The 144,179-nt window shown below is 36.8% G+C and overlaps 1 protein-coding gene across 3 annotated transcripts; it reads right to left on the reverse strand.

The window, feature by feature from the left end:
* Positions 1-38,893: 38,893 nt before the first annotated feature.
* SPOPL (speckle type BTB/POZ protein like) lies at positions 38,894-103,779 on the reverse strand. Of its 3 annotated transcripts, none has more exons than XM_028101328.2 (11): positions 103,537-103,779; positions 66,698-66,834; positions 66,391-66,512; positions 65,995-66,146; positions 63,983-64,110; positions 58,708-58,798; positions 58,485-58,540; positions 56,975-57,097; positions 46,526-46,668; positions 46,383-46,436; positions 38,894-43,025 (listed from the first exon to the last, which is right to left on the reverse strand). In XM_028101328.2, exons 2-11 carry the CDS (start codon positions 66,773-66,775, stop codon positions 42,881-42,883), a joined length of 1,092 nt encoding a protein of 363 aa, XP_027957129.1. In that variant the 5' UTR covers positions 66,776-66,834; positions 103,537-103,779; the 3' UTR covers positions 38,894-42,880. The 3 variants fall into 3 exon arrangements, with proteins under 3 accessions (XP_027957129.1, XP_027957127.1, XP_027957128.1); XM_028101326.2 differs by having other exon boundaries at positions 58,621-58,798; positions 103,537-103,778; XM_028101327.2 differs by lacking the exon at positions 103,537-103,779 and adding an exon at positions 72,142-72,246 and having other exon boundaries at positions 58,621-58,798.
* Between the last annotated feature and the right edge of the window lie 40,400 nt (positions 103,780-144,179).

The following is a 144,179-nucleotide window of genomic DNA, read 5'->3' on the forward strand; positions in this document are numbered from 1 at the left end:
AACTCACACAGCCACACCTGATACAAGAGCAGGAAAATAAGAAGGGAGGTATAAAGAGTTGACATATACTCTGCACTTTGTGTCAGAACTAGACAGAAAATCCACTACACCTGGAATATCACAAGTAAATTTTTGGGTCCTTAAAAGTGTGAAATATGGACCGGGGTGTACGCCAAAAATAATCACTAAACATCAAGAAGCAAGACTGAGGGTCTGACAGGAAAGACAGGGAGCAATTCCTTGGAGACACCCCTGAAGAAGGCTTTCCCCAGTGCTCTCGTTGGATAAATGTGAGTTATTCCAGAAGGAACTGAGGATACAGTGTTTTAAAGCTGGAAACCTGTCATAATGCAGTTCTTTGCAGTTTCTGGTGTTCTGCTCCAGAAATCATAATTTATCTTTGTGACCTACCTTTTCGTTCTGGAAATAACCCTTTTCAGTCCTGCGAATGTAAGGTAAGCACCCAGATACTGCCCTCAGGAAAGTCTTGTGTTTAGCAAATATAAATATTTAAGACTGAAATACCAAGCAAATGCATAGCAATGTAAATTGGATGTTTTAGCAAAGCGTATCCCCGAATTGTTAAATTCTTCACACTCAAATGATTGTCCTGTGCTTGAAACATGTGACTTTCTTGAGAGAGGCATGTAAATTCTCAACTCAACAATTATTTATAAGAAATGAGCACTTGGGGCGCCTGGGTGGCTCAGTTGTTAAGCGTCGGCCTTAGGCTCAGGTCATGATCCCAGGGTCCTGGAATCGAGCCCCACATCGGGCTCCCTGCTCCACGGGAAGCTTGCTTCTCCCTTTCCCACTCCCCCTGCTTGTATTCCCTCTCTCACTGTGTCTCTCTCTGTCAAATAAATAAATAAAATCTTTTAAAAAAAGAAAAAGAAATGAGCACCAAGATCGGGGTTGCTTCAGGAGATGAATACAGACTTGCTTTCTCTTCTTCTTGCTGGAGAAAACTGGTGCTGATGGAGGCTGCCCTCGGCACCTTGCTCCTGGCACTGGATGGGTGGTCTCCACAGGTGTGCTGCATGGCTCAGCCCTTGGAACCCTTCTATTTTCCACCAGGAAGGCAGTCAACAAACCTCCTCTATGTCTCCAACTTGTCCTTTCTATCCAAGGATGCCAGAAGGATTCTGGGCTCAGATACTAAGTCCCCCAGGGGTACCCTCGGGCACATCCTCCCCATTCTAACCAGTGACCCCTAAATCACTCTCTTGCTTTCAGTGTGAATGCCAACCAAACACCCCCACAAGGAATATACCTGAAAGTGCTATCTTTTGAACAACTCTTTAAATGGCAAAATAAAATTCTGGACTCACGACTCCTGATCTTGAAATAACTACGGATGTCTTTACTGGTTCTTCTTTCTCTTTATGTTCTAAATTAATATTATTCTTTTTCTTGGTTCTCAGATTTTGTGTGCAATAATTTGGCACAGGTACCTGGACTCTTTTGTTACTCCCATACATTTCAAGCCAAGCTATTAATGTTATGTCATAGGACAAAGCATCCTGAACAGAAATAGCTCAAATAGAACACCTACGTTAGCTTCCAGGTAGCAGGATCATATTTGAAATTTGAGGTTTTTTTACATTAAAGTTACTAAGTGAAAAATTATTTGAATTTTTCTACCCATGTCAGCCAGTGTGCTCGCTTTTTGCCTACAGGTACTCATGTGCATCTCTCTGTGTGCTTTTCAACAGACTTGTCCGGAAAAGCGAGCAGGGAAGTATAAGGGGAGGAACATGGGTTGAAGAGGAGAAAACTTAGATCATTTACACCCTGTTTGGGGCCCTTCTTACTGTTTGTCTTTGAACATGTCAATGAAACCTCCTACTTTCCATTTCCCCTTATGTAAAAGTAGTATGAATACAAAGGTATAAAGAGATGGTAATCTGAAAAATTCTTGAAATTATAAAGAGCTTGTTAATGAAAGTATTAATTCATATGGTCTACCTACTCTAGTTCATGGGAAAGAACACTTGTGCTGGCAGGAATTCGGACTTTTATTTTAACTGAATTTTCATAGGATCCTCAAAGCATTTGGCCTTTCTTTATGCTATTTGGTATAAATGTGAAAAACAAATGTGCACACAATAAATATTTAACCTCCAAGTCCTATTTTTATTTTGATGTTTATGATAATTCCTTGGAGACAATATTTAGACAGTGTTTTATCCTGCATTCCCAGGGGACAGAGCCTGAGGCAAAATGTGTACGCTTATATTTATCAGAGAATACAATTCCCAGGTGGCAGGAATAGGGAGAAAAGAATGAAACAGGCAAGGGTCACCAAGATGGCTGCCAGAGGCTGGATCTCAAGGGACATTCTTTTAAAAGGCCTTGTAAATGACTGAGACTCTGGGTGGCCTGCTGTCTGGGGGAGAAAAAGGGGGGAGTGTATTGCTTCTCTACTTCTATTTCTCATTGGCCAAAGGCTTGCCTCCCAGGTTTGCTCCCCCATACCTGCAGATTATGCCTGAGTGTTCCAAGCACCTCCCAAGCACCTCCCACTGCAAACAGGACACAGGCCTCTCCCTGCCCTCCTGCCCCCCGCTGGGGCTGAGCGCTTTCAGGCTGCACCTGTGTGAAGTCAGGGTGAGCTGCAGCAGACCCTGGGGCCAAGCAAGCACCCAAATCCCCAGTGGAAGGCTGCAAGTTTCCTAAATGGTGCCTAAAAAGTGGCAGCTCAGACTTAATATTTACTTTAGGGATTATTTTATTTTGCAAAAATGTAATTCATTTGTATTTATTTTCTCTGTCACTTATAACAATGTAGTCAACAGGCAATCCATCAAAATGGTGCACTTATTAATTCTTGTAGGTCCTATGGACAGAGCACCCAAAATACCATACAGCTTCTGAAATATTTAGAAATATTGAGAACTCTCAGGAAATACTTTTTTGGGACTACATTTGAAAACCAACTTTTCCCTGTGTTATGCTCTGCATCCATAGGTTTTGTGTGCCCTTGATCAGGAAATGTGACCTGCTAGAGAGTGCTAGCCAGGAGATTCCAGAGATTTCTTAGCCACTTAACCAGTGTCGGATTTCTAGCACTGGCCCTAAGGCACAGCAGGCGGTGGGTGGGGTGGGTGGCGGTGTCAGACTTTCCTTATCTACTTCCACATGTTTTCTTTGAGAACAATGCTCCCACCTTCCCAATCAGCCAGGCCTCCATACTTCTCTAGTTCTTATGATGCTCCAGGCAGAACTCAATTTCTATCCAGCCTTGGGTTCCATCCATGAACATGGACAGAGAACTTCTCTCTTATTCATTCATTTAACAAATACACTATCAAGCATCTACTCTGTGCCAAGCTTTCTTTAGGCTCTGGAGATACACTGATGAACAAAATCTCAGTAATTTAACATAACAGAGTTTTCTTTCTTGTTCGCAAAAAGTCTACTGTGGGTCCATATAACTCTTGAGAGCAACTTTCCTCCTTGTGTGACTCAGTGACCAGGTTGGGCAACTCAACATGAGTCCAAATCAGGTGCTGTGGCAGCTTGTCTATACCTTGGGCTGGAAATAACACATATCATTCCCAACCACAACGCATTAGCCAGAACCAATCATGTAACCCTGCCTACCTGTGAGGATGCTAGAAAGAGTGGGACAGCAACCGGAATGTTTGCCCAACACCTCTCTCTCCGACACGGGTCATGAGGATATCAAGGAAAGAACACAGAATGAAAGGGATGATAATGGGTCCAGGGAGCTTGGTCTTTGCCTGTCTTACAGTACTACCAATGCCAACACAGGGAGGTTCAGATACAATTTTTCACAACAGGGGCGCCTGGGTGGTTCAGTCATTAAGCATCTGCCTTTGGCTCAGGTCATGATCCCAGGGTCCTAGGATCGAGCCCCGCATCAGGCTCCCTGCTCCATAAGAAGCCTGCGTCTCCCTCTCGCATTCCCCCTTGCTTGTGTTCCCTCTCTCACCGTGTCTCTCTCTGTCAAATACATAAATAAAATCTTAAAAAAAATTTTTTTTTTCCACAACAGGTAGAATTAGTTAGAAGGACACCTGGACATGTATCTCACTTTCCTCCAGATTTTGCCACTACCACCTGCTCTCCGTGGCTATGGTTACAGTAACCTCTCCTGGAAGTTGTAATTTCCAAAACAGTTCACCCAAAATATCAGCGTTTCCCAAAAACAGTTTAAAATACTTTTATGACAAGTTTTGGAAATAGGACCAAAAACGTGTTTGCAAATAATCTATTTCACTCAGTTTGTGAGATAGTCATGAATATAAGCAATTTGATTTTTATCAGACTTTACATGTTGCTCAAATTCAGAGGGATTGGACTCCATTATTTAATATTCTTCTTGGAAAATGGGAGCCTGACATCTGCCCAGTTTTTCACAGATTCTGCTGTGAGAGGAATAGGCTCTGCAAAGCAAAAAACTCCCTCCTCAGGGGCCTGTTCCTGTGGCTGAGGGAAGGGAAAGAAGCTGTGTGCACAGGCATGTGTCTGTGTGTGTGCGTGCGTGTGTATGTATGTGTGTGTAAGTGTCGACAATTAGCATCAAAGTCTCTTCTTTTTTGTCAATTCTCCCAGCAACATACCACCAGATTAGAGTAGTAAGACTTCACTGGAAACTTCTGGAAAGGGAAGTAGATTGGCATAATGGAAGAGATGGAGGAAAGCATGGCCATTCTCAAGCTAATACCTACCAAAATATGCCAGATCATTTTTTTCCATTCTTAGGTGCTCTTGGATGTTATTCATTCATTCATTCATTCATTCATTCAACAAATATTAAGGACTGGTGTTAGTCCTTAACTGAGGAATGAAAAACACTGATAAATCAATGGTCATTTAAATTAACACAGCCCTTGCTCAAGAAGTTCAGTCTAGATGGGAGACAAGTAGTATATAAATAATCACATAAACAAATATATAACTTGCCAGTGTGGGCCCATGTTTGTTTGCTCTCAGAGCTATTTGCTGCTCTTCCCCTGATCTATTGCATTTCCTTTGCCTTCTGGCTTCTTGAGAAGTTCAGCCAGCAGAAGACACTGTCAGGATTGGAGGTTTGTAGGAGAGGGAAAGCCACGAGATATTTCCCCTCCCTCACTATGTCTCCTTTGGACAGTCCTGGCTGTGGCTCTTAACTCCCACTATGTGGCTTCTCCCCAAAGATTCCAGCACCCAGCAGGCATCCACAACTTTTGGGCTCTGATAATATTTTCTCTCCCCATCATCCCTCCAGCCCCAGGGATGGTAGTGGTTTTCATCAGCACTTGCTTCCCACAAGTCCAGCACCTTTATAACCAGTTCCCTTCATTAATTTTCACATAATAATAAAAACTGTGATGAGGGCTAAAAGAGAAAAGTATGTTGTACCTAAAAAGTTTATAATGAGGACTCTGTTGTAATATTAATGGTCAGAGGAAGCTTTTCCGAAGAGGTGACATTTGAGCTGAGCTATGAAGGCTGAGTCAAAGTTAAACAGACATTGCTACTATGAACATTGGGGTGCATAGGGCCTTTCTTTTCACTACATCTGTGTCTTTGGGGTAAATACCCAGTATTACAATTGCTGGGTCATAGGGTATCTCTATTTTTAATTTTCTGAAGCACCTCCACACTGTTTTCCAAAGTGACTGTACCAACTTGCATTCCCACCAAGAGTGTAAGAGGGTTCCCCTTTCTCCATGACCTCTCCAACATTTGTTGTTTCTTGCCTTGTCAATTACAGATGAATGGATAAAGAAGATGTGGTCCATATATACAATGGGATATTACTCAGCCATCAGAAAGGATGAATACCCAACTTTTACATCAACATGGATGGGACTGCAGGAGATTATGCTAAGTGAAATAAGTCAAGCAGAGAAAGTCATTTATCATATGGTTTCACTTATTTGTGGAACATAGGAATAGCATGAAGGACATTAGGAGAAGGAAGGGAAAAATGATGGGGCGGAAATCGGAGGGAGAGATGAACCATGAGAGACTATGGACTCCGAGAAACAAACTGAGGTGGTGGTTCCTGAGTACAGGGGCAAGGGGGGAAAGTTTCATAGAACAGGGCAACAGAGTCAGGAAAAGATTGGACCATGTAGGCCCTACAGTGGGCCATGTTAAGGCTTTCTGTAGCTATTATAAAGACAACGGGAAGAAACTGAAGAACTTTAAGCAAAAAACTAAGATGATATGCATTTTTAAATGATCATTCTATCTATAGAGCAAAGATACAATAGAAATAGGTGAGAATGCGGGCGCCTAGGTGGTGTAATCAGTTAAGCATCCAACTCTTGGTTTCAGCTCAGGTCCTGACCTCAGGGGCATGAGATCAAGCCCTGTGTCCGGCTCCACACAGAATCTGCTTAAGTTTCCCCCTGCCCCCTCTAAAATAAATGAAATAAAATAAAGTCTCTCTTTAAAAAAAGAAAAGAAAAGAAAAATAGGTGAGAATGGATGTGAAGAGACCAATTAAGATGTACCACAGTAGGTCAGGCAAAAGATGATGGTAGCTCCAGCAAAGGATAATATTAGAAACAAAGAAAAGTGGATGGACTTGAGAGATGATTAGGAGATAAGTCAGTAGGACTTGGTGATTGATTAGTTAAGGAGGGGTGATGGAGATGCCAAGATGACTTCTGGAGTTGAGCTTACACAGGTGGGTGGATGGATAGTGGTGCCATTCACCAACAAAGGAAACACTGGAGAAGCAATGGGTTGCATGTGCATGAATGGGGTAAGGAGAAGATAGATTACAGGTTCAGTTTTGTTCACGTTGAATTTAAAGTGCCTTAACAGTATCCAAATGCATTTGTCTCTGGTAGGCAGCTGGACAGATGAGGCTAGAGCTCTGTGGCAGGTTGGATTTTTATTCCTAATTCTTCAGTCTCCTGTAATAGAATTTTACACCCACACCCTTGGCCATGTAAATTTTACAGTGACTCTTACCAGTGAGAGGGGCATTTCGTCCTATTGATCTTGGCTTTGGCCATGTAACCTTCTTTGATCAGTATAATATTAGTGGATGAGATGTAAAAAGAGACTTTAAATATGCTTTCATGTTTGATTTATTCAGCTCTTTTGATCTTCTGTGAGAAGAGTATGTTTTAAGTAGCCCCTGGCCCTCCAGTCTAAGCTCCAGAATGAAGACACATGGAGCTGACCTGAACAACCTGAAGCCTGAGTCCAGCCTGACTTTTCTTTTAATTTAATTTAATTTTATTTTATGTTATGTTAGTCACCATACATTACATCATTAGTTTTTGATGTAGTGATCCACGATTCATTGTTTTCATATAATACCCAGTGCTCCATGCAGTACATGCCCTCCTTAATGCCTATCACCGAGATAACCCATCCCCTACCCCCCTCCCCTCTAAAACCCTCAGTTTGTTTCTCAGAGTCCATAGTCTCTCATGGTTCATCTCTCCCTCAATATACCCCCCCTTTCCCTCCAATGTCCTCCCCTATTTTAAAAATTTTTAATTTTTTTTTTTAAGGGCTGCAGAAGTAGTGATTTATTGATCAGGCCAATTTCCCCAGCCTGGCACCTGCCCACCTGTGGGGCTCACAGGGTGTGGGTTAGATGAACCCTGGCAGAAACTGGTCCTTCGGGTCCAAGCTCATGGGGGCAGGTAGAAATGGGGGTCGTGTCCACTTGTTGAAAGGCAGTTCCTGACAGTTCCCAGTAGCTCTGGCAGGCATCAGACACAGCTTGAGTGCCCCATTCTGAGCAGGGACCAGAGGGGCACTGAGTCCCCACTTCCAGCAGGTCTCAGTCAAGGGCATAAAATGTGAATCCACAATGAGGTTGGAGTTGGGCTACAGCTGTGGCATTGGTCTGGGGGTCACCCAGAGCCCAGCAAGGCAAGGGCCTTGCTTAGCTGATCGAAAGATCTGTGAGCTTTTGAAGTTATGCATCAAAAACCAAGGAATAGTGCCAAAGAAAAGGACCAGACAAGAGCCTTAAATTTGAGTCATTGACCTGTAGATGGTAATTATAACCATGGTATAGATGAGATCTCCCAAGGATCATATTCATTATGAAATTTTTGAATACATCCACTCAGGATAAGGCTGGACAAAATTTCTCTAACCATCCTTCTGTCTCTGGCCCAGGTAGTTTATCTCATCTTAATATCTTTAGCCCCTCCTTTTATGGCACTTCAATGAGGCCTGATAATCAGGTACTCAGACTCCAAAGCTGTGTCACTGCATTCAGACCCAAACTCTTCATTCTCTATCCATCTTTTGACTTATACATCTGTGATGCATTCTGACTTGGTATTATCACTGAGTGACAATGGCTTTTGCCTCTCAAATAATTCGCTTTTTAAAAAGGACCTTCAATGCCTTGGGTCAGAGTCAATCAGAATATTAGGTTTTGTGGAGTTGATGTGTTCACCAAGGGAAACCTCCATCTATATCATCAAGGTGACTGCCTACAACCATTAATGTAGAATACCATTCAACTTTCTCCAAAGCCAGTGGGAAGATTGAAAAAAGATCCTTTCTGAAGGCTCAGTATAGAGTACTGGATAGGAGGAAGAGAAGGTGGGTATCTGTGTTAGGCAAGCCATGGCATGGTTTGTTCAGCTGAGGAGCTTACATGGTTGCTCCAGCTTAGAGATAGCTCATATTCTCATCTCTCTTTCTCTCTTTCTCTTTCTCATTTCTTTTCTCTCTCCACGTATTAATTGATTAATTAATCAAAACTCTTTGCTTAGATTTGAATAAAGGAAGCACATTAAAATACTTAGATAAATCTCTTGTCCTATTCTGTGCAAATCCTCAGCTGATTCACTACCATAATGGAAGTTTGTATTCATTTTCCTCCATCCTCTGCTTCTTTCTTTTTTTTTTTTTTTTAAGATTTTATTTATTTACTTGACAGAGAGAGACACAGCAAGAGAGGGAACACAAGCAGGAGGAGTATGAAAGGGAGAAGCAGGCTTCCTGCTGAGCAGGGAGCTCGATGCAGGGCTCAAACCCAGGACCTTGGGATCATGACCTGAGCTGAAGGCAGATGCTTGGGGCACAACTGAGCCACTCAGGTGCCCCCCTCTGCTTCTTTCTGGAGAAATCTCTCTCATATTCATTACATTCGCAATCTACCTCTCTCTATTCCATAAATGACTCCCTTCATCTTTCTGAAGACTCTTTCTAATAAAATTTTTCCTTTTCTCCATTTTAAATCATCCTGCAATTGTGTTGAAACCCCTCAATACTTCTAATGCAAAGATCAGGAATTACCTGGGCCAGAGACAGAAGGATGGTTAGAGAAATTTTGTCCAGCCTTATCCTAAGTGGATGTATTCAAAAATTTCATAATGAATATGATCCTTGGGAGGTTTCATCTATACCATGGTTATAATTACCATCTACAGGTCAATGACTCAAATTTAAGTCTCTTGTCTAGTCCTTTTCTTTGGCATTCACAGCTTCTTCACTGAGTGCTTAAAGGGCACCAGGCAGGTATTGGAGGGCCTGGCTTGCAGCTCCAGCTCTTGCACCAGGAGCTTTATCACCTTAGATAGTGTTATCCTTATCTTCAAAATGGAGATAATATCATGTTATTTGTTGTGACTATTGACCTAATTAAACTAAATAAGAAAAAAAAATTAATATGGTTAAATATTGGGAGCTGTAGCTGTTACGAGTGTAACTGAGCAAAAGAAACAGCTCAACTCACAGTAACTCTAGGAGTTGGGTTTATTTTTCTCATAGAACAAATCTAGGGTAGGCTTGGTTCAAGAATCAATAGTCTCGTCTTCCCCCTTTATCAGGAGAGCACAAACTTTCCCAGAATGTACTCCCAACAGACTTGCACTTATTTCCCATGGGCTAGAAGTAGGTCATATGGCCTTACCTAGCTCAAGAGAGACTGTAAAATAGAGGTTTGGAGGTCAGCAAGTGGCAAGAAAAGAGGAAATATTTGGGTTAAAGGTCATTTAAAATTTCTGCCACAGAAAGCTTTGAATTAAAGTTACATTAATCAATACACCTACAATCTGGGACCAAATCTAACGCATGGGTTTTTTCCCCACACCAAACAATTCCCTGACACCAGCTGGATTTCCTATAACACAATTCTGACACCATCTACCTGGAGATAGCATAAGATCCCACAGGTTAAGGGTTCAGTCCCACAAGACTGATCCCTCCCCCACCACTTCACATGTTAATCACAAATCCCGGTTATCTCCAGTACTTCTGACTGACTGGCTATAGATTGGCCCCCCTCTTTGGGTTTGATTAATTTGCTAGAGTGGCTCACAGAATTCAGAAATATTTTACTTACTAGATTACTTGTTTATTATAAAAGGATATAACTCAGATACAGCCAGATGGAATAGATGTGTAGGGTAAGGTATGTGGAAGGGGCATGGAGGTGCCATGCTCTCTCTGAGTGCGCCACACTCCCCAAACCTCCACGTGTTCACCAACCTGGAACCTCTCGAAACCCCATCCTTTTGGGGTTTTATGAGGCATCATTACACAGATGTGATTGATTAAATCATTAGCCATTAGCAGTTGATTCAATCTCATGCCCCACCCTCCTCCCCAGAGGTCAGGTGGCTGGGACTGAAAAGTCCCAACCCACCAGTCACATGGTTGGCTCCTCTGGCAACCAGCCCCCATCCTTATGTGCTTTGCAAAAGTCAACTTATTCACATTAACTCAGATATGGTTGAAAGGAGTTCATTATGAATATGAAGACACCTTTATCACTCTTATCACTTAGGAAATTCCAAGGGTTTTAGGAGCTCTGCCAGGAATGGGGACAAAGACCAAATATATCTTTCTTATTATAAATCATAATAGCACACTCCTAAAACCTCCCATTTGAGAAATTGAAGTGCTTCCATAGGTACAAAATGTCTATTTGCTCAGAGAGAGCAAAAACTGGGAAGAAGTTACAGCTGTCCTAAGAGCCAAGTGCACATTGTGCCACTTCCTCAGGCTGTGCTTCTTGTAGATCTAGGTTACACACCCAAAGCAATCAGGTGACTCAGTCAGCTTCATAAATAGAAGTTCTCAATAATAGAATGGTCTTCTCTGGCTCAGAGATATTTAACCCAGTGACTAAAAAGTGCAGGCTCTAGAGTCAGATGGGCATAGATGGAATTCTGACCCTGCCCTTTTCTAGCTGTTGATCTTGGGCAAGTTAATTTATAAAACCTTCATGTTACTCATTAGGTAATGAGAATGATTGTTGCTTACCTCCTTTTATCACTATGAAGATTAGATGGAAAGCACTAAATACAATAGCTGCTGCATATTAACCACTCAGTAAATAGTAATTCTTATCAACATTAATAGTAAAACTTTTCAAATTTACAGATTCCTCAACTTTATCTCAAAGATCCAAGTTAACAATAAAAGTTATGCTGAATAATGATCTCTTTTTCCTTCCTTTGCATCTAAAATTGAACTACAGGTTCTCTTGCTGGAATCCAACCTAGATTTCTTTCTGTTAGTGTTTGAATGACAAACTCCCCCCAAAATTTACTAAGGCCTGTGAAGAAAACTATGCCGTTCCTGAGTTTGGTGATCAGTCCAGATAATATATCTAGTAAGCTTTTTAGTTGCCTGTGTTAGTATCTTGCCAAATTCAATTTGCAAAGACAACAACTTTATAGCCATTTCTTTTAATCTTGTTTGTAATATTGCCCATTAGATAGAAGATGTACCATGCCAGATCTTATTCATTTCAAAGAAAATTATAGGAGGTGACTATTGTGCACTAAGAGAAAGAGTCCAATGTTTCACCAGCAGGGCCACAAAATCAGACATCTGCTTTTTGACAAGCTGACAGATTCCAAGAATTGGAACTTGATGAATCTTAATGCTATCTGTTATATACTACAATGTTCTTCAATTATTTCTTTGTGAAAGAATGACTAATGATAATTCCTACTAGAGGATCATTTGCATATTCAAGCTCCATGTTTTGCAGAGAAGAAAGTGTTGATTTGTTGAGAGGGCAAACTCTTCCCTCCAGATTAAAATGCTTCTTTTCTAATACAACTATAATAGACTTGCTATAAAAACCCAAGGAGAAATAAAATAAAATTCAGGAGGTAAGTACAATCTATTTTATTTCTGAAGGAAAAAAACCCAATATCTTTTTTTCATATTTTGGACTAGATTTCTTGAAAACGTGCTCTGCAGCTGCCATTGTTCATAGGGGAAAAATGATCTGGATATAATTGGCCTAATCAACTCTTAATCTGAGAGTGTAAGTGGATGATTACAGCTAGCGTTACCCACGCAAGCAGCTGCTGACACCAGGGTCCTTTGGAAAATGCTGCTCCTGACTTAAATGCTAGGTAGGTGGCACTGAAGACTGCAGACACAGGGGCCCAGACACAAAAGCTCAGCCATTGCCTCTGGTGGAATTATCTGTGGAGCAAAAGGCTGTTTTTGTTTTTTTCTTTGCCCAGATGAATGAACGCTAAGATAGCTGTCCTTCCTAGAGCATGAGCAGCTACTGGCCAAGGTTGCCTCTTCACAAAAGGTGGAGTTGGAAAGAATCAACCAAGGCCATGCCAGTCTGATTTGTTAGACAGTTTGATACCGAGAACATATTAGGGAGACTGGTGTCTGCCATAAGACTATGCATGGTTCTTCCCAATTCAGGGGAAACAATAATATGATGCAAGGTTAGAAGAAGAAGCATCATCTTCTACTTGGTCACTTCTACTTTGGCATAAAGCTAAACCTGCCCTGGGCTGTCGTCAAAGTCCAACAAAGTTGGAAGCAGTGAGTGGTACATGAAGGATGAATAAGAAGTGTCCAAATGAACAAAGCGGACAGGGTATTTCTCCAAGGTAGAATCTCGTTAAGTTCAGCCCACAGGCTTGAAAACACCATACACTTCCTTTCCTCTTCCAGCTTCTGGTGGTTCTTGGAATTCCTTAGCTTCTCTCTGCCTCTGCCATCACACGGCCTTCTTCACTGTGTCTCTCATGGTCTTCTTAGAGGGACACCAATCATTGGATTTATTATTTTTTGTTATTTTTTTTAACTCAGTATGACCTCCTCCTCTTACCTGGATTATATTTGCAATTACCCTATTTCCAAATAAGGTCATACTCACATGTACCAGGTGTTGGGACCTCAACATACCTTTTCAGGGGACACAATTCAACCTACAACATTGGCACATGAAGAATAAATAGGAAGCATCTAAATGAATATAGAGGAGTGGGTATTTCTGGTAGAAATAATACCACGAGTCAGGCTTGAAACACCATGATAACTTGTGCACAAAAACAAGCAGTGCCATAGGCTGGGCTCCCCTCCCTCACTCTTCACTCCCAGCAGACCTGATCCTCTGTAGTGAGACCTCTGGCACATAGGGCTACTCATTCACTGCATATGTAGAGAGGTCACTAACGTAATCACAACACACTAGCTTGCCCCTGACATTTGCAGGGCTCAGGATAAGAATACAGAGACCCGTATCACATATGTCTAATTATTTCAAAGTTATATTTCATGCCACAAATTGTTAAATAAAATATGTTCTTTTCTTTTGTTTTGACAAATATACTATCATTACTACAAAATTTTAAAAGGAATTGGAAAGCTATGGTTTTGCTTTAACTGAAAGTTAGCAAAGTGTCAAAGATGATACACCTGGGTGTTCTGTTGAAGGACTGGTGATGTTAGGATGAGTAATAAAATAAAGACATAGATAATCCATAAATTATCATATATTTATCCCATAGAATTCATTTTTCTTGCCTTAATTTCAGAAAATGTACTAATTTGTTGTTATCAAGCTTTTCACATAATTTGTGTTTTATTGACAGGATTGTCAAATTAGACCAAATTTCTTGAGTGATTACTGTTAGGTAGCTTCTATGAATTTTAATCTTGAGAAATTGCTCTGCAGAGGCAAGAGCAACTGATATTTTCAACAAAATGCTTAAAACAATGCCTAGATTCAGACATGACCATGAATTTTATACATCATGTTCAAACATAATTCATTTACATATGAAAAATTATCATTATCACAGAAAAAAGTTATAATATATTTAATTTCATTATTAAAATTGTTGTCACTTATATATCACACTTTTGGCCATTATTTAAAGCAATATCTAGAGCCATTTCATATTTCTTTAGTTCTTATTTCAACTATTTCAATATTGGGATGTTTACAAAGAAACCTGAAAATAGTTGTATTATCTTGTAAGATTTGTTCAGATCTTTCTTCAAACAGGACTCCATTTTAATCTATAATAGCCAGAGAACAATCTTTCTTTTTTTTAAGATTTTATTTTTAAGTAATCTCTACACCCAACATGGGGCTCAAACTTACAACCCTGAGATCAAGTCACATGCTCTACCAAATGAGTCAGTCAAGTGCCCCCAGAGAATACTCCTCTTAAACATTAGTTTCAGGATTATTTGCATATATTATTTGCTTCTCCTTAAAGTCATTTTTGTTTTTAATTTCTGATTAATTTTCTTCTATTTTATTGACATGTAACTTTCGTTGTGTAACTCACATGTGGTTTCTTTTGATTATAAAAATATATTCTATAGTTTAAATACACATAAATATGCACATGCATATGTATAAAATATTTATGTATAAATTATTTTATATAACAAAATATTTATCTGTCACTATGTGAACTGAGGCTGATTCAGTGCTAATTCATGAATCCCTCCTGAACACAAATTGGAATAGAAAGAGAAACAAGAAAATAGGGGTGACTGGGTGGCTTAGTCAGTTAAGCATCTGCCTTCAGCTCAGGTCATGATTCCAGGGTACTCTCTCTCTTATTTACTTATAAATAAGTAAATAATCTTAAAAAAAAAAAAGAAACAAGAAAACGAATGTTGGGCACTACTAGGCAAAGACATTTTGGTAGGCAAAATCTAGGACATTTATGCTATCAGAGAGGGAAGATAGGACAAATGAATTTATTCACCTTTTCTTTTATTTAAATGCTCTTCAAATCCAAATCTTCCTCAAACTCCAAATTGGTGTCTGTCTCCAAAGGTGGCAGTGACTCAAACCCCAAATTTTCACAATCAACTATTCTTTCAGAGATATAGTATAAGAAAATTCGTGTCTCAGGAACCTGATATATGGGTACTATAACATAGAAGGCTCAGAGCCAAAGAGCCTTTTTGCCCAGGTATAAGGGCAATATTGCATTCATCAGTGCCCTGGGATTCCATTCAGCTTAGCTTGCTGGCTCACTGGCTCATTATTATAGGGACCTGACAGACAGAAGTGGCCATGATAATCACATTCATAAACTAGGACATCTAAACAGCATGTGCACATAGACATATATACACACTATATGCTGACTTTAAATAGTCCATGAATGTGGATGATTTAAATTGAAATAGTTTTTAATGCTATGATACTAATAATAATAAAAAGGAGGAAAAGTGGGAAAAAGGAAGCTACTCTTTATCAAAGAATTACTATGCACCAAACATTGTGGTCTATGCTGTATACATAGATTCTCATTTGGATACTGCTATTTTACAGATAAAAAAACAAAAGACCCAGAGAAATAACTTATACAGAGTCACAGCTGGTAAGTATTAGAATCAGATTCAGATCACAGATTAGTCTGACTATAAAGTTCATGTTCTTATCCACTATAGTACATGACTTTAACTTAACAGGGCAAGACAACATTAATCATTACTCTATTTTTTCTCTATGTTTTAATTCTTAAAATGAAAATAATTACACAAAAGACAACATTCTCATGTTAAAATATTCAAGAAACATAAAACTGTATGTAGCAAAAACCTAAGGTCGTTTTTTACTTTCCACCAGGACCCTTTTTTTCTTTCCAGGTAACCACAGGCTGTAGCTAAATGTACATAGGCACATATATGGTTTCCTTTCACACCAATTAAGTCAGGAAGTAGGTCTTGTTTGTGACTGACATTTTTGAAACATAGCTATTTTTATATGAAATTACACATTAAATATTTTTATGTCTGTATCACTAGATCTACCATATTATTTTCAATGACTAGCATTTTCACTCTCCCTCTATCTACCAGAATTTACACCATTTATACTTTTTGCCATTCCAAAAATGTTTCATTGAATAGCCTTATACATACAAACTGGCACGTACATTGATTTTGAAGAATTGATAAATAGGATTTGAATTGCTAGTTTGCAAATATACTTATTTTTAGCATTTTGATGGAAATTGCCAAGTTGCCTTCAAACATTACTGATTCATATTCATACCAAGATAATACATGACTTTTTCTGCCATGAGAGATGGTTTTATTTAAGGGAGTATATTTGGAACTCTGTAGCTAAACCATTTCCACCTATATTCAAATGGGTGTTTATATAAATCTGTTTAAGGCATCTAGCTATTGGTGGTTAAATAAATAAAAAATCATTTTTCCATAAATATTTATCTCTGTACAAATCCTTACTATGACATACTGCCTATAACTTCTTCTTCCACAAAAACAAAACCCTCAATTAATCACAAATTAAATTTGAATTTTGGTTCTTTCAGGCTTAGAAATGATAATGATAAAACTTGCATTAGTATCATGGTTTTTAATTTTTTTCTGCCAGGTTTATTGAGGTATGATTGACAAATAAAAATTGTATGTATTTAGGTTGTATAATGTGATTTTTTCAGGTGTATAAGATGATAATTTTAATATATATACATTGTGAAATGATTACCACAATCAACTTAATTAACACATCCATCACTTCACATAGTTACTGTTTGTGTGTGTGTGAGGGGGTGTTGAAAACACTTAACAAATTGCAAGTATTCAGTACAGGATTATTAACTATAATCACCATTCTGTACATTAGAACTTCAGAACTTATCTTTTAACTGAAAGTGTGTACCCTTTGACCAACATCTCCCCATTTGCCTCCCCCTGCCAACTCCTGTCAATCACCATTCTATTCTCTGGTTCTACAAGTTCAATGATTTTAGGTTCCCGAAGGTATGGAAAAAGAGATCCCTTGTACACTTTTGGTGAGAAGATAAATTTTCACAGCCACTGTGGAAAACAGTATAGACGCTCCTCAAAAAATTAAAAATAGAATTGCCATATGATCCAGCAATCCCACATCTGGGTACATAGCCAAAGGAAACAGAATCAATTATCTCAAAGAGATATTTGTACTCCCATGTACATTGCAGCATTATTCGTAGTACCTAAGATATGGAAACAACCCAAATGTCTGTCAACAGATGAATGGATAAAGAATTCCATTGTTGTATGTGTGTGAGTATATTTAGGAGAAACATTTTCATAGACCAAGTAGGCCATGTCTCTGAATAATAGTGCAAATCAATATGTGATCAACATCCTAAGAGAGAAGCTCTAAGCATTCTAAGAGCAAAAAATTAATTCTAGCCAAGGCAGCACAGGAAAAGTCAAAAAGAAGAAGAAGATGAAGAAGAAGAACAAGAAACAGCTAGAGTAAACACTTGTCAGCTTAACTACCATATGTCTCACATCCTTCCCTGACTAACTAACACCACCACTCATACCACCTCTCTCATGAGACAGTCTTCCAAGGGAACATGTCACAACTTAACAGTTAAATTACAGAAAGATGTTAGCACCCCAAATAGTATTATTTGCAGGAGTTAAGAAAAATATCAGCAAGTCAAGCCACTTCAAATTATGCGATATAGGTTGAATGTTTATTTAGTACAAGTCATGAGGTTCTCTAAGAGTGCACAGTTGCTGACTGTTATCTCTTAGTGATTTGTTGCATAGCCAGGTTGCTGTGGAAGGATTTTAAATATCATCCTAAACATATGTAATCATTTTATATTTAGAATATATATATATAAAGTAGAATATATATAAAAATAGGCTAGGATGCTATAGAGAGATAAAGAAGAACTATAATTGTGTTCATGAATTACATCTATGCAAAAAAATATTTCCTCCAGTCAATAATTGGTGGAATTAATTGTGTATGTCAGATCTCATATTAGGTAATTGTGTACCTGATCCCAGGAAGTAATATAGCAGCCAAGAATAGTTACTGACATGTAAAAGGCAGCATTGTAAATCAACTATGATAGGTATTGAAACAATTATCAAGAAAAGAAATTAGATCCCTACCTCTTCATACATTCACAAATAAAATTTATATGTATCTCAGGAATAGACTGCTAAAGATATCTAAAGTAGGCCCAAGACTGAGTTGCTTGTGCTAAGCCCCATGTCAGCAAAGCAAATACGAAGTTTCTACACTCAGCGCACCCAGAATAGGGAGGCTCAAGTCAACCAATAACAGCCTGTCTGCTTAGCACAACTTACCTGACCTGCTCCTGGACTTCCCTTTTCTCCACAGGAGGAAAGCAATTCTGTTTTAACCAATCAGCAGATGTCCAGTATAACTTCTTTGTTCCCCCTCACTTTGTTCTATAAAAATCCCTTGCCTTGTGCAGCTCTTCAGAGCTCCTTCCTATCTGCTAAGATTGGGTACTGTCTGATTCACACATAGCTGAATAAAAGTTTACTAGCAAATTGTCTGTGGAAAATTTTCCTTTCACAAGAATTGACATTTTGTTTTATTGAAGGTGACACCCAGACTAGAACACTACATTCAACAACTGCAAAGTACATATGGAATACTCACCTAGACAGAACATGTGCTACACTATAAAACAAGTCTGGATAAATTCCAAATGAAATTACACAGAGTATGTTCATTGGTGACAGTGGAATTAAGTTGGAAATCAATAACAATAAAATGTCTAGAAAATTCCTAAGTACGTGCTAATTCAACAACCCATTTCCAAATAATCCATGATTCAAACAATAAATCATAAAGGAAATTAGAAAATATTTCAAGTTAAATGATAAAAACATAATCAAATCTTATGAGGCAACTAAAATAGAGCTTGGAGAGAAATTTATAGTGTTAATTAAATGCTTATATCTGAAAATGACATAAACATAAAATAAATGATGTAAACTTCCACCTTACGAATTTATGAAAAGTATGGGGCACCTGGGTGGCTCAGTCGGTTAAGCAGCTGCTTTCAGCTCAGGTCATGATCCCGAGGTCCTGGGACTGGGCCCCACGTGGGGCTCCTTGCTCAGTGGGGAGCCTGCTTCTCTCTCTGTGCTCTCTCTCACTATCTCTCTGTGTCAAATAAATCAATAAAATCTTAAAAAAAAAAATTGTTCCAGAGTAAAAAAAATGAAAAAGAAAAAAGAAATTATGAAAAGTAGAGGAACTCGAACCTAAAGTAAGTAGAGGAAAGAAAATAATATGGATAAAATCAAAATCAATGAAATAGAAAAAAAAAACAATAAAAAACCCCAATAAAACCAGAAGTTCATTCTTAGAAAAGGTTAGTAAAATGGATAAACATTGAGCAAAACTGGATTGAGATGAAATGAGATAAAATACAAACTACCAATTACCAAAGGGGAGGTGAGCTTACAGACATTAAAGAGATTTTTAAAAGGATATTATAAACAACATAATAACCAATAAATTGAATAAACTAGGTTAAATGGACAAATACCTTAAAAAACACAACTTACCAAAGTGTACTAAAGGAATAAAAAAAAAGTGTAGCTTTATATTTATTTTTAAAATTGTGGATAATTATAAATAATCCCACAAAGATAATTCTAGGCCTAAATGACTTTATCAAACATTTAAGAAAGAAAGAAAACAATGATATGCAAACTCTCAGAAAATAGAAGAGTAGGAACATTTTCTAATCTGTTTTTTGAGGCCAGCATAACCCTAACTCCAAAATATGACAAAGGTATTACAAGATGAACAAATTACAAAACAATATTCTTCTTAAGCATATATAAATGTCTCTAATATTTGAAAATCAAATCTGACAATAAAAAAGAAAATAGCAAGCAGGGTTTACCTCAGGAATAAAATTTAGTTTTAACTTTAAAAAAACAATACACTTCACTATATGAAGAGAATAAAGAGAAAATTAGGATTATTACCTAAAAAAATGTATTTAGCAAAATAAATCACCAATGAATAATAATAATAATTAAAAACTCTGGAAATCAGGAACACACATGAAAAGTCTGTTAATATCAAACTTTATGATGAATATTGAATGCTTTTCCTCTCAGATCAGGACTAAGGCAAGGATGTAACTCCCACCACTGCTATTCTATGTTGTATTGGAGGTCTCTGCCAGGGTATTAGAGCAACAGAAGTGTAGTAATTGTATTAAGATTGAAAAGGAAGAAGAAAAATTGTTATTTGCAGATGATATGATTATACAGATAAGAAAACCCTAATGGAGCTACAGAAACCTATTTGAATTAGTAAGTTTATTTGACAAGGTCACAGGATTTAAGGTCAAATTGCAAAAATCAATTGCATTTCTAAATACAACAACAAGCAATTCTAAATTAATTTTTTAAAATACCATTTATCTTAGCATCAAAAAAAAAAGATCAAACAACTAGGAATAAAGATAATAAGAGACCACTACACTGAAAATAGAAAACATTGTTGAGAAAAATTAAAGAAGCCTTAAAAAGTGAATAAATATACCATATGCATGGAATTTGAAGGCTCAATATTGTTAAGATGTCAGTGTTCCTCAAATTTATTTATAGATTCAGTGAAATCTCACTCAAAATATTACCAGGCTTTATTTCAATGGAAAATGACAACTAATGCCAAGATTTATACTGAAACAAAGGACTTAGAATAGTCAAGACAATCTTCAAACTGAACAAAGCTGGAAAATTTCACATGATTGCAAGTTTTGCTATAAAGCTACAATAACAACACACACACAGAATCGGGGTATTGGCATACAGATGGATACATACTTCAACAGAACAGAATCAAGACCTGAACATATTGGTCAGTTCGCTGATGATTTGATGAAAAGTATTCAGGGAATGGCTGGGGGTGGGGGGCAACCATGGTTATGGGACTCCTTTGGGAGTGATGAAAGGTTTTGAAACTAGATGGAAGTGATGGTTGCACAACATTGTGAATGTACTAAATGCCCCTGAATTATACACTTAAAATGGTTAATTTTATGTTATGCAAATTTCACTTTAACAACAGCAACAAAAGAGCATCAAGTGTATTCAATGGGGTAATGGAAAGTCTTTTCAGCACAATAGCACTTGAACAACAGGATATTCAGTTGAAATTAAAAAAAAAAAGAACCTTGACATTTACCTCATGCCATTCATAAAAATCAATTCAAAATGAATCATAAATCTGTCTGTATAAGTTAATTCCAAATGTTTTAGAAGAAAAAAGAAAAAAAATGTCTGTGAACTTGGGGCAGGCAAATTTTTTTTGACAGGAAACAAAAAGCACTAACCTTTTGAAAGATAGAAAAATGGTATTTCACCAAAATGTAAATTATTTTTGCTCACTGAGAGTCCCCGTTAAGGAAATGAAGAAACATAGGTGCCTGGGTGGCTCAGTCGATTAAGCATCTGCCTTAGGTTCAAGTCATGATACCAGGGTCCTGGGATCAAGCCCCACATCAGTGGGGAGCCTGCTTCTCCTTCTCCCTCTGCAGGTCCCCCTGCTTGTGCTCTCTCTCTCTCTGTCATATAAACAAATAAAAAACCTTTAAAAGAGGGGTGCCTGGGTGGCTCAGTCGGCTAAGCGTCTGCCTTGGGCTCTGGTCATGATCCTGGGGTCCTGGGATCCAGCCCCGCATCAGGTTCCCTGCTCAGCAGGCTCCCTGCTCCCCTCCCTCCCTCCCTCTGCCTGCCGCTCTCCCTGCTTGTGCTCTCTTTCTGTCAAATAAATAAATAAAATCTTTATTAAAAAAAACAAAACCTTTAAAAGAAAATGAAGAAACAAACCATAAACTAAGATGAAAAAAACACTGTATTTGGCAAAGGATTTGAATCTGGAATACACAAAGAACTAAAAATCAATAATAAAATTAATGATAAATAAATAATACATTAATTAAATTGTATTAAAAATAAAATAGAATAAATAATAAAATCTTAAAGTGGGCAAAATTCTTGAACACTTCACAAAAGAAGATATATAGATGACCAACAACAGTTACTGTTCAATGTCATTAATTTAACAATTAAATCACAAAGATATCACTTCACACACAATGGAATGGTAATAATTAAAAAATGTGGGCAAGAATGTGGAATAACCATAACTCTCAAAGTTTGCTGTAGGAATGTAAAAAAGTACAACCACTTGGGAAAACTGTGGGTTAGTGTCTTGTAAAGTTAAACACACACACATCCTATAATCCATTAATTCCACTCATAGGTATTTATCCAAAAGAAATGAAAATATTCCAAACTTACAAAACAAAAACTTGTCAACAATGTTCATAATAGTGTCATTCATAATGGTTCTTAAATGGAAACAATTCAAATGTGCATCAACAGAAGAATTAACAAACAAATCGTTATATAAACATAAAATAGACTACAGCTTAGAAATTTAAAAAATTAACTACTGATACACACAACATATTAATAAATCTCCACATCATTATGTTGAGTGAAAGAAGCCAGACATAAAAGAGCATACTGTGAAAAAGTTCATTAATATGAAAGCCAAGAGCAGGCAAAACTAGTCTATGGTGATAGAAATTAGTGGTGTTGCCTCTGGAGCAAGAGGATTGGCTGCAGAGGGATATGAGGAAATTTTCTGGGGTAATGGAAATGTTCAATATGATTGGGGTAGGTTGACAACAAGAAAAGCTCATTAAGTGGCGCGTAGGTGGCTTAGTCGTTAAATATCTGCCTTTGGCTCAGGTCATGATCCCAGAGTACTGGGATCAAGCCTCATGTAGGGCTCTCTGCTCAGCAGGGAGCCTGCTTCTCCCTCTCCCTCTGCCTGCCTCTCTCTCTCTTTCTGTGTGTGTGTCAAATAAATAAATAAATAAAATCTTTAAAAAAAAAGGAAATATACAAAGAGGCAATATGTACAAGATATCCATTGTTTATAAAGTTAAAACCAAATGTATACGTTATCAAGAAACCAAATGTATACGTTATCATCCTTCTATTGACAAACTATAGTATAACCATATTATAGAATTAACCAAGGAAATTTAAAAAGAATGAGGTGGTTATATGTATATTCACACTGAAAGATTTCCAGTGCATGCATTAAGTAAAATACAAAGCAAATTAAAATAAAGACTGGTTTTGATTTCAAAATTGATGTTTGGGTTATTTTACAACAAAACAATTTTTAAAAGATATCGAGCTATACTTCCTATTCCCCTACTCCTTCCTGAACAACTTCAATTCTACAGTCATTATGTGGGTAGAACAAGATAGGTGACCACACCAGAGAAAGGAGAAACTGCAGTGTCCCAGAGAGGGATGTCAGAGTCTGAACAGGGTGAAAAGGATGCCCGTGTAAACTTGGGGGGTGGGGTGGTGGTGCAGATAGGAGACTAATTGCACTCAGGAAACTGACAAAATAACTAAACTTATTAAGGATAATGTAAGACAGTTTTATCACTAGCAAAGAAGGGGTCTATAGCTACAAAAGGGAGAACACTAAAATGAATCATGCGGTTTGGTATTGGATTTGGAAGTATTGATGTCAGCCTATGGTTTTCAATATACAGATGGGCACAGAATAAGTATAGAAAAAAGATGTAAGTATATAAATGTACACACATACACATATATACATACATATACATAAACATATATTCTCTAGCTCTCCATGAAAAGGATCTGGCAACAGATACTCTAATAGCAATAAGCATACACAGTACCTACATCTTGACTTCTAAATACCACTCTCCACCAAAAGGAACTGGGGTTATTGAAGAAATGGCTGATTCTAGGGCTGAGACAAAAATATAAGTCTGAAATATCTCGCTGTATTAGGAAGCAAGAAAGTGCTTAAAGAATATCAGGAGACCTGGCCAAAAAAACACCGAAGTTACCCTAATGAAGCCCTCACTGGCCAGATCAGGGACAATTTGACCATCAAAAGAAATAATGATAGTAATGGATTATAAACCACTGAAAAAAATAGAAAAGCATGCATGTTCATATGGATATAAATACATACATAAACAAATAAGTAAAAAAAAATGATGAAGAATGGGATATGTACTTGGTTTCAAAGTAACTCTTCACAAAATGCATACCTAATTACGAAAGTATAAAAGAGTAACATCACAGTGGAAAAGCCTGGCAGGCAGCACCTTAATTAAATGATCAAAGTGAATATAATCAGTAATGGGACAAACGAGAGTCACATACCACCAGATAAGACACAATGAGAAGAACACAGATTTACTTCTGTGATATTCCTGCTAGTGTGGTCCTGTGTGTAACCTGCAATTAATCAGGAGAAGAAAATCAAACTAACCCAAACTGAAGGACATTCTACAAAATGATTGGCCAGTAATCTTCATAGGAGTCCAGATCCTGAAAGTCAAGGAAAAACTGAAGGAGACTACAGACATTACAACTAAATATAACAGTTAGTGAGGCTGAGTTGTATTCTTTTGCCATAAAGAACATTACTGAGACGGGCACCTGGGTGGCTCAGTGGTTAAGCGTCTGCCTTTGGCTCAGGCCATGATCCCAGGGTCCTGGGATCGGCTCAGGTCATGATCCCAGGGTCCTGGGATCGAGCCCTGCATCGGGATTCCCACTCAGCAGGAAGCCTGCTTCTCCCTCTCCCACTCCCCCTGCTTGCATTCCCTCTCTCACTGTATCTCTGTCAAATAAATAAAATCTTAAAAAAAAAATTAAAGAACATTACTGAGACAATTGGTGAAATGTGAATGGAGTCTCATACTAGATGGCTTTAATGTATTAATGCTGATTTTGATGATTCTCTTGGATAACATCCTACGATGTAGGAAATTTACACTGAAGTATTTAGGATTATGGATTATCAGGTCAGTAACTTCCTCTCAAACGATTCAGGAAAGCAAGTCTTTGTTCTGTACCTGCAAACTTCTACATCTGTGATTGTTTTAAAAAATTATTCTTAAAGACAACTATGTAAAATAGTATATAAAGTACATTATAAATATGAAAATAGAAAAGCAAAACTGCATAGTTTTACATAGAAACCTATTTTATGCAGAAAAAAACTTTAGATGAACAGTGGGTTGCATTTGAAAAAGAATGGTTGGTTGGGGAAGTTAAAAAAGATTCTTGTTTGTGATTCAAAATATTTCTGTATTGCTTGATTTTTTTATACAATGAATAATATATTCATATATTGCTTATATAAAATGGGAAGGAGGACATAAAACTGTCACTATTTGCAGATGATATGATTATATACTTGGAAAATAAAATTAACTTGAAAACTGCTAGAAGCAACAAGAGAATTCAATAAGGTAGTAGAGTAGAAAATTAGTATTCACAAATCAATAGATTTCATATATAATGGAAACAAGTTACAAAATGTAATAGAAAGAAATCCCATTTCTAATTGCAACAAAAAAAAGGTATAGCTTATCTAGGGGGAAAAACAACAAGATGTTGGTTCTCCCCAAATTAATTTTAAAATGTAGTGCAATTTCAAAAGTATCAACAGGACACTTTCAAGAACTAAAAAAAAAAAAAAGTTATTCTAAAGCTTCTATGGAAAAATAAACAAGAAAAATAACATGGAGAATTCTGAAAAAGAGGAGCACTGAAAAGGAACTAAAACTATCAGATGTTAAAACAGATAATAAATTTTGCATAATGAAACCAGTGTGGTATAGGTGCAAGAATAGACAATGGAACAAGATAAATATGGAACAAAAAAATATCTGGAGATAGACCTATATAAAAGTGCATCTGAAATGACAGGGGACAAGACGGACTTTTCAATAAATAGTGTTGGAAGAACTAGATAGCCATCTAAAAAAACTGTTGGTTCAAATCTTCCATTTTATAATATGATAAATTCCACATGAATCAAATAATTGTCAAAAAAATGTTTTCAAGTATTATCGAGCAAATTCCTTTACTAACTTGGAGCCTTTCTATGATTCAAAATCTAGAAGCTATTAAAGAAAAGATAAATGAATAGATACACTACCCTCTGTAAAAATAAAAACTACTCAGCTAAAAAACAAAACTATAAGCAACATCAAAATATAAGTAATTAACTGGGGAAAGTATTTATAGTTTATATTAGAAGTATAGTACCAATCTTCTTTTTTGTTGTTGTTGTTTTTTGAGTACCAATCTTCTTAATATTTAAAGGGCTTCTAGAAAATGATAAGAATAAGAGCCATAACTTAACAGCAAAGGGAGAAGGGAGATGAATAACCTCTTTCCAGGCGGGGAACGAGGAGAGTTCCTTGAATGAAAAAAAAAACTAAGCTGTATTCATAGTAATAGAAATATAAATTAAAACCAAACAAATGCTATTTTCCTATCATATAGGTAAAAATGTCAACCATTTAATGACATACTATGTTGCCAAAGATTCAGGGAAATGGCTTTTTTATTCATTGCTTGGTAGGAACAGAAACTGCCTCTGTAGAAGCAATGTGATGGTGTTTACCCAAAGTGCAAATATGTTTACAATTGGACCCACCACCTCCATTTCTGAGAATGCACTTAATCCCACATCTGCACACATAGGATGTAATGTCAGTGTTATTTACTACAACGTTGTTTATAATAGCAAAGGATTAGCATGATGATATCAACAGGCATCTTAAAAATACCACCAAACTGAAAAATCTATTAATCGGGGGTGATAAGTCATATTACATTCTTATAATGGAATATTTATATACTTGTTTTTTTTTAAAAAAAGGAGAGGTGAGGAAGACAATAAGCTACTGATACATAAATTATGTTTTTTTTTTAAAGCAAAGAATGTAACTGAGTATGGTCTACTTTTTTTGCAAAAAAAGGGAAAAATAAAAAATATGTTGTTTTTTGTTTTTTTTGTTTTTTGCTTATACTGATGTAAAGATATTCTGGATGAACACAAAGTTACCGTTAAAAGGAGCTATGGGTTTGGATGGAGATAGGGATGGGAACAATTTTTCCCTATATTACTAATTTTAACAAGCTAATGATATATGGGTTATGCCATATGAAATTGTCAATATTTAACTATTCTGACCTATAAAAATGGTGATTTCTAATAGTTACTATTGCTGTTGCCATTTTACAGATTTGAATGTATGTGAGAGTCTTAAAACATGGGAGGTGCTGGTATTATTGGGATGTTGTAATATGATCAATTGCATTAACAAGTCAATATTTAAAAAAAGATGCCATCGGAGGAACTGGTACATTTCCTTTTGTGGGATAATGTTAATTCATCAGCTTTCCTTTTTTGCCTTGGCTAACTAGACTCTCAAAAATGTATTGACATTTAATGGTTGTCATGTTTTCTCTTGCTCTTTTCTTAAGTTTTGTGCATGCTTAAATTTTTTTTTCTGTAGTATTATTTATAAAAGGTGCAGAACAAAAATAGTTGTAGCTCAAATAGCTGGTGATCGTCCTTATCCAGGGGAAATGGAAGATGTAAATAGTAGTGGTACATGGCTGGAAAAATTAAGTCTTCATTTCAGAAAGTCACATAAGAGGTACTGCAGGTCAGTGAGTATACTATAATCAAAGAGTCAAGATACACACAGTTTTGTTGCCACTTGGATCTCTGAAGATGTTTCCCTTGTGATTGGAATAAGGACAGAAGATGTAAGAGACAAATTATTAAGGAGAACACTGGGGACTAAGTGAAGAAGGTGGATTAAACATAAATAAAAATGCAGTTTGGACCTTGAGTTCAGGGGATTGGCGAGACATACGATTTAATCCAAAGTTTTTAAAGGTTTTTTTTTGTACCCTGAGTGAATATTTTCTCAAAATGACATCGTAAGCAGGATTGGGGTGGCAGTTCTCCCAGAAGCAGAAAGTTAAAACTTCGTTTCACAATTCTGAGAAACACTTCCTTAAATGCACAATCACTTCTATCCGTGGCTTACAGAGTGTCTTTTGCTTGTGTGATGTTCTGATTTCACCAATGGTTGCAACCCAGTCTCAGATCCAAATGATCTCTAGGAAGAAACTGCTCTCTTGGCTGATGTCATCAGCAGTCATTTTGTCAAGGTGCACCGAGTCCTCTTCACGTCCCAGGAGAGAGTATGAGAACCAGCAAGTAACTTCTTGCTCTCCCCAGCCTTCCTTGAATGATAAAGGGGCTAGGGAAAGGAAGAAAGAATAGGGAAATGGAGGAAAAAGGAAGAGGAGTGGATCAGCTAAAAAATATAGGTCTTAAGACTCTAAGTAGGTCACTTAATCTGAGATAATTTTGGAAAGAGGTTCTCAACATCTTTCTCATAAAACAAACTCGATACCCTAAGAGATACAAACATTGACCAAGAAGACAGGAAATCACTAAACTTAAACGTAGATGAGATACAGAGATACATTTTATTCCAAGAGCTACAAAAGGAATAAATATAGCCATTATGTAAAGCCCTTTCTACAAATCTGAAAATAAACATTTTGGAGAGGAAGGGAAGAAATGAAACACTGCCTGATTGGAAAAAGCAAACAAGCAGATGTCTGATCCAGGCAGGAGGAAGATAGACCATGTGAGGACTGTTTAATTTACAGATTAACAAAATGCTGCAGCTTCATGTTTGCTCTGCTGTATTTTCATTCCCATGGTTTCTAGCTCACGAAGTTGGTTCAACATGCTTGTTTTCAGAGTTGAGAAACCAGGGCATAGATCTTCTTATTAAAAAGACTGATGGTGGAGCAGCTGGGTGGCTCAGTTGGTTAAAAGGCTGCCTTTGGCTCAGGTCATGATCCCTGAGTCCCGGCATTGAGCCCCACATCAGGCTCCCTGCTCAGCAAAGAGCCTGCTTCTCCCTCTGCCCCTCACCCTACTTGTGCTCTCTCTCTCTCTCTCTCAAATAAATAAAATAAAAATATTTTAAAAAATAAAGACTGATAGTTTCAGCCTTGATAAAGATGAAAGTTGAATTTAGTATCCACATTAATATTTCATTTGTAATCACTGCAACAAAGGTTATCTACTTTTATCTCAGAAACAATTCAAGCCCAGTTTCTGATTTGTAAGACATAAAGAGGATTTCCTAGGTTTATCTTTCATTAAAAAAAAAAAAAGGAAGAGAGAAATTAAGAAATTCTCTACTTAGAGCAGTAACAGAAACATCATAAACTTTTCTTTGCTATCTCTAGATCCTGTGTCCTGGCTGCCCCATTTTGCTGGGAGGAAACAAGACTTCAGAGGTTTCATGCTAATTTGAAAGAGAAAGTCATTAAGCGCAAGGATGCCCAAAGGCTTTGGCCAACATCTGCTCTAGGATGCAGCTGATCCATTATGGAGAATTAAGAGACTAGGTACTAAAAGAAAAGAAGTCAATTTCTGAGAGTAGCCCAGTCTGTGGTATGATTCATTCGAGTTTAGTGATTAACTGGAAGCTCTCAGCAGTGTTAGGAGTGAACTAATGTCCCTTTCTGGAAAAACTGTTCTATCCTGCATTAACTCACTGTATAGGCAGCATCGAGTTCTATGAGTTTTGAGGTTTATACAATTCGGGGAGGGTGCTCTTTAAGAGAAAAAAAAGAACTAAAGTATTACTACAAAATTTGTTGGAAAAGTGAGTATATTGGATGAGAAACAAAATCACAATAAATTACAAACTTTTCAAAGCCGATATAGACATCACAAAATCGATATAAACACCATATTTCTACTAATTGCCTGACATATACTATACTTCTTCTTCTTAGTTTGCCTAACCTGTGAACACTTCTTCATATTGACAATTTTGTGATATATTGTCTCTAAAGAGGTAACAGAAACATAATTCAGCTTGAAAGATGGCTGATGAAATTTGTTATGGTACTGATAGTTTTTTTTTTAAAAAGTCAGTTTCACAACTTGTTACTGTTAATGAGATGCGGTATTTTGGGTTGCATAAAACATGATTTCGCACCCAGGTGTACCGTATCTTCAATACTGCTACAGGTTTTGTGCCGTAAATATAGACATTTGGATAAATTTCACACAAATTCCATCAAGAGAGAAAAAATGATCATGCATTGAAAATTATATATGGTGCATTATTGAGTGTATTCTTAAGACAACTTCTGTTTTTTTCTAGGTATTAATGAGAACTAAATTCACCTCTGGAAAACTTACACATCTGATAGAAGACTTTCCCACAAGCCATTTGGCTCCATACTTTTCAAACATTGTTTCTCCTTCATTATCCATGACTTCGGTGCCAGATGCACTAGGACATGTTTATATCATGATACAACATATGATCTTGCACTTTTTTTTTTTTTTACAGGTTTTAGGGAAGTGACATGGTGGGCAGTAGGATTATTTTTGGAAGCCTTCCTACCAGAACAGCTAGCAGTAACTTAACTGTACATGAACATTTGTGACCCACATACATACAGCCCACAAAACTCAAACTAAATGTATTCCCAACTCATCTTTCCTTGGTAGGAGCCTCAAAATTCCTGTGGCCACTCCAACCCCGCCCCTACCCCAGTATGAGGGGAAGAGTAACAGAGAAAAATGAAGTGAAAGGCAACGGTCTTAACCAATTGCAGTTAAAACATTTTGCAGTTTCTATGAAAACACATGAATGAATATGCAATCATGTTACCAGATTTTCTCCCAGAGCCCTGGAAGAAGCTCATCTGTACAAGTGAGGGAGCTTTGAAGCTGAAGCTTTATTAGTTTCATGATGAACCTGCATTTACAAGCTGGCCACGTAAGCACAGTTTGAAAATAATGGGTCTGCCTTTATGTCCATGCTCATGGCCATAAACCCCGAGTTAAGACCTCAGCATCTTTGTTCGATAATTGCTCTCGTGCTCTTCTTTCTGTCTCTAACTCCAACTTCTCTCCCTTTCCCTAACCTTCCACATTAGCCCCGTCTTTCTCCATTTTGTGTTCATACTCTCCACATCAGAATTTTAAGCTGATTACTAATTGCCTCATTGAAAAGATGAAAACTTGATTCTCTAAAGAGCAAGTTTCCTTACATTTAGTAGAGCTGGTGTTTGGATTAACTGCCGATTGATCAGTTGATGGTGGTGGTGAGTGGTGAGGCTACTTCCGCCTGTAGCCAAGTATGTGCTTGTATGTATGTCAGGTGTCACAGCTGCATTCATGTCTGCTCTGTCCTTCAATCCTCACAACATTCCTATGAGGTAATAAAGTTATTATCAACATTTTAGGAAATGGGGCAATGAACTCAGAGTTTAAGTAATTTGCCCAAGAACACACAGCTGGAAAGCAATAGAGGATTCAATTGCAGTGATACCAACTCCCAGTTGCTTAATAACGTCTATGTGGGGTGAGAGCAGGAAACCCTGGTGGTTGGTGGACCCAAGTTCTAACCAACAGGCTTACACTGAGCATCCTTCATTGTCTATGCAGCTTCTTCTCCAGTCACTATCATCGGGCATACCAAATACTTTCTCTAGGCCCAGAGCACATCCACAGGCTCTTCAAGACAGAAAGTTATGCCCAGGCAACTTTGTTTTGTATCCCCATTTGATTTCAAGCTTCTTTAACATTTTGACAATATACTATCCAAAGCACAGGAGTTCAGAAATTATAGGGATGACATAGACAGTTATAATTCTTCTGCAGATGCTAACGGCCCTCAGATATCCATAAACAAAGCTTACTTTGGTTATTCAGAGAACAGCAAAGAACACATCTTCAAAAGACTGAAGTCTTTTGAGGGCAGTAAACCTGAGACTAAGTGGAAGGAAAAGAGAAATTATGAAAGGAAACATACAAAATAAATTAAGTAGTAAAGTATCAGGCTATAATGACGAACATGACAACAAAAATAACCCAAAGAAAATGAATGGAAATTATTTAAATCATTAAAAAAAAAAAACAAACTCTCATTGTCATCACTGCTGGGCCTCAGGGAAAAGCAGTAACACTTTGCTTGCATTTTACTCTCATGCTGACATCACAGAGATAATAGAACCAGGACACCCTTCAGTTTCCTACCACCAAACACAGAAAGTTACCATCATCTGCCCCCCTGATCCTATCAACCTTTCCTCTTGTTCAATAGACCAGAACAACTATCTTTTCTTGTATTTAAGCCCACTTTCTGGGTTATCATACCAATGTGTTTAGTCAGAAATCTTACTTGGTCCATTAGTCTGCTTCTTCTATACTCAGGCTTTTCCTCTCACTGGAATATTTCCATTAGCTTCACAATTGTTTTAGTTATCAGATTAGTACATATATATAATAAAAAAGTCAAATGGTAAAATTAAACCTGTTAGGAGAAAGAGCAGTTTACTGACTTTACTGACACTCCTGCTTCCCAGAGGCAAACTCTGCCAACTGTCAAATCTTCCCTCTGGAACTTACCTTCCTCTATCCAAACTCCAAACTTCCTGTTATGACTATTTATTACTTTTTTTACTTAATTTTTTACATTTTAGTTTCAGACGTTATTAATTTCCCACTAAGAAAGATTAAGAGCGTAAAATCGCAATTTGTGGTTATGACAATATTCAGCGTTTACATCATGATGCTGGTATAAAAACATCGTTCTCAGGTGGGGCACGTAGTATGCTGATTTCATTCCCTCTCTGTAGAACTATTTTGGCTCCCAGGAGTTAACAAACGTTTTGGTTTGTACATTTGCTTACTTTTCAGATTACCAAGCACTAACTTATCCAAAACTATCTCCAGAGCACTCTAAATAAATGCAATAAGTAGATGGAAAGTCAGATTTATGGGAATAAGAGCATCATAGGTAAATAGAAAATAGGTTATTTAATTTTCTGTAAAGAGCATTGAAACAGTAAATATGTGGGTAAATAGAATATATTCTTTAATTTTCCTCTTTCATTTCTTTAGAAGTGCTATTGACTGTTTAGAACAATAACTATAACATGACATTTTACGGTTTATAATATATATAGAAGTAAAGCATATGATAAGAGTGGTGCAAAGGATAAGGCAGTGATAAATGAAATAGCTGAACATGTTTTATAGTCTACATGAAATGATGCATTAATTGCAAGTGGACTGTGATAAGGATATATATTGTAATGTTTAGAACTACCAAAAATGCAAAAAAGTATAGATTAAAAAGTAAACAGAACAAATAAAACAGAATATTAAAAACACTTTTTAAAAAAATACAAAAAGAGCAGGAAAGGAGCAACAAAGGACAAAAACCAAGGGAAATACAGAAAAGCAATATCAAGACAACAGATGTAAATTCTAACATATCAGTAATTATATAATGTAATTTATATAATGTATTTATAGTTTACACACACCAATTAAAAAGCAGAACTTAGATAAAAAAATAAGACACAACTATACATTGTCTACAAAAGACTCACTTTAGATATAAAAACACAAATAGGTTGAAATTGAAAGAGTGGCAATATATGCACCATGCTGTAAGCTTTAAAAAGCTGATGCAGCTATGTTAATATTACTAAAGTAACTTCAAGGCAGCATCTGAGAGATAAAGAGGACTATTTTAATATGATTAAAAGATCAAGTCATTAGAAAAACATAAAAATCCTAAGTCTGTGTGTATCTAATAAAAAGAGCTTCAAATACAAAAAGTAAACATTGCCAGGACTCCAAGGAGAAATGAACAAATCCACAATTACGGTTGGTGAGAACATTTACTAGGCTACTACTACCACTAGGACGCTGCATTAGTCTTATACATATGATTTCATTTACTTTCTGCCATTTCCTAAGGTTATCTGGTTTACAGTAGCTTAAAAGAAAATACTTTTATTTACTTTAATTCATGTATCGTGGGAATGATCAGTTCCTAGAGAGTTTGAAATCATTTCCATATAAAGCTAACCTAATTCCAAGACTTTTGTGGAGGTATTTGATAATCGTTTCCATTTTTTTTCCCTTGATCTAGTCAATTTGGGCAATTTAGAACTTAAAAGGGCTTTCCTGACTTAGTCCTACTGCGATTCTCTCACTTGGATTTCTATCCCCAAGAGAAGACACACAAACACAGAGACACTACACATCAACAGAAAGCACTACCCTTCAGCTCTACTGAATTTCAGTAAAATAACTACCTGCTCTCACCCCTGGGCTGTCACACTTGTTCCTTTATAAAAATGCTCTTCTTCCTCTATGCCTGGCTAGGAACTGTGGACTGTGAGATGTGCTACACAACATCCTTTACTTCCCTTTCACAAGGCTTAAATTTTATTATTGATTTTAGTAAACTCCATCAGAATAGAGCATTTCTCTCACATTATTCCCACCTAGCACAACCTGCTGAATGAGACCACTGCTAAGTTTTTCTTACAGTAGGTGTGTTTAACCTATTCCATTTGTCATTCTAGTTCTGCTAGATCTTTGTAATTTTATCTTTGCCTTCTCCTTTTTTTGGTGTCCTAATTGGTTTTTCCCCCACTTTGCCACACACACGTTTTGGAGGATATATATGTAGTCTATTTTAAATTCCACCAGTGGATATAAAGCTTCTTAATTAAAAAAAAAAAAAATCCTTAGGGGCGCCTGGGTGGCTCAGTTGGTTAAGCAACTGCCTTTGGCTCAGGTCATGATCCTGGAGTCCCGGGATCGAGTCCCGCATCGGGCTCCCTGCTCAGTGGGGAGTCTGCTTCTCCCTCTGACCCCCCCCCCCTTTCATGCTTTCTCTCTCTCTCTCAAATAAATAAAATCTTAAAAAAAATCCTTAAATGGTTATAACTCAAAGTTTAAAAATCAGTAAGAAAACATTTTTAATTCCCATTTATGCAAGAGAAAGAATTTTGCACTTTTATTTCCTAATTCCAGTTCCCCATCTTCCTCCTGTCTGGTTTCCTTTATATTTACAATAGATGACCACTTTTACATTTATATCATTTATATTTTTACATTTTATATAGTTTATATTTCTAAACCAGCCAAGGTTCATCAGCAAGGCAAGAAGACCCCTTTGCAGGGAGGCTAACAGCTGTCTCCACAGGTCATCCTGAAGGGCAGGAGGAGGGGCAGGCAGGGTTGGGAGCGCACCAGGTTGGGATGAGGGGGTTGTGGTCAACTTTTACATTTATGGTTGTGTATGTTACAGTAAGTTAGACTTCCTTCTAACAGTTTAATACTCATTGCCAGTCCTTTTAAGCCTCAAGTTCCTATGCTTGGATTAATTTTTATCAATATTCATCATTGCCTACGCTTCAGGCACTGTGTTAATATACTAATTCTATATAATTTAAATGTTAACATTGGAAGTGAATTACTACACAGCTAAGTTTTTGAGTAAAAATTTTTTTCACTGAAAGTCTCGTCAGAGAAATAGGACTTCAAAATACTTATTTCTTGGATGCTCATGCTACCTATCTTTGCAATTTACAAGTCACCCATTGTGCCTAGGTTTGGACAACTGTTGATGAATTCTACCTGGAGCCCTGTACATTTTCTCATTTCCAAAATTCATTTTTTTAAAAAAATATTTTAATCTCTACACTCAAATGTGTAGCTTGAACTTAAAACACTGAGATTGAGTCACATGCTCTACCAACAGTCACCCAGGCACCCCAAAATTCATCTTTTTTAAAGAAAAATGATTAATATCTTTAGTCACCATTTGTCTTCCAGTTATTTCTTTGGCAATATCAATTATGCAAACATTTGTTCTCCTTAACTCATCCTCTATAAAGTCATGGTCTCCAATTTGGCCATCCACGTATTTTCATATCAGTTATTCCAAAGCTACTCTGGTCTTCTCAAACTTTTGAACTCAGCAAACTACGGCACAAGAGTCAAATCCAGCCCACTGCCTGCTTTTGTAAATAGTTCTAATGGAACACAGCCACACCCATTCATTTACATGTTGTTTATGGCGGCTTTCACGCTACAATGGCATGGTTGAGTAGGTAAAATATTTACTACCTAAGTCCTTTATGAAGTAAGTTTGCTGATTTCTGCTCTAAACACATCACCTGCCCCCTTTACTCTGAACAGATGACTTCACAAGGAATGAGGCATAAAATATTAACTTTCAGACCAAAACAAAACAATGTGCAAGTCTGACTCTGCATCCACTTCTCCCTTGCACATGTTAGGAGCAATCTTTCTGTCTGGTATCTAATTCCATCTCTCTTCTCTTCTGACTAAAACCTCAGGAATCCCATCTGTTTACTACTTTCTGACTCCTCATAATTACCTTAATATACAAACACTCCTCCTACCAGAAAAGAGAGCAAAATAAGAAACTGATCCTAAACCCCATCCCATAGCTAGTTTCTTCTTTGCTGTCTTCGCCGAATGTTCTATGTTCTATACTAGGAGCATCCCCTTTCTCACTCCAATCCTTCTTTCCCTACTTCAGACTCCTGTCCTCTTTCAAATATTGAATTCATTTTCTAGTTTCCTACTTGACGGCTCAGCATCTGATGCTGTTAGCCATTTCTTCTCTTGAAGCATTCTTTTTTTCCAACTTCTGGGATGAGTCACTCTTCTGGTTTTATCTTTGTGACCATTCATCATCTTTTGTAAACTGCTCTTTCTCTATTCTTGTTTCTTCCCTGTTCTTTTTATTAACCTGCATGCACTGATTATCTTCTGTATGTTGAGGATTCCTGACTTTATAACCCAGGTCACTCTCATGTCTAAGAGTCACATACCCAACCAGAATGTCCAATAAAAATCATAAGCTCAACAGGCTCCAAATCAAAATTGTGTTCTCTCAAAGCTGCTGTTACTCTTGTGATTACTGTTATCAGTGAATAGTACTACCCTCCAACCAGTTGCTCAAATACACCAAGGAGCAAGGAGTCCCTCCTGAATCCTGTCCCTTCCTTCCACCATATGCAATTTATTTCCAAGCCCTCCCAGTAGTTCCTCATAGATTTCTCCCTTTTGTTCCATTTCAGTCCTCCTGGCCTAGCAGAGCACTAGCATTCCTCATCTCTTCAGAAGTATCCTTACCTTCTCCTCCGGCCCCCTGCAATTCATCTGAAGATTGCTAGATTACTGATCATGACATAACCACACTTAAAATGCCTCAACACTCAAATTAAATTTGACTCCTCTAATACCTTCAAGAAAATCATGACCTTCACCTTCTGGTTTACTCTTCCCTTCTCTTACACATAAGGATGTATCTTCATTCCCATACACTTCTATATGAACCTTGGTCAACCTCTGGGATTTCATATAATGGGTTGGATGACATTCCCACTAAGCTGCCTAACTTCCACTCAGTTTCAATTTAGACATCACTTCCTCAGAAGATATCTGGGATCTCCATCACCGTCCCAGATTAGGTGGCCCTCTTGTACTCCTATCACAATTCACATTCATATTATATAACTGTGCTTTCTTCAAGAATATACTTATGAGGATATGGGCTATTTATACTGTGTTTATCAAGTTCTGTACAATGCCTGGCACTCTATTGATATAGAAATTAAACTGAATCTTTATTTTCATCTATTCTTGTCTTTGTGATCTGGGAGCATTTGTGAGCCTTGTCTTCTATTGATTCAAATTTCCGCTTTGCATTTCTGGTATTTATCATGTTTGATGCATCTAATTTTGCTCTTTTTCAACTGCATGTCATTTTTATTTTTCCTCATTTCTGCCCATTCCATTTTCATGAACTGCACAACTTTTTAGCTAAAATTAAGCATACGTTCTAATAACCTGCCATGGCAGTAAATCTATTTTAGAGCAAAGTGAGTATCAGAATTGTCAGGACACTGCTTTTTTTATTTGGTTTTTGGTTGTGTGTGTGTGTGCACACGTGCGTGAGGTATTATTCCTAAATCCTACAATTGTTTGGCTATACCTGAATCCTTATAAAAAAATAAGGATGGAAAGCAAAAGAAGAAGAGGTGAAAAGGAAGCATTCATAACAGAAAGGACAAACTTTTTTGCCACTATCCACTGCAGATACATGCAAACCTGATACCAAAAAAAGTAGCAACGAGGTATCACATGCAAGATTTCTACCAGTGTGTCTTCTATTTAAAAGTAGTGATCAAAACAAATACTACTCTTGGCATTCTCTTAGAAATAAATGATTCTTGGGTGGTAGAACTGAGGAAACACTACATCCCAATGTTCTAAAAAATATGTTCAGAGTGCTGGCTGCTGCAGAGTAGAAGGGGAATGGTTATACATAATTCATTTAAAGTTTAGAATATCACCACTACCTGTCCTATTTTACTTTAATTGAACAGACAATATTCTTAAGTTTTTCAAGCCTTCCTTTATTCTTCTAAGGGTGTGTGTACATGTCTATATGTGTGTTGGGTGTATGGAAGGTTTCCCACTGTGCATTCAAACTGCCACTTTGGCCATAATTTTTATGCACTAATTGTGTTACTGTTGCTAAACGAGGCCACGAATGCATTGCCCCAATTCTGCCCTTTTTGATGGCAGCAAATAATTAAGTTGTCAGTTAAAATTAAGAAGGGACAGGAGGACCAGGGAAAGATGATCTTTATGTACTACATTAAAGCTACAGGACATTAGCATAAATCTTTCAATACTTGATAATGCATATGTTAAAGCAAACATAGGTATATATCACAGTTAAGGAGTAAGTCTTCAGTAGGTTCCAAAAAATACTAGCTTTCCTATGTAGGAAAGACAACTACTATGCATAATTTAAAGTTACCACATCAAACACATGGCTCTTTTGCAAAGCATCATAGCAATCTGAAAATGAAAAAGTTCATATTTTCAAATAAACACAAAATAAACCAATTAATTCTGAATAAGTAGTAACAACTTTATTTTAACTCAACGTGTTGAAATGCAAAAAATATTTTCAGCAACAAGATACAAAAGTATGTATCTCATCATTAACATCAACTGATTAAAAATGAGGCTGAAAAGTTCAATATAAGTCTTTACACATTTGAATCTTGAAAATCACGTTCCCCCAGATTTAATTTTTAAATAATTTTAGCAGAATTTTATTTTCAAAAATGGGACTCATTTAAGTTATATCTTCATTCTAAAAAAACCGGATGTGAAATTAACTGGGTTACAGTATACAACGATAAACTCTAACAAACAGAAAAAGATTTAAATATAAGAATTTCTTTTTAAACATAAAGTCCACATACTGCAAACAGAAGACACGGTGTGGTGATTTCATTCCTAGTGAAGAGGAAGTCTTGCATATGGTAGGCACTCAATATTTGTTCAACTAGACCTAAAATTGACATCATTCCATGAACACTTAAATAGAGCTCATAATCTGTATAAAAGAGGTTTGCAAAATACTCTATGTGCTGAAAGTGCTGTCTTTATAATCTGAAAATAGTAAAACCCACCCACCCACCTCCTTTTGCAAGAATACATGGAGTATTTTTATTTTATCCATCAAAGAGCAAGAATGTCCAAGTCAGAATAATTCACCTTTCAAATACCTTGTTACGAGGAAAGCTTGTTTAGTTGGATTTTAACAAAACAATTTGCTGAAGTCTCTAGTGTTCTAATTTAGTAACACTGGGTAGCATATATGATCCACCATTTTCATAAAAAATTTTACTTAGGTTTTACATTTATGCACAAAACTTAAGTGGGTAAATAAATCAGTAATTATGCTTTTGGCAATTTAAATTCTAACTTAGGTCTAGTTTAAAAATAAGCTAATAATGTTCATGATAAGTTTTTAAGAGATCTGTGAGAATATTTTAAAACTTAACTTTAAAACTGATGTCCTAAAAAGGCACTGTTTTCACATTTCATCATGCAGTAAATGGTCACATTTTTGAAAATTATAATTTCCTATCAACTGTCCCCCCAAATAAAGCATATTTAATGAAATATTTCAACTAACCTGAATTTTCAACATTTAACTGAGTCCTATTTTCAGAAATTCACTCTTCTGAACATACCACACGCAAGTCCAAGCAAACACAAGTATGTACGTACGTACACACACACACACACACACACACCCCCAAATGACGTAATACATGCATGGTTCTCCAATTACTATTTCAAGACAATGACACACGAGTATTCAAGGAGGTAACAATGGCAAGCCATAACATTATGGCACCTTCATATTTGTGCTCTAAATACCAATATATGTTAAAATTTAAAAACAAAAAAGGCACAAATACAGTGTTTCTGTATCTCAGGCTAATGAACAGATCTCCAATGGTTACTTCAATAACATGTAACATTTAAAACCAGTCACTACTTTTCTAAGGAAAAGCTCTGTTTAGGTGACAAAAGGGAAACAAGAGCAGACTGATAAAAGGCAAAACTGCTCAGGACAGAGACTGTGCCTACTGAAAACAATGTGTGTAGTTTCAAAATGAAAAAATAAAAAGGCTATTAGAGCACTCACGCAGAATACACTGAGTTTTTTTTTTCATTGCCTCAAGAACCCACAATACCAAACCAAACAAAACAAACAAAAAACAAAATTCCCACATAATAAATAAAAAAAAATAAATCAACTATGATACGATTCTGTTAGTATAATGGTAGGCATTATATTATCTGCAAAGTGGACATTTCTACAAACGTGGATATTCTCACAGCACAGTGTTTGACGTTTTTGGTACAAAATGTGCTACCAAACTTAAAACAAAAACAAACCAAAAAATAACTTTATAATAAAACCCTTAAGATCTGCAATACACACGAAAGTAAGTAGGTAGGAGCAAGCTGCAGTGTTCATTATATAGGTGTTATTACTGAAGTCACCATCGTTAGAAATGAAGATGCAAGCAGTGAATTAATTCACAATGAGCCTGTGTGCATTTGATATAAATGGATACACCAGTACTTTTTTTGAAAACAACATTCTACTGTCTGAGGAATTTTAAAACCCTGGCAAAACATTAAAATCTTAACGTATATATGTATGTGTGTGTATTAAATTTGTACATTGTAAATTTAATGGACTCAATCTGGTTAAGGAAGTGAGGTTCTGCTCCCTACAGTATTTTTACACAGGATGGAGTCCAACAACATGTAAGAATCCTTCTATCCCAAGGGATTTTTCCAATTTCAAATTTAAGTTAACATAAGAAAGATTCCAATTAAACTACACAGAAAGAAATGAAGATATCTGAAAATATGATCTTTTCAAACTACAGTTTGTTGTGGATAACAAATGCTTAGTCGAGAATGTTTGTTTAATGTAAATATGAATCAATCACTATATATTAGGATTACTTCAGTTAATACCTAACAAAGAGATAACAAAAATAAAATCTCAGGCTTCATTTTTCTCCTTTTGTCCTAAATTCAAAAATTAAATAAACACATCATACAAATTTTAATCTGGAGAATAAAGTATATATGCAAATATATATAGGTATATGTGTTTTTTTCCAGTGACACTTTTTCCCTTGTGGTCAAGTATAAATCTTGCCTAAGAAGCATACTTGTCACTATTACAGGAAATCAGATGCAGTGACTTACCACTGATCGCTCCTACTTCTCTGGGACAATGCACCAGAACAGACCTCCACTGTGAACACAGCTATCCAAACACTGAACACGTGTATGTGTTTAAAGCTAAATTCATTTATAATAAAGAACTGGCCCATGAAAAACAGTTTATAAATTGTTTATCCTGTTCACATTATGCAGAATTTCAGTATCATCCACAATGTTAGTACAGTAACTGAAACAGAAAGGAGAAAGCTAGGGGGGGAATAAAGGTTTCAGCGTGTGGCCTGACATATTTCTAAAGGTTCTCTCCTCTAGTCTGCAAATAATGTAAGTTCACTGTTTTCAGAAGGAGAGTAGAGTATCCAGGATTTTATTGTTCAGTTGCCTTCTCCAAAGTGTGATAAGACAGGAATAAATTCAATAATAAATATCTGAAATTCAAACCAATTTAACTATATTCAAGGATATCTTTCTTATCTATTATCACAAACATCCCAATTGCCTCCATCGGTCTTAAAAAATCCTTTCAAAAGTTAAGACACAATTAATTATACCTTATTAATACCTTCAAAACAAAAAAAATATGTACCATTTAGCATACAAAAGTTACACATTAAAAGTGCATATATATCTTTCTTAATTGGCCCACTTGTTAAATTTACATTTGGTCATCCTTACTTTCAACATGGACAGAATTCTTCATATAAATGTAGGTCACTATAAATTAAAAAAAATTAATTCAGCACAAAACATGCTTTCTTTTTATTGAAATCTTAACCTCAATCAGTCCTCAATCATTGTAAACTTGAATAAACCCACAAAAAACACAAGCAAAGGTTTGTTATGCTTCTCTTAGTTTGTTGGACAATCAACACACAGACAAACATCATAAATTTTACTAAAAATTTGGGCCAACTCATTGCATATTTGCCCCCTGAAATGAAAAATAAATTAGAATTGAAGCAGTGTATTGCCGTAACTTACCTTGAAGGTAAGCAGGTTCTCCTATATTTATAAAACTTAGACTGGAGACATTATCAGTAATCTCCAATACAAGTGCTTTTAAGAAGAACCTAGTTTTAAACTTTGAGACAGCATAGGACAAACCCTATAAAATTCATTTTGCTTTTTTCTCAAACTAATGGAAGATCCTTTTCAAACTTAATATCTTCAGTTATCAATATTACTGCATTATGGAGCTAGTGCAATCCTGCATAGCCTTAGTCAAAATGACAAGGCACAATAAAAAAATTAAAGTATTATATGAACAAGAGAAGTCATTGAAGATAATTTAAGGCCTTGAAGTGAATTAGAGTATAATCAGTCTAATTTAAAGCTGAAGAATAAACCATAAATTATCCACCTGAAATGCAAGCAATATGCTTTTTCAGCTTCTGTTCTGTGGACAAGACAACAGAAACAACTCTTGCTTATGGTTTGTATATTAGAATCCTTCTGGACCTGGAGGAGTAAAAGTCAATTCCATTTTTCTACAGTTCATGGAAGATTTCAGGACTGTTTTAGCCGTTTGCGTGGAATGCCAAACTGTGGACACTGTGCAGATGCTAGTGCTCGGAAGGCTTCTGCAACTAAATGAGGGTGAGACTGAATCATGGACTTCCACCCTGATGTTTCCATTATGTCCGCGGCTTGGCTGGAAAAATAAAGTTATGTTTATTAAAGAGTACTTCTCAAAACACTTAAAAAAAACTTACAAATTTCAAAATGTTTTAAAAACACTTTACTTCTCTATGTCATCTAACCCCATGAATTCATGAAAATACCATCTTTACCTTACTGGTATTTTCTGTTGCAACTGAAACTATTAAATTCTGGAAGTTCTATACTCTGGAAGTATCTTACACTTTTCTCCATAGTCCTAACTCCCACTGTTACCATTTCTGTACCAGCTCTTTCAAGAGCTCTTTTCCCTGGCCGTTACACACAGGTTTTTTCTAGAGTTCCAACTGTGGCCCTCTGCTCTTCTCCCTTAAGGTTCATTATTCATCCTATCGTATCCACTCTTCACAATTTTAACTATCATATTCAATGATGATAACAACTGATTTGCTAAATCCTAGGCCTCCCCACAAGGTACACTCCCAACCACTTTTTCTCTTTATTTGGAAGGGACTCAGGACCTACAAACTCAGAATCATCAGGTAAGAACTCAACAGGTCTCTCTCCACGCCCCAAATTCTTCTTCCCTCATTTCCAATCAGCTAATGTTACCACCATCCCCAGTGATTCAAGTCAAAAACCTGAGTCATCCTAGACCTTGTCCTTTCCAATGAATCATCAAAAGCCCTATTTTAATTCCCAAGGATATTTCAAATCCCCAGTCAAGGTTCACATCATCTCACATTTGGATTATCACAACAGTCTCCTAATTTGTTTTCCAGTTTCCTATCTTGCTCCTCTCAAACCAGCTTCCATGAGCTGCTTTAATAACACAAACAGGTTTACACTGCATCCTCTTCTACTGTTCCCCACTGCCCGTATCCATGTTCTTTAGACAGAGAAACAAGTTTTCCTACTTCCTCTACCTGTGCACCTTGTGCTTACATGCTCGGGGCACCTCACACTGATACAGAACTGCTCACTGTACATCAACTGAGCACGCAGAGTAAATACTGAATAACAAATCCAGTTATCCTTGTTTCTTTTCTCCCTTGTACTTATCCACCATTCAAATAATATCCAAATATTACAGACTGTCCTTTGAAAATACTGTATCTTTCCATTTCTCTCTAGCCCCAACTACTACCACTCAAGTCTAATTTCAACCTTCATCTCTTGCCTGAACTACTCCAATAATGTTCCAAGGTGTCTACGTGTAGTTGACCTCGCTCAACTACCACCACCACCGCAAGCTCCCCACAACTGATCCTCTACCCTGCAAGCAGAGAGATGGCTAAAAATGAAAACCTGATCATGTCCTACACTAGGTTAAAACCTTTCACTGTATGCCCATTTCTCTTTGAATAATGTCTGAAAGTCTCAATGTTATTTACATGGCCTTCTAGGATCTGATCTCTGCCTGCTTTCTCTAGCTTCTTCTCATAACCTCACTCTGACTCTATATTGTTCTTTTTTATCACCCAAACTTTGCACAATTGATTCCCTTTTTGTGGGATAGACTTTCACACTTCCTCTTCTTTACCAGGGTAACTCCCACTAATATTTCAGGTGTTTATTCAGTAATTCCTCAAAAAGGCTTTCTTTCCCTAGTTTAGGTAAGGTTCTTTTTGCTATATGCTTGGATGGGTATGCTATACATTATCTATTGTTACACTTTATTTCAATTACTTGTCTAATTCCTATTTGCCTCCTGCTAAACTGCATGAAGGCAGGGGGAACATTTGTCATGTTCACTACTATATTCTTTGTATAAGTACAGTGCCTAGGGTATTTACTGTGTAATAAATATAAGTATCTGTCAAATGAATGATCACCTACTGCTTCATGCTTCTATACTTTGGATTGAGCTATCCTTTCTGTTCACAATGCCTGTTATTTCCTTCTTAGTTTTGCTAATTCTTATTCGTGTTTAAAGACTCAGATGTCATCTCCAGGAAGCCATCCCTAAAACCATCCAGCCTTTATCCAGTGCCCTATACATATCTTCCTTTATTATATTACTTACTACATTATAATAATATATTCATGTACTTAGCTTTTATCATCAGATAAATTTCTCAAGAGAAGGATTTTTCCTAATCGTTTTTATATGCAACTCCTTAGCATGGTGCTTGAGACACAACAGATGCTAGGTAAATGTTTGTGGAATTAAACAGTAGCTAATAACTTTTTTCAATTTGCCTGACATCATATTACCTCTATGTCATTATGTTTATAACTTAACTAATTGTTCAGAATTAAATAGATACCTCTTAATATATCTGATATTTTCATTTAATTCAACAAATATTTACTGAAGGTCTGTATATACAACAGCTTCTCCAGAGGATGTGAAATAAACTGGCATTTTTTTTACAGTGAAAAAAGTTGTACAATGTAAAATATTTTCTTAACAGAATAAAACTAGAACTTGAAAGTGGCTAAGAACAAAGGATCACAAAATTATCATTTACTGCTAATAAATTATATTTTAGAATCAAAAGGATTTTTTTAGGATCAAATGCCATGAAGATAATGTATTATCACACACTAACCAATATAGAAAACAACCAATAACTTAAAAGTAGTCACAGATGAAAACAATGGGAAGTAATTAGGTCAACACTCATAGTCTCTAACTCTTTTTTTCACTTATATCAACTTTTGGTAATACGTGAAAATGGAATCAAAGGGTTTACAGGTAAAAACTAATCAAAAGCAGGTGCAAATTCTTCAAACTATCTAGTCTTCACCTTTTTTGACTCTGAAAAATTACAAAAAGTAGACAAATCACTCTAAAAATGAGAGAAGAAAACATAAGAAGGGAATATAAGTTCTAGTAGTTCATATCCAGAAGGCCCAGGTTTAGAAACATGGAACAACTACCACACCTCTTACAGTTTTACCAGGGAAAGGAAAGAACAATTTGAACGATTTGGGAATACTAAACAGCTACTCTAAAATACCATATGATTCAAGGGACTTGGCTAACCCAGAAGCAGTGGGTGAACATTCAAATGTAAATATTTTCTAGGCAAATATGGAGGGAACACTCCTCAGAGGATAAAATGAGTATTTCCCACATTTTTAGAAATGCTTTCTGAAAAGCTCTCCAATAGCCATTGAAATACCTGGACTCAGCTATATACTATGAGCATATGTGCTTAAGAAATTAAAATGTAGATCCCAGTTCACATTAGAAGCTGATCCACAAGGGAGCACAGCCTCAAGAATCCACTAAGTCAAATTATTATTTTTTAAAATAACTGGCAGTTTGCTTCATATAACTAATATCTGGATTCATACTTATTGCAGATGAGCAAAAGACTATGCAAACACTTAATTTCATGTATGCAGATCAACTTTAAGTCAGAAACTGATGTCATCTTACTTGCTGTTCCAGTTTTTCCCATCTTTACACCCAAGCTGTCGAAGTACACTGCACCTGCATTGAAGATTTAAACATACTTAAAAAAAAGTCCAGTGTAAAAATGTTGAAGGTGTCATGCCCACTGAAATACAGGCATAGCTTACCTATTAATAAAGTCTATGGCTTGTGCTTTCAGCTGTTCTGCACTGTGCAAATCTGCAAGGACAAGGGTATCAGCAACATTTTCTACTGAGAGGTTACTACACAAAGCCTCTTCACACATGACCTTCAGCCGTTCCAGTGCATACTATCCAAAAGGAAAACATAACAATTAAACATTTACTCAAACTACCAAGTTTTAAATACTTGGTATTTGTAATTTAGAAAATACTTGATATCTGTAACTTAGAAAATAAAGTTAAAGCACATTATACTTTGAACTGAGAATAAAAGTCTTTTTTTTTAAAGATGATTTTTATTTATTTATTTTTGAGAGAGAGAGAGAGAGAGAGAGAGAGAGAGAGAGAGAGCGCTAGAGCAGGAGCGGGGGGAGGGGAGCAGAGGAAGACTCTCTGCCGAGCAGGGAGCCAGATGTGGGGCTTGATCCTAGGACCCTGGGATCATGACCTGAGCTGAAGGCAGATGCTTAACTGACTGAGCCACCCAGGTGTCCCTATGACTGAGAATAAAAAAAAGTCTTAAAGTTATTTTAACCTAGTATTAAGAAAGTACAAATGAAATGAATTCAAGAGAAAGACTAATTTGCTTTAGGAAATTTCAATGTGTGCGAAATACATACTGTCAATTTTAAAAACAGGGTTTTCTTTAAAAAAAAAAAAAACCCTTCTTGTTCAATACTCTTGAGTGAATTTTTCTCAAAACGCCAAAGTGTACCAGCCAGTACACTCTATGTTGCGACTGCTCAGTCTTGAAGAATGAATTATAAAGCCGAAAAAATCATTGATAACCACCTTAGTTATTATGACTTCAGCAGCTTTATTGAAGTATAACTGATATATAGCCAACTGCACATATTTAGTTTATACTTTGATAAGTTTATACCATATAACCATCATTAAAACATGACATTGAACATATTCATCATCCCCAAAAGTTTCTTCCAACCTCTTTGAATTCCTCCCCTTACCCCACTCCAGGCTACACCTCTGATAGGCTCTCTCCTGCTGTAGTTTGCATTTTCTGGAGTCTTCTACAAATGGAATCATATAATTTGTACTCATTTCTGACTGGCTTCTTCTACTCAGCATACGTATTTTGAGATTATGCATGTCTTTGCCATTTTATCAACAGTTCAGTGCTTTTTATTGCTAAAAAAATATCCCATTGCGTATAGACATACCACATTTGCTTCTGAATTCCTCTGCTGAAAAACACTTGGGTGTTTCCAGTTTTTAGCTATTACAAATAAAGCTTCTATTCACATCCAAGTCACTGTATGGGAATATGCTTTCTTTTCTCCTGGATAAAAAAAGTAGACTCCCTAGATCACAAGTGTGAAACTTTTTAAGAAGCTACCAATCTTTCCAAGTGGTTGTAACATTTTACATTTCCTTCAGCAGTGTATGAGAGTCCTAATTCTTATACATCCTTGACCATACTTAATATGGTCTTTGTAATCTCAGCTATTACAATACATGCGTAGAAATGTCTCATATGGCTTTAATTTACCTTCCCCTAGTAACTAATGATGTTGAGCATCTTTTGATATATTAACTGACATTAGTTCAGAAAGTGTTTATTCAAATATTTTCTCTATTTTTAGAAATAACATTGTTAGGTGGCTGGGTGGCTCAGTCAGTTAAGCATCTGCCTCTGGCTCAGGTCATAATCCCAGGATCCTGGGATCGAATCCTGCATCAGGCTCCCTGCTCAGCAGGGAGTCTGCTTCTCCTTCTACCCCTCCCCCCTGCTCATGTACTCTCTAATAAATAAAATCTTTAAAAAAAGTAAATACATATTTCCTTTAAAAAAAAGAAATAATATTGTTTTCTTGTAATTGAGTTTTGACAGTTCTTTATATAGTTTGAGTACAAAAGTCCCTTAGTAGGAGTGCCTGGGTGGCTCAGTCAATTAAGCACCCAACTCTTGATTTCGGCTCATATCACGAACTCAGGGTCATGAGATCAGGCTCTACGTCAGGCTCCATGCTCAGGTGTCTGCTTGAGATCCTCTCCTTCCCCCTCTGACCCTCCCCCTGCTTGTGTGCTCTCTCTCTCTAAAATAAATAAGTAAATTGTAAAAAAAAAATAAATAAATAAAGCCATTGAGTAGCTATGTTCTGAATAAAAGCTGCTCACTGGATATATGCTTTGCAAAGTATTTTCTCCTAGTTTGTGGCTAGTCTTTTCATTCTCACTGTGTTTTCTGAAGTTCTTAAATTTTTCTTACCTAATTTATCAATTTTTCTTTTATGTATTATGTTTTTTGGTGTCATAGCTAAGAAGTCTTTGCCTAAAACAAGATTGTGAAGACTTTATCCTATGTTTTCTCTCAAAGTTTTAAATTTTAGATTCATAATCCATTTTGCATTACTTTTTGTATTTGGCTTGAAGTTCATATAAAAAGTTCATTTTTTTTCAGGTATATAGGTATCCAATCCCTTCTTTACTGAACTGTCTTTTCACCTTTATCAAAAATTAGGTATCAGTGTGACAGTCTATATCTGTACTTTCCATTCTGTTCCAGTAAGTTGTCTATCTTGTAACCAATACAACACTTCTTAAATCCTGAAGCTTAATTTATTTTTATTTATTTTCTAAGAAGATTTTAATTTATTTAAGAGAGAGAGAGAGGGAGAGAGCACAAGCAGGGGGAGCAGCAGAGGGAGAGGGAGAAGCAGGCTCCCCGCTGAGCAGGGAGCCCAATGCGGGACTTGAACCCAGGACCCCAGGATCATGACCTAAGCTGAAGGCAGACGCTTAACCGACTGAGCCACCCAGGTGCCCCTTAAATCCTGAAGCTTTTCACTAAGTCTTGTTACCATGCAGTTTTAGCTCTCTACTTTGATCTTCTTTTTCAGTTATCTGACTGTTCTAGGTTCTTGCACTTGTATGTAAATTTTATATCCACTTGTCAAAACAAAACAAAACAAAACAAAGCCTGCTAAGGACATGCTGGTTCTACTAGTGAATTTTATTTATTTTTTCATTTTATTTATTTGGCAGAGTGAGACACAGAGAGGGAACACAAGCAGGAGGAGTAGGAGAGGGAGATGCAGGGCTTGATCCCAGATCATGACCTGAGCCGAAGGCAGATGCTTAATGACTGAGCCACCCAGGCACCCCTCTACTAGTGAATTTTAAGAATTGAAATTTTAATATTGAGACTACTAGCCCATGAACAATATTTCTCTTTCCATTTATATTTAGGTAGTACCTGGAAATTTCACTTATCAATATATTATAATTATCAGTTCAGTCTTTTGACATCTTTTGCCAGATATATGCCTATATATTTGATATTTCTGATGCTACTGCAAATGTCATTTTTAATTTAAATTTTTACTGAGATAGTTCTGGGTTCATGTGCAGTTATAAGAAATTAATAGATTCCAGCTTGAGAGGAATATGGCAACAGAGTAGGAGGACTCTAGGCTCTTCTTGTCCTATGAACACAGTTAGATAACTATCAAATCATCCTAAATACCCCAGAAATAGACTGGAAGACTGACAGAACAAACTCCACAGCTAAAGGGAGAGAAGAGACCACATTGATAAAGGTAGGAAGTGTGGAGACCTGGTTTAGAGGAGAATGGATTGTGGGTGCTGTGGAGGGGAGGTAGCTGCGGTCGTGGAGAAGGGTGAGAGAGAGAGGAGCACACAGGGGAATGCAAAGGGGAATGTTTCCCCAAAAATACTGGCTTGAAAATGAGAGGACCTGAATTTCATGACATCTTCCAACAAGTGGGGCTTAAAGCCTAGAGTTTTAAAGATCTGTGGGCTTGGCTGGGATAGAGTTCAGAGGGTAATGCCCCGCTCCTGGACAGAAGGCAGATAAAGAAACCAGGGGCAGGCTGTGTGGAAACAGCTATCTGAAGAATGTCTGGGACACATAAGGGTAAGATTATTTGCTCTTCTCTGAGAGTATCCCTGAGAGGCAGCATTCACAGTGACACCTCTCCTAGAACAAAGGAGCTAGCCAGTGCCAGTTAACTCGCCCACCCCTCAGCATAAATACAGAGCCAGCACTACACTGACACTGGTTGCCTTAATTCTTAACATCAAGCCCCACTCCCTTGCACTCTAGCAGGACCACCCTTCTCAGTCAAGATTCCATCAGTCCCAGCATAGCAGGCCATTCCTCCAGAAAACTAGCACAAACCCTGCCCATAGTTCTGTAGGGCCTCAGTTCTGGATGAAGTGGTGTCAGGTCTCATTTCACAAGCAAGAGAGCACACCTAATTAAAACTCACCATATTCACATCCAGGGATGAAATACTGCCTCCCTCAGGCAAGGAGAGTCTTGTGGACAACTGGCCTAAAGGACAGAGTAGCCAGAACACAACAGTGCATGCGGAACACACTGGAAACACTCCCTGGAAGTGCCAGGCCCTGGGCACTACATAACCTCTTCTTCATTAGGCCATTACTTTCAGGAACAGGAGACATAACTGGCTTTTCTAACACAGAGAAGCAGGCCCAGACTTAGACAAAATGAGAAGACAGAGAAAATTATCCAAAATGAAAGAACAAGATAAGGCCATGGCCAGAGATCAAAGTGAAACAGATGTAAGTAAAATGCCTAATGAATAGAAGCAATGATCATAAGGATACTCACTGGACTTGAGAAAAGAATGGAAGAAATCAGTGAGACCCCTACCACAGAGATAAAGAATTAAAAAAGAATCAATCAGAGATGAAGAATATAATAAACAGGATCAGAAACAGGCTTGATGCAATGAACAGCAGGCTGGAAGAAGCAGAGGAACAGATCAGTGAACCAGAAGACAAAATAATGGAAAATAATGAAACTGACCAAGGAGAAAGAATTATGCATAAGAACAGACTTAGGAAACTCAGTGACTCCATCATATGTGTAACATTCCTATTCTAAGAGTTCAGAAGAAGAGGGAGCAAAGGGGGCAGAAAATTTACTTGAAGAAATAACAGATAAAAATTTCCTTAATCTGGAGAAGGAAAAAGACCTGCAGATCCAGGAGGCATAGAGAACGCCCATCAAAATCAACTAAAGCAGGCCCACACCAAGACATATTATAATTAAATTTGCAAAATATAGTAATTAAAAAAAAAGTCTTAAAAGCAGCAAGACAAAAGAAGTCCTTAACTTACAAAGGAAGACCCCTAAGGCTAGCTGGAGATTATCAACAGAAATTTTGGCAAGCCAGAAGAGGGTGGCATGATATATTCAAAGTGCTGAATGGGAAAAATCTGCAGCCACAAATACTCTATCCAGCAAGGCTTCATTCAGAATAGAAGGAGAGATAAAGGGTTTCTTAGAAAAACAAAAACTAAAGCAATTCTTGACCACTAAACCAACCCTTGTAAGAAATATTAAAGGGTACTCTTTGTAAGACAGTCCAAAAGTAACAAAGACAAGAAAGGATCAGAGAAAATCTCCAGAAACAATAACAAAACAAGTAATAAAATGGCAATAAATACATAGCTATCAATAATTACTTTGAATGTAAATGGACTAAATACTCTAATCAAAAGACACAGTATCAGAATGGATAAAAAAACAAGACCCACATATGCTGCCTATAAGAGATTCATTTTAGATCTAAAGATACCTGCAGATTGAAAGTGAGGGGATGGAGAAAATTAACATGCAAATGAATGTCAATAGAAAGCCAGAGTAGTGATACTTACATCAGACAAACTAGACTTTTTAATTTTTTTTAAAGATTTTATTTATTTGAGAGAGGGAGAATGAGAGACAGAGAGCATGAGAGGGAAGAGGGTCAGAGGGAGAAGCAGACTCCCCACTGAGCAGGGAGTCTGATGTGGGACTCGATCCCGGGACTCCAGGATCATGACCCAAGCCGAAGGCAGTCGCTTAACCAACTGAGCCACACAGGCGTCCCAGACAAACTAGACTTTAAAACAAAGACTGTAACAAGAGACAAAGACGGACACTATATAATAATAAAGGGAACAATCCAACAAGATACAACAATTGAATAATCATAAATTAGCCCATAAAGAGGCAAATGCAAGAAAACTAAAATCATATGATGCACCTTTTTTGACCACAATGCTATTAAACTGCAAGTCAACCACAAGAAAAAAATCTGGAAAGACCACAAATACAGGATGTTAAACATGCTATTAAACAATGATGGATCAAACAAGAAATCAAAGAAGAAATTAAAAAAAAATACATGGAAACAAATGAAAGTAAAAACAGTATGGTCTAAAACCTTTGGGATGCAGCAAAAGCAATCCTAAGATGGAAGTATATAGCAATATACAGGCCTACCTCAAGAAGGAAGAAAAATCTCAAGCTAACTTTTCACCTAAAGGAGCTAGATACAGGATAACAAAGCCTAAAGCCAGAAGGAAGGAAATAATAAAGATTACAACAGAAATAAATGATACAGAAACTAAAACAAACAAAAAACAACAACAAAAAACCCAACAGAACAGATCAATGAATGCAGGAGTTGGGGAAAATTAATACAATTCATAAACCTCTAGCCAGACTTATCAAAAAAGAGAAAGGACCCAAATAAATAAGATCACAAAGAGAGGAGAAATAACAACCAATATCACAGAAATACAGTTGTAAGAGAATATTATGAAAAATTATATGCCCAACAAATTGGACAACCTAGAAAAAATGGATAAATTCCTAGAAACATATAAATTGCCAAAACTAAAACAGGAAGAAACAGAAAATTTGAACAGACTGATAACCAGCAAAGAAATTGAATCAGTAATCAAAAAACTCCTAACAAACTAAAGTCCAGGATCAGATGGCTTCACAGGCAAAATCTACCAAACATTTAAAGAAGAGTTAATACCTATTCTTCTCAAACTATTCTAAAAAACAGAAAAGGAAGGAAAACTTCCGAATTCATTCTGGAAGGCCAGCATTACCCTGATACCAAAACCAGAAAAAGACACCACTAAAAAGGAGAACTATAGGCCAATATCCTTGATGAACAAAGATGCAAAAATCCTCAACAAAATATTAGAAAACTGAATCCAACAATACACTAAAAAAATAATTCACCACATCAAGTAGGATTTATTCCTCGGCTGCAAGGGTGATTTGGTATTCATAAATCAATCAACATGACAGATCACATTAATAAAAGAAAGGATAAGAACCATATGATCATTTCAATAGGTGCAGAAAAGGCATTTGACAAAGTATAACATCCATTCATGATAAAAAAAAAAAACTCTTAACAAATTAGGTTTAGAGGGAACAGACTTCAACATACAATGACCATATAGGAAAACCCCACAGCTAATATCACCCTCATTGGGGGAAAAACAGAGAGCCTTTCCCCTATGGTCAGGAACAAGAAGACAAGGATGTCCACTCTCACCAACATAGTACTGGAAGTTCCAGCCATGGCAATGAGACAACAACAAAAAAATAAAAGGCATCCAAATCGGCAAGGAAGAAGTCAAACTTTCCCTATTTGAAGAAGACATGACTCCAAGAAACTGCTAGAACTGATGCATGAATTCAGTAAAGTCTCAGGATACAAAGTCATCATATAATCTGTTGCATTTCTATATACGAATAATGAAGCAGCAGGAAGAGAAATTAAAGAATCAATGTCATTTACAACTGCACCAAAAACGATAAGATACTTAGGAAGAAACCTAATCAAAGAGGTGAAGACCTGTACTCTGAAGAATATAAAACACTAATGAAAAAAATTAAGATGACACAAAGAAATGGAAATACATTCCATGCTCATGGATTGGAAGAACAAATATTGTTAAAATGTCATATTACCCAAAGCAATCTACACATTTAATGCAATCCCTATCAAAATATCAAGAGAATTTTTCACAGAGCTAGAACAATCAATCATAAAACTTATATAGAACTACAAAAGACCCTGAACAGCCAAAGCAATCTTGGAACAGAAAAGCAAAGCTGGAGGCATCAAAATTCTGGACTTCAAGTTGAATTACAAAGCTGTAATAATCAAAGCAGTATGGTACTGGCACAAAAACAGACACAGAGATCAATGGAACAGAATAGAAACCCAGAAATGAACATAGAACTATATGTCAATTAATCTTCAACAAAGCAGGAAAGAATATCCAATGGGAAAAAGACTGCCTCTTCAACAAACGGTGCTGGGAAAACTTGACAGCAACATGCAAAAGAATGAAACTGGACCACTTACTTATACCATACACAAAAATAAATTCAAAATGAAAGACCTAAATGTGAGATCTGAAACCACAAAAATCCTAGAAGAGAACACAGGCAGTAACCTCTTTGACATCGGCCGTAGCAACTTCCTTCTGCATATGTCTCCTAACACAAGGGAAACAAAAGCAAAAGCATTGGGACTTCATCAAAATAAAAAGCTTCTGCACAGCAAATGAAATCATCCACAAAACTAAAGGTAACCTACAGAATGGGAAAAGATACCTGCAAATGATATATCCAGTAAGGGGTTAAAATCCAAAATATATGAAGAACTTATAAAACTCAACACCCCAAAACCAAATAAGCCAATAAAAATGGGTAAAAGTCATGAACAGACATTTTCCCAAAGATGACATATGGATGGCCAACAGACACATGAAAAGATGTTCAACATCACTGATCATCAGGGAAATGCAAATCAAAACTACAATGAGATACCACCTCACATCTGTCAATAGCTAAAATCAACAACATAAGAAACAAGAGGTGTTGGTGAGGATGTGGAGAAAGGGGAACCCTCTTACACTGCTGGTGGGAATACAAACTGGTGCAGCCACTTTGGCAAACAGTATGGAATCCCCTCAAAAAGTTAAAAATAGAAAATACAAAAATACTGACTCAAAGGGATATATGCACCTTGATGTTTATAGCAGCATTATCTATAATAGTCAAATTAAGAAAATAGCCCAAGTGTCCATCGACGGATGAATGGGTAATGAAGTTGTGATTGATATTATATATATAGATATATATAGATATATAAAATAGAAAGAGAGAGAGAATGGAATTTTACTCAGCCAAAAAAAGAATGAAATCTTGCCATTTGCAATGACACGGATGGGGCTAGAGAATACTATGTTAAGTGAAAAAGACAAATACCATATGATTTCACTTATATGTGCATTTAAGAAAGAAAACAAATGAACAAAGAGAAAAAAAAACAGAGGCAAATCAGAACAAACTGATGGCTACCAGAAGGGACGTGGGTGGGGGGATGGGTTAAATAGGTGATGGGAATAAAGGAGGGCACTTGTGATGAGCACCAGGTGATGTATGGAATTGTTGAATCGTTATACTGTACACCTGAAACTAATATTACACTGTATGCTAACTAATCGGAATTTAAATAACAACTTGGTGGGAAAAAAAAACAGATTCTATATACACTTGGCCTGGTAATGGCCCCACTGGTAATATTTTACAAAACAAGTACAATATTGGGGTGCCTGGGTGGCTTAGTTGGTTAAGCGTCTGCCTTCAGCTTGGGTCATGATCCCAGGGTCCTGGGATCGAGTCCCACATTGGGCTCCCTGTTCAGCAGGGAGCCTGCTTCTCCCTCTCCCTCTGCCGTTCCCCCAGTTTGTGCTGTCAAATAAATAAAATCTTTAAAAAAAGTACAATATCACACTCTCTTTCCCTCTCTGTGTGTAGTATGTGTGTTGTGTATGTATATATATGTATATATACATGCACATATTCACACACATAGGCATATGCATAAACTTACATATTATATGCATGGACCTAAGTGGCATGAACATCAATACTTTTCAGAAAAACCTCCAAATATGCTTACAGGATTGAGAACTACTGGCTTTGAGATTTTCTGGTATTTTTGCGTTGTTTCTCAAACTTTAAGAAATCACCATTATAGGGGCACCTGGGTGGCTCAATTGTTTGGGCATCTGACTTCGGCTCAGGTCATGATCTCAGGGTCCTGAGATCAAGCCTCATGTTGGGCTCCCTGCTCAGCGGGGAGTCTGTTTCTCCCCCTCTCTCTGCCCCTTCCCCACCCCTGTTCATGGGTGCGTGTGCTCTCTCTCTCTCTCAAATAAATACATGCATTTTTTTTAAAAAAGAAATCACCGTTATAAAAGAACATCATAAAATTAACAATTTTTTCTCTTTTCTATGCTATCTTGTTAAAAAATAAATCTCTGAATACAGGGAATTAAGTTAGAAAAAAATCCAATATTTTCTTCTTTTTTATTTTATTATTTTATTTTATATGTTCTAACTAGTTCCAGATATTTTTATGCCTTATTGATTAAATCTCATTTCCATATCTTCACTGTATGCTATTTCATAATAAGCTCAAGAGCCATCTATAAATAGTACAAATTAATTCTTCAATATTTTAAGTTATTTGGGGTTTTCATTTGATGACAGCTTTCTAGATACAATAAGCTTGAGGAAATTTTTCAGCTTTTTAAGACCTAATTACTTACTTTGTCTGCAGCTGCCAACAAGTTGTCAGCCATTTTGTCAAGGTTTGGTGCTTTTCCTGTGTAAATGAATCTCATCATTTCTTTAAAAACCTCAGGGTCTACATCATTTATTTCCACTCGATTCTGATATTGAAAACAACATAAAAAAGTTATACTCAAAGAACATACACACGCACAAATGAACCAAAGTGAAACTTGGATAATAATTTAACTAAATCTGCACCCAAGTGCTCTATTTTAAACTCTACTTTAAAATGGAGGTAAGTAAATCTTCAGTAAGCTAAGCAGGCAAAGTGAAGCAGGCAAGTCTAACAGGACAAGTATACCCAGTCAAGCACTACCATGTAGGTATATAAAACCTCAACTTCTCAATTATAAAGAGTAAAACAAAAACAAATGAAAGCCTTTAGGCCAAACAAAATACACGTATTCAGTTCTTAACCTCTATCTTAGAAGAAGACAGCTATTAACATTTTCTTTGTTGAATTCCAAGGTCATAGTACAATGCCTAAGACCCCACAACCAATGGTACTATTCCCAGCTTTAAGCAAAAGTTGGGTCAGGTATGTCAAGTAATTCCACAGCCCACTACCTTGGAACTCTCCTTTTGCAAAAATGACATGTCATACTATCTACTGGCAAATTACCTCTTTGCTCAAAACACACTTGAGTCCAATGAGTAGTAATTCCTTTTTTACTCCTACAACTTCGTATTTGGTTTCTCTCGGGATCAATGAAGCTTAAACATCTAACACTAAACAATACCAAACTTTTCTGACCCTTTGCTGACAATAACATTTGACATTATTCATGTCTCCTCATGTGGAAGTGATCAGAAGGCTAATCATAGTACCTGGCAGAACAACAACCCAAGGAAAGAAAGCAGCTATTTGCTGCAGCCTTTAGTTCTACAGAAAGAATGAAGGAGAGCCACATAAATAAACTTTGGAGTTACCCAGTTAGAGCATGAAGGCTCACATGTAATGCAACCAGCAAAGAATCAATCTCTGATCTTTAATCTGACTATATTTCAAGATGACAGGTGAAGGAGAAACATTTGGGAAAACCAAAGATATAATATATTGATTAAATATATAACAACATTGATGTAATTTATATCGTTTTTTAAACATCTAATAAATATCTTATTTTAGTGGTAAAAAGAATGCAGAATTCCAAAATCAACGCATAGTCTAGAAAAGAGGAATAAACATCTTAACCAGGAAACTCTCAAGTAGCTATGGACCAGAACCACTCTTCTGGATAAAAACTACCCACTTAGTTTGCCACCAGATGGACAACAAAATAGCTATTATTTGGAATATTCACCCACATTAGGCTACATCTATTGTTCTACTACAGAACACATTTTTTTCCTATCCTTCTGTTTCTAAAAACATAATGTAACAATGCATAATGCATAATGTAACATGCACCATTACTTTCAAAATATACATTTCACTATTCTACATTAGCACAAATTAAATATTAGCCTTTAAACCATGTTTACCTTTTTGCTTTCTTCCATTTCATGTTCAAACATTGCATTAAAAACTGGGGATCGAGCTGTAACAAGATTATGCATCATTATTTAATGCATAGATTTATGGGAAAAATGTACAATATTACCCAAAAGTTGAAAGTACCTGCAAGTACAGATTTATGAGCTTTAAATTCTTGTCCTCTCACAAAAAAACTGCAATCTGTAAATCTTGTGTTTTCCCAGAGATTACCTAAATCTTCTGCTAGTCGACATTCAGGCACCTTCAAAGTATTTGTATTAGTATGTCCTGATATATTTACTGAATCTTGGACCACACTCACCTAATAAAAAAGGGACAGCAAGAAAAACATTTTTACAAATTAGTATCAGTAGTTATTAAGTCTGTACTTAAATTTCTTATCATTAAAATCATTTGGACAATTCAAAGTACTCCTGATCAAAAATGTTAATACTGGAAACTAAATTTAAGGATATAATTTAAAGGAGAGAATATAGAAAATATTGATTTTCAAGTGACATTTTATGTAAATAAATGGCTTATCGATTGGTTGGAATGCTTGGTTATTAAAGTAATCACAAAAACTATTTCTCAGGAAAATAAGTCATAAGATGATGTCAAACTGAAGCAGGAGACATTTCTGTGAGGTGAAGGAAGAAATTCCTTTAATTTTTATTCTCACTTATACCAAAGACCTATCAACATTTAAAAATTATTACACATGTAATAAACATGGTATCACACTCATAAGGACTTTTTATAGTATTAAAAAAGGTTATAAAATTACAGTCTATGATATGTAATTTGGGAAGTATTGTAGGTGTGATCTCTACATGTTTTGACACTAGTAAAATTTATTTAAATATCTAGTAATATTGATTTAAGTTGTAAAGTGTAAGAATTCCCACAAAACCAATCGTACTCATTAAAATTCATGGAAATCTTTTATAATAATCAACAGTAATAATACAATTTAGTTCAATTTGTAGACTTTTTGTTTATCTATGAAATAATAAAAGTATGATTAAAACAATGCTTTTATAAAGATTTCAATATAATATGGATTTTTTCTCATTGAAGAGGACTATATACTGAATAAAATCTTAAAACATGATTGAGTCGTAAGCACCACTTTTAAGAAAAAGTATGTTACTAATATTAGAAATTTCATATTACATTTAATAAGTTGAAGAAAATACTACTCAATTATTAAAGCAAATATTTCAAAAAAACACAAGTATTTCAGAGTAAATGAACCATTAGTGCATTAGTACTATGTGTTAGTTATCTACTGTTTTAAGCTTCTAAGTTTTGTGGTCATTTGTTAGCTAACACAGAATGTATAATAATGGTCCAGTATAAAACATCTCAAGAATATTAAATCTCGGGAAGTTCTCCTTCATCCTGATGTATATAAACACGTATCACATGGGAATAAATGGATACTTCTAAAGAAAAGCTTTATTTTTCTGAGGATATTTTTATTAGCCATTTTGTTTTTTCAACTTGCATTATTAAGTATTTGGCATCATATATATCATAGAAATCATCTAATCCAATCACCTTATTTTATAAAAAGATTTCAAAGGAAGATCAAAAAAGGTAACTAATGTGTCAATCACACTGGCAATCAGTATCAAAGGAAGACTAGAGACTATAACTCTCAGATTCTTTTTTTTTAAACCATTCTTTGTACTACACAAATACTTCTTTGGATATCTTTTAAAAACATTAGTACTACTTTAATGCAACTATGGTTCAAAAAGGATTTATTGCAACAATACTGTGAGATAATTTTCTACATATAGAAGCCAAGACATTGTGTACATAAATAAATAAATAAATAAAATCCAGCAATAAAGGTTCTCTATTCTACTAATTTTTTAATTATCCAAATTGTTTCTAAAATGACTACAAAAAAGAAAAACTTCACTAATCCTTACCTGATTACCCTGTTACGCTACCCATTATAACTTAATGATACTTTAAAAATGCTGGTGTTGATACTCAGGATTTAGTTAGAGATCACTTTTTTATCATATAGACAATATTTATTTCTTCCTATCAAGCACTGGTCTTAAAAATTTCTAGACACTAGGAAGTGGATCAGTTCAATTACTTGCATAAAGTATGCAGTCAAGTCATAAAAATGTGATAACATATTTAATTTTAGGAAAGGATTTTTTAAATTCTATTTATTATCTATTATTGTAACACAAAATAATACATTAAACGTAAACATTTGGCCAAAATCAGGTGACAGAAGAAATAAAATGATCAAAAAATAAAGCCATTTTTATCAGGCATAGCTACTGATGATATTATATTTTTATTTTGTATATGTAATCATAATTCAGAAGAAACTGTATTATTAACATACATCTACATAGTACTATCATGGTGACCACAAATTTTAACTAAGACTTAATTAACATTTCATACTTCAAGGTATATTCAAGGGACTATTTATGCAGCAAAAATTAATGATCTAATTAACAATTAATACAGAACAAAATCTGATTTTCTGGATACCTATATTTAAGAAACTGGTAACATTTTAGTTTTCTCTAGCACATATTCAAATACAGGTAATGAACATTCTTACTGAATGGAACCTAGAGTAAAAAATTCAGAAAAAAGTCTGAGATTCTTTCCTATGGTTAAATTGTTGTTCTTTCAAAATAAAAAGGCAAAGTTACAATATTCAAAATTGACAAATGCTGCAAAACAAAACCTCAAACACATTTGAAAACTCTTCTTCAAATCTGGTTTTAGCTTAATCGTGAGAATATAATTTAGACTAAATTCTAGTCAACTGTGACTACCCTAGAAATCTGGGTCTCCCATAGTGTGAACTGAGGTGACTACTGTTTCCAGTTTTAAAAAAATCTCAATTCTCCAAACTGTTTTTAAAAACTAGGAATTTATAACGGTTCATCATAGTACAAATTTTGCCACTCTTAATCAACTACCTAACCATCCGTCATAGTGGCTCCACAGTCAGAAACTTTCCATGGTCCAATTTCACACCTTTAAAATAGTGGATCTTAGACTTTTTGACTGTCCTAGATAGGCATCCTTCTTAAAAATTTGGGTGACAGAAACAGGGCTGTCAACTTTTCATTTTGCCATAAAAGGGCTTTTCAAAGAATAAAACCTAACTTCCATCCATTATCACAAGTATTTTAAAACAGAAGTGATATCTTAGCAACAAAAAAATAGGATGGGAAAAATGGTTTATCCTTCTAGATGAATTAACTTTATGAAAAACTCAATACATAACATATATTCTATCTGTATATGCATAATCTTCTGCAAGCATGGAATAGTATGGGTCTACAGACTATGAGACTAAAAATCTACTGGATTTAAAAAGATGAACTAATCTAAACAGTTTTCTATTTTTCAAATGTATTCCTCATCCTGTCTTCTGCATCACTTTGGGAGGGAGAGAAGGGGCAGAGCTCTTTACACTCCTAGAAATATCTACCTCTGGCTACTTGATTCATAGTGGAACTTGCAAGATGAAGTTAGGTCTTGCAGAAAAAGGGTAGCACCCAACTGCCTTACCTGTCTACAGCACCACTTGCAGGGGAGGGGGAGGAGGCAGTTCTTTAGGTAGGGCAGTGCAATGCTTCCTCCTCTTCTGCAAGCAGTGCTGGAGGTGCTGTAGAAGGAAGGGCATCAATGAGAGGTATAGAAGAAATGGTGGAGGGCATGAGGAATGTTTGTTCAAAGTACTTTTTGCCCACTGATGCTAAATACAGTGCGCCCAGGGTATAAGTCTCTACATCAGTAAAAAGGTACATATTACACGTATCCAAAACTGAATCTGATCAATGCCAACTTAAAATGTAAGTCGTGGTGGGTTATATTTTTAGGAGGTCACTAGCATGTGGATAAAAAAACATACTTCAAAAGTATATATTGAAAAAAGATCTTAATTTCAGCCTTCATTCTGAATTTCTTGGTTGACTAGGTTCCAATATAATATGCTTAGGAAAATATCTGTAAACACGATTTTAATTCTAAAAAAATATATATTTTCTTAGTTTATTTACATAAAGACTTAACTGCAGTAAATTTTTGAAACTGGATTACATAGCTTTTTAAGGTCCTTTAAATTCAAAGATTATATGATTTAAAAAAATTAACATGTTGGAATTTAAGATAACTGCTAAAATTCTGGAAGAATCTACATTAAGGATGTTAAAATTTTTAAATAATACCTGTATTTATTTAAAATACTACTCTGAATATATGTCTATTGGCAACAAATGTTTTAGTATTTGTTTTACAAATTATTTAATGATAAACTCTGCTGAAGACACTTGTGGTATGTGCTTTACCAACCAAATAATTATATTCATAAATTCATCCTACAGTTCATTTAACTTGTCTAAGTGAAAATAAGATGCACTATATTTGCATTATGTAGTCTCTAGAGCCACGTTTCAATTATTTTTCTGACAGCATAAAAACATACAATTAGTTTATAATGTTGCCAAGAAATTCTACATATTTTCTACAAAGAGATTAAAGCTAATTTAGTAGCAGTTAAGGTAAGTTACCATGCTTCCAAGACACTCACTGGTCTATAATAGCTTACTAAAATATATTTAACATTGAGTTTACTTGATCATAAACTTTCAATTTGTTTTCCTATGAAAATTATCAACTACCTTAAACATTTTGATGAAACTATGTTACTGATGTATATTCTCTATAAACTGTATTGGTAACATAATATAATCCTTGAATTCACTCCAAAGAGGAATCTCAACTATTTGTATAGATAAAACTATGTAATGATGACAATGACAAAAGCAAATTCTAGGCTCAAATTAAGACAAATCATAAGTGTAAATTATTACAGGGGCTATGCTGGTTACTATTAAAATATGACATTTTATACAAATAAATATACCTCACAAGTTTGTGAACAGACATGGGCAAATCTTAAAAATTTAGGATGCTATTTCATATAATGCTAACATCTATTTAATTAAATGAATCCAACTGTCTGAATAAACAAAAAGCTCCCCAATCTCTTCAGGAACTTTCATTATGTATGTATTCAAACTGATACAATACTAATCATGTTTAATATGGTCAACCTGAATATGACGAAAAATAATGAACATCTATGTTACAATTATTCAGAATGAAGAAGATACTTACAAATTTTCATATAAAGATATACACATCTATAGTCTTCCTAGGAGGAAGAAGAATTTAGTATTTGATAGTATAACTACCATATATAATTTACAGCTATAGACATGACATATTTTTCAGGATGGGCTTCTTACTACATTGATTTCTAAAACAATCTAGTCTTACTGGTAAAAACATTTACAAATGAAACCTTATCAATTATACCAATTACTGAATTTTAAAAATATACCCAATTAAAATAAAGTATGCCCAATATTGTTCTACTTTATATTTTTGCTTTACCATGAAATATAACTTCGGAGTTCCTCAAAATAAAAAATATACCCACCTCACAAAATAATGTAAGCTTGTCGTCTGGTAAAAGACCATTAGCTTCATCAAGCAAAAAATCCCTTCGAATGAATTTTTTAAAACCCCAGTCTTTCCCTTGTACAAATCGATATGCTCTTTGGCTTTCTGGTGGAAAACAGAATAGAAGTTTAAATAAAAAAAATCATCTAATTGATAACACAGTTAAATGAATATGCAAAAATAAAACTTGGCCAATACATCCGTTATAAGAATTATAGATATATGTATTCATAAATGAAATGTCTTAAAAGTTACATCACATAGGACAAGATTGTTTCACAGCAGTATTCAAATTTTGGCCACCATCAATGAGCTCACTTTCAGATTTCTGGATCTCTAAGTAGAAGAAAAGCCGTATCAAATCTCCTGGAGAAGGAAGAGATCTCTCTAACAATGCAGGCCCTTGAATAATGAAGGAGGAACAAAATACATTGGCATACGCATATTCCTCCTCATCAAAATCTGATTAGAAACATACCCCTCATTTCTTGCTTCTCCCTCTAAAAATGGATGCTCAAAATCTCCAAGGCATCCTTTAACTTTCCTGGGGCATCTATCCCACTAATTTAAGTTTTAATGAACTAGAGAAAAATCCATCAATTGGTAAAACAAACAAAACAAAAAACACTAAAGTCTCTTATCACTCCTAGACCTTTGGACATAATCCCCTCACCCCTAGAAACAACTTTCATAAAGTCTAAAAGATGATTTTAGTATAATTTATAAAAAACAATAAAGTCTGAAGCAAATGTTTCAAATGCCTAGCATACTGTAGAACTGCGTATTATAAAATAAACAAGATCCTCAACAGAAAGTATTTACAATCTGTTATACAAAGTATTAACTGGAGGTGAAAAACCAGTAATAAACCTAATTGAAAGATTCCACATTATGGACTGAATGTTTGTATCTCCCCAAAATTCTTTTGTTGAGATCATATCCCCCAAAAGGATGGTATTAAGAGGTCAGTGATTAGAACTAGATGAGTTCATGAGGGTGGAGACCTTCACAAAGCTCCCTAGAGCTCAATCAGCCATGTGAAGACAGTGAGAAGTCAGCAGTCTACAACCCAGAAGAAGGCCTTCACCAGAACTCGACCATGTTGGCACTCTAATCTTGGACTTTCTGCCTTCAGATCTGTGAGAAGCCAATGTCTGTTGTTTATAAGCAATCCGGTCTATGGTACTTTGTTACAGCAGCCTAAACCAAGACACTCCACTACTATAAATGTCAGACATGAGGAAAATATATATAAAACAATGTATTACTTAGGCAATAAAAGTAATTATTTAAAACTTTATCTGGAGGAAGTTTTTTTTTTTTTTTATAATGATGTTACTTGATTCTGTGATTCACTTCTGGAAATCACTTAAAATTTAATGTGGTAATTTATGACATATTTTCCTACTATGCACACTGTACATTTCCTACAATGCTCTTCTATTATGAAGCTCTAGGCCACATGGTTTCAGAGGGCTATATATGTGAAACTTTGAAATGAATTTAATAGGCCCTGAGACTAAGGAAAACTGATTTCCTTTTGGTCAGTGTTCAGTCCACTGCTCAAAAAAATTCTAGTGATAGAATACCAGAACATTCAATCTCTTTTCACATTGTTCCTCAAATTTTATTATCTGGAAAAACAGCAAGGGAGAACTATTTCCTGAACACCAATTATATTTGCCAGGAACTGAACCAGGCACCTTGCCCTAAAAGCAACTATTTTTCTAAGTGACAAGTAAATATTGTTTTAGGACATGAAAAAGTAAAATTTTAATATTATTTTTAACAAATTTTACATGTCTTATGAAGTCTAAGATTTATTAAAACAACCATAACTCGAGACCAGCATTTAAAATTAAACAATGGCCACACTGCATGTTTGAGGTTAATCAGATTTCAATGGGGAAAAAATATATCCTTTTTTAGGTAAAAGTACATAAGTTAACATGTAGTTACTCAGAGACTTCTTTACTTCAAATCACTTACCCATTGCCTTTGTTTCTTCCCTTTTAGCGTTTAGAAGGGAAAATTTGAATTTTGCTCGAACTTCACTTTTTGGGCAGCTGACTAAAAGCAAATATAAGGACAAGTAGTCTTTACTTTCATCATCTAATCCCTTTGGATTTACCCTCAGGCACCTAAAATAAAACAATAGGCTCATATGGAGGAATATAAAACTTAAAACATTCAAAAGAGAGAGGCAATACTGAAATTAGTCATTAAATATCACAAATAGCACTCCTATCAATATCTCCAGTTCTTTATAATTCTCAATACTATTAGGAAATTATAAATCTAATACAACCCATTAAGAATCAATAACAAAACCATAAAGTAGCTGAAGATTATATCAAAAACAAAAACTCAAAACAAAAATCTTACCATTTCATTTTGTCACTGGGGCTAGATGAGAATGTTGAACTTTTTAACACTTCACCCATTTCCTCTCGACAAAAACTGAAGTTATTAATGGTCCACATGTAGGAAAATTTTACTACTTTAACCTAAGAGATTCAGAAAACCACTTTTACAATGATGACTCTTTTGCTTTTAACTTGTCACATGTTAAAAATCCTGTGACCCACTTTTCTAACACCTGGAATAATTATAACACAATGCTTTACGATATTTTCAAAATACTCTAAAATTTGTAAATAACATAGAGTAAGGCATTTTTAACAGCATGTACCTGTGTATAACACCAGCTTTCTGCTATAGGACCAGTAGACATATCTCCAGGGAGAGGTGGGCTGGGTTCCCGAGACATTGCCACTTTACTGCAGTCTTCCAAGATTTATGCAATATGCCACACAGATGAATACTTTACTACAAAGAAAAGAAGTTTCATTTACTGATCAAAAAGCCAGACTGAATCAATAGGGAGCAAATAAAAATTAGTTTTCCAAATTTGATTATGAGGGAACATGCAAGGGTTTCATTATTTCAATAATTAAAAAAAGAAATCATAATCCTTTGTGACATGTAACACTTAAAATCTAAACAAACTTAATGTTACAGCTATTATTTTATAAAGGTATACTTATCAAAATAGCACAAACCAAAAAATATATTTTAATAGTAAGAGTATAAACATAAAGTCACAAAATAACATGGACGCTTACTGACAATTGTCATTGTGCCTTGAATAAGGTGGGGGTTAGGAGCACTGAACCTCCAGGCAGTCAAAAATCCACATATAATTTTTGACTCCCTAGAAACTTAACTACTAATAGCCTACTATTGACCAGAAGCCTTAGTGATAACATGACAGCTGAGTAACACATATTTTATATATGTGTTTTATACTGTATTCTTATAATAAAGCTAGAGAAAAAGTTATTAAGAAAATCATAAAGAAAATACATTTACTGTACAATATTGATTGAAAAAAATCTGCGTATAAGTGGACCTGCACAGTTCAAACCCATGTTATTCAAGGGTCAACTAATATCTGATTCACCTTCCTTTATCTTCTGATATATTCACAAAAATCAAAAGGGTTGCAAAGTTAGAACAACCCTGAAAACTACAAATATTAGTCACTCATCTGTCCAAGTTTTGGTCAAAACAGAGTGGCAACTAACAAGCAATATTTTATGTGAAGAACGACAAAGGTTTCCACAGAAGTCTACCTCTATCTCAGATAAACAGATCTCCACTGAAGATTTTTGTCTCTATCAGAGTGCCCCCTACCAGATAATATGTACTTATTATAAAATTTCCTCCTAGTTAGCTGTTCTTTTACTACATTCATTTGGACACATAATTAATTCAACATAATCTTGCCAGAACATTAGTGACTAAAGGATGGTACTTTGCAATGTGGAAAGTCTATAAAAGAAAAGCGAAACTCAAGAGGACATAAGTAGTGTAGTTTGCAGGGGTGTGGGTGGGGGTGTTTCAAGATTACTTTCAAACACAGGCACATCATCCAAAATTCGTAAGAAAATATTTGTTCTGTGTCTACAAACAATGAAACCACAGTATGAAACAAGAAAACAAAGATGGAAGAAAGCTATCAGAAAGATGCACAGATCCACCTGATCTGGCAGCAAAGCTGCTGTTTTCCTGCCTAGGCCCAGACTGATAAAACTACCACTGTTGTCTACTGGGCCGGGAGTGGAAATATGAGCAGAAATATGAACTGGATATTTCTCTTAAGTAAATTCAATTAATAAATGTACTAAAAGAGCAATGATTATCAGTTACCTGTTAGAAATATGTGAAAGGGCCCTATCCTAATTAATACTTTGCCAGTTGCTCTAAAGTAAGCTGACAAACCATCATGAACAATTTCAAAAACACAAACCAAGAAAAGTATTTGCACTGCATTACATCACATGAGGGGTTAATTTCCCTAGTATGTAAGAAATTCCTGAAAATTAGAAAAAGTAATGAATAGAAATAATTTATAGAAAAAGAAATTTACTTATTGGAGAAATACAAATTAAAAGAAAATTAAGAAGCCATTTTTTAACCTATTAGACTGGCAACAACAATCCAAAAGACTGACAGTATAAGGATAGGCACTCTCATACATTTCTAGTGGGAATGTAAATTATAAAGTTGTTTTAATAATCTCCCTTCTCATTTTTTATGGTGAAATTCCTGACAAAAGAGAAGGAAATAATGCTAATAAAAAAGCTACTAATTTTATTACAAGTATGAGAATACCTATGGCATTTGATGGCCATGAGAACAATTTATATCATTTCTGGCAACTAAGACTGATTTCAAAAAACATTCAGAAAAACAGCGAGATATACAAGCAATTCACATGAAAAGAAAAAAATTAACCTCATTTGTAATCAATGAAATACAAAAAGAACACATAAAATTTTTTACCTATAGTATGGTCAAAGATTATTTTAAATCAATCTCCGTATAGCCAACAAAACTGCAGAGAGGCAGACATTACTGGTAAGTCTTTTTTAAATTTTTTTAAAGATTTTATTTATTTATGAGAGAGAGCATGCATGAGCGAGGAGAGCGCACAAGCAGGGAGAGAGGGAGACTGATGCCAGGGCTCGATCCCAGGACCCCAGAATCATCACTTGAACCAAAGAGGCAGCAGCTTCAATGACTGAGCCACCCAGGTGCCCCTGTTAGCCTTTCCCATAAAACAATTTTACAATTAGTATCAAAAGAAATTCTTTACCAGATTCAGCCTAGATATTTATTCTGGGAAAAGTATTACAACTGTGGAAAAACATACTTAAGTATAAATACAGTATGTTTTTGTGATACACATGTAGAACTATACAACCATCAGCAGTATTAAATTTTTTTTTAAAGATTTTATTTATTTATTTGAGAGAGAGAATGAGAGATAGAGAGCATGAGAGGGAAGATGGTCAGAGGGAGAGGCAGACTCCCTGCTGAGCAGGGAGCCCGATGTGGGACTCGATCCCAGGACTCCAGGATCATGACCTGAGCCGAAGGCAGTCGCTTAACCAACTGAGCCACCCAGGCGCCCCAGTATTAAATTTTCTTAATGACAGGGAAAGTATTCAAGATCTGTTGTGTGTGGGTATATATAATTTTAATGTAATATATTTAATATATAATTTTATACTTCTATATATACATATATGAGTATACATATATAAAAGGATCTCACTTACATAAATATAAATAGCATAGAGAGTCAACAGAAGTACAGATGCATGAAAAAAACCAGACTGGCACAAAGATCACTGAGCTGCACTTTGGCACTGCATGTCAACACTGGTAAGATACACACCTAAATATTAATAGTGGCTATATCTGGGTGGTGAGATTTTCTAATTTTTCTTTATATTAATAAAGAAATTTAAGTCATTTTTTTAAAGATTTTATTTATTTATTTGTCAGAGAGATAGAGAGCACAAGCAGGGGGAGTGGCAGACAGAGGGAGAGGAAGAAGCAGGCTCCCTACTGAGCAGGGAGCCCGATGCAGGGCTCGATCCTAGGACCCCGGGATCATGACCTGAGCTGAAGGCAGACACCCAACCATGTGAGCCACCCAGGCATCCCTTAAGTCATTATTTTTAAAAGTAGAAAATACAGTTATTTGGATACCATATGAACTCACAAAAAACATGTATGTGTGTATGTGCATGTATTACTTTCTAAGTAGTAGAGATTGAGAGATGTTTAGTCAAAGAAAACGTTAATGTTAATCTTCCTAATATTTAAATTTTTGTAAGATATCAACTAATTTAACATTAATAAAATACATTAAAAAGTTTAAAAAACCAGAAGAGTAAAGAACAGAAAGTTCTTTAATGCCTCCACAAGAGCTACTACCCTCCTCAAGTGTAATTCACAACATAATTCATATATAAAGCGAACTAAGATTTTTTTTTTTTCTAACTACTCTTGCAAATGACGCACTTACGGAATGGGGGTATGGAGAATGCTGGTGAGCACTTACAAGACATTACATACCTTGTTATTCTTCAACAAATCTATGAAATGTGTGGTAATAATCCCATCTTAACCATGAGAAAATGATCAGACAGGTTAGAAAGCTTAGACTGTAGATAACCAGAAAATGGTTGAACACAAATTTAACGGGCTTTGTGCTATGGTGAGCGCTGTGAATTGTACAAGACTGATGAATCACAGATCTGTACTTCTGAAACAAATAATGCAATATATGTTAAGAAAAAAAAAGAAGAAGATAGCAGGAGGGGAAGAATGAAGGGGAGTAAGTCGGAGGGGGAGACTAACCATGAGAGACGATGGACTCTGAAAGACAAACTGAGGGTTCTCGAGGGGAGGGGGTGGGGGGATGGGTTAGCCTGGTGATGGGTATTGAAGAGAGCACGTTCTGTGTGGAGCACTGGGTGTTGTGCACAAACAATGAATCATGGAACACTACATCAAAAACTAATGATGTAATGTATGGTGATTAACATAACAATAAAAAATTATTAAAAAAATAAAAAAAAAAGAGATGACAAATTTAACGGGCTCCGAAGTCTCTATATACTCTTTCCATGGAATCAGCTGCTCTTTCTGATATTACAGAGCTGAAACAGCCCATACCTAACTGGTCCAACTCTCATTTTATAGATGAGGACCAAGAAGAGAGAGATGGCTAGAGAAATAAACTGCCCAAGTTTATACTGTTAGATAAATATTAGAAGAAAAAGAACTCCCAAGTTCCATTTCAATGCTGTTTCCAGTATTCTTTTTTTTTCTCTCTCTCTTCAAAAAAAAAAAAAAAGAACAGCAGACTATCAACTACATCCAGGACATTCAGGACTTCCTAATCTTGTTCTTACAGAAAAGCTTGCAGAAAGAGAGAGCAAAACTAAAATAAGACCTAGAGAATAATACAAGATAATCAATCAGCACATATTAAGAAATAAGTAAAGGTTTCTTCCATATTCTACATATGCTTTTAAAAATTTTAAGTAATGTTTCCTAGTTTTACTTATTAAAGGAAAACAAGACTCTTGTTATTGAAATAAGCATGTAATTTTCTACTTTAACAAAATGTTTGAGTGCCAAATTAGTGTTCAAATGTATATGTTGGGGCGCCTGGGTGGCTCAGTCATTAAGCGTCTGCCTTCGGCTCAGGTCATGATCCCAGGGTCCTGGGATGGAGCCCCGCATCGTGCTCCCTGCTCTGCGGAAGCCTGCTTCTCCCTCAACCATTCCCCCTGCTTGTATTCCCTCTCTCGCTCTCTGTCAAATAAATAAAATAAAATCTTTAAAAAAAAAAGTATGTCATAGACATACACATAACTTCATAAATTATAAAGAATTTCAAATATTCAGAAAATGTCAACCATCTTCCCACTATCCTTGTGTGCCCTCCCAGCATCAAATCTCCTCTCCCTATGAGAAGTTATCTGTATCCTGAATTTGTCATCATACTGATGAATTTCTTCACATTCTTATTATCCACTTATGAATCTCTAAACTATATAGATAGAAACTCACAGATAATATATGTACACAGATGTCACCAAAAATGGCAAAGTGGGGAACTCCAAAACTCCATCCCTTCACAAAAGCAAAGAATAAGCTGGGAAAAACTTTTTTGGAACTCTGGAATCAAATGAAAACAATCAGGGGAATGCTTCATGAAGAATGCAGCTGCTAAAATTTCAGGGAGTACGTTTTAACAAACATACTTACCATGGCCCCTTCCCCAGTTCAGCAGCAGCAATGAAGACATCAGCTCACATTTCTGGTCCACGTTGCTAGTACCAGAGGGAGCTCTACAGACCTAATCAAAAAGAATTGTGGTTGTGTGCTTTCTCTAGTCTATAACTCCCTGAAGGATCAGCTCAAGAGCCTGCCTTTATTTCACATGCCTTGGAGCTTCCAGAAGATAGAAGCAGTATTCTGGGTGGCAGCATTTGTCAAAAGCATTTAAAGGCAAATGTATTAGCTGCAGCTGCCTGGAACAAGGGTTAAGAATTAACAACCAATACTCAGGAAAGCCTGGGAAGAAAAAGCTAAGAAAGATACTTGGGGGCAAAAGGCTTTGAAAAGTTCCCACATGGGGCGCCTGGGTGGCCCAGTCGGTTAAGCATCCTGACTCTTGGTTTTGGCTCAGATTGTGATCTCATGGTCGTGAGACTGAGCCCCACATTGGGCTCCATGCTCAGTACGGAGTCTGCCTGAGACTCTCTTCCTATCCCTCTGCCCCTCCTGCTCATGCTCTGTCTCTCTCTCTTAAAATAAATTAAATAAATAAATGTATGAATGAGAAATAAAGAAAAGTTCCTGTGTACTCTGAGGAAACTAGAAGGCCATGTGCATACCTGGGGCCAAACACATGCTTGCCAAATATGAGAGAATACCCTAAGCTATCAACTCTGGCTGACCTTCGGGTACCATGTAGAAAAGCGAAGACTAAGGCAGAGTTCTAAATAGCCTGCCTACGGCATGTCCTACAGAGAGCATTGGCTACAAGGTTAGAAGTGGTTTCCATGTATTTATGGAAGTCAAAAATAAGTTGAAATTGAAAAGATGGAAAAAGATACTTCATATAAATAACCAAAATAGACATCAGTCAAAATTGTTACAAGACAGAGAAGAACATTACATATTGATAAAAGGATTAAGACAAAACAACTATAAACATATATGAACCAAACAACAGGCTCCAAACTATATTAAGCAAAAACTAACAGAATGGGAGAAATACACAATTCTGCAATAATAGTTGAAGATATCAATAACTGACTTCCAATAATGCACAGAACAACCAGGAAGAACATCAACACAAAAATAGAGAACTTGAACAGCACTGTAAAACAACTAAAACTAACAGACATCCACCTATCAACAGCAGAATATACATTCTTTTCAAGTGCACATGGAACATCTCCATTTATACCATATGCTAGGACATAAAATAAGTCTCTAATAAGTTTTAAAAGACTAAAATCATACAAAGGTATCTTTTCTAATTGCAATGGAATGAAACTAGAAATCAGTAAGAGGAAAACTGAAAAATTCACAAATATGTGGCAATTAAAGAACACATTCTTAAACAACCAATAGGCAAAAAAGAAATATCACAAGAAACATTAGAAAAGAGTATTCTCTTTCAGACAAAAGAAAATGAGAATACAACATACCAAAATTTATAGGATACAATGAAGGATACATTCAGAGGGAAATGTATAGCTTTAAACACCTACAATAAAAAAAGAAAAATCTCAAATCAATAATCTAATTTTAAACCTTAAAGATCTAGAAATAGAAGAAAGCACTAAGCTGAAAGCTTACAGAGTGGAGAAAATATCAAAAATTAGAGGGAAGAAAAAAATGAAATAAAGAATATTGAAAAAAATCAACAAAACTGACAAACCTTTCGCCAGACCTGACTAAGCAAAAAGAGAGAAGACTCAAATGACTAAAATCAGAAACAAAAGTAAGGACATTACTACCAACCTGACAGAAATGAAAAGGGTAAGAGAATGCTATGAATTACTTACATACCAACAAATTAGATAACCTAGAGGAAATGGACACATTCCTATAAACAAAATACAAATGAAGACTGACTCAAAAACAGAAAATCAGAAAAGACCTGTAATCAGTAAAGAGACTGAATCATTAATCAAAAAACAAAACAAAAAAACAAACCCCGAAACAAAAACAAAAAACTCTGAAGCATGACAGCTTGAGGAACTCCACAGATGTGCTCTCCAGTGAAAATTATAAAACTACAACCTTTGTTGTAGTCCCTAGAGATGGTCCTGCGGACAAGGGGAAAATGAAGAAAGATGTGCTCAAGAAAAATCTACTAGTGACTGTAAGAAAAGTGAGAGTATGACGTTTGTACCAGGACCTACCTGGCCCCCTTAGTGTTAGCTCAGGAAAGTGTAAACTCCACTCCGGACTGATAAGCCAAGAGCACAGGGCTCCCTCGTTCCCTGGTGGGCTCAAGGGTCTATCTTACTGGGAAGGTCAGGATATCAACATTTCTCATCCTGCCTCCAGCTACCTATTGCTGAAGGTAGGGTACTAGGTAAACGCCAAGAAGTATGTGTGTGTGTGGAGGGGGGGCTCTCTTCTTCCATACAACCCACACTGATAGGATGTAGGCTTTAACCTTCACATAATGGGGCTGGGGCCCTGAATGACCCTGTTCCAGCTGCTAAGGTGAAAATCACACTGGGAGAGCCAACCCAAGTAGACATGAGTGTACCATTCCCCTCCCTTCTCTCCATTCCACGAACTGCTCAGATCCTAGAGCAGAGATATAACAGGGAAAGAAATGCATCACTGTCCCCCCTAAATACTCGAGACCTCATCTGGAGATACTGCCTGTGGGACGAAGGGAGCCATAAAACATATAGCACCAAATCTCTTCCCTGAGAAATACTGACTTCATTTGCAAGGGAATGGACAAAGGTGCTCTGAAAAACAGTGGAGGCCCTGGTAAAAGGCAACTGAGAGGAGACTGGAGAAATCACTGGACATGAAGATTAAACCACAGGTTGGTTGGCTGGCTGGTTTGCCAGAGAGAACAAAAAGGGGAGACAGGTAGAAGTAACCTGCTTGGAGTCAGAAGAAACCTTAAGCACTGATTTAAAAAACTATCCCTCCAAAGGAACTCAAATTTGATTAGTTTAATCTGTGGAGCAATTAATGCCTGAGGGACTGCTGAAAAAGAGCGTAATTAGCACTAGATTAGGGGACCTTAACAGTTATATGTAGTCAGGAAGAGATAGTCTAAGAGAGTCCTGCCCAAACCACTGACACTACTGTCATCCCAGAGTAATTGTAATTGTAGGAAAACTCAAGGTTGTGCCCATCAGGTGAAACATTCGAAGGCTGTGTGTGTGTGTGTGTGTGTGTGTGTGTGTAACATCTGAAGGTTGAGTGTGTGTGTGTAACATCCGAAGGTTTAGTGTATGTGTGTATGTGTGTGTAACATCCGAAGGTTGACTCTGTGTGTGTGTGTGTGTGTGTGTGTGTGTGTGTGTGTGTGTGTGTGTGTGTGTGTGTAAGGGGATGCGGGGGTAGAAGAAGAGGAATGCAGACTCCACTAAAATAACCCAGCCAGTCACTAAATAAACAAACAAGCAAGATACAGTAGCATGTACTAGAAGGGAAAAACAAGTTTCAAGCATTTCTACATTATATAAAAAGTCCAGTTTTTAACAAAAATTATGAGACATGCTAAAAAGTAAGAGACTATGGCTCATATAACAGGAAAAAAGGAGATAAAAGAAACTGTGATTGCAAGATGTTGAATTTAACAGACAAGAACTAAAGGAAACTGATTAAAAAGAGAACATCAAGAGTCAAAAGTTATATATATACACAAAAGGAAATTCTGGAGTTGAAAAATACTATAACTAAAATTAAAATTTTACATAAGGGGCTATGTTCACATACAGCAGATATGAACTTGGAGAAGAATTATTAAATTTGCTAAGAAATCAATAAAGATTATACAATGTAAAGATAAAAGAATGAAGAAAGATGAAGAGACTCAGAAATGTAGGACACTATTAAGCACAATGACATAAAAAAGGAGAAAAGAGACAAAAAGGAGAAAAAAGATTTGAAGAATGACTGAAAACTTCCCAAATTTATTGAAAACGATATATGCACATATAGGAAGCATTTTTATTAATTCTTCAACTAAAAAAAGTAAATCACTCTTCAGCTGTGAAATACTACCATATTTATGCTTAAAGTTTTCTGAACTGCATCATGAAGTTGTAACTGAAAATAGCCTGAAATTTCCAAAGCATTTTATATACATGATGTCTATGATTACAAAATGAAAAGAGATGAGTTAATATGTAACTTAATATATCATGTTCAACAGTTTTGCTAAAACTGTTATTAGGAAGAATAACTAGACTAGTAAATGTTTATAAAAACGATAAAATAATAATACATGTATCATAAATTTCTTAAATATCTTTGAATTAAGCATATGATGACTTCATGGGAGTACAGTAAGTATTTATTATATGCTTAGATATATCATGCACTATAATGGACCTTTAACTACAAAGATAAATAACATATAGTCTCTACTCTGGAGAAGATTATAATATTGTAGGACAGAGAGATACATGGTAGCATACTTTCAAGAGATAATGTGATAGAGGAATATACACGGTAATAATGAACACTTTCAGGACAAGAAAGATATCCTGAAAATGTCCCTGAGCTGGATTCTGGAGGAAGCAAATAAATGATATAGGAAGACCACAAACTACAGCACAGATTTTAATAGCAAGTGTTCTATGTTGAGACCAGCTTGTATCATTGTTTTGTCATGGATTCTGTAATCTTACAGACATTGGGCCTTTCCTTTCTCTATTAAAGGGATATTTAAATTTATTTCCTTTCTCATTTTCCTTGGTTTGTAAAATGAAATTGTATGTGGGTGGGTGTGTGCTTGCTTACACTTTGCACAAATTGAATACTAGAATACACATATAATAATGAAAACTTCACAAGTGACATTTGAGGATAAGTGGTGGTAAGGGCAGTGGTGGTAAGGGTGGTATTAACCAAAACAAATAATTAATGTATATAAAAAGTTTTTAAAGGCTAACACAGGGTCTTCTGTTTTGAGCATAATGGAGTACCTGGCAGGCAACTTAAGTTCTGCTGTTAAGTAGAAAATTTGAAATAAAAATAAAATATCTGTTTAAAGGCATCTACCTAGGGCTGCTCAGGCAATCAGGACAGGGGATCCCAAAATTCCAGAGAAGAGGGAATAATCTAAAGGTAAGCTGATAGATTCTAGCTACATTTTTCTCTAACCGTTATCTGCTGCTCAGTCTAGCTAAAATGCAGAGTGAGAATCCAGGCTTTGTTCAGCCCAGGGGCTGCTGCCAAGTGACAGAAATAAAGATTTTGTTCCCCTCGTGGGGTGGGAGATAAAAATAGGATACCTGAGGGGTTAAGACCCTGATGAAAAGCACCCTTTAAGATTTCTGCCAAATGCTGACCTTGCATGGAGCAGGAAGCCAAGAAAAAAGCCTCCAAAAAGCATAACAAATTTCAGATATTTCATACTGCTGAGGACCTAAGGACTAGAGTCCAGGATCTGCCAGAGAGAGGGACCTGAATAAGAACATCACGTTCTCATTTGGAAGGCCTGGGAAGGTAGGCTGAAAGATGGAGAAAGTAGATGAAAATAGAGTTTTTCTCTAATTCCTTAAGAAACAGTCAGGTGGAAGTTCTAGAACTGGAAAATAACTGAAATTAACAATTTAATATGTAAGTTTAACAGCAGACTAAACAGCAAAAAATAGGACTAGAAAACTTTTTTAAAAAGCAATAAAAGATAGTTGCACTGAAACACACACAAAATTATGGAAAATACAAAAACAGCTAGGACAAATATGAGACACAGTGAAAGTCTAATATATGTGTGAGTGGATCAGCAATATTTGAAAAGATAACTGAGAATTTTCCAAAACTGGTCAACAAAACAGTAACTAATGTCTTTTAGAACTTAAATATATGTACAAATAAAATGCAAGACAACAATAATGTAAAAGACATCAGGATAAATGGAATAAAAAGTGTTCTAAGGTTCTAACATTCTTGGGGAAATGGTAAGTAAGCATAGGTACTGGTATTAGCTGTAATAATTCAATGAAGCATACTGTAATCATTAAGGTAACCACTAAAAGAGAAGTGACATAGCTTAACTAAAAATATGATAAACAAGGGGGCCTGGCTGGCGCAGTGGGTTTATGTCTCAGAGTCTTGGTTTCAGCTCAGGTTGTGATCTCAACATTGTAAGATGGAACCCAGAGTCAAGCCCTTCCCTCCCTCATCGGGCTCTGCTCAGCATAGAGTCTGCTTGAGATTCTCTCTCCCTCTCCCTCTGCCCCTCCAACTCGTGTGCACATGCACTCATTCTCTCTCTCTCTCTCTCTAAAAATAAATCTTTAAAAAATATATAACAAAAAAAGAAAAAAATATAAAAATGAAATAGTAAGATGGTAGATAATGATATAAATAACACATTTATATATAAATATGTTATCTATGTCAATTATCAGACTGGATTAAATAAACATACTCAAAGACATAAATACTAAGTGCAATGTCAGATCTTGGAATGGTAAAAAGACAGTAGTGGGAATACTGGCAAAAACCTGATTCAAGTCTACAGTTAGTTAACAGTATATTATACCAGTGTTTTAATTTAATGTGTTGTTCTATTCAATAATAACAAAGCTTTTACATTTAACTGATTTTAATATGGGGCTTAATATGGTGTTAACATGATGGGAAGCTATAGGAGGAAAGAAAAAATGCCACCACTTGTTGTTTGCAGAAGACATAAATATAAGGGTAAGAAAGGTTTAAAAGGATGGAAAAATGCATACTTTACAAATCCTATCCAAAACAAAGCAGGTACAGCTACACTAGGATCAGATAAAACAGACTTTTAAAGCAAGAAGCATTAGGAAAGATAAAAAGGAAAGTAATAAAAAGAGAAAAAAAGGTCATTCACAAGAACGTAATTCTTTTTTTTTTTTTTTAAAGATTTGAGAGAGAGAGAACATGCATGGGCATGGGGGGAAGCATAGAGGGGGAATGAGGAAGAGGGAAAGAATTCCAAGCAGACTCTGCCCTGAGTACAAAACCGATGCAGCTCAATCTTAAGACCCTGAGATCAAAACCTGAGCTGGAAACCAAGAATTGAATGCTCAACCCACTGAGCCACACAAGAACATAATTCTAAATATGTCTGTATGCAATAGGATTGCTTCTAAAAATCACAGGAGACTTTAATTCCCTCAACAAATGAAAGAACATCCTTAATGACATGTATACATACATATACAGAGAGAGAACACAATACCCAATAGCAAAAGAATAAAAATTTGTCTCAACTACACAGGTAACATTTACCAAAACTAACCATATTATTGCATGATAAAGAAAGCCTTGCAAACAAATTTCAGGTCACTGAAATTGCATTCAGGGTATGATACTTATCTTTACTCTCTTATAGCATTTTGTAGTTTTCTGTGTAGAGATTGTGAGCATCCTTAATTATATATTATTTCTAGAAGTGGGTTTTTAAATTATGCTATAAATGGCATCTTTTAACATTTTTATTTTCTGATTTGTTGCTAACCTATAGAAATAAAATGGATTTTTGTATGTTGACCTTGTGTGCAACAGCATGGACAAAACTGCTTGTTGATTTCATTACTTTGTATACAACCATGTTATCTATGAATGATGATCATTTTCTTTTCTAATTCTTAAAACCTTTTATTTTTCTTGCCTTAAGGCTAGAATTCCAGTACAGTGTTGAATGAAAGCACTGATAGTGGTCCCTTATCTCAGTGGGAACTCTTACTGTAGGGGTGTAGGTGTATGTTTTAAGACACTTGTAAAATTAAGGAAGTTTTTTTTTTATTCCTAGTTGTAAAGAGTTTTTTGTTCTGAATGGGTATTGAATTTTATCACTTTTTCTACATTTATCAAGGTGATTTATTTTTCCTCTGTTAACAGGATGATTACATTAATAGATTCTAATGTTTATCACCCTTCCATTCCTCAAATAAAACCCCACTGGTCATGAAGTTGTATACTTTTTATGCAGTGCTAGGTTTGATTTGCTGTTAGTTTATTTAGGGGTCTTACATCTGTGTTAGGAGAGATTTTCCTTATCTTCCTTTCTTATAATGTGCTTGACAGGTTTTGGTATAAAAATTAACACTGGTTTCATCAAACACACTGTGAAGTTTGTTTTTGTCTCCTATTCTGCGGAAGAGCTTATACAGTGAAGGCATCTGTGTAAGTTTTCATTGTGGGAGTGTTTTTAATAATGCAATTCACTTTTCATAAAAATAGGACTGCTTAAGATTTTCTCTTTCATATTGTGTGTCAGTTTTTGTAAGTTATGTTTTTTCAAGTAATTTTAAGCCTGGTTTAAAAAACCCAGAACATTGGGTGCCTGGGTGGCTCAGTAGGTTAAGCGTCTGCCTTCGGCTCAGATCATGATCCCGGGTCCTGGGATCGAGTCCTGCAACAGGGTCCCTGCTCAACAGGGAGCCTGCTTCTCTCTCTGCCTCCCATCCCCTCCACTCATTCTTTCTCTTGCAAAAATAAATGAATAAAAATACTTAAAAAACAAAACAAAACCCAGAACAAAGGAGATTCATTCCCTCTTCCAAACTCAAGTGAAAGATATAGAGCCTTCTATCAATTTTCCAGTTTCTAAATACCTAGATCAAATACTGCACCTAGGATGGAACTTTGAAAACAGAACGTGGTTCTAGGCAGAGAAGTGAGCACAATTATCTGTCTTCTATTTTCCAATATTATCAATGAGATGACAAGTTTTTTACAAAAGAATAAAGACACTAACAGGGCTAGAAAATAAGGGTAATAATGATGGATCAGAAATTTTGAAAAATTCAAGGCACATAAATGGTAATAAATTAGCAAAGACATCAATTAGATGGGAACAAATTATGGAGAAATTAAAGAAGAAAAACCGCAACCCAAGATAGTAGAAGTATCCACAGTTCTTTCAAAGAGGCCCAAAGAAGAACCAACCTTTCATCAAATACAAAAAGCAGGAAAAGGCCAAGTGGCAATCATAAGGTTAATTATTTTAGAAACTGTATTTAGGCTAGCTGAGACAGCTGGGACCCTCCCCTTTCTGAAGCCTGGCAGTTGTGGCTTTTACCATCATGCGAAAGCCCAAGAACTGCTCCCTAAGGGAAGTTGGCCATCTGTCTGGATACATTCCTTTTAAGAGTATCAGTGTTTGAGAGACAAACAGGACCCAGATTGGACTAACTCTGAATATAATAAGAGACCTTAGGAATGTGACAGGGAGAAGAGAAAACTTCTAACAAATTAAATACTCTACCACATGAAATAAAGCCCTCCTTATTTTGACATGTGTGGGAAGGGGAAGGTGGGAGTCCCCAACCTACCCACACAACCTACAGATAAGTAGGTAAGTTGAAACACTTTGCCCATTTACACTGAATTCATCCACAGCCTTCCCATTCAGGGAAGAAGTCTGATAGGGAAGAGACCTATGCAACTTCAGGGAAAACCATGCCAGCCAGACACCATTACTTAGTAACCTAGCTCTTTATCTCAAAATATTAATGGAAAACCAAAGACAACAGACATTTGGGAAACGATCCAAAAATGAAAACAAAACAACTGATAGAAATGGAGACAATACAGGGGGCAGAATGGTACACTCAAAAAAATTTCTCATAAAGTATGCTTGAATAAAACAAGAATAAGCTGCTTTGAAAAAGTGGTCAGAAAAGATTAATTCTTGTAAATTCTTGCAATTCTTGTAAATGGCCATAACTGATGCATGAGAGCAAAATAAAAGATAAGGACTACTTTTAAGGAGACAGACTAAAACACAAAGAATATAGGAAATAAGAGAAACTAGGGACCTGAAGGTCAGGTTGAGATACAATACAGCTAATAGGCGCTCCTGAAGGGGATAAAAACAGGAAAAAATAGGGACATATAAAAAGAAAAAAAAGGCGAAGCTACTACCATGATCTGAAGAGACACAGTTCATAGACAGGTCTCACCAAGTACCAAAATGCTTACTGAAAAAACTATCTATACATAGACACATCTTAGTAAAACTGTTCAGTTTCACCACATTATCTACAAAGAAGTCACATTGAAATCTAAATGCTATTAAGATATAGAATGAATGCTTTTAAGATTTATAATGAGACCGGGTGGCTGGGTGGCTCAGTCGTTAACCATCTGCCTTCGGCTCAGATCATGATCCCAGGGAAGCCTGCTTCTCCCTCTCCCACTCCCTCTCTCGCTGTGCCTCCGTCAAATAAATAAATAAAATCTTTAAAAAAAAAAAAAGATTTATAAGGAGAAAAAATGTAAACTAATTAGAATTCCATACTAAAATTTATTCATGAATGCGAGCCAAATACAGGGTATTTTCAGACGGCAAATACCTGAAAAGTTTGCCAGCCTATATTGATTACTCAATGAGGTACTCTGAACCTAAAGAAATCCAAATGTGTTTGTATGACACACCTTTATGAGTAAAAACCATTTGAACATTTGCTCTCAATATTTATAAATATTTTATAATTTTTACATTTATAAATTAATATACCATTATTCTACCATGTGTATTATAAAGCACATCAAAATAAAAATTAAAAAATCAGATAAAAACACATAATTTCAAATATATTCCAACACCCCCCAAAATTACTCCACATACCCTCTTTAATGTGGATGGATGTCTCATTTTGAAGACCACAGCTCTAAACCAAATGAAAAAGAAATCCAAGGGGAAAAAAACATGGAATTGAAGAAACAACTGAACTGAACAGGTCTCAGAAGAAGAGAAAGAAATTGAAAAATACTAAAGGAGAATCCACCAGAATTTGGTATTTGGACAATTTTCAATTGTGAAGTTTTAATGTACATAGGATTACATTTTGTTCTCTGTGAGACCATTCTACTTTGTTCTACAGTAAGTCATGTAATCACATTGTAAATATTTCAAGGTTTAAAATTTTTAGAATTGATGTGTAAGTAAAGCAAAGAAGAATTTATAGTTATAAAACAAAATGTAAATACCTTGATGATATAAAATTAACAATGAATAACTGGGAGATGGGGGAGTAAGGAGAGGACCAAGACTATCATTCCCAGAGGTAATACTGTCTAGAGCTAATAAAAAATATATATTAATAAAAACCACTAACAGAAATAAAAGCAGGCACCATTTACAGTGAAAAGTGGAACTGGAAGTGGGACGATGACTTCCCATCCTTTTCACTCTCATGTAACATGAATCTCAACACAATTAGGACTTCTATTTTTGAAAAGCATTATTAGCCAGGAGGGGGGAGCAGTATATAACACAGTATGCCCACTTGTTTTATTATTATTTTTTTTAGTATGCCTATTTAGAAAACTGAAATTGGTTACTCATTGCCATAGATAGTCAGCTCATATTAAACCCTCCTACTACTCCATCACCTCCATCACCCCCTTCATTTAGTGCATTTTACTACTTAGTCTACTATGATCTCTATGAAGGTTTTTTGTGTTTTATCTATTTCTGTACTGCAAAGCCTCAGTGTTTAAAAGAAAGACAGAGGAGGATTCATTACACGGTCTAAGGGATTAATGGAATAGCTAATTATAGCTATAATATATATACATGAAAAGAGAAAAGTCATCTTGTAGTTCCCATTGCTTAAAAATCTAAAGTTCACTAAAATGTGTATACCATGAGAGAAAGTCTCTTCTTCCAAACAGAAACAGCTATGACTCTCAATAGAATAATTTGACTCAGTGGCAGTATATCTGGACACAGGTGCTTCTGAGAAGAATCTTAGGGGGAAGGAACAGGCAGTGATGAAAAGCCCTCAAGAAAAAAAACTGGCTAAGGATGGGAAGATAATTTCTTCTTCCTGGCTATAAGGGGAAAACCAAAAGAGCTGCACGGAGTAGGAGGTGTACATGGGCACCCATGGCTGCTGCTGCTGCTGAAATTTCACAGGGCCTTAGTCTCAAAAAAGGAAAAAAAAAATGCATGAGGGTGTTGAGCCAATACCTTTGTTTACCTTATAGTCTACTTACCTAGGCTGTTAATTCTTTCCTACTTTGACTGTTGAGAGGCCTAAGTAAAATAACGGGTCTTACAATCTGAACTTTTTATAAGTCAAAAGCAGAATACTGGTAATTTTATATGGTCCAAGTTTAATAGTCTCAGTCTCTAAGGGATGACAAATGGTACTTATAGGTTATATTTCTCTAGGGCAGTGGTTCTCAAATTTAAGTATGCATTAGAATCACCTGGAAGGGTTGTTAAGCCAGAATGCTAGGCCCTAAACCCGGAGTTAATAACTTAGTGGGCCTAAATTGGGCCCTAGAATGTACATTTCTAACAAAGATCTCAGGTGGTGCTGGTGCTGCTCATCTAGGGATCTCACCTTGGAGAACCACTGTTCTAGTCTGAGGATTAGACCAGAAAGCTATTAATACCATAAATACAAAAATCCATCATCACTGCCCTGATCATCCATGCGTCCTTCAGCTCTGACTGAATTTTCTTTTTTACCTGAGCGTTATCCTGTGGGGTTGGCTAGCTTTCAATTTCTTTGTTCCAGGATCTTATTCCAATGTTACGGAATCTCTTTTGAAATCCTCAACATCTGAACACTGAAAGTAAGGTAATTTTAATTGCATACATACATACATAGAAAATTTACAAGGATAGGCACAAGACTTATATAGACATTTAATGCTAACTCTTTTTCTATCTGATAATTCCTAAAGGCCATTAATACATGCTGGTGAAAGTTTCTACAGAGAATTAAAGTCTCTGCTTACTGTTGCCTTGTCATTCAACAACAAAGTTCTCCCTTAAAACAAACAAAAACCAAAAACAAACAAAAAGTCAATCCCTGGGTACACACATTGTAACTCCACAAAAATCACTGCATTTCTTTTTTTTTTTTTTAAGATTTTATTTATTTATTTGAGAGAGAGAGAATGAGAGCACGAGAGGGAAGAGGGTCAGAGGGAGAAACAAGACTCCCTGCCGAGGAGGGAGCCCGACGTGGGACTCGATCCCGGGACTCCAGGATCATGACCTGAGCCGAAGGCAGTCGCTTAACCAACTGAGCCACCCAGGCGCCCAAAATCACTGCATTTCTATTGCTTTATTGAAATTTCAAAGAAAGGACTAAAAGCAAGAAGTCATTCAACAACATTTCTAGAGATAGAGATGTCATTTTCCTCAACAATGGTAAAAATGGGGTAGGGGGAAGCCCATGTGTTGAAAAATCTGGATTCTATTCCTAGCCATTTTAGGTTTCAGGCCACATGCCCTTTTGCACAGCACTGAGCTTTAGCTATACAGAAAGTTTGAGGCAAGAATCATTAAGTCCCATCTAGTTCTACAATGACTTAATACAGTAAGACTCACACCCTGCAGACTAAGACTTACTTGATATCAGCACATTAACTTCCACATATTGCAATGAATGTCTTTAAAAAAAAAATCAACTATAGATCATTTCAGAACCTGATTGCTTTTTCTACAGCATAACATTTTAAGGACACTGTGGATCTTTGGAAGCCACTTTTAAAAATCATTTGCAAACAACTACAATTATATGTCCTGTTAGTTGCTGCAAGTTCAATTATTTTCTTATTACTTATATGTCATATACAAGGCACAATAAGAAAAATAGAAGTCTATCTGCAAATAAATATTTCATTTTTTAAAAGGAGGTTATTTCCAGACATCTCATAAAGACAGTATATATAAACTGTGGTGAACTAAAAAGGGGTGAGACCAGCAGTCAGGAGATTATTCATTCAATATGGCCAAATTGCAAAATGTCTCAGTTTTTTCTTTTTAAATCATTCATTCCTCCCTTTAGTCACCTTCCTTTATTTAGTGACCCACTGAGGAACCTACACTTAGACCCTGTGGAAACAAGGAAGGATGACAGACAGCCCCTGACCTCATCATTTGAACTAGATATTGTAGGTCTCCTAGGGAAAATCTATAATTTCAAATGTGCTTAAGAGAACAAACAAAAAAGCAAAAATTTGATCATGTCTTTTTTGGTAAAATTCAAAAAGCTAAAACTAAATGTTGTTACCCAAATATGTGTGTGTGTGAATTTTTTTTTTTTTTTTTTAAGTAGGGACATGGAGCCCAACACAGGGCTTCAACTCACCATCCTGAGATTAAGACCTGAGCTGAGATCAAAAGTCAGACGCTTAACTGACTGAGCCACCCAGGTGCCCCCATAGTATTTTTAAGCAGCACAAGCATGATTAAGGGAACAAGATGATCCAGATACTCTTAATACCAAAGAATTACCTTTGAGTTCACTATAGTCCCTAAAAGCAAGTTTACTTAGGCATTAGCCTAAATTTTGAAAATTTTAGCAATGGCTAAAAGGTCCAAACAAGACACTTAATCAGAAATTACCAATGCACAATTTTTGTTTAAAACATGTGTGACAGCATGGCAATATATACAATGTTATAAACTTCTGATACGATTAAAAAATTTTTAAAGTTAATTTATTTAATTTAAGCAATAATTTATGTTACAGTACCATATCACACTTTTTTTACCCAACTCAGAGTGGTAAATTATCTCAATTAACAAATGATAATTTAATCTTATTCCTTCTTTAAGCACCAACACTTTTTAATCTGCCCATCTTCTGTAAAACTTTTACTATGAAATCTATAGCCCCATGCCATTTTTTCCAGTAAAATGAATTATTCTCTAGCTACTCAAGTACTTTTATAACCAATGCCTGTTGAACAGAATTAATCAAATGTACAGGCACCTGGGTGGCTCAGCAGGTTAAGCATCTGCCTTCAGCTCAGGTCATGATCCCAGGGTCCTGGGATCAAGCCCCACGTCGGGCTCCCTGCTCAGCGGGAGCCTGCTTTTCCCTCTCCCTCTGTCTCTCCTTCGGCTTGTTCTAGCTCTCTCTCTCAAAAAAATTAAATCTTTAAAAAAAAATTAATCAAATTTATTGCAGTTATTAGTAAAATAATCCATAAGATTTTACTTCACACTTTAGAAACTGAACTTTATCTCACTGGATCCTCTAAACAACCCTGTGAAGTAGTCACTTCTCTTTTACAGATAGGGAAACTGAAACACAGAAGCTATGGGCTCTAAGGTGATACAGTTAAGAAACAGCAACAACAAAAACAACCAGTTAGTAAAAAATTACATCCAAGAGTTTTAGTTGATAATACTATAATTTTTCTAATTAATCAAATATGCTAAGTACTATATTTTCACATTTATGTAACGACTGCCTTATACAGAAGGCAGCAGGTAGTAAGGAAAGACATACTGACTGGATTTGAAGTTAGCTATAGGAAAAGTATTACATATTTCCTAGACAGTGTATTAACTTATTGCCTCCTAAAAAGCAAAGTACCAAATATAATTTAGTATTACAGAACGATCCAGAGACTACCATCAGGGTTAAAAATTTGGTTTCTGATATTCGACTTAAGTTCAAATCCTAAAGTTGTGTGAGGACTCTGGGCCTCAGTTTTCTTGTTTGTACAATAATAATAATAGTAATAATAATAAATGGTAATACCTCAATAAATGGATAAAATAAATAGTAATTACCTCAAATGACTGGTGTGTTGAGTAGGAATGTACAGAAAACACCTAGGATAGTGTCTGGTACACAGAAAGCACTCAATAAATTCGGTGTGTATGAATATCAATATGTGTATGAGTATCAATATGAAACTCAAAGGTGGTAGTAGTTTACAAAACAGTAATAATCTCATGGAACTATTAAGAGCAGAGTGAAATTTCCCTAAATGTGTATTTTCAGGTTCTATTTTTGTTTTTTCAACCTTTATCACCTGGCTCTCCAACAAAACATCAACTATTAACTCTGTTGCTCTCACACTGCTTATCTCTAACAGTTTCAGTTCCCTTTTAATGCAAGTAATGTGGAGGTACAGCTGAAAAAAGATAAGACTGATGTCCATATGTCTCTTAGGAATTATGTAACATTCAACGGAACTGTCTGGAGTAATGAAAATGACCTGTATCTTGACTGGGCTGCTGTTACACAGGTGAATACATTTGTTAAAACTCACTGAAATATAACTGAAAGACCTGTATATAAAACAATGTAAATTTAAAAAAAAATTAGGACTTATAAGCCTTGAACAAGTTACTTTCCTTTTCTGACCCTTAGTGTTCTTATCTTCAGAAAGGGAGTAATTACTCACCCAGGAAGATCTTAGTGAGTATTAAAGGAGAGAAGGTCTGAAAAGAACTTACATAGTTTCTGCAGTTAGTTGCCAATTCTAGATCCTCTAAAATTAACCCTTTCAAAGTTACCTAAGTCCTAAAACATGTATCCAAAATAAAAGCTATATTTCCCTTTTCCTACTTTCCCCCCAACTTTGTTTGATTCAAGTTTTTGCCCCCAGTTTTGTTTTGTTTACAAAGTCATAATGGAATCTTTTGCTTTCATATTTCTCCTCCTGCTCATTTAGTGAGGATCAAAAAAAATTTTTTTAAAGATTTTATTTATTTATTTGACAGAGAGAGAGATAGCAAGAGCAGGAACACAAGCAGGGGGAGTGGGAGAGGGAGAAGCAGGCTTCCCGCCGAGCAGGGAGCCCGATGTGGGACTCGATCCCAGGACCCTGGGATCATGACCTGAGCCAAAGGCAGACGCTTAACGACTGAGCCACCCAGGCGCCTGGATCAAAAATTTTTTACCTTAAATAAGTGAAGACTTCTTTACCCATCTTGTGCAAAGTTAATCAATATGCTACAACTCCTTCCTCCAAGAGCTTAATGCTCCAATGACAAAACAACACAGTAACCCATTGCCAGAGATTAGAATTTTAATAATTGTCTAAAGATCTGAAAGATATACATCAATTTTGCAATGTCCTCTTGTCAACCTCTAAAAATTAAAAATGGTCCCCCAACTATTTTAACTACCCTTAATAACCCATTAAGAAATTACCATCCATTGACTTATGTAAAGTTATATAATTTATTTCTGGTATTACCCTTTCAAATATAAGCATGTCTAATTAAAATTGGGGTAATTAATTCCATTCTTTGAAAATACAATTGTGTTAAAGTAACAGTTCCTTTTACTAGTTTTCAAATCATTTTTTGAAATCTAAGCAATGCTCTTTGTTCTAGAATTCCAGCACACTGGAACAATTTCACATTCATCTAGCATTTACTGAACATTCATTTTTTTTTAAAGATTTTATTTATTTATTTGACAGAGAAGAGACACAGCGAGAGAGGGAACACAAACAGAGGGACTGGTAGAGGGAGAAGCAGGCTTCCCATGGAGCAGGGAGCCCGATGTGGGGCTCGATCCCAGGACCCTGGGGCCATGACCTGAGCCGAAGGCAGACGCTTAATGACTGAGCCACCGAGGCGCTCCCTGAACAAACATTTATTAAGTACCTAAACAGGTCAGGCACTGGAGAAACAAACATATGTCAGAGAGGTAAATACCCAACTAAAGCAGATAAAATAGAATTGCTAAAATAAGGTCCTTTCCTTACACCTGTGAAGAATCTAGAAAAAGGAGTTGGAAGTAGAGTTCTTCCAATCTCCCACTGTTGCTTCCAAACGACTTTTCTAACCTTCTGCCAAAACTGTATGACAACTGCTTGATTCCAAAGTTATATTCTCTTACCCTCTTCTCCTTCTATCATCTTCTCGCCCCTCTTCCAGTTAGGCTCCTTTATAGCGGAGGACTTCAACACTTGTCTCCATGTCTCCTTCACAGTTCCTGCCATCACATTGGATGGCTGCACTCCTATTGACTTCCAATCTACCAGCATCAGAGTTCCTTCACCTTCCTGAATGATCTCACCCACTTGAAATTTTAGCAATTTTTTTCAAAGATTCTGACTTGGAACTTATGACCTAAAATAGCTTAAGCCAACTATGAAAATTAAACCTCAGTATATCATTTTTATAACAACTTATTCCCATCTGTCACCAATTTAATCCCCCAATACTTATTCTCAACACTTCATTGAGCCCTCTCCATTCTTAAGTCATTATGCCCATTTTGGCCTCACTTCCTTTTTTTATCAAACTCAAAACCCACAATGCCTCATTTCAAACACTCTCTAGCAAGCATGCTTCATATTTCACTCCCTACTCTTTTACTACAACCATTCTGTAAACCCTCTACTCCATGTCAATCTAACCACCCACAGTCTGCTCCTTTATTTAGGTTTCTGAGCATGTGAAGAATCTTTATAAACAGAAGAGTAGTTTCTTAAGTGGATGCTTTCATTAAGTACCTATTTCTATTTTTAACTATTTGTTGTCAGAAGGGTTTGTTGCAAAATAAATCTTATCAAATAATGAAACAAATTACATTATATTAGAAATTCAGCTCTTCAGTTGTACTAGACTCATTTTAAGTGCCCAATGGACACAAGTAGCTAGTGGCTACCACATGGAAAGTGGAGCTTATAGAACACTGCCACCATTGCACAAAGCTTTATTAAACACTGCTGCTCCACACATTCCATGGGAGGACGACTCAGTCACTATTTTGGCTCACACAGCTTATAATTTCCCACTCTCTATTGCCATTCTTGTGACTTCCATCTTGCAAACTGTAGCACCTGACATGGAACAGGTTAGTACATAAAGTAGTCAATAAGGGCAGTGGCATCATATCTATCTCTTACCATCACCTGAGACCAAAAGGAGTTTGTTGCTCCTAGTCATTTGCATCCCAGCCCACTTCTAATCATGGAAATCCCCATCCTGAACTTAAAGGAAGGTGTTGGTTACACTGTATCTGAGAAGGGTTAGAAAAAGAGACGTGTACTTAGTAGATTCCTTTCAGATTTTACCACCTGTTGAAGACAGAACTCATTATTATACATGTATCTCACATACCACTACACTAGACCGTGGGAGCAGCTGGAAGTAAAAATCTACCAAAGCCACCCAGGCTTATTTTAAGTGAACTATTAATAAATAGTATTTCACTAAAAATTATATTCTACAAATGCTGAATAAGACAAGGATACAAATGACATGGCATAAATTAGTATTATCTTAAGTAAAAGCAGGATAAACCATCATCCTTGAAAAAGATAAGAGAAACTACACTTATTGGGCCTTTCAGTTATTAAAATCTACGGGAAAAATTGGTAAAATAGTATGCTTTAGGATAAAGGGTAGTAGGGATCCATATGTCTAATCATTACACCCTGCATGTACATCACCATTAAAATGAGTTTATTTTCCTTAATATTTTCTCGAAGAAAAACAGTTCACATAGCTGCTTAGTTTACAGGAAAAAAAAAAAAAAGAAAAGAAAGAAAGAAAAAGAAATCAAAAGGGAAAGAGAAAGAAATAAAGCAAAATGATCCATGAAGAACAATGTGTTAGGAGATCCTAAATTTTAAGCCAGTCTTTTCTGAAATGATGTAGCACATGGTCGAACTGGACTTAATAAAAGGTTATTGCCATCCACCTACCAGCCTTACCTCTCTCATAAGGAAATGCTTTGCAAAATAAACTGAATCGTTTTTTATACCTTATGGGAACACTTTAAGGCATGAATGCCATCTCAGCCCTTCTGATGAGCGAATAATTCCATGATTCTTATGACTAGCAATAATCAGTAACTACCTACAAATATGTAGAGCACAAGTATTTATCAAACGGGTGCTCTACCCAGGAACAGTATTTTGCAGCAGTAAGAAATGAAGTCAGATGTAAAAATATTAGCTATAAAAAGGCATATGAAAATGTTATAAAGGTAAAACTATCTTATCTGCAGTTATGAGTTCATATGTGTGTTTTAATAGAAGAAGTCAACAACTAATTAAGAATAAAAGGTACAGGAATGGCACTTCCCTACATATATTCTAAGGATCTAGATTCATTGAGGAATGAGGAATAACCACAATTCTCATACTGAAAAGGATACACCGGGAGAAATACTTTTTGCATCCTTGGTTTTCACTACACAATTTGATAATGAAAAATATATTAGCAACACTGCCTTCTGTTGACACAAGAAAAAACTCTCTATATAACAAGAAATTAAATATAAAACAGCACACAGCATGCTGTGGGCATATGGTAAAATTTTCTCAACTTTCAAGATCTGAAAACTGAGGAAGCCCTGCTGTGTAGACAATGTTTCCCTTATTTAAGAGGTAGCAGAGCCTCAAAACAAACACGAAAAACAAAAAACCCTACACAACTTACAATCTGGGTAGACAGTCAAGTAAGAGCAAGTGCATTCCAGCATTGTGCAATGAGAGCTTTGAGCCAATGTTGTAGACTCACTCAATAAACTAGCCTACAAAACTTTTCACCAGCTTGCAAAATCTTAAAACCTTCCCTACGTTTAGCAATAGTTAGGCAGAAATGCGCCATCTGTCAGAAAGTCAGTGAACTATACAGTGGAGCTATCATTTTCATGACATTCTCATTTTCCATAAATTATACTTAAATTTGTTTTATATTCTGCATCTTATCAACTGACAAGGCAGCCAGAATCATCTGATGGGTTTTGTGAAAATAAACATGTCTCTATTCCACTTTTCCTTGGTGTGCATGTGGAAGGTTATGTGGGTATGAGTGGGGAAGGGAATCATGTTTATTTTGAAAACCTAGCCTATCCACAGTGCAATGCCACTTTACATACACCAGAATGGCTAAATAAATGAGACAATATCAAGCAAATGTTGCAGAGTATGTGGGACAAATGGAACTCTCATTCACTACTGATGAAAGTATAAACTGATACAACCACTTTGGAAAACACTGGGTAATACATACTAAAACTGAATACAAGCACATACCATGACCCAATGGTTGCACTACAAGGAACATACACTACAGAAATGTATACAACACATACAAGAAGAATATTCTATAGGAGCACTATTAACTGCAGCTCAAAACTGGAAACAACCTAGATGTTCATTAACAGTAGAGTGGATACCTTATGATATATATACAGTTATACAGTGAAACAGAATACTACAGAACAATGAGAATAAATAAGCTACTGCTACACACTACATGAATGGATCATATAAAAATAAGTGTTTTGGGGGGCACCTGGGGGGTTCAGTTCGTTAAGCATCTGATTCTTGATTTCGGCTCAAGTAATGATCTCAGGGCAGTGGGACTGAGTCCTGCACTGGGCTTTGCACTGGGCGTGAAGCCTGCTTGAGATTCTCTCTCCCTCTCCCTGTCCCCACCACCCCCTGCACACACACGCACACTTTTTCTCTCTCAAAAATAAACAAATAAATAAATAATAAAAATAGAAATAAATAAATCTTTTGGGTAAGAAGCCAGACACAAAGGTATACATGCTGTATGATGCAGTATGCATGTCTTCAAATGTATATTAAACTTCAATAAAAAATTTACCTTAAAAAAACCCCAAATAAATATTTAATAAATAAATGAGTAGCTTGATGCCTAGATGTAATAAAATCCTGTTCCCAGTGCCATGTTCCTTCTAGTCTAAAATTGGGACAGAACACTTTTTTGAATCTTCCCTCATGCTAATTTAAAACCATTTTTATATTAAAACAAAAAAGTCTGTATTAAAATTATAGAATGCAAGAGTCAAATCATTTTTAGGAGAAAACACTAAAAAATTTTTTTTAAAGATTTATTTATTTGACAGAGAAAGAGATAGTGAGAGCAGGAACACAAGCAAAGGGAGTGGGAGAGGGAGAAGCAGGCTCCCCGCCAAGCAGGGAGCCCAATGTGGGACTCGATCCCGGGACCCTGGAATCATGACCTGAGCCAAAGGCAGACAATGATGGAGCCATCCAGGCGCCAATACTAAAATTTTTGAAAAAAATTTTAACACTAAAGCTCTCCCCCTCCACCACTACCTTGACCATTCAGACCTTCATCTCCCTTCCATCAGCAAAGAGTTCACTCTTCTGCCAATTATTTAGAAGAAACATTTGAAAAGTAATAACCTACCCTAGCAGCGTAGTTATGAGGATTAAAACACAGAGAGCATATATAATTTGCAGCACTGTGCCTAAGCACTCAAAGACTAGACAGTATTAATATATCGCAAATAATGAGGCTTCCAGGTCAAGGGCTATTTCCAATTCATCAGTCTAAACACAGAACCTGATATTTAACAGTTGGTCAATAACCACTTATGAAATAAATGAATGATTGTAAGCTCAAAACAGAAAAAGTAAGAACAAAGCAAAAGTAAGAATGAGGAAAAATATCAAGAAGTTCAAAGGAAGGTCTTAACCTATTTTTATTATTAAAGTATATGACAAGATTTTAAATCTCAAATGAACCAACAAAATCATGAACATATAAAACCATAAATAAACAAAAACTGCCCCATTACTTCTCCTCCATATACTTCACAGTGTAGAAGTAGGATGCTTTAACTAAAATTAAAACATTGTTCTTTAATTTGAAACTCTTTAAAAATATTTCTGAATGAATTCCTTATGAAGTTGACAGGAATCATAAGTATATCACAGGTTATTTTCAAGACATCCATCATAGCACGTCAATATTCTGACTAATTATGTCATAACACAGATGAAAGGAAAGCAGATTTCAGTTGAACCTTTATGCAGTATTATTTTTACGAAAATAAAAATGCAACTTAGATATCAAAGCTGTCAAGACTGCTATCTCACATTAGTTTTAAAAGACACAGAAAAAAAAGGCAAATCAACAAAATATTTTAATCTTCACTGGGTGCCCAAAATACCAATGCCTCATTTGATAAGGCCCCTTGTCCCTCTCTTTTAAACACATCATTTACTTACATATCCTAGATCAGAAATAGCAATATTGTTCTTATAAGAATTAACCAACATTTACACAAAGCATTTAATTATGTATAAAGCACTATCCTAAATGTAAATATAACTCATTTCATTCTTATATAACAAACTCTTTCAAGGTAAATACTGTTACCTTTTCCATTTTACAGATGAGAATATTGAGACAGAGATACTAAGTGACTGCTTAAATTCACAAAGCTGTTAAATAGGAGTCTGGTTACATGCTCTTAAACTCTGTGCTATGCTGCTTAGAAGTTCTGAAGTAAAGCACAATTTTAGAATTCAGGAAGCTCTAAGGTAAAGCAGGATAAATTTTCACTTCATGTTGGGAAGTTAGTTATTTTGAGGAATTTGGGTGATAAGCATAAAACAAGGCAGCATTAATGCCACATTTCATTAATCCTAAGATACTCATTTTCTCCCATATTTCAACATTTCTAAAATTGATGGCATTTTACAATTGTAATTGATAGTGTTTTCTCTCTTTGGGGTACATAAATAATGGTGCATCTGGTAACTCAAGGCAAGTACATCTCAAAAAATTATGGTATTATCTATACCTAATGGGGTAAAATATCTAACATACTTGACATAGTGTCCGGTACAAGTGCTTTAAAAACGGCAGTTCTTCCTTTTTAACCATAATGATCTATGAGAAAATCCTATGAAAATACTTTTACACTATTGTCAGTTTCTCAGACCCATGTTCAAATAAACTTGGTTATATACTTTGCAAGGAAGAAATACTAATTTCATTATACAACTTGATGATGAAATTTTCATTGATAAGGGACTTGCTAAGGGGGGGGTGGAGCAGACAGACAAAACAACTGTGAAAATAAGACACCTGAGAAAATAAAAATCATCAAGAATAAAGCATAAATCAGGATACTCCCAAAAACCACTTACTTCAAGCCATTTCTCAAATGACACTCATAAAATGCTCACATAAAAAAAATATCTTCAAGTTTTAAAAAATACACTTTAGGGGCATCTGGGTGGCTCAGTAGGTTAAGTGTCTGACTCGATTTTGGCTCAGGTCATGATCTCAGGGTCATGAGATCGAGCCCTGTGACAAGCTCCCCCTGGGCGTGGAGCCTGCTTAAGACTCTCTCTCTTCCGTTCCCTCTCCCTCACTCTGCTCTCTCTCTCTTAAAAATAAATAAATAAATAAATAAGTACACTTTGAATGCAATCAGAAATGACCAATCTGCTTAGTGTGTGCCCACTTGAGCTCTAACAAAACTGGACATACTAAACTTGAAGCTCAACTGCCATGCTGAATAACTAAAACAGGTTTAAGCTGGTCCTAAGAATTGCCACCAAAGATATTAATTAAATCAAAGTCAATTAATTTAAGTATCTGGTAGCATCTTGTGTTGACATCTGCCTTGACAATTTCAGAATGAATTTATATTCAATGGTTTTTGTGTGTTTGATTTTGACTTCCAGGATAAAAACTATTTACCTTTCAGGGGAATTTCCCACTAAAACACCAAAAATTGTATCCAAAGTACAACTGAAAAAAAAACCCACCTTGGATCAACTGCACTCTTTACCTTAAAGTCACTTAAATTACCTTGGGGGAAAGGGGTGGTGGGAGAAGTACAAATGCATTTATACACAACTAAAAAACTTAAATTTGCTTCAAAAAAACCATATCCAGACAGGAAACAATGGTTTCTTCTTTGCTAACAGATCTCAAGTAGTACTTTAAAAGCATCACACTACTTTTCAGTCATACTACAACCTTTGAGATCTTGCATTACTTAGAGCACCTCTTTTTAAACTGTCATTCCTAATTATTTATTCCCGTATCCAATAAAGAATGAAAGCAAATACAACAACTTTAAAGGAGTATTTTCTAAGCATGTTCCTACTGCACAGATGAATTTTCCATCATACGTTTGCTCTCAGTGTATAAACCACCTATCCCAATCGTGGTCTGAGGTAACACAATTTTGTATCTGTAGATAAATTTTTTTAATCTGCTTTTACCTATGTAAAGTTTTGTTTCACATACAGTAGTTACAGAGCACAGTTCAAAATATAATGCTAATATTTATTCTGTCCTCCCTTAGAATATGTAGGAAAGTCTGAAAAACATCAGAGCTCTACATATGTATATAAATAAAAGGCCTGAAAAAGTATGCCTCTAAGAACCATAGCAGCATATGAAAAATATACAGTTGTTACACAAGAATTCAGCACAATTTAAGGAACTAAAAACCAGGGAGAAGGCAAGAGCAAAAGATATAAAAGAAAAATTAAGAGTTACAATTTTCTAGAATAAAATTTAAGGAAGACCACCTTAACAGATCAGAATAACAACGTTTCTACAGTAACTCACTGAATTCAGAAGCAAATTTTGATAAAGCCCATTCCCCTTTTATTTTAAAGCAGATATTTTAAAATCCATTTAACTTCATTTTCCCTTTTAACACACTATTTTCTATGAGCCTTTGATCTTGCCAATAAGGTTTTGCCAACTAGAGTATTCTTCAGAGAGTAATCCCTGCAGATGAACTGTGCTCTACTATGGTGCAAGAGGGTAAATCTAGGGACATTTAGACAACTAAAATAGTGTTTATGGTATCAGGGGCCTATTCTTATTCTACAGAATCCAAAAGCACCATCATTAACCATATATCTGAGGTTTAGTAGTAAACTCTTAGCAATCCTTACCAAGGCCTTCATTTTCAACTCTCCAAGTTTGAGAAAAAGTTAAATGTATTAAATTTCTCTCATGAAAAAAATCACCAAAGCAAGGACGCCTGGGTGGCTCAGTCGGTTAAGCATCTGCCTTTGGCTCAGGTCATGATCCCAGGGTCCTGGGAACGAGTCCCACATCGGGCTCCTTGCTCAGCGGGAAGCCTGCTTCTCACTCTGCCTGCCACTCCCCCTGCTTGTGCAAGCCCTCTCTCTCTGGCCAATAAATAATATCATTAAAAAAAAATCACCAAAGCATAACCGATATATTTAAGTTATGCTATCAATTACTTAATTATTCTATAAGTATGGGAGTAATATACAAAATATAAAGCTAACCAATAAAAAAGAAAATATCACCTTGAACAATCAATGCTACAACAAAGATAATCTTTAACTTTTGAAAATATTTGGCAGATGTCTCCAAGTTTGGTGCCTTTACGTGGGTAGTGGTATTACTCAAAATGGCAAAACAGAAAGAGGTACACAAGTTCAAGAGAAAAACTTTTGAATGACACAACCAACTTCTCCAATCTACGATGCACATGCTAGTGTCGTAATTCCTTGCCTTTGCATGCTTTCAAAATACCTGTATTTTGTATTTCTTTAGTATCCTTTCTTTATCATTTCTTTAAACTCCTCCACCACTGCACCAGACTGCCCTCTCCACTTGTCTTCCAGACACTGCTCAAGTGTCATTTTCCTTAGGAAGTTTTCCCTGATGCCTCTTCTCTGTGCTTCCAAGGCAACCTGAATAAGCTGCAATGACAGCACTAATCACGCTATAACAATATTTAATTGTCTGATGCCCCTAGTCTCTGAAGTCTAATCACATTTCTATAAGTTTAGTAATCAATATCTGAGAAATAGTACTTAAAAAACATTGTTTGAATATGTTCTGATGAATCAGTTGTAAAAAGAATGTGAGATGCTTATAGCACATCTAGATGGTGATAAATAGAAACATGGGTTTAAAGTGAGGAAGGAAGATGGCTCATGCTATAGATATGGTAATTTTATCCTAAATTTAGGATTGTTGCTTTGGCAGGTTAAAACAAAATTCATCAACTAGTTTATGGAGAGACTACTGAGAAATACAAAATTTTCGTGTTGTGGGTAGCTCAGTAGGTTAAGTGTCCGACTGTTGATTTCAGCTCAGGTCATGATCTCAGGGTCATGAAATGGCATCTGGCTCCATGCTAGGCATGGAGTCTGCTTAAGATTCTCTCTCTCTGCCTCCCTCTGCTCCTCCCCCCATAAGTAAGTAAATAATATAATAAAATATATATATAAAAAATAAATATATAATAAAATTTCCTTCATGTTGCTCAAGCCAAAGAGTACTTTTCAGTTGCCAACTTAATTGAGTTCTCAGCTTCATTCAACACAGTTGACATAGCTGATTACCCACTCCTTTTTCATATAGGCTATTGCCTTGGCTTCAGTGATGTCAAGGAAAATTTCTTCCCAACTCTGGCTACACCTTCTCAGTCTCCTTTGCTACATTTCTTTTTCCCAATGTTTAAATGTTGAAAATTCATAGGGAATTATTATATCCCTTTACCCTCTCTCTCTGGGCGATCACATCCGCCACCTCTCACACTAAGATTTCATTGTAAGTCATATACTGAGGATTCTCACCTGAATTATGATCAATAGTCTCTTCACTTCCCAGAAACAAACAAGAAACTGCCCCTCTCCCCAGTATTCTCCATGTTAGGCACAGGAACCACCAGTCCTGGGAACCTGCCTTCTCCTCTCTCTAGACCCTCTACTCTAACTCGACAAAATCCTATCAATTTAACTTCCCCCCAATCCAGCTACTTTCTATTGCTGCCATCCTGGACCAAGATTCCATCATCTCTTCCCTAAACTACTATAATAGCTGAACTCAATTCTACTCAAAAGTGTGGTCTGTAGACCAACAGTCATCCATGCACTACTGTTACTGGTCTGAGACAAGGTAAATACAGAAACCGAAAGAAGTATTCAGAAATTGTTATAGCAATTTGACAACTGCCACAACATCCATTTTATTGTGTCACTAAAGTACCAGTAGAGATTAGAAACCAAACCAAACGAAACAAACCAAAACAGGTCCTTCTCCACAGATAAGTCTGAGAAGCACTGGCCTAACTGGTCTCCCTGCATTTACACTTGCCTTTCTCCAGTGTGTCCTCTGCAGAGCAGTCAAGTGATATTTTTAAAGTAAAAATTTAAGTAACTTATTCAGCTTTTTAACATTATCCAGTGGCTTCCCACCCCAGGATTTAAGTACAAAATGCTTAGCAATGATTGACCATTGTGATCTGCTCTGGTCTCATTTTGCATCAACCAGCTTCATGTGCTAAGGTCCAGCCTCTATAGGACTTTCCAGTTCTAGAAAGCTGAAACTGCCAACATCACTTGGATAACTTCAGTTAATCCTTCAGATTTAGCCTAAAAGTCATTTCTTTAGAGAAGCATTCCCTGTTAGTTTAGTGGACTTTCACTGCTTAACATAATTTTCCTTTGTGGCAGCAATCATAATTATAATTATTTTTGTAATTAGCTGTTTAGTTTCTTTATTCCAATAGCTTTTGCCTCCATGAATACAAGTAATTCCTTACATTAACATACATCACTAGAGCCTAGCACAGTGCCTGGCACATATCAGTTGTTCAATAAACTTTTAGTAAGTGAATAAATCTATGTCAGGAAACATAATGGTTAGCAGGACCACAAAAATGTAAATGTCTTCAATATCTAGTCATGTATAAGATTTGGGATAAGTCTGCATACCCCATGCTTTACAAAAGTTACATCTCCTTTACTTCCCTCAACAACCTAAAAAGACAGGGAAACCTCACTGTCAAAATTATTTTTTTTTTCCTTCCCCAGAAAAGTGAAGAACTTTGTCTAAAGTAACCAACAAGGAATTGGAAAATTTGAGAAGCAACCAAAGGTAACAGACTACAACAATATCGTCTGGTTCCACTGCTTACAAAGCTGTGTGGTTTTGTAGGAAGTTAAATAATTTCTTAGTTTCCTTATCTGTGAAACAGAGATGTAATAAAGCCTTCTTCAAGGGATTGTTATGAGGATTAAACAAGATATTAAATTATTTGAAAAAGTGCCTGGCACAGTGTTTTATAAGTGTTAGTGGTTATCATTATCTTTAATATTACCAGTACCCTCTTATAAAGTAATTTTATCTGCCTACTTGCTTATTGTCTGTCAGTGCCACATTAAAATAAATTACAAAAAAGCAGAGTCCATACTATTCTTCTCTGATGGAACATTTCTCAGCCAGGGTTCTATGCGAATTAAGCCCTAGAGAAACTGAGTTAGGTGATTATTTCCTCAGTTCTCTCTCTCAAGGTACATAGCCAGTACCATTTTAGGAGGAGGAGAGGAGTTAATTCATTACATACCCTGGATGCCTTAGAGCATTAAGGCTTGAGAGTCACTACAACTCTTGGTTCAGAAGGGCTGCTCTTGTGTATCCTCAATGCCTGGCATGAAGTAAGTGCTCATTAAATATTTCTAGAATGAACAAATATGTACAAAACCAAGCAAGAGTGCTTAGCACAGAGTAAATGCTAAGTGTCCATTTCATTCCAGCCCTTCCAAGTTCCTATAAACTTCCAAAGTCTTATTCTGGGGTAGTCATTTTTCTTGAACCAGGGCTTATGGTATTCAAAGCCAAAAATGCAGAATACAGACAGCAGGAAAACCAAGAGACAAAAAAACCAGTGCTGGCAGAAACTATGTGAAAGACAGGTAGAATCTGGATATGTGGGGAAAAGAGCAGAGGTTATTTCAGGCCAGAGAACAGCATGGACAAAGTCACTGTCACTCAAAATTTGGAGTACATTCCACTGGTGACATAAAATATGATTTTTTTGTTTTTGTTTTTCCTTTAAAGCTATAAATGGGCAAACATCTTTATTTTGACAGTACATATGTTACTATTTATAACAATACTAAACAGTACCTATTTGGATTTTAACTGAGTTGTTATAAAAAAAAGTATCAAGTAATAATGCACAGGAGGTAAGTAAATATGACAAAAATTGTCAGGGTTTTAAAGAGTGAGTAAAATTTGGGAAACATCAAGGATGGCCGTGTTAATAAACATGTTAAGAGAGAAAAGCCACTAGTCTTCTGAATGAAGCCAAGCTCTTGAGTACCAATTCAACATAAAGGACTGATAGGTGTGAACAATCAGTTTTCAGTATTTAATTTGCAGTGTACTAAAATTCTTATCAGTAAAACCCTCATTTCCCACTATGATAAATTTGCTACATATTTCAATTTCATCTATTCTCAAAACAAATACAACATTTTAAAGACACCGAAGCTGGGACTGACCTGCATGTAGCCTAGAAACTTACCCTTAAAGAGGGAGCTAAAACTCTGTACTTTTCACACCAGAAGGAATTAATTTATACAGTAACAAAATATGAATAATAACTACATCAAAAAAGATGTTAAATGAAAAAGAGCAAAAGGCAGCCTTCTATTCCCACCTTCCTTCCTCAAAATCAACCCACCAATAGCCAAAAGAAGTCAAGCTAAGATGATGATGATAAAGAACATTTACTGAACGCTTACCAGGTGCCAAGAACTGATGTATTTTACCTGCAATAAGTTATGCAATTATCACCACCATCTTATCAAGAATACCACTATCCCCATTTTAGAGTTGTAAGAATACTGAGGCAGAGATTAAATAACTTGCCCAAGGCCAGAGCTGGGTAGATGGCAAAGCAGGGGTTTAGATGCTGGCAGTTCAGCTACATCTGGGCTCTTAACCACTAGGCACCATTTCTCCCAAGAATAACAGGATGATAATCTGAAATATTCCAGCTTTCCCATTACGGCAGCAGAGATGTAATTTTCCAACGTATAAACCTTTTATTACTTAAATTTCCTGTCTAAGAAACAGTGGATTCAGCTGCAAGGAAAAACTGGGAAGACAAGTATTAATGGAACAATCTAGGCCCAGGATTATTCAAGTATAGACAAAGCATCAAAAGCCTCAAAAGTATGGTTGAATGACACAATTCACCGAGAAAGAGGCCAGAAGTTAGGATAAGCAAAAGGTAAATCTTATTTCTGCTGGATCTCCTGCTCTGAGGAAGAAAACTCGACCATCCTCTCCCCTTTATTTAGTACACATAGACTCGAGAGGAAGAGGAGTTAGGAGAAACGATAGCACAAGCGAGTCAAAGGGGAAAGTGAACATTTGGACCCTGAACCGCAGAGCCAGTTTGATGTTACCTGGTGAACGTGACAGAGAATTTGTGAGAGGGCAATACGTGCTTGAAGGTAGGGAGGTAGGTTGAGGGCATGAACACCGCAGTAAACACTGAGTGGTCTGGCTGGAGAGCAGAGAATTCACCCTAAAATGGGCTTATAGGGATAACTTCACACATACATATGTCTGGGATGAGAGATATGGATGGGGACGCTGGGGGGCGGGGGGAAGAAGGGGCTTCCCTCTTTGAGCAGTACTCCGGGAGGGTAAGAAAACAGACCAGGTATAAAGGAGGGAGACGGGAGAAGGAAAAGGGGCGAGGCTTGTGGAGGAAAGTCTGGGGGATCCTGGTAGGCTGAGGCTAGAAAATCGATAAGGGGGGGCATCACCAGGGACAAGCCAAGACTGGCGAGGGGAAGACGGGCCGGGAGGAGGGGGGAGGGGAGAGGAGGGAGGGGGGAGGGGGAGGAGGGAGGGAGGAGGGGGGGAGGGGGGAGGAGGGGGGGAGGGGGGAGGGGGAGGAGGGGAGGGCTGAGAGGCGGGGGCGGAAAGCAACCCTGAGAAAAGGAAGGCACGCCGAAGGAGCAGGGGTCCCGAGCCAGGAGGAATGGGGGCGCAGCGTGTGAGAAGGAGGCCGCCCCGCTCCAGCGCAGGCGAGTTGGAAGGGCTGGGGGTTGGAGGAGCAAGCGACCAAGGTGCGGCAGGGACCTCGGAGGGGGAGGGGCACCTACCCGGACGTGCGGGGCGGCGGCGGGCAGTCCCGGCAGCGGCTCCTCTCCCGCTGAGGCGGCGGCTGCGGCGGCCGCGGCGGCGGAGGTGATGGCGGCGAGTCCCTGTGGCGGCCGCCTCCACCGAGCCGCATCCCTCCTTCACAGCCCGCCCTCCTTCCTATCTCACGCTCCTAAACTTCTTCCCCGGGATAAACAAACCCGCGCCAGGGGCGGCCGCCTCCGCTGCTCCCGCCCCCGCGCCGCCCCCCCCTCCCGGCCCCGGGCCCGTCCGGGCTCCGGCTTCCGAGTTGCGACTCCAGCCCCAGCCCCAGCCAGCGAAGGCGCGTGCGCGCGGCGGCGGCGTGGGCTCGCAAGGTTCTTCCTCCCTCCCTCCCGCGCCGGGCACTTCCGGGCCGGCCCGGATCCGCCGCCGGGTTTTGGAAGCCGCCACCGCCGCTTGTGCCAGGCACTGGGCTCCCGGCCGGGCGCGTTCGCAGCGCTCGCGCCTGGGGAGAGGACGAGGAGTTCCCTCGTCTTGAGGGACCTCCCTTCTACCCAGCGTAAAACTTTCTTTGCCTAAAACGCCCGCTGATAACTCCTCTTAAATCGATAGACGTAGGGTGCGAGAGGCGGCAGCCGGTTTTCGATATGATTTCCTTGGGGCTGTACCAGACTAGAAAGCCAAGGTGCAACTTTTACCGAGCCCGTTTCGAGCTCGTCACTCTGTGAAGTGCTAAAACAAAAACAGCAATATACAGTCTCCAGGTGAGAAATAAAGACAACTCGGTAGGCAAATGAAGTGCCACAGTGGAACGGTTTTCGGTCGAAGAGCCTCAAATGGAAGTCTCAGGCCTAAGAAGGAAGGGGTCCGCCTAAAGGCAGCTGAGGTTGCTTGCAAAGCACGGAAGAACAGGTGGCATCCCACGACTAAACGTCGGTAAATAATGCTCTAAGCAAAGGTCTGAAGACATGAGACTTCCTCATGGAGTTTAAAGAAAGGTGACAACGAACAGAACATTTTTCAGCACTCGTGAGAGAAAACTTGCTCTAGCTGGCAAGAATATTTAAAGAGTTTTGAGGGACAGTACAGACACGAATATCATTTAAAGACCCTCCCCCAGTTCCTTTCATTTTTTTAAACTGCGCATCAGTCAACTGTTTACCTGCTTCCCCAAGAAAAGGAGAGGTGGAAGAAAAACATTATTTTACTATGTGTTGAGCCCTGTAAGCACAGACTTGCATGATCTTTTTAAATCCTCTCAGCAACTTTACAGTTTCGTGGTAGAAATGATTACCATCTTACAGATAAAGCAACTGAGGATCAGAAATAATAAATAACTCATTCAAGGGTGAATGGAGTTTGAATATCGGGAAAGCAGATCTCCCTCACTTCAAATTAATACTACTTTGTGTTATTCACGTATTTAACACACAAAACATGAGAGGGATACAACCAGCGCCAAAGAGTATCAGGAAAAAAGGTAAGATCAGCATAACCATAAAGTTGAAAACTGCCTTAACCAAGGGTTAAAAAGCAGAAGTGGAAGTGAGCATTAGTGTGCTAGGGACTGGGGGGGATAGCAAATATTAATGCAAAATTTTGTGTTCTCCAAACATAAAGAACAATTAAAACTATTTGCTGTACTCATTATAGATCTTTGTTAACTTTATGATAGGTGACGGAAACAGTGAAAATTGTGTATAATTTCTGCCCAGGCCTTTTAGCTCTTTCGGCCCCTTAAATTATATCACACCCTCTTTTCCACTGATCAGTCATGGTTAGGCACTGATACAGGTAATACGCTCAAGCAATCATTATAATGAATCCTTGAAGTAGATTTTCAATTGTGAATTAAGGAATGAGTGGTACTTGGGTGACCTTTGACACTTGCCTGGGTTCTAGTTGGGGGTGGTTCCACCACAAGAATGTCAAATAGCTCCTCAGGGTATTCTCCTAGAGTCCCTTCCCTAGGCTTGATCTCTGCACTGTTAGGACATACCGTTCTTTTCCTTGGTGACTTTATCCACTGGTAAAGTAATAGCAAAGAGTAAGAGTAAATATGGCTTATAACTAATGCTAGTAAGACTGTGATGGTTTGGCTAAGTAAAAGATGACTCAGTGGTCAATAAGCTTGGATTAAAGCTTGGTGTTATAATACCAATACCCTAAAGAACTACCTTTGTTGATTTGATTTCGAACTTACTGGATATCTATTGGAAACTAAACTATTATAGGCTATAGTTTATTACTGCCATAAGTGATTTTTATAAATATATAAATAAGTAACAGCTTTATCACTGGTATTGTGCACAGTGTGCTTCCACCAGTCATTTATCAGGTTTGCATTGCTCAAATTGCGACTCCTTAGACACCAAGAAACTTTTGATACTCATTTTTCTGTCCAATGCCAGTTTTCTGTAGAAAACCATTTACACTCCTCAATGGATGACTTGGAAGTTCTATTTATTGTAATTAATAGGTTAGCAGTAAAGATCAGAAGAGCCATTCTCTTGAGTGTCATGAGCACAGATGAGGACTAGACTTTGGATCTTGATCTAACTCTATGACGCTCATCTCAAGAGCCAAGCAAGCGTCCCACTGTGATATTTTAGTGACTGCAGCATTTTATTTCTCTTTTCTAAATTAACATCACAGATGCTCCCATTTCATGACTAGGTACACACAATAGACTCACCACTGCCTTCCACACCACCACCCTGTTTTGTATTATCATTTTCCAGTTCTAGCTATCAAAAAACTAAGGCAGGGACGCCTGAGCAGCTCAGTTGGTTAAGTGTCTTTGGATCAGGTCATGATCCCAGGGTCCTGGGATTGAGCCCCGTATCGGGCTCCCTGCTAAGCGGGGAGCCTGCTTCTCCCTCTGCCTGCCGCTCCCCCTGCTTGTGTTCCCTCTCTCTCTGACAAATAAGTAAATAAAATCTTTAAAAAAACAACTACTAAAGCATGCAGTAGCAAATAATTCACAAATCATTATTCTGTTTAGAGTCAAGAAAGTGGTACTATGCTTTTTAGTAAACATATAACACTTCATGAATCCCAAGCACAAGGTACTCTGCTTCCCTGGACATTTTGCTCATACCCCACCCTTCTCAATGTCCACCAAGCTCTTCTCTCCTCGTAAGCTGGCTTCCCCGTATTTTTCTAACCATTATCCCCTTCTCTAAATTTTCTTCAAGGGAACCAAACTCAGGCCTTACTTCCATAAACTAACACTTGTGACCAGACATTTAACATAACGTTTAGTTTTTGGAATTTATGTGGAAAGAAAAGAACAACTTGGTTGCTAATTATTTTTTCACTGTTATAAATTTTAGGTCTTTTATTTGGAAGAAAACACTAAAGCTCTTTAATAACTTGTGAGTTATTTACACGTAATTTCATTTTCTCTTCCCATAGCTCCATTTCTTCCTCTGTCTCTAGCTTTTCACCTTGCATGTGAATTCCTAGTTTTGTAGTACTTTTGCATTATATGATACTCATTAAGGATCCAAAAACTTTAGAATTCTAGAATTAAATACCTACAGTCCTTGTGTAGTGATGCATATAGCAAGAAAGAGCCAGCAAGTTTGATGTACTTTTTACTCAAAGTCATTCCCAGAAAACTGAGATAGGGCCCACCCAGAATCTTGAGAACAGGATCATTTTTGTGTCCTTTAAGTCCTTCTTTGGCACCTTTATTTTCATGTCCCCAGCCACATTATGTTAAATATTTCAGGATACTCGTTTCAAATTAAATATGCATTTGTATATTTAATGCTTTGGTCCTTTGGATAATCTGTGGGGTCTACTATAAGAAAGATGATTTTTGTTATTTTTCTTCTATAACCATGTGAAGAGTAAGGGTTGAGTTGCAATTCACTAGTTGGCTTACTATTACATTTTATAGCCATTCAATTAAATACACATTTTAATCAGTTATGAAACATTTTTGAGGCTCTTAAAATATTAGTTATCCCTAGATTCTGGATCATTAATACCCAGTGAATGAGAAAGGGCAATACCTCTACCTAGGCAATAAATTGTCTTGGAAAAAATCTCGGTTACCCTATCTGCAAGTTCTCTGTTTACAGTGTAATAGGACAAAAACAACAAAAATGATCCCTTTGACAAGATTATCCAAAGGCCCTACAGCATCCCTCCAGGCATGCCGAGAACTCACTCTCATCAAGGTCACTTACAGTTGTTGGAAATCTTTCAGTGTGCCAGTATCCAAGTGGTTGCTGCTGCCATGATCTAGTAGTCCCTGATGACCTCTTTCTTCTTCAGGTTGGCTAGCAAAGCTCTTTCTCCTTTGCTGGTGCCCTGGCCCTGCCCTGCTCTCCGGTAACCTGAGAAGTTGTGGTTGATTCTGGACCTTGGAGATAGTCCCAGGGGAAGCCTAGAGCTCTCCACTGTGCTCTCCAGCCAGAGGTCACCAGCCTCTGCAGCAGCCTCGAATGGTTGTAGAGGTACAGCTGCTCGGTCTCCTCCTCATTTCTCTCTGCTCAGTCATCACAATGTCTCCGGGTCAGGGTCTTTGGTCCTCTCCCAGAGAGACACACCCTTCTGCCTTTCAGGGCAATTTCTGGCTAGAGGAGTTTATTTAAATATCTGCCCCAACAAAGCCTGCTGGGTGGCTCCCTGTCACTCTAGTTTTCTCCCTGGAAATTGAGATCACTTCACTTCACTCCCCTCTGACCCTGATTCAAGAAACAATAGCTCCATGGCCGTTTTCTCTGGACACATTAAGGGGCCCTGCTTCCAGAGTAATCTCAGATGATCCCCTGTTTCACTTAGACAAAGGTACCCCTCCTCTCAAGGGGGAGGCATATAGAATTGGGCCCTGCTCCAGACTCCCAATCTAGAAGTCCTGGAGGTCCCATTGGTTGAGCTCTGTCAGTGTTCCTGGGATTGCCCAGTAGCCATTCACACTAAGTGAACCTGGGAGCCTTGGAACCTCTGTACCCCAGTGTTCCTTGACTCACTGATTTTCACTGATCTGCTCCTTTAGAAGGACGAGTTCTCTGGCTCAGTCCTTACTTCCCTTCTGCCTCTTACCCCCTTTAGAAACTAGGCCCTGCTCTCTAGCTGTTGCCAATTCTGCATCATACCCCTCCATAACACTGAGTGGCTACCTGCTTCCAGATGGTTCTCTCTACTGTTCAGAGCCCTTTGCTGCCAGCCTGCCTGCCAGTTTGGAAACCCTGGTATGGCCACTTCCAAAATTAGAAACCAGACCGTGCCATCTCCAGGGACATTGTGCTGTACCTCCCAGCTCCTGGTCAAGCCCAACCTCTGCATCTATTTCAGACACCCTTCCCCCAAGCCTCCCTCTTCTCCCCACCCCCACATTTCTGGTCTTGGTGATTTGGGTTTCTCTGCCTTTTCTTGCCTGCCCATCCTTGCCAAAGTTCTGACACACTCTTGACCTTTCCTGCCTAAACTATGCCAGGCTAAAGAAGGGCCAACTAAAGGGCTGTATAATACCTGGATATTCTTTTAGAGGCCTTATCCCACATCCTGTCAAACACAAAAATACAGTCATATCCCACATCAAAAATACAATGCAATGTTCAGTTATGCAAAATCAAAGAGATTCATATACTTTTCTCTTAAAATATATATTAATTTCACTTTGCAGTTTTCTGTATATTTTAGAGCCAAGACATTTTCTTTTCCAGCTCTCAATTTGGTAAACCTGGAAAAGCATACCCGCTCTAGGGGCTGTGCCTTTAGAACCTGAACCTTAAAAGGATTTAAAAAATGGCTCTGGGAGCGAAGGATGTAAGCACTTCCACACTGGATTCAGGTTCAAGCCCTCCCCTCTACCTCCTATCATCACTTAAATCTTTTTCTTTTCCAGTTTTTAATAACTGGGCTTCTCTATTAGATCCCCTGCCTAGGTCACTCACCTTTTATTCACACTGCTCACACAGACACTCCCTTTATTCCAAATGCCAGCTGGCCTGCTGGGATTTCACAGCATGACAAGACCCTGGATTTGCTTTCACAGTGCTCCTACCACTGGGGGCCCACCATAACGATCTTAAAGCCTCCTCCCCCTAGGAGACTGCAGCTTTGGATTATGGCATTTGTTTGCTTGACCCTGTAGCTATGATGATATTCTCTGCACACTGGACTCTCATAAGCCTGCAGCTGCACCCAGCTCTCTGGTGGCTCTTCCACTCAGAGACAGGTCCAGTGCTGCATTTTGGATGCTTCAGTCTTACCTTGTCTGCTGGGACTGACCGGGAAGGACCACTTGTGTCTGAGGCAGGATAGCTACCAGAAATCATACTTTACATTTTTTTTGCTTCTGTGCCTGTTCACATGTATCTGCTTTAGGTATCATACTCCTTCCCTAAAGCATGACTTTTATGCCTCAGTTACCAACAGCATCACTGCTAGACTTTTCTGGAGGTTTTAATGATCATTCACTATTGCAGATTGAGAGTATATACAAGAAATCAAATGTCCCAGCAATTACCCTAGATAATATCTCTTCTAAATATTAACCGTTACTTAGAAGTTTGGCTTTTACTTTCCATGATTGCTGGTTTTATAGTAGTGTTTCTACAATTTCAATATACTTCTTAAAATTGAATGATGCTTATTCAGTACACACAGTGAACCAGTTAAAAGGGAGAGCCTACAGTAATACATTATTGCTTCTTTAGTCTACTTTCTCAGTATTTTTTTCACCAGAAAGAACATTAGGTAGCCTTTTAAAAATTGTGTTCTGCTATAGTCTACAAATTTAAGAGGAAAGGTGGTGAATGTTTTCATTTTCATGTTGTCAAGAGCTCAGAAATTGTTTCTATTTTGAATGTGGAGCCTACTGTGTGCAAAATAGGTGTGACAAAATCCAAGTTTCATTTCTGAACATCTGTTAGAGCTGTTTCTTTCTATATTTTTATTTCTCTCAGTTATCATTACTTAGGTCTAGATATTTATGAAAAATGTTTTTGTGCTTCATCTGTCAAATTCCTTTTCTGAGTTTGATTTTTAGTTTACTTATTTGTTGGGTCCAGGATAGACTTAAGATCTGTTTTTCTTCCCTTGAAGGAAAATATGATTTAGTACTGGAATCTTCATTTGATACCTCGATACCACCTAATTTGTGGTGTCCTTGCATTGGCAAAATGCCCACAGGACAATGTGATGGCTCTGAACTTGGCTCCTTTAGATTCATCCCTTGGCTCTTCTCTGCTTCAAATCTCAGCCAGCTCCCAGCTGTTTCCCATGCCCTGTGTCAGCTAGTCTCCTGCTGGGTTAGGCCAATAAGAAGCACTGTCAGGAGCCTGGAGGGTGGGAGGAAGGGAGAAACCAGTGTATTTCTTCCCCTCTTTTTCTGCCTTAGGCATTATTCCCAGCAACAACTGTTTATCCTCCCAGGTTCCGTCTCCTGCTGGACAAACCTACCACAGAATCAGCCCTGAGCCCTGGCAATATTGTTTCCTCTCTCCTGCCTGTTTAAAAGTATTATGGCTTCCTGTGGTTGCTAATCCCTGGATTCTTCTCAGTTTTTCCATCACCTGTATAATAGATTCCTTGTATCAAATTCTCTGTTTGAAGTAATGAATGTGGTTTCTCTTTTTATGGTTGGATTCAGCACCTTTGTCCATTTTATGTTTTCATAAGAATCTTATCCTATTTATAGGGGAAAGAATGATTTTCATAGAAGTAGTCATTTTAAACTTAGGGATCTGTCTGTGCTTATCCACATGGCTTGACTAATGTCTTTGTTATTTCTGCTTCTCATCTCCCATACTTGCTTCCCACCTCCCAAAATACCTACCCCGTTCCCTGTTCTCTGCCACTTTCCATCCTTAGAACATATGACATCTGTCTTTTGGAGTCATATCACCATGGATGCACAATGATTTATTTGCTTTTTTTAAAATTTTTAAATTCCTTTTTGTATCATGTTCTTAACAAGAGTGTCATAACTGTAGGGTGACAAAAAAGGGCACTAGATTTTTCATCCAGAATTTGAATCTCTGTGACCTTGCTTGAATTCCTAAGCCTCTTTTTTTTTTTTTAAAAGATTTTATTTATTTATTTGATAGAGGGAGAGACAGCAAGAGAGGGAACACAAGCAGGGGGAGTGGGAGAGGGAGAAGCAGGCTCCCCGCTGAACAGGGAGCCCAATGCAGGGTTTGATCCCAGCACCCTGGGATCATGACCATCCCAGGACCCTGGGATCATGACCTGAGCCAAAGGCAGATGCTTAACAACTGAGCCACCCAGGCGCCCCCCCCCCCAAGCCTCTTCTTGTACAACAGGACCCTTGGTAGTAAAAGGGAAAAGATGACTTCACCAGAGAGATGAACAAATGAGAGTAAAACGTATGAAGGAATTTTGTAAATGATAAAATGCTAAGCAAATGCAAGAGGTTATTTAAAAACTGTAAATAAGACTAGTTATTGTTTCTTAAAACAAGTGTAATTTTAAAAGTTGCAGCAAAGGTATTTCCCAATTGGAATTTATAGTGAAGTTTAGTAGCATCACATCTAACATATGACTTCTTTTTTTTTTCTTTTTTTAAGGATTTTATTTATTTGAGAGAGAGAATGAGATAGAGCATGAGAGGGGAGAGGGTCAGAGGGAGAAGCAGACTCCCTGCTGAGCGGGGAGCCCGATGCGGGACTCGATCCCGGGACTCCAGGATCATGACCTGAGCCGAAGGCAGTCGCTTAACCAACTGAGCCACCCAGGCGCCCCTAACATATGACTTCTTAATCTTAGTTCCGTTGACATTTGGGACTAGATAATTCTTTGTTGTAGGGGGCTGTTCTGTACCTTGTAAAAGGTTTAGTGGAATCTTTGCATCTGCCTGCTAGATGCCAGTAGCACCCTCCCCTTCAGTTTTGACAACCAGAACTTTTGTAAACATTGCCAAATGTCCCCTGGGAGAAAGAGAGGAGCAAAAGCACTGACCGAACCAAACCTACTTGGAAAAATGTCGCCTCTTATTAATTTAAGTTTTAAAAATAAATAAAGGAGTTTGGCTTTCCAAAGAAGACTATGAGGAAGGACTTTTAAAAATGCAGCCATGAAACAACTTGTCTTAAGAGATCAATAAACCTTGCAGTGAAAGTCAGTAGTTACTGTAACAGCAGTGATATGTCTAAGTATTTATGTCGGAGGGACTAATCTTCCTGTTTAGTATTGTGGTTAGACTACCTAACCAAGATGGGCTTTCTTCATAAAATTAATTTCTTTTGTTATTTATATTTGGTATTAAAAAACACACTAATACTTTATATCTGACTGTCATATGTTGATATCTTTTGATGTCCTTTTAGGCATCATTGAATATTAGTAGGAACATATATTTCAGTCATAATATGACTCATATTCTGGGCCTGTACTTGTGTAGACTACCTTTAGTAGCAGCAGGAGTTAGAATTTTATGAGCATCATGGCTAGGCCATAATCAGTAGAACCCTTCATATTATTATAATTCCTAATATGATACTCTTAGTTATCATTAAATTACCATTGGAAAGCAAACCATAGCTATTTAAAATATAGAAATTATTATTTTAAAATTACTGATTCTAGCTTTCCAAACATCTCTTTTTTAGCTTATATTGTCGACAGGTTTCTAAGAGCAATTTCTCATCTCTAACTGTGTTGGTTAGCTTTCTTCCTAGCTTAAGGAAATAATGACCAAAGCAGATTGTAAAACAGGAGAAGCAGGTTGTAGTATTAGGGCTACTTTTTCTGAGAAGACAGAGAGATATGCTATCCTTGACATGAGTGTATTGCTAAGCTTTGTGGACACACAGCCTCTCTAAGACTGGTAAAAAGGGTACTTACTACTTCAGGGCAATTAGATTCCTTTCCTCATCTATGATTTTGCATCCTCCTGGTTAACCTTTCTTTGGGGGACTGTAGATCCTCTTTGAAGGACTTATCAGCATTAACAATAATGCCAATATAATTATTAATATTATATATTGCTCTTCTTTTAAGGATTTTTTTTTCATAGAGTATTTCAGTAAAAAAGTCTTATGATTGAGGTAGATGGTGGGAATTTAGGATGGCAATGTGCAATAAAGTTGGACCAGAAAGTTAGGGCCCTCTTATTTGCTGTCATACTACTGAATTCGAATGACTTTGGACCAGGCCTTCCTTTACATTCACTGCCATTTCCCCAGTAAATTACATATTAATCTGGCCTGTAACTTCCCATCTATCAGACCCCTGTGGAGAAATTTGGATTTGTAAACTATAAGGACAAAGCTTGGGTTAGCATACCACACCATAAAGGAATGTTCCCCAGTGGAATTCTCTAGTTTCTGGAGAAAGAATCTGTTTGTGGTATCAGTGGTTGCTTCATCTGTTTTTTTTGTTTGTTTGTTTGTTTTTATGATCTGAGAAACAAAATACTATGCGTGCGTGTGTGTGTGTGTGTGTGTGTGTAGGCCAAATTTCCCATTCTCATAAAGAAGAAAATACATTGATGATGGGCCATCTCAGAGTCCTTCCTGCTACCTCTGCTTAAGAAAAGCTCACAGGTGGGGTTACAGGGTCTAAATTCACCTTCCCACCTGTAACAACCAAAACAGACAAATTACATTAATCGATGGTTTTTAAGACACTGGATATCAGGTAATAAAGGATAAAATGATTTTTGAAAGACAGGAAACAAGAGATGAGACCTACTGTTCCCCCAGCATAATAACTTGAGAGAGTTTTCAGGTCCTGACATATGGAAGGGAAGTTGAGGTGAAGCCCAGTTAAAACCATGAATTGAAGAGACAGATTAAGAGTTCAGGGGCATTGGGGCAGTGAGAGTTGATAGGATGAGGAACAAAGAGCAGAGAGCTGCACAGAAAGAAAACTGGCAACGTGTAGGGGTACCAGTGTCAAAATATTCAGGAAAGTCCTGATTAGCACATGCTGTGAGGAAACTACCTGAGGCCCAGGGAAGAATCTTCTGGAAGGAATAAAGACAACCTATGCTGGGAGCCCATAAAAGGCCAGAAATAGTGCCTGTTCCCTCCATCCTGACTAGAAACACTCATAGTTCATAAGACACTGGGTAGATTACTCAAGAATATCTTGCTTCATTAGCAGGGAATAATTAGCTTTAGACTCAGAACTGCTCCCAATCTGCCAAACTAACCATAAAAGCAAAACCTGAAAGGATCAACTGTTTTCCAATAACTTAGCATCATTCCTGAAAAAAGCTCAAGAAGATTTATGAGAATTCAAAAGTATCCAGCACCCAGCAAAATAAAATCACAAAGTATGCATGCAAGCAAAGATTACCACACATGCAGAGAGATTAAGAAAATACAACCCACAATGAGAATAACCAGTTGGTCAGAACTGTCCCCAAGTTGGCACATAATATAATTAGTAGCAATGGATATCAAAACAATTGTGATTATATCCTGTATATTCAAAGAGGTAAGTAGAGATTTTTAAAAAAAAGACCCAATCAAATTTTTAGAGACAAAAACTACAATGTCTAGGATGAAAAATACAGTGGATAGGATTAACAGCAAATCAGGTGTGGCAGAAGATAAGAATTTGTAGGCATAGTGATAGAAACTATCCAAAGTGAAACACACAGAGAAAAAGGAACCCCCAGATTAAAGAGTATTAGTGAGTTGTGGGACAACTTCAAGTGGCCTAATGTATGAGTAATGAGTCCCCACAGGAGAAAGAGGGGTAGGGGCAGAAAATTTTTTTCAAGAAATACGTTCAAAACCTTTCCAAACTTTATAAAGCCACAAATCCAAGAAGCTCAATGAAATGCAACTGCAAGAAACATGAAGAAAATTACAGCAAGGTCTATCACCACCAAATTGTTAAAAAATGGTGATAAAGAAGGAAAAACCTACAAGTACCCAAAAATAAAAGATATGTACAAAACAACAAAGATAAGACTGAAATAATTTTTTTTTAATTGGAAATAATCCCAAGTGGGAACACAGTGGAGAAGCATCTTTAAAGTAATGAAAACATTTGTCAGCCTAGAATTATATGTGTCCTGTTAAAATATTTTTAAACAACAGTGAAGTAAAGATATTTTCAGACATAGAAAAACTAGAAGAATTCATTACCAGTAGACACACACTATAAGAAATGTTATAAGAAGGTCCTCACCAGAAGGAAAATAATACCAGGTAGAAATGTAAATATACACAAAGGAATAAAGAACTCCAGAATTGATGACTATTTAGGTAAATATATACATTTGTTCTACTCAAATCCTTTAAAAGATAATTTGCTGTTTAAACAATAATACAGTGTACTGCAGGGTTTATAATATATATAAGTAAAATGCATGACAACATTAGCATAAAGGCCAGGAGGGGAGAAATTAAAGTTTTTGTAGAGCTTAAGTGTTGTACTATCACTTGAACATAGATTCTGACAAGATAAAGCAATCAATAAAATATCTAAAGAAAGACAGTGAATAACCCAACAAAGCAGAAAGCAAACTCATAAAAAAATAATCCAAAAGATGGTAGGAAAAAAAGGGGAAACAAAGAACATATTTAACAAAGATAAATAGAAAACAAACCTAACCATATAAATAATCACATTAAATGTAAATAATGTAAACATTGTCATTAAAACAGTAAAATTATCAGGTCAGATTTGAAGGCGTGATCCAACTATATGCTGCCACAAGAAATACATTTCATACATAAAGACGGAAATAAGTTAGGATAGAGAAAAGATACAACATGGCTCAAACTAGTCAAAAGAACACTGAGGTGGCCTTTAAACAAGGACATTTTCAGAGTGAGAATATTACCAGCATAATCCTTCATAATCCTTATGAAATGATTTTTATTTCTATTGTAAAATTTCCATTTTGTAATGATTGTGATGGGTCATTTCATAAGGGTTAAGTAGTCAACTCATCAAAAGGATGTAATCCTAATGATTTATGCACCTATTAACAGTACTTCAAAAAAAGTGAGGTAAAAACTGATAGAGCCACAAGGAGAAATAGACAAATGAACTTGGGGACTTGAACAACACTCATGACCAACTTGATCTGATTGACCTTTATAAAACACTGTACACAAGAGTAGAATACATATTCTTCTCAAGTGCACATGAACCATTTATCAAGATAGATCATATTCTGTGCCATAATACAAATCTCAGTGAAAGGATAATAAGGGAATATTTTGAACAACTTTATGTCAATATATTTGACAATTAGGGAGAAATAGATATATTCCTTGAAAAACACACGAAGAAAGAGATAACCTGAAAAGACTGATATCTGTTCAAGAAATTGGAAAGCTTTTTTTTTTTTCCCCAAAAAAAGTTTCTATAAAGAAATTCACTACATCAAAAACTAATGATGTATTGTATGGTGACTAGCATAAGATAAAATAAAATTAAAAAAAAAAAAATTGCAGGCCCACATTGCTTCCCAGGTGAATGCTACCATATTTTTAAGGAAGAAATAGTATCAATTCTACTCAAACTTTCCCAAAAATTAGAAGAGGAAGGAATACATAACAACTCATTCTATGAGGTCAGTATTACCCTAATATCAAAACTAGACAAAGGCATTACATAAATAGCTCTGAAAAAGAAAAAATAAAGATAGAGAGCTAATAGTCTCTGATTTCAAGAATTATTATAATACTGCAGCAATCAGTATAATGGTAAACGAGTTCAGCAATGTTTTAGGATCAAGATCAATACAGAAAAATCAATATGTTTTTACACACTACTAGCAAATAACCTGAAAATGAAATTAAGAATTCGATGTACAGTACTATCAAAATTATACTATCACCTAACATACCAAAATTAAATCAAAATAGATGAAAGACAGAATGTCAGAGCTACAACTGTGAATCAGTTCAAAGAAAACATGGATGTAAATGTTCATGACCTTGGCTTAAGCAACGGTTTCTTAGATATTATACCAAAAGCACAATCAACCAAAGAAAATCTAGATACATTTGACCTCATCAAAGTTAAAAACTCTTGCAAATTAAAGGATACTATCAAGAAAATGAAGACAACCAATAAAATGGGAGAAAATATTTGCAAATCATATATCTGATAAGGAACTTCTATCTAGAAAATATAAAAAACTTTTACAACTCAAAAAATAAAAGTGAATAACTGAATTTAAAAATGGACAGATGACACAGGTATATAATTATTTGCAAAGAACTATCTTGAAAATCCAGGAAAAAATTACCAGAATAAATGAAGACTTCAGTATGGTGGTTAGAAACAAAATTAGTATAAAAAAATCAATATTTTCCTATATATTATCAACAATATGTTAAAGAGTGAAACAGAAAAAGGAACCTATTCTCAACAACAAAAACTATAAAATACTTAACAAAAATATTCATATGTTAAAAACTGTAAAACTACAGGAAACAATAAAAGATCCAATAAATGTAGATACCTAGCTTCTTCCTAATAGACATGACTTTTGAGATATAAATCCTCCCCAAGGTAATTTAGAAATGTAATCCTACTCATCGTTTAAGAAAGTTAAGCTGATTCTGTAGGTCAAATGGTAGAGAAAACAGAAAGTAATATCCTAGAAAATTGCTGATGAAAAAGAAAGGTAGAAACTTCTCTTTCAGAAATTAAAACACATTTGAAAATATAATTGTAAAAGTATGGGGTTGGTGCAGGCAGAGATATTGTTGAATAAGATTGAATAGAATTTAGAAACAGGAGTTTGTACACTGGGCCTTAGCACTGAAGAGCATCGAACCTCAAGCCAAGCCTTAGTGGCTATGTATTCCTGAGCAAGTTGCTTAAACTCCACTTTAGTTTCCTTATGTGTAAGATAGGAACCATTGTACCACCCATATCTTATAGTTGTTGTGAAGATTAAATGAATTAATATATATATTTTTTAAAGGAACAAATGATTTGAATATACATTTCTCTAAAGATATACAAATGGTCAGTAAACAATCTGTTTAAAGATTTTTAACATTATTGTTTATCTGGGAAATACACATCAAAACCACAGAATCAATACCACTTCCCACCCACTAGCATGACTAATCATAAAGTCATATAACAATAGGTGTTGGTAAGGATGTGGAGAAATACACATTCCTTGTACATTGCTGATAGGAATATAAAATGGTACAGCCTTTTTGAAAAACACTCTGGCAGTTCCTGAAATTGCCAAACATAGCTACTATATGGTCTAGCAATTCCATTCCTAGGTATACCCACAGGAATGAAAACTTATGTCTACACAAAAAGTCATACATGGGTGTTTATATGAACATTACTCATATAGCCAACAGGTGGAAACAACTCCAGTTGTCTATATACTGATGAATGGATAAACAAAATGTGGTAAAACCATTCAGTGGAAAAATATTCAGCCATAAGAAGAATGAAATAGGGGCGCCTGGGTTGGTTAGGCCTCAGTTGGTTAAACATCTGCCTTCGACTTGAATCATGATCCTGGGGTCCTGGGATTGAACCCCCACATCTGGCTCCCTACTCGGCGGGGAGCCTGCTTCTCCCTCTCCCTCTGCCCCTCCCTTCTGCTTGTGCTGTCTCTCACTATCACTCTCTCTCAAATAAATAAAATCTTTAAAAAAAAGAATGAAATATTGACACATACATAATAGTTGAACCTGGAAAACATGCTAACTGACTTTACCAGACACAAAAGGCCACATATTGTATGAGTTTATTTGCATGCAGTAGAAAAACCCATAGGGGTAAAAAGTAAATTAGTAGCTGCCAGGGTTAGGGGATGGATTGGAGAAGATGGAAAGTGACTGCTACTGATTAGGGTGTTTTGGGAGGGTGGGGTGGGAGGGAGATACTGAAAATGTCCTAAAATTACAATAGTGGTAATTGTTGTACAACCTCTGGTTATATTAAATGCCACTAAATCACTAAATTATACACTTTGAAGGGTAAATTTACTGCTTGTTAATTAATATCACAATAAAAATGGATATAATCAGAAGGGGAACTGACTTATTTTTCTACCATCTAATCAGTTGTATAAGCTTTCCACCATTTGACTCCATCCATTCTGTCCTTAATCCATTCACCACTCCAATAACATCATCTTCCCAAGATCACCAATAGCCTGAATTTGTTTAATCCATTGTCAACTTCTGTCCTAATTTTACTCAACCTTAGCAGCATCAAAAATAGATTGCCACTGCATCCTTTTTGATGTAGCATTTTTTTCTAGAGTTCCACGAAATCACACTCACCTAGTTTTCTCTTACCAGATTTGTATAACCAGCTGCATATTCTTACTCTTCAGTTAGATTTCTAATAGGTTCCTAAAATTTCAAGTGTATATGATAGAATTATTACCTGTAACCCCCATGTGCATATTATGCCTGGTCTTTCTCATGAAAAGTTAACATGTAATCATTTACCTAGATGCTCAGGGCAAAAACTCAGGAGTCATTTGCCACATTTGATTGTTCCCTTTCGCTGATCTTACCACATCCAATTCATTGGCAGGTCTTAATAGTTCTACTCTCAAAATAGAATCTGCTGAATCTGTCCAAGTCTCACTTATTCAAAGATGTCAGAGAGTCAGTGTGGAACAGTGCCTGGGATATTATGTTCTATGTGGTCCCCTGGGCCACTGTAAAGACTCTCACCTTTAGTTTGAGTGAAATTCAAGATTTTGCCCAAAGTAGTAACATTATCTAGCTTACATCTTTAAAGATCACTCTGATTTCTGTGTTGAAGTTAAATTATATGGAGGTAGTGCAAAAAAGAAAATAGGGAACACAATGAGGAGGCTATTACAAGTTTTTTTTTTTTTTAATTTATTTGTCAGAGAGAGAGAGAGCACAAGCAGGGGGAGCTGCAGGCAGAGGCAGAAGGAGAAGCAGGCTTCCTACTGAGGAAGGAGCCCAATGTGGGACTGGATCCCAGGACCCTGGGATCATGACCTGAGCCAAAGGCAGATGCTTAACTGATTGAGCCACCCAGGTATCCCAAGGCTATTACAAATTTTAAAAGTGTGGATCATCAGGGTGGTCTGAGTGGATGCCTGGCTGTATTCTGGCAGTCAGGCCAGACTCCTACTAAATCTGTGCCAAAAGTAGGAGACTGGCATATTTTGTATATATTGGGGGTGGGACGGTGGTGGTGGTGGGGACTCCCCTGAAGTTAATAAAGAGTAGCTCTTCTACTGATAGCTTAGAAGGAAATAATGTTCCACTTATTTAGGATTAGAAGACCAGCTCATTCTTCGAGTCTTCTGAAATAAAACTGGTAGAAAAATGCTAAAAGACAGGAAGATAGTGGCAGAGTAGGAGGCCCCTAGGCTCACCTTGTCCCATAAATACAACTAGATAACTATAAACTCAAATACCCCAGAAATTGACCTGAAGACTGACAGAACAACCTCCACAACTAAAGGAGGAGAAGAGGCCACATCGAAGAAGGTAGAAAGTGTGGAGACATGGTTTAAGGGAGAAAGGGATCCTGACTGCTGCTGAAGAGAGAGAACTGGGGTCATAGAGAAGGGCAAGAGGGAGGAGCACACGGGGAATGCAGAGGAGAACATCACCTATAGCTATTGGCTTGGAAAATGAGAGGTGCTGAATTTTGTGAGTTCTTGCAACCAGCAGAGCTTAAAGCCTGAAGTTTTAAAGGTCAGGAGTCTTGGCTGAGATACTCCAGGATGGAAGACAGGTAAACAACCCAGGGATGGGTGGTGCAGAAACAGTGAACTGAAGAACACCTGGGGCACACAGTAGGTAGATTATTTCCTCTTCTCAGACTATGTCCGTGAGAGGCAGCATTCACAGAGACACCTTTCTGAGAACAAAGGAGCTGGCCGGCAGGTACCATTTTCCTCCCCCACCCCCAGCATAACCACAGAGCCACTTGTGGGAAGCAGTGCAGTGTGGACACCAGCTGCCTAAACGCTAACCCCCACCCTTGTGCTGCTGGGGAACTATCCTCAGTCATGCTTACCTTAGTCCCAGTGTGGCAGGCCCCTACCCTAGAAGACCAGCACAAACAATTGCCCACACCATGTCTCCCAAACAGAGAGTGTTGTAGGGCCTCAGTTGTGGTGGAGGTCTCATTTCACAAGCAACCCAGAGCACACCTGGTTGAAACACCATATTCACATCCAGGAATGAAACATTTCCTCCCTCAGGCAAGGAGAGTCTTGTGGACAACTGGCCTAAAGGACAGAGTAGCCAGAACAACACAACGGTGCATGCGGAACACACTGGAAACACTCCCTGGAAGTGCCAGGCCCTGGGCACTACATAACCTCTTCTTCGTTAGGCCATTACTTTCAGGAATAGGAGACATAACTGGCTTTTCTAACACAGAGAAGCAGGCCTGAACTTAGACAAAATGAGAAGACAGAGAAAATTATCCAAAATGAAAGAACAAGATAAGGTCATGGCCAGAGATCAAAGTGAAACAGATGTTAGTAACATGCCTGATGGAGAATTTAAAGCAATGATCATAAGGATACTCACTGGACTTGAGAAAAGAATGGAAGAAATCAGTGAGACCCTTACCACAGAGATAAAAGAATTCAAAAAAGAATCAGAGTTGAAGAATACAATAAACAGGATCAGAAACAGGCTTAATGTAATGAACAACAGAGTAGAAGAAGCAGAGGAACAGATTAGTGAACCAGAAGACAAAATAATGGAAAGTAATGAAACAATGAAAGAGAAAGAATTATGTAACATGAGGATAGACCTAGGGAATTCAGTGTCTCCATCAAATGTTATAACATTCCTATTATAGGAGTTCCAGAAGAATAGGGAGGATAGGGGGCAGAACGTTTACTTGAAGCAATAGCTAAAAATTTCCTTAATCTGGGGAAGGAAACAGACCTGCAGATCCAGGAGGCATAGAGAACTTGGCAAGCCAGAAGGGGGTGGCATGATATATTCAAAGTGCTGAATGGGAAAAATCTGCAGCCACGAATAGTCTATCTAGCAAAGCTGTCATTCAGAATAGAAGGAGAGATAAAGAGTTTCCCAGAAAAACAAAGCTAAAGGAGTTCATGACCACTAAACCAGCCCTTGCAAGAAATATTAAAGGGTACTCTGACTGCAAAGGAGAGTCCAAAAGTAACAAAGACAAGAAAGGGTAAGAGAAAATCTCCAGAAACAATGACAAAACAAGCAATAAAATGGCAATAAATACATAGCTATCAATAATTACTTTGAATTTAAATGGACTAAATGCCCTAATAAAAAGGCATAGAGTGTCAGAATGGATTAAAAAAAAAAAAAAGCCATCTATATGCTGCCTATAAGAGACTCATTTTAGAACTAAAGACACCTGTAGATTGAAAATGAGTGGATGGAGAAAATTAACATGCAAATGAATGTCAACAGAAAGCCAGAGAAACAATACTTATATCTGACAAACTAGACTTTATTTTTTATTATTTTTGCTTATTTTTTTAAAAAAATCTTTTTAAAGGTCTCATTTATTCATTTGAGAGAGAGAGATAACGATAGTGGGAGAGAGCATGAGTGGGGAGGAGAGGGAGAATCAGGCTCCCTGGTGAGCAGGGAGCCCTACTTGGGACTCAATTCCAGGACCCTGGGATCATGACATGAGCCAAAGGCAGATGCTTAACTGAATGAGCCAACCAGGCTCCCTGAACTGACAAACTATACTTTAAAACAAAGACTGTAACAAGAGACAAAGAAGGGCACTATATCATAATAAAAGGGACAATCCAACAAGAAGACATAAAAATTAAAAATATTTATGCACCCAACATGGAAGCACCCAAATACATAAAATACTAAGAAACATAAAGGAGGACTGAATCCAAAATGGCAGAGGAGTAGGAGACCTTAATTTCGTCTGGTCCCAGGAATTCAGCTAGATAGCTATCAAATCATTCTGAACACCTCTAAACTCAACTGGAGATCTAAGAAAATAATAGCTGCAACTCTACAAATAGAAAAGTGAACACTTTCTGCAAGGAGGAGTTGTGGAGAAGTGACTCAAAGGCAATATATGTGAAGATAAACCGTGGGGGCAGGGAACCTTGTAAGCTTGCTACCGGCAAGTGATATAGCAGCAGAGCACAAAACTGGAACTTTTGGAAGTCGGCTCTGGTGAGGAATGCCGCTCACGTGGTGAAGTGGGGGTAAAACCCTACCTGTGACAGTGTGGTCAGGATCCTCAGGGTCACAGGAAGACTGGTGGTGCCTGAAGGCTGCAGAGCTCCCAGGTATAGGAACGAGGAAGCCAGCTACAAACAGTGAGTACAGGAGTGGGCTCTTGCCTTGGGGTTGCCATAACCCACAAACCACAGCACATTCAGGCAACTGCTCTCTGAGCAAGGGCCCAATAAGCAGCAGAACTGGGGAGACCCCCCCCTTCCTCCCCGGGGTGGGGAGGAGTGATCCAGGAGTGCATCACTGGAGTCTGCAGGGTTTGGAGACTTCAAAGGGTCATGTGCCTGAGATAGAAATGCTGGGTCAAAGGCTGGGTGAGCTCAGAGTGCAGCCAGAGACCAAGGAGAAGGAGTGATTGATTGCTTTTATCTGAGAGTGCAATGAGGAGTGGGGCCCTGAGTTTTCAGCTCCAGGGCAGGAGATAGGAAGACTGCCATTTTCATTCTCATCCTCTAAAGCCTTCAGGGAACAAAAAGCCACAGAGAACAAACTGGAGCAGATTATTTAGCCTGGCACCCTGGCAAGGGTGGTGCAATTCCACTCAGGGCAAAGACACTTGAGAATTAATGCAACAGGCCCCTCCCCAGAAGATCAGCAAGAACATGCAGCCAACACCAAGTTTACTGATCAATGAGAACTGCAAAACTCCAGCGCTAGGGGGATACAGCACATAGAATTCATGCCTTTTTTTCCAATGATTCTTTAGTCTTTCAACTTTAATTTTTTTAAATTTTTTTCTTTCCCTTTTCAACCAACTTCTTATTTTATCAACTCTTTTTTTGAGTCTTTTTAAATTTTCATTCTTAAAGTTTCTTTCTATCCCTTCATTGTATTTAATCTTATTTTTGTATATATATATTTTTGTTTCTTTATAATTTAGGGATGCAGTTTCTTCTAACAGACCAAAATACACCCAAAATCTAGTGTATGACTCTGTTCTACTCACCTGTCTGACCATATTATCTTTTTTGTTGTTTTTTTTCTTCCTTTGTTCATTTTTTTTTGTTACAGTCTTTTGAAATTTTTTTCTTTACAGTTACATTCTATCCTTTCAATGTATTTAATTTTATTTTTGTATATATTAGTTTTTCTTTATTTACAACTCTGAGATGTGGTTTCTTCTAACAAACTGATCAAAACACACTCAGGAGATAGTGTATTGCTCTGTTCTGTTCACCTGCCTGTTTATATTCCTTCCTTTTTTGTTGTTGTTGGGTTATTTCCACTTTTGTTTTTTCTTGTCTTTTAATTTCCGTTTTTACAGTTACATTCTATCCTTTCATTGTATTTAATTTTATTTTTGTACATATATAAGTTTATTTCCTTAAAAATTTTGGGATCTAGTTTTCTAAAACACAGACCAAAATACACACAGAATCCAGTGCATGGCTCTATTCTGCTCACCTGTCTGATTATATTCTTTTTTTCTTTTTCTTCTTTTAAATTGTTTTTATTTGTTTGTTTTCTGGTGTCGGGTCTCTTCTGATTTGTTTAGTGTATATTTCTCTGGGGTCATTGTTGCCATTTTAGTATTTTGTTCTCTCACTCATCTATTCTCTGGACAGAATGACAAGATGTAAAAACTCACTTCAAAAAAGAGAACAAGAGGGGCACCTGGGTGGCTAAGTCAGTTAAGTGTCTGTCTTTGGCTCAGGTCATGATCTCAGGGTCCTGGGATCAAGCCCCACATTGGGCTCCCTGCTCAGCGGGGAGCCTGCTTCTCTCTCTCCCTCTGCCTGCCATTCCCCCTGCTTGTGCTTGCTTTCTGTCTCTCTCATTCTTACTCTCTGTGTCAAATAAATAAATAAAATCTTAAAAAAAAAAAGAGACCAAGAGGCCCTACTGACTGCCAGGGAACTAATCTGTAGGGATATAAGTAAGATGATGGAACTAGGGTTCAGAATAACTTTTATAAAGATACTAGCTGGGCTTGAAAAAAAGCATAGAAGACACTAGAGAATCTCTTTCTGGGGAAATAAAAGAACAAAAATCTAACCAAGTCAAAATCAAAAAGGCTATTAATGAGATGCAATAAAAAAATGGAGGCACTAACCACTAGGATAAATTAGGCAGAAGAGAGAATTAGTGATATAGAAGACCAAATGATGGAGAATAAAGAAGCTGAGAAAAAGAGATAAACAACTACTGAATCACAAAGTGAGAATTCAAGAACTATGTGATACCATAAAGTGAAACAATATTAGTATAATTGGGATCCCAGAAGAAGAGGAAAGAGAGAGGGGGGGGCAGAAGGTATATTGGACCAAATTATAGCAGAGAACTTCCCTAACCTGGGGAAGGAAACAGGCATCAAAATCCAGGAGGCACAGAGACACCCCCCACCAAAATCAGTTAAAAATAGGTCTACACTCTGACATATAATAGTGAAACTTGCAGATCTCAGTAACAAAGAGAATCCTGAAAGCAGCTAGGAAAAAAGGTCTGTAAGCTGCAAGGGTAGAAACATTAGATTGGCAGCAGATCTATCCACAGACCTGGCAGGCTAGAAAGGACTAGCATGATATATTCAGAGTGTAAAATGAGAAAAATGTGCAGCCAAGAATACTTTGTCCAGCTAGGATGTTATTCAAAATAGAAGGAGGGGGGCGCCTGGGTGACTCAGATGGTTAAGCGTCTGCCTTTGGCTCGGGTCATAGTCCCAGGGTCCTGGGATTGAGCCCCATGTCAGGCTCCTGGCTAGCAGGGAGCCTGCTTCTCCCTCTCCCTCTGCCTCTAACCCTGCTCATGCTCTCTCTCTCTCTATCTCTATCTCTGTGTCTCAAATGAATAAATAAATCTTAAAAAAAAAAACTCATCAAAATAGAAGGAGTGATAAAAAAAACTTCCAGGACAAACAGAAACTAAAATAATTTGTGATCACCAGACCAGCCCTACAAGAAATATTAAAAGGGATCCTCTAAACAGAGAGAGAGCCCAAAAGTAGCATAGACCAGAAAGGAACAAAGACGATATACAGTAACAGTCAATTTACAGGTAATAAAATGGCACTAAATTCATATCTTTCAATATTATCCTGAATGTAAATGGACTAAATGCCCCAATCAAAAGACACAGGGTATCAAATTGGATAAAAGAGCAAGACCCATTGCATTGATATGCTGTCTGCAAGAGACTCATTTTAGACCCAAAGACACCTCCAGATTGAAAGTGAGGGGGTGGAAACCATTTATGATGCCAATGGACATCAAAAGAAAGCTGGGGTGGCAATCCTTATATCAGACAAATTCTATTTTAAACCAAAGACTGTAATAAGAGATGAGGAAGGACACTATATCATAATTAAAGGGTCTATCCAACAAGAAGATCAAACAATTGTGAACATTTTTGTCCCTAACATGGGAACAGGCAGTTATATAAGTCAGTTAAAAACAAAATTAAAGAAACACATCGATAGTAATACAATAATAGTAGGGGACCTTAACACCCCCCCCACTGCAGTGGATAGACCATCTAAGCAGACTATCAACAAGAAAATGAGGGCTTTGATTGACACACTGGACTAGATGGACTTCACAGATATATTCAGAACATTCCATCCTAAAGCAACAGAATACATATTCTTCTAGTGCACATGGAACATTCTCCAGAATAGATCGCATACTGGGTCACAAGTCAGGTCTCAACTGGTACCAAAAGATTGGGGTAATTCCCTGCATATTCTTGGATCACAATGCTTTGAAACTTGAACTCAATCACAAGACAGAAATTGGAAAGAGCTCAAATACATGGAGGTTAAAGAGCATCCTACTAAAGAATGAATGGGTCAACCAGGAAATTAGAGAAGAATTAAAATAATTCATGGGAACAAATAAAAATGAAAACACAGCTGTTCAAAACTTTTGGGATACAGCAAAGTTGGTCCTAAGAGGGAAGTATATGCAATACAAGCCTTTCTGAAGAAACAAGAAAGTTCTCAAATACACAACCTAACCTTAAACCTAAAGGAGCTGGAGAAAAGACAGCAAATAAAGCCAAAACTCAGCAGGAGAAGAGAAATAATAAAGAATAGAGCAGAAATCAATGAAAGAGAAACCAAAAGAACAGTAGAACAGATCAACGAAACTCGGAGCTTGTTCTTTGAAAAAATAAATACGATTGATAAACCCCTACCCATACTTACCAAAAAAAAGAGAAAGGACCCAAATAAATAAAATTACGAATGAAAGAGGAGAGATCACAACCAATACCAAAGAAATACAAAGAATTGTAAGAACATAGTATGAGCAACTATATGCCAACAAATCAGGCAATCTGGAAGAAGTGGATGTATTCCTAGAGGCATACAAACTATCAAAACTGAACAAGGAAGAAAGAGAAAACCTGAACAGACCCGTAAACAGCAAGGAAATTGAAGGAGTAATTGAAAATCTCCCAACAAACAAGAACCCAGGGCTGGATTGCTTCCCAGGGAAATTCTACCAAACATTCATTCATTCATTCATTCATTCATTCATTTATTTTCTTTTTAAAATGCCTTCATACAAATTTAAAATCTAGGGAAGCTCCTTTTCCCCCTACCCAAAGAGTTCTTTAATATAGACACTGGAGTAATTTCTTCATTTAAGAATATCATTTATGAATTGGTAAAAGATCATATCCACGGGCACCAGTCCAGCTTCTACTAGGCAGTGCAATCCTCACAGTCACCATGCCAAGGTCAGCAAGGTTGCCTCACCATCCAGAATTTATAGGTTAATTCCTGCCCCAAAAGACACTTGTGGATGAGTCCCCACATTTTCCATTTGAGGTGATGTTGAGTTTCCTGTCCCACTGGCCCTTGGGCTGTTGACCCACGTTTACTACCATTATTCTTTTTCTCTTTTTGCACAAAGGTGAATACAAAATTTCTTTGAATATAGCAGGATATCAGGACGTAACCAGTCATATTTAAATTTGCCAGCACATAAGTGTTTGAACTTTTGATGAGAGTACCCCATGGGCCCTCTTCAACTCTGATTCTACAAGAGAGAGGGGATAAAGGAACTCAGAAATCCAACATTCCTCCCGTTACAAGACAGTCAGATCCCAAATAAATTTCATAATGCTGGGGTTTCTGGTAATACAGATAAGGCTTTTGTTTAATTCTGACCTGAAGCCAGCACTGGTTACAGATTACAGACACATCCTCAAAACCAAAAGTCAACACAAAAAGCATGAGAAGCCCTCCAAACAAGCCAACGACCCTCATTATTTCAGATATCAACCCAAGATGCCAGAGGAAACAGGGTACCTCTACCAAACATTTAAAGAAGAAATAATACCTATTCTTCTAAAGCTGTTTCAAAAAATCAGAATGGAAGGAAGACTTCCACACTCTTTCTATGAAGCCAGCATTACCCAAAACGAGATGAAGACCCCACTAAAAAGGAGAATTACAGACTAATATCCCTGATGAACATGGATGCCAAAATTCTCACCAAAATACTAGCCATAAGATCTAACAGTACATTAAAAGATTTATTCATCACAACCAAGTGGAATTTATTCCTGGGCTGCAAGGGTGGTTCAGCACCCCACAATTCAATTAATGTGATACTCTACATAAATAAAAGAAAGGACAAGAATCATGATCCTCTCAATAGATGCAGAAAAAGCATTTGGCAAAGTACAGCATCGTTTCTTGATTAAAACTCTTCACAGTGTAGGGATAGAGGGAAGATACCTCAATATCATAAAAGCTATGTATAAAAAGCCCACAGCAAATATCATTCTCAATGGGAAAAAAACTGAGAGCTTTTCCCCTAAGGTCAGGAACATCACAGGGATGTCCACTATCACCACTGCTATTCAACATAGTATTAGAAATCCTAGCCTCAGCAATCAGACAGCACAAAGAAATAAAAGGCCTCCAAACTAGCAAAGAAGAAGTCAAACTCTCATTCTTTGCAGATGACATGATACTCTATGTGGAAAACCCAAAAGACTGTACCTCAAAATTGCCAGAACTCCTACAGGAATTCAGCAAAGTGGCAGGATGTAAAATCAATGCACAGAAATCAGTTGCATTTCTATACACTAACAATGAGACAGAAGAAAGACAAATTAAGGAGTTGATCCCATTTACAATTGCACCCCAAACCATAAGATACCTAAGAATACACCTAACCAAAGAGGTGAAGGATCTGTACTCAGAAAACTACAGAACAGTCATGAAAGATATTGAGGAAGACACAAAGAAATGGAAAAACTTTCCATGCTCATGGATTGGAAGAACAAATATTGTTAAAATGTGTATGCTACCCAGAGCAATCTACACTTTCAATGCAATCCTTATCAAAATACCATCAACTTTTTTCACAGTGCTGGAACAAATAATCCTAAAATTTGTATGGAACCAGAAAAGACTCCAAATAACCAAAGGAATGTTGAAAAAGAAAACCCAAACTAGTGGCATTACAATTCTGTCTTCAAGCTCTATTACAAAGCTGTAATCATCAAGACAGTATGGTACTGGCACAAAAACAGACACAGAGAGATCAATGGAACAGAATAGAGAACCCAGAAATGGACGCTCAACCTTATGGTCAACTAAGCTTCAACAAAGCAAGAAAGAATACCCAGTGAAAAAAAGACAGTCTCTTCAACAAATGGTGTTGGGATACCTGGACAGCCATATGCAGGAGAATGAAACTGGACCATTTCCTTACACCATACACATAAATAGACTCAAAACGGATGAAAGACCTAAAGGTGAGACAGGAACCCATCAAAATCCTAGAGGAGAACACAGGCAGCAACCTCTTCCACTTCAGCCACAGCAACTTCTTGCTAGACATGTCTCTTGGGACTTCATCAAAATAAAAAGCTTTTGCACAGCAAAGGAAACAGTTGACAAAACCAAAAGACAACTGACAGAATGGGAGAAGATATTTGCAAATGTTTTATCAGATAAAGGGATAGTATCCAAGACCTATAAAGAACTTATCAAACTCAGCCCACAAAATAAATAACCCAGTCAAGAAATGGGCAGAAGACATGAACAGACATTTCTCCAATAAGACATCTAAATGGCCAACAGACACATGGAAAAATGCTCAACATCACTCAGCATCAGGGAAATACAAATCAAAACCACTATGAGATTTCACCTCATACCAGTCAGAATGGCTAAAATTAACAAGTCAGGAAACAACAGATGTTGGTGAGGATGTGGAGAAAGGGAAACCCTTCTATACTGTTGGTGGGAATGGAAGCTGGTACAGCCACTCTGGAAAACAGTATGGAAGCTCCTCAAAAAGTTGAAAATAGAGCTACCCTATGGCCCAGCAATTGCACTACTGGGTATTTAACCCAAAGATACAAATGTAGTGATCTGAAGGGGCACCTGCACCCCAATGTATAGCAGCAATGTCCACAATAGCCAAACTATGGAAAAAGCCCAGATGTCCATCAACAGAGGAACGGATAAAGAAGATGTGGTGTATATATATACAATAGAACACTACTCAGCCATCAAAAAAAAAAAAAAAAATCTTGCCATTTGCAACAACATGGATGTAACTAGAGGGTATTATGCTAAGCAAAGTAAGTCAATCAGAGAAAGACAATTATCATATGATCTCACTGATATGTGGAATTTAAGAAACAAAACAGAGGATCATAGGGGAAGAGAGGAAAAAATAAAACAAGATGAAACAAAAGAGGCAGACAAGCCGATTATTAATCATAGGAACCAAACTCAGGGTTTCTGGAGGGCAGAGGGATGGGTGTATGGGGTAACTGGGTGATGGACATTAAGGAGGGCATGTGATGTAAAGAGCACTGGGTATTATATAAGACTGATGAATCACAGACCTGTACCTCTGAAACCAATAATACATGATATATTAATTAATTGAATTTAAATAAAAAGAAACAACGAAGTTAAGCGCGTTTGGCGACATATATGCTCTTTATAATCTGTTTATAAAATGAAATTAATCTTTGTCATTTAATAAAAAAATTTAAAAAAGAAACATAAAGGAACTCATTGGTAATAATATGATAGTAGTAGAGGATTCTAACACCCTACTATATCAAGGGACAGATCACCTACAGAAAATCATTAAGGAAACAATGGCTTTGAATGACACACTGGACCAGATGGATGTAACAGATAATATTCATCCTGAAAGAGAAGAATACATATTCTTTTCAAGTGCACATGGGACATTCTCCAGAATAATCACAAATTAGCCCACAAAGAGGCCTTAACAAGTACAAGAAAACTAAAATCATACCATGCACCTTTTTTGAACACAATGCTATGAAACTACAAATCAACCACAAGAAAAAAAATCTGGGAAGACCACAAACACAGGATGTTAAACAACATGCGATTAAACAATGATGGGTCAATCAAGAAATCAAAAAAAGAAATTAAAATACATGGAAACAAAGTGAAAACACTATGGTCTAAAACCTTTGGGATGCAACAAAAGCAGTCCTAGTCCTAAGAGGGATGCATATAGCAATATACAAGCCTATCTTAAGAAGCAAGAAAAATCTCAAATAACCTAACTTTTCACCTAAAGGAGCTAAAGAACAACAAACAAAGCCTAAAGCAAGCAGAGGGAAGGAAATAATAAAGATTAAAGCAGAAATAAATGGTATAGAAACTAAACAAAAACAAAAAACAGGAAAAAACGCAATAGAACAAATCAATGAAACTACTCGCTGGGGAAAATTAATAGAATTGATAAACCTCTAGCCAGACATCAAAAAGAAAAGAAAAGAGAAAGGACCCAAATAAATAAAACACAAAGAGAGGAGAAATAACAACCAACATCATAGAAATACAAACAATTATAAGAGAGTATTATGAAAGACTACATGCCCAACACATTGGACAACCTAGAAAAAAATGGATAAATTCCTAGAAACATATAAATTGCCAAAACTAAAACAGGAAGAAATAGAAAACTTGAACAGACTGATAACCAGCAAAGAAATTGAATCAGTAATCAAAAAACTAACAAACAGAAGTCCAGGATCAGATGGCTTCACAGGCAAATTCTGCCAAACATTTAAAGAGTTAGTACCTATTCTTCTCAAACTATTCTAAAAAACAGAAAAGGAAGGAAAACTTCCAAATTCAAATCTATGAGGCCAATATTATCCTGATACCAAAACCAGTTAAAGATACCACTAAAAATGAGTACTACAGGCCAATATCCCTGACAAACGTAGATACAAAAACCCTCCATAAAATACTAACAAACTGAATCCAACGATACATTAAAAAAATCATTCCCCACAATCAAGTAGGATTTATTTCTGGGCTGCAAGTTTGGTTCAGTATTCATAAATCAATCAACATGACAGATCACATTAATAAAAGAAAGGATAATAACCGTATGATCATTTTAATAGGTGCTGAAAAGGCATTTTACAAAGTACAACATCTATTCATGATAAAAAAACCCTCAACAGAGTAGGTTTGTTGGGAATGTAACTCTTTTTTTTTTTTTTAAAGATTTTATTTATTCATTTGCGAGAGAGACAGAGAACAAGCATGGGGACTCAACATAATAATGACCATATATGAAAATCCCACAGCAAACATCAACCTCCATGGGAAAAACCGAGGTCAGGAACAAGATAAGGATGTCCACTCTCACCATTTTTATTCATCATCGTACTGGAAGTCGTAGTCACAGCAATCAGACAACAAAAAGAAATAAAAGTCATCCAAATCGGTAAGGAAGAAGTAAAACTTTCCCTATTTGCAGATGACATGATACTATATATAGAGAACCTGAAAGGCTCTGCCAGAAAACTGCTAGAACTAGTAAATGAGTTAAGTTTCAGGATACAAAATCAATGTTTAGAAATATGTTGCATTTCTATACACCAATAATGAAGGAGCAGAAAGAGAAAGTAAGGAATCAATTGCATTTACAATTGTACCCAAAACAATAAGATACTTAGGAATAAACCTAACCAAAGAGGTGAAAGACCTGTACTCTGAAAACTATAAAACACTGATGAAAGAAATTGAAGATGATACAAAGAAATGGAAAGACATTCCATGTTCATGGATTAAAAGAACAATTATTGTTGAAATTTCAATAGTACCCCAAACCATCTACACAATAAATGCAATCCCTATCAAAATATCAATAGCATATTTTGCAGAATTAGAACAAATAATCATAAAATTTGTATGGAAACACAAAAGACCTCAAATAGCCAAAACAACCTTGAAAAAGAAGAGCAAGGTTAAAGGCATCACAATTCCTGACTTCAAGTTATATTATAAAGCTGTAGTAACCAAAACTGTATGGTAGATGCCCTAGAAATAGACACATAGGTCAACGGAACCGAATAGAAAACCCAGAAATATAACCACAACTATATGGTCAATTAATCTTTGACAAAGCAGGAAAGAATATCTAATGGGGAAAAAGACAGTGTCTCCCACAAATGTTGGGAAAACTGAACATCAACATTCAAAAGAATGAAACTGGACCACTTTCTTATACATACATAAAAAATAAACTCAAAATGGATTAAAGACCTAAATGTGAGACCTGAAACAATAAAAATCCCAGAGAGAACACAGACAACTTTTTTGACATTGGCCATTTCAAGTTCTTTCTAGATATGTCTCCTAAGTCATGGGAAACAAAAGCAAAAGTAAACTATTGGAACTACATCAAAATACAAAGCTTCTGAACAGCAAAGGAAACAACTAAGAAAACTAAAAGACAGCCTACTGAATGGGAGAAGATATTTGCAAATGATATATTCAGTAAAGGGTTAATATTCAAAATATATAAAGAACTTATAAAACTCAACACCCCAAAACCAAATAATCCAATAAAAATATGTAAAAGACATGAACAGACATTTTCCCAAAGATGACATATGGATGGCCAAGAGACACATGAAAAGATGGTCAACATCACTGATCATCAGGGAAATGCAAATCAAAACTACAGTGAGATATCACATTTGTCAGAATGGCTAAAATCAACAACACAAGAAACAACAAGTATTGGTGAGGATGTAGAGAAGGGGAATCCTCTTGCACTGTTGGTGGGAATGCAAACTTGTGCAACCACTCTGGAAAACAGCATGGGGGTTCCTCAAAAAGTTAAAAATAGAACTACTCTACAATTCAGGTATTGCACTACTAGGTATTTACTAAAGGAATACAAAAAAATACTAACTCAGAGGGATACATGCACCCTAATGTTTATAACAGCATTATCTACAATATACAAATTACAGAAACAGCCCGTGTCTGTTGATTGATGTATGGATAAAGAAGATGTACACACACGCACGCACGCACGCAAGTGCACACTGGAATATTACTCGACTATAAAAAAGAATATAATCTTGCCATTTGTAATGGTACGGGTGCAACTAGTATTATGCTAAGTGAAATAAGTCAGTCAGAGAAAGACAAATACCATATGATTTCACTCATATGTAGAATTTAAGAAACGAAACAAATAAGCAAAAGGAGAAAAAGAGGGAGATGAACCAGAAACAGACTCTTAAGTACTGAGAACAAACTGATGGTTACCAGAAGGGAGGTAGGTGGGGGGATCAGTTAAACAGACAATGGGGATTAAGGCATACACTTTTTGTGATGAACACCAGGTGATGTATGGAAGGGTTGAATCGCTATATTGTACAACTTGAAACTAATATTACACTGTATGTTCACTAACTGGAATTTAAATAAAAACTTGAAAAAAAAATTTTTAAGTGTTATTGTTTGGACTAAGGTGTTGACAATGGAGATGTAAGTTGTGGTTGAATTCTACACATACTTCTAATGTAGAGCCAAAAATAATTTCCTACTAAAGTAGATGTGGAGCATGAGAGGAAGAGAAAAATCAAATTATGGTACCAGGTATATGGTCTGAGCAACTGGAAGGAGGGGTATGCCATTTCCTGAGTAGGAAATGTTTGGATAGGAGGTAAGTTTGAACATTTCCAGTTAAAATCATTTATCAGATATCCAGATAGAGATATCAAGTAGGATATTGAATATATGAGTTATGAATTCTGAGCAGATGGCCCAGCTAGAGAAATAAATTCTGGAGCTGTCGGTATATATGTGGTATTTAAAGCCATGAGACTGGATGAAATCATCCAATTTAGGCAGCATGGATATAGGAAAGTCTATGGACTGAGTGCTGATGCCCTCCAGTCATTGGAAGTCAGAGGGAAAAGGCAGAACCAACAAGGAACGCTGTGATAAAATCGCCAGTGGAGTAGGACAAAAACCACGTGAGTGTATTACCATTTTAAGATGGGTGAAATTGCAGTGTACTTGAATCCTGAAAGTAATAGCCTAGTGGAAAGGGGAACATTGATGTTGCAGGTAGAGAAATACAAATTGCTGGAGTGATGTCCTTGAATAGGCAAGGAAATATGGGATTAAAATACTAGATAACATATTGGTCTAGATAGGGGCAGGGACAATTCATTCATAGTAACCAAAAGGAAGGTAACATGTAGCACAGATACCAAATGGGTAGATTCTCTGGTGGGAAGTTCTCAAGGTTCTCTTCTGACAGACAAATAAGGTCACTGGAAAAGGGAAGAGAGGTCAAGGAACTGAGAGGCCATGGTAAATTCTATAATCACCAATAATTATGATAGAAGTGTTGGATAGAATGACAATGAACTGGGGGCCAGAATCTTCAAGGAATAAGGAGGATTCTTGAAGAGGTACCCCTAGGATGGCAGATAGTGGTATTATGGTGGGAAGAGATGAGATTCAAAGATGGAGTTTTTGGGGAAGAGGGTGGGAAAATGATCTAGAAGCACTAAAGAGCCATAAGGAGAACACTTAGCCTACTACCAGGCCCAGTGGTTTGAGGAACCTGAAAGGAGTAATTGGTATTACTTGTGAGGGCCATATAGGAGAAGCTTTGTTCCCAGGGAAGAGATGGAGACATGTAAAAGCATGGAAATGCAAGGAATAAGGTCTGAGTTGTCACAAGGACTAGTAACTGGAGGGCTATAATTTAGTGTCCAGGGAAGAGGATGCTAAAAGTCCTAAAAGGTAGGGACAGACCTATAAAACATAGGCTTATTCTGCCCAAATGCCGATAGCATCCCCTATTAGGAATCTAAAGGCCAGGGAAGAGCTGGAGGATTCTTTTAGTTGGATTCCTCCAGAAAGCAACATTGATTGTAAGTAGTTTATTTGGAGGTGCTGAGAAAACTAGTAAAGGAAGAGGAAAGTGATCCAGGGAAAGGAAATCAACCAGTGGTGCATTATTAAGCCAGGTACCTCAGTCAGTAACTGGAGCTTAATCTTATGGGAAGTTAAAATGGGGGAAACTGAGAAAGGGGCAAAATACACTTCTCACAATTATTCAGTGTCAAGGGTGAGAGAGCTGCTGTAGATACACGCCAACATCTGAAAGTCCTTGATTGAGGGATGCAGATGTGATGGATATGGGCAAAGCACTGACCACCTCTATACAAGGATATAGAATGAAGGTTTATCTGTGGAATAAATTACAATAAGCAGAATCGCAGTGTCTGAGACAAGTACATTTGTGATTTTGATAGACATCTCCAAATTGTTCATCACACAGTGTATACTTAGATTCATATCAGAAATGAATGTCTATTTCTTTATGCCCTCCTCAAGCTTATAATCTGTTAAACTCTTTGCTTTTTACCAGACTTTTGGTTAAACAAATATTTCAGTATAATTTTAATTCTCGCTTATCTAATTAGGAGTGAGGTTGGGGAGCTTAACATATTTAGAAGCCTTTTTATTTCCTTTTCTGCAAATTGCAAGTTAATATTTTTTTGTCTATCAATCTTTTTCTTATTAATCTGTAGAAAACCAGCCCTTTGTGATATGTGATGCAAATATTTTTCTAGTTATTGTGTGTCTTTATTGTGAATCCTTATGGAATTCTCTCCATTACTCTCTCCATTGGGGCTAGAGCCCTGGCCTCCTGCCAAATTTCTACTTCCACTCCTGACTCCTGGATACTATTCTCTTTGTACAACACAGAGTGGCCTTTGTAAAATATGAATCATATCATACTGCATCCCTACTAAAAATACCCCAAGGACTACTGCTCTGCACACTTAAATCTAACTCCTACGCCATGGCCATTATGACCCTGTATGATTCACACCTTTCCTACTCTTTGAACTAATCTTTAGCTCTCTGTGCAGAGAAATGACCTTTCAGACTCTGGAACAAGCTGAACTTGTTCATGCTTTATGGCTTTTATGCTTTGTGTTTAATATTCCTTATGGCTGGAATGTTCTCCCTCTAAGCTACACATGGTTCTCTTTCTTCCCCATTTGGCCATCTGCATGCACATCACCCCCTGAAAGGGGCCTACCCTCCCCATTAGAGTCAAAATGGCACACACCTCCATACCACACTCCCAGTTTTCAGGTCTCTCTCCACCTCTTTGTTGTTGTACTTAGCATAATGTTTAGAATATAACAGACTCTTAATATTTTACCCAAAAGTATGCCTCAGAATTAAAGGATATTGTCTTACATTCAGATTCTTTCTAGTCATTCATAATTTAGGGTATTTTCTAAATTATTTTAAACAAATAGTATATGGGGAACACAATTAAGTTGAAATGGCCAAAATCAATGCTAGTTTTAAAACTACGTTTATACGGGTCACTTGACAACTATTTTAAAGGGTGGAAAAAGGAGACACAATAATGTAAACAGATTTAGTATTTTGGAGTGGGGGGTTATGACCTTAAAACTATGAATTTAATCATAGAAACATGCCTCTCAAATATCACTTAAAAAGCAATGTAGTGGAGCAGGTAAAATGGGTGAAGAGGATCAAAAGATACAAGTTTCTAGTTAAGAATAAACAAGTCATGGGGTTGTAAGGTACAGTATAGGGAATATAATCAATAATACTGCAACAACTTTGTATGATGACAGATGGTATTTAGACTTACGGGGATCATTTCATAATATATAAAATATTGAATTGCTATGATGTACATCTGAAACTATAGGTCAATTACATGTCAATTAAAAAAAGGCAATGTAACAAGTATAAATATTGTATAAATAGATTTTTAAAAAACCTGTCCTAACATTATATGAATAGATACTTATAGCTTAGAATAAAAATTACAGTTGATACCATTATACACATATTTTTAAAATGCTCTCATTCAAATAATTTTAATAAAATCATATGCTCTGAAAACTATTAGAAGATGATAAAGGCAGTCTAAATTTCTTGAGTCTACTTATGAAGCATATTTGCTTGAAGAGCTAGCTTGACTCACAATAGATTTATAACAAGCAAGAAACAATTTTTTGTTTTTGTAAGCTAAGAAATTGGGGTTGTGGGGTTTTGTTTTGTTTTGTTTTTTCACCAAAGTATAATATAGCCTATACAAATACACCTATCTACAATATAACCTTGAGTCAACCTAGCTATCTAAAGGTAGACTCAATCTCCCCTACATTTTTTTAAGGACAAAGCATTGTATAAAATAATACTTATATAAATAGGTAACTCTGGACATGTTGCCCAGAGTCCTAACCTATAAGTATAAAATATATAAGTATAAAATTTAAAAACTATTACTTTTTAAAAAATTAAAATAATTCCTTAATGTTATCAATCATATACAGTTTATACTAATTTGTTTTAAAATATCATAACCATAGTGTTTAAAAACTCAGCTTGTGGATCTTATTTTTTAAATGTCTGCATTTTTGCAAGAAATATGAAAAACAAATATTTTCCAAAAAATACAAAAACTTTTCTTGTTTTATTCTAAAACATGAAAAGAATACACATGGTCACCTGAACTTGGCGTTAGGAGTATTGATTTTACCAGATGGAGGCGTTTGTCCACACCCTTAAAGTAATGAATCAAATCTTCAGTTTCATAAAATATGCTAAAACCATGTCAGAGAAATACCTGCTTTAGTTACTTTAATAACATTTTATAGCAAGATATATTTTTACTAGTAAACTGTATTTTCCATATTCCCATCTTCCTCTGGATATGAGGATTTCTCAAAGTCTGGCTTGAGACTATCTGTGGAAATACCACTTCCCTCTTCTTTGTGCGTGCTGTACAGTAATCTGCTCCCTTGGAGAACCAGGGTTTTGACTGAGCTATGGTTAGTGGAGAGTGATGGCATTCTCTGGAGTGAGGGTAGCATAGTGAAAAGCTCATCATTCCCATTTGGAAATGTCCAGTCCTATATCCCATATCCACTGCTTCTAGATTCATTCACCAAGAGACACAGGGACCTGGGCAAATTTCTTACCATATTGTACCAGCATGTGCTACCATATCTTTCTGTATAGCAGTTTCTCTGTTTACAATTCTCGATCCTAGAATTTTATCCCAGACCAGAATATATTCACTATGATATGTAGGAATTCTATAATTATATGCATTGGTATAAGAATCTAAATAATTACCAATAATGCCTTCTGTTATTATTTACCATTTTATTAAAAAGAAAAAAAATGTGTTTTATTGCCTACAGTATTCTACAAACCCTTCATTTGTTTTAATTATGAAGACACTCTTTAATCATCATCATCTAGCTTGGAAATTTCATAAACTCAATTACTAAGTTAATATCTGTGGCCTGGTTTATAATAATATGGCTTAAATTAGCCATGATTCCAAAAGAGAAACAGCATGGTGTGGTAGTAGACCAAGGCCCTCCATAAGAGGCAGTTGTTCTGGATTTTCATGCCCCTTGAGTTGCAGTGAGACCTCAGCATAACATTGAACTTCACTCCATAAAATGAAATCACAGGCATAGTTACATCTTACTGATTCGAATGCAGGATAGGACAAGATGGTCTTTTCAGGCCTCTTCTAAAACTAAAACCACTGGCTGACTTAGAATTAGGATCATATTAAGAACTGAAAATTGTAGAAACTACTTGACTCTTTCAGGTGGAGATCTATTTGTCCAGATATAATATGCCTATCTATCCAAAATGCCTAGCTAGATAAAAAAAAAAAAAAAAAAAAAATTACTGATCCTTAAAAAAAAAAGTACCCAAGCTAACAAAAGATCTTTTAAATTTTTTTTCTTCCAAATTTTTATTTAAATTCTAGGTTTTTTTTTTTTTTTCCAGTACGTGCCCTCTTTAATACCCATCACCAGGCTAACCCGTCCCGGATCTTTTAAATTTTATTAGTAAATACTATGGTTCTGGGAATGAAAGAAGAACAGCCAATGAATGTGAATCAGACAGGTCTTGTAAGGAGTGACTTCATATTTTTCCCTTGTATGTGTGACAGAATGATGGGTGAGGACTTATTCCAAGTTTTCCAGGTCTAGGTTGCTGTACCTATGGACTAAAAAGGAAAGCAGTGGGACTAGACTGAAGAGGAAAGCTGTTTTGGTACTCTAAGGCTGTTTCTATCCACTTTCTTAAGACCTCTCTTCCCAAAGAAAGTAGAATGACAGCACATTTAGATTTGGGAAAGTACTGATTGTTAGAACACCTTGCCACCAACACTCTGGGATCAGTTGGGATGGAACGGGGGAAAAAAACAAAACCTTCAGCCAGTTCATTAAAAACATATGTTTGAAATCTCTTTTTGATTTGTGGCTTTTCTTGAAGACTTTTCCAGACATCTGCTTTTATTTTCCTACAAGTTATTTCAAAGGATAATGAAAGGTGGGTAAAAAAGATTTTTTCAGGCTCTATGGGGAAAAAGAAAGTATAGATTATTTTTGTCCTTGCTTTGATCATTCTTTCCATGACTCTCCAGTCAGCTTCATAAACTATTACTAAGATCAAAACATAACAATTTCTGTCATCATTCTGAACGAGTATCTGCCTGAGTAAATGTGCAGAAGTTTCTTTTCATTGGCCTATTCAGGAGCGTAGTTCTTAGAAATATATAACAGAACTCCTATAACCCTATTCATTAAAAACTGATTTGTCACTGACAAGGGTTCAATGGACTCTCAGCATATATAACAGCTTTGAAATAAGACTCAAGTGTCATTCCTTTTTATGTTGCTACAGACATGTACCTGTTGTCCTTAATGATCTCATTTTCCCTACTTTTGTTGTTTCCAGTTCCTCCAAGCTGGAAATAGTAGTGTCCTTCTCATGCTGGACCAGGCTGACCTCAGTTCCATAGCAGAGGCTGACCAGGTCAGGAGGTTAGAGCAGTTTTGTTAGCACCACCTATAGACAGAGACTACAACTATTCTTCCTGGCTTATAATTGGCTTGGTCCTTGGAAGCTCTTGGAACAGAGCATATGAACATTTTATTGCAGGTTTCTTCTTCCCTGTTACCATCTTAGTCTAGATCATGAATTTGTTTTGCTTTCCTTGCTGGACTTGAGATACTCCATGAACTGGAGTTCACTTGGCTATAGCTCCAATTCCTTATTTGGCTTGCATCAAGCCTCTTTTTTGTGGACCCTGGCTCCTGATAAGAGATTTCCTGTGAAGAGAGTTATAATCAACATCAGATGGATTCCTAGTGTTCTTCTTCCCCTGACTGATGGAAACCCTTAGTTACTTAATCTTGAGGCTGCCATGTCTTTTGGCTTTTGTGCATTTGATTTTCTGCCTACTCCCCCAGAAGTTAGCTGCTCAAGACTGGTTGATATTCTCATGCCCTGTACCTCAGTCTCAGGTTCTCCTTTCTTGGTTATACACGTTGCTAGGTCTTGTCTTAATCTGCCCAATTTATGATAGATAGCATGGCATTTATCTCTGTATGCACATACAAATGCATTTGTTTCCAGTACTTTAAGATAGACTCAGTAAGGATTAAGGCATTATATCTCTGACTTTCCTTGGAATCCTTAAATACTAATGTGGAAGAAGGTAGTCCTGAAGCCATTTGAAGCCCTTGAAGCTACTATTCAATTGACCTAGAGAATTGTACTTACAGTTTATACTTGTCCATCCTCTTCTGGATCTATGACATGCCTAAGTGACACTTCATATATCCACCTTAGGCTAATAGAAATTACTGCTTTTAATTTCATCACCTGATGGTTTCTGGACTCCCCATAACTTCAGAAGGCATTCCTTCTCCTAACAGTCCATTTCATACCTAAAGTTGCTTTAAATTTTGCCTTTGACCCAGTTGAACAAAAAACATGATGCTGATATCTAAATAATGTGTTTTTATTTTACAGACTCTGGCAGCTGAGAGATTTCAAAGTTGTTACTCTAGCACTGGAGTTTTATTTCCCACAGTACAACTTTAGTAGTACTGAGTTTCTTCCCATTTACTAAAAGCATTTTTCTATCGACACAAGTTTTAATGCTCCTTAGCCTCCTAGAAATCTTTCCCTTCCTGGCATCTTTCCCAGATCATTTCTTCAACCCTCATCAGAAATTTTCATTTTCTCTAATTTATCAAATCAGAGAAGCATTCATTGCTCAGAATTTTTTTTAACCTGTCCTTTGTAACGGAGATTAGAATCTTCTTTAGAACACAGAACACCAAATCGATAATAATCTCAGACAAAAGCATAATTATAGCACATCTAGAGCACTGGAAGAGTCTTACTGGTATTCCTGCTTCCCGTGATCACAGTGAACTATAAAATTCTGTGGTTCTACCAATAATCAGCCAGGCGACTTGTTTTTGTCTTGATTACTAAGAACTCCTGTCAGTATTGTTTTAAAATCTGGATTTTGTCTTCCTCTCAAGCTATTAATCTCTGTTAATCTGTGACATATAAGTACTTTTCACTTTATGAATATTCATGCCTGTTTCCCTAATGGTTGTAAGACATGGTATTCAGCATGGTCCATAGCTGTTTTCCCCCAGGGGTTTTTTGTCACCATCATCCTGGGATTCTCTCTCTCTTTTAAGTTAGATTCCCCGTTTGCTTGATCCTAGTCTTCCTCTTCCTTTTTGATGAAGTATATTCTCTTTTAGTTGCCTGAGAAAGGTTGTGTGGGAGTATATAAGTCAGGGTTCAACCAGGAAAAAACAGAACCAGTAGGAGATATACAGTAAGGGGATTTATTTCAATGAACTGACTTATGCGATTTTGGGAGCTGGTTAGGCAAGTCTGAAATCTGTAGGGTAGGCTGTCAGGAAAGGCAGATTGGACGTTTCAGAAGTGAAGCTGCAATTGACAGGTGGGATTCTTTTCTTTTTCTAGGAAACCTCAGTTCTGTTCTTAAAGCCTTTCAAATGATTGAATCAGGCCCATTAGTGTATCTAGAAAAATTTATTTTACTTAAAGTCAACTGATTATAGATGTCTATTTTTTCATTCTTTCTTCAGATCCTGAAAGTTATCTAAAGGTTATAAGAAAAGCTTGGGGGCGCCTGGGTGGCTCAGTCGTTGGGCGTCTGCCTTCGGCTCAGGTCATGATCGCAGGGTCCAGCGATCGAGCCCCGCATCGGGCTCCCTGCTCGGCGGGAAGCCTGCTTCTCCCTCTCCCTCTCCCCCTGCTTGTGTTCCCTCTCTTGCTGTGTCTCTTTCTGTCAAGTAAATAAATAAAAACCTTTAAAAAAAAAAAAGAAAAGAAAAGCTTGGTAAGCCAT

This window comes from Eumetopias jubatus, unplaced genomic scaffold, assembly GCF_037043125.1.
Source record: "Eumetopias jubatus isolate StellerSeaLion01/CBP00866 unplaced genomic scaffold, mEumJub1_p1.0 scaffold_3, whole genome shotgun sequence".
NCBI classification, from domain to species: domain Eukaryota; kingdom Metazoa; phylum Chordata; class Mammalia; order Carnivora; family Otariidae; genus Eumetopias; species Eumetopias jubatus.

Bases quoted from the DNA above. Each gene is read 5' to 3' on its own strand.
- SPOPL (XM_028101326.2), bottom strand. From the start codon at position 66,775: ATGTCTCGGGAACCCAGCCCACCTCTCCCTGGAGATATGTCTACTGGT. The intron at 64,111-65,994 runs GTAAGTGATTTG...GTTTTCCACCAG, and splicing joins GGAAGAAACAAAGGCAATGG to AAAGCCAAAGAGCATATCGA. The intron at 57,098-58,484 runs GTAAACATGGTT...TTTCAATATCAG, and splicing joins AAATGGAAGAAAGCAAAAAG to AATCGAGTGGAAATAAATGA.